General features: G+C 52.7%; 9 protein-coding genes across 23 annotated transcripts in view; 1 reads left to right on the top strand and 8 right to left on the bottom strand.

Annotated features, from left to right (window-relative positions):
• Positions 1–9,327, top strand: part of ALOX15B (arachidonate 15-lipoxygenase type B) — a gene marked incomplete at its 5' end in the record, with an annotated part of 9,924 nt that extends 597 nt beyond the window's left edge. The window contains 12 exons of one of the 3 annotated variants that reach the window (XM_079724677.1): positions 122–203; positions 3,234–3,356; positions 3,649–3,752; positions 5,278–5,450; positions 5,688–5,834; positions 5,935–6,138; positions 7,164–7,250; positions 7,626–7,795; positions 7,984–8,105; positions 8,203–8,303; positions 8,381–8,551; positions 8,964–9,327. In XM_079724677.1, the coding sequence (XP_079580803.1) occupies positions 122–203; positions 3,234–3,356; positions 3,649–3,752; positions 5,278–5,450; positions 5,688–5,834; positions 5,935–6,138; positions 7,164–7,250; positions 7,626–7,795; positions 7,984–8,105; positions 8,203–8,303; positions 8,381–8,551; positions 8,964–9,143 (1,664 nt within the window). In that variant the 3' untranslated portion in view covers positions 9,144–9,327. The remainder of the gene's footprint in view (positions 1–121; positions 204–3,233; positions 3,357–3,648; positions 3,753–5,277; positions 5,451–5,687; positions 5,835–5,934; positions 6,139–7,163; positions 7,251–7,625; positions 7,796–7,983; positions 8,106–8,202; positions 8,304–8,380; positions 8,552–8,963) is intronic. The other 2 variants (XM_079724678.1, XM_079724679.1) reach the window with 2 other exon arrangements.
• Positions 9,328–20,892: 11,565 nt separating this feature from the next.
• Positions 20,893–32,252, bottom strand: ALOX12B (arachidonate 12-lipoxygenase, 12R type; the record flags this gene model as incomplete). Its single annotated transcript, XM_079725557.1, is given in 16 exon segments — positions 20,893–21,087; positions 21,283–21,309; positions 21,313–21,390; positions 21,392–21,454; positions 21,647–21,747; positions 23,338–23,459; positions 23,863–24,028; positions 24,031–24,109; positions 24,112–24,315; positions 25,448–25,591; positions 25,807–25,979; positions 26,352–26,455; positions 26,736–26,858; positions 26,973–27,059; positions 27,175–27,256; positions 32,213–32,252. Coding segments are annotated over 16 exon segments (1,773 nt in total). The 3' UTR covers positions 20,893–20,907.
• Positions 32,253–32,401: 149 nt separating this feature from the next.
• Positions 32,402–52,019, bottom strand: ALOXE3 (arachidonate epidermal lipoxygenase 3; the record flags this gene model as incomplete). Its single annotated transcript, XM_079726185.1, is given in 23 exon segments — positions 32,402–32,587; positions 37,130–37,264; positions 37,268–37,300; positions 37,892–37,915; positions 37,919–37,979; positions 42,776–42,894; positions 42,896–42,911; positions 43,467–43,501; positions 43,508–43,636; positions 44,087–44,097; positions 44,100–44,172; positions 44,266–44,469; positions 44,603–44,746; positions 45,479–45,631; positions 45,635–45,651; positions 46,190–46,293; positions 48,820–48,945; positions 49,247–49,356; positions 49,360–49,369; positions 49,913–49,994; positions 51,022–51,151; positions 51,155–51,226; positions 51,849–52,019. Coding segments are annotated over 23 exon segments (2,121 nt in total). The 5' UTR covers positions 51,996–52,019.
• Positions 52,020–55,585: 3,566 nt separating this feature from the next.
• HES7 (hes family bHLH transcription factor 7) lies at positions 55,586–59,614 on the bottom strand (the record flags this gene model as incomplete). Of its 4 annotated transcripts, XM_079725846.1 has the most annotated exons (5): positions 55,586–56,037; positions 56,369–56,456; positions 57,029–57,124; positions 59,127–59,192; positions 59,550–59,614. In XM_079725846.1, the coding sequence occupies 3 exons, from the start codon at positions 57,122–57,124 to the stop codon at positions 55,586–55,588; spliced, it is 636 nt and encodes a 211-aa protein (XP_079581972.1). The 4 variants fall into 4 exon arrangements, with proteins under 4 accessions (XP_079581972.1, XP_079581973.1, XP_079581974.1 ...); XM_079725847.1 differs by lacking the exon at positions 59,127–59,192; XM_079725848.1 differs by lacking the exons at positions 59,127–59,192; positions 59,550–59,614 and adding an exon at positions 58,058–58,099 and having other exon boundaries at positions 55,586–56,052.
• Positions 59,615–75,016: 15,402 nt separating this feature from the next.
• Positions 75,017–84,589, bottom strand: PER1 (period circadian regulator 1; the record flags this gene model as incomplete). 2 transcript variants are annotated; one of them, XM_079725657.1, is made up of 22 exons in its annotated part: positions 75,017–75,849; positions 76,262–76,412; positions 76,752–76,937; positions 77,125–77,303; positions 77,727–78,292; positions 79,159–79,401; positions 80,038–80,217; positions 80,417–80,547; positions 80,640–80,811; positions 80,911–81,016; positions 81,472–81,603; positions 81,692–81,800; positions 81,875–82,028; positions 82,214–82,320; positions 82,398–82,476; positions 82,859–83,001; positions 83,142–83,193; positions 83,347–83,548; positions 83,641–83,762; positions 83,856–84,010; positions 84,099–84,197; positions 84,315–84,589. In XM_079725657.1, the coding sequence occupies 22 exons, from the start codon at positions 84,587–84,589 to the stop codon at positions 75,580–75,582; spliced, it is 3,813 nt and encodes a 1,270-aa protein (XP_079581783.1). In that variant the 3' UTR covers positions 75,017–75,579. The 2 variants fall into 2 exon arrangements, with proteins under 2 accessions (XP_079581783.1, XP_079581784.1); XM_079725658.1 differs by having other exon boundaries at positions 79,168–79,401.
• An 8,834-nt stretch (positions 84,590–93,423) lies between these two features.
• VAMP2 (vesicle associated membrane protein 2) lies at positions 93,424–95,606 on the bottom strand. The gene is made up of 5 exons (XM_079725251.1): positions 95,571–95,606; positions 94,959–95,079; positions 94,310–94,468; positions 94,163–94,214; positions 93,424–93,562 (listed from the first exon to the last, which is right to left on the bottom strand). Coding segments are annotated over exons 1-5 (351 nt in total). The 5' UTR covers positions 95,573–95,606; the 3' UTR covers positions 93,424–93,545.
• Positions 95,607–107,506: 11,900 nt separating this feature from the next.
• Positions 107,507–109,176, bottom strand: TMEM107 (transmembrane protein 107; the record flags this gene model as incomplete). Of its 5 annotated transcripts, none has more annotated exons than XM_079724760.1 (5): positions 107,507–107,576; positions 107,803–107,899; positions 108,652–108,770; positions 108,855–108,922; positions 109,090–109,176. In XM_079724760.1, 5 exons carry the CDS (start codon positions 109,174–109,176, stop codon positions 107,507–107,509), a joined length of 441 nt encoding a protein of 146 aa, XP_079580886.1. The 5 variants fall into 5 exon arrangements, with proteins under 5 accessions (XP_079580886.1, XP_079580888.1, XP_079580887.1 ...); XM_079724762.1 differs by having other exon boundaries at positions 107,824–107,899; XM_079724761.1 differs by having other exon boundaries at positions 108,652–108,752.
• A 12,011-nt stretch (positions 109,177–121,187) lies between these two features.
• Positions 121,188–122,957, bottom strand: BORCS6 (BLOC-1 related complex subunit 6; the record flags this gene model as incomplete). Its single annotated transcript, XM_079725753.1, has 1 exon — positions 121,188–122,957. One exon carries the CDS (start codon positions 122,955–122,957, stop codon positions 121,902–121,904), a length of 1,056 nt encoding a protein of 351 aa, XP_079581879.1. The 3' UTR covers positions 121,188–121,901.
• A 4,751-nt stretch (positions 122,958–127,708) lies between these two features.
• AURKB (aurora kinase B) lies at positions 127,709–132,369 on the bottom strand (the record flags this gene model as incomplete). Of its 5 annotated transcripts, none has more annotated exons than XM_079725163.1 (8): positions 127,709–127,968; positions 128,143–128,317; positions 129,032–129,180; positions 129,290–129,428; positions 129,702–129,920; positions 130,167–130,221; positions 131,850–131,921; positions 132,246–132,369. In XM_079725163.1, the coding sequence occupies 8 exons, from the start codon at positions 132,367–132,369 to the stop codon at positions 127,795–127,797; spliced, it is 1,107 nt and encodes a 368-aa protein (XP_079581289.1). In that variant the 3' UTR covers positions 127,709–127,794. The 5 variants fall into 5 exon arrangements, with proteins under 5 accessions (XP_079581289.1, XP_079581290.1, XP_079581291.1 ...); XM_079725164.1 differs by lacking the exon at positions 132,246–132,369 and adding an exon at positions 130,331–130,433 and having other exon boundaries at positions 131,850–131,897; XM_079725165.1 differs by lacking the exon at positions 132,246–132,369 and adding an exon at positions 130,331–130,433 and having other exon boundaries at positions 129,729–129,920; positions 131,850–131,897.
• Positions 132,370–138,334: the final 5,965 nt, after the last annotated feature.

Below are 138,334 nucleotides of genomic sequence, written 5' to 3'. Positions count from 1 at the left end.
GGGAGAAACTACTTATGGAGGCAGGGGATCTGGTAAGGGGTGGCTGGAGTGGAGGGGAGAGCGGCTGGGGCCGGAGGTCAGGGGGCTTTCTCTGCCCTTCCCACCTCCGCTGCTCCCACAGCGAAGATCTCCTGGGAGGACCACCACCCCACCCTCCAGCAGCAGCGACAGGAGGAGCTGCAAGCCAGGCGGGAGACGTACAGGTGAGGAGGGGGCTACCGAGGTGGGGGGCGGGTTGCCGAGTGGATGAGGGTCAGCCTCGTTCTGCTGGTGTTGACGCAGCCTGAAGTCCCTGCCTGGTCCTCTGTCCTTTCCAATCACAGCATCTCCAGGAACTCGTTAGAAATACAGTTTCTCAGACCCACCTCATAGCTACCGAATCAGATATTGAGGGTGAGGGGTGTTGGTGTTTTTAACTGAAGTCTAGTTGATTTACAATGTTGTGTCCATTTCAGGTGTACAGCAGCGTGATTTGGGTTTTTTGTTTATTTGCAAATTATATTCCACTATACGTTATTACAAGATACTGGTGTCAGCTTAATAAAAATGCACAACATGACAGTTGTGGGTTAAGTTTTATTTGGGGCAAAATGAGGGCTACAGCCCAGGAGACGGCATCTCAGAGATCTCTGAGAAACTGCTCCACAGAGGTAGTGGGGAAAGTCAGTACGTATGTGATTTTGATGAAGGCGGAGCACTTGCAATCGAGCACATATTTTCTTTGGCAGAAGGTTTCTGCTAGTCATGAAGAGCAGTCGTCACCATGAAGGATTTTAGTGCTTTTCTGGATATGAGAAGATACAAGATTTGGGCGCATAAAATCATATCTGTCTGAAAACCTGTTCTGCCCGTTTTTTCCCAGAGCACAGAATGCCTCATTTTTGCCCTCCACCCTGAACTCCTTTGGGAGTTGAAAGTCAGCAACTGCAGCAACACATGATTTAGTCCTTGTAGAGGAGGATGGCAAGTGCCAAATTGTAGTTGACACTGGATATATAATTCCCTGTGCGATAACAGTAAATCCTTGTTGCTAGCAATATTGGGGTTTTTTTTGTTTGTTTGTTTGTTTTGGCTGCGCCTGACCGGGGATCAAACCCAAGCCACCAGGGAAGTTCCGCTAGCAATATTGTTTTAACAAGCCTTCCAGATGACTCATGCCCACTAAAGTTTGAAACCCACTGCTTTTATTTTATTTATTTATTTATTTTTTTTGCGGTACGCGGGCCTCTCCCTGTTGTGGCCTCTTCCGTTGCGGAGCACAGGCTCCGGACACACAGGATCAGCTGCCATGGCTCATGCTGCCCAGCCACTCTGCGGAGAGGGCACGAACCCGTGTCCCCTGCATCAGCAGGTGGACTCTCAACCGCTGCGCCACCAGGGAGGCCCCCGAAACCCACTGCTTTTAAATGCCTCACTCTTGCTGGAGTCTTTCTGGGTCGCTGGCGAGGTCTCCTAAGGCAGAAAGCCAGGGACCACACTCGGAAGCAAATGTTCAAAAGGTCATGGTCTGGCCAACTGGGCTGCTGTCTGAAGCGCGGGCTGCAGGCTTGCGCGTTAGGTCTCTGGGGGCGCAGCAGCTGCAGGCTTGTTTGGCTCCTGGTGATTCCACGTGTGTTGTGAATTACATCCCGGAGATAATCTGCCAACAGCAGCCCCAGGTGAGGGAACAGATGGAGGGAGCTGTGTCTGTGGAGTGGCCTTTCTTCCTTTCTTGGCAAAACAAGGACGCAGGAGTCAGGAGACACAAGGCCAGCCTAGGCCCTGCCGAAAGGAGCTGTGAAATCTTAAGCAAATTAGTTAACATTTTTGATCCTTATTTTCTTCTGCAAAAGGAACTAAGAATACCAGGCTGATTTGTGTCATTAGGAAGAACCAATGATCAATACTCAGAGTGAGGTCTCACATCCACAGGGTCGGCATCACCTGGGAGCTTGTTAGAAATGTAGGGTCTTGGGCCACGCACCCCAAACCTACTTGATGAGAATCTGCATTCTACCAAGATCCCTGGGGGAACTAAGTTTTTGTGCATTAAAGTTTGAGAAGCAGGGTTTGGCCACCACCTGGTGGCAGTGTACTTTAACTGCAAATTGTTCTCTGAAGTTGCCTCTCCAGACCCAAAGGCAATGACAGAATGAACCAAAGAATGAATGAGGGAGGGAATGAGAGGACGACTGGCTGGGGGTCCTCAGCTTTGCAGGGACATGATTTTACCATTTCACCTAAAGGTCTTCAGACTGTGTTGCTTGCTGGATAAAGGGATTTAGAGATGCTAAATCTCTTTAGGCCAGGCCAGAGTACATTTCTGGGCTCCCCCAAGCTTTGGAGGCTGAAGTGTCTCTCCATGGGATGCCTGCCAAAGGCAACTGACGCCTTCCTGTGTTCCCACCTTCAGGACAACCTCCCCTCTGTGATGCATCTGTGTTAGTCAGGAATTTTGTGGTTGCAAGAACAGTAACAGACTCCAGCTAGCAGACAGAAAAAATGGGAATGCATCAACAGGTCACAGAAGTGAGGGCTGGAAGCGTAGCCAGATCTTACAGGCCAGAAGCCAGGGTAACTCTCCCCCGTCTCTGGAGCCCCCTAGATGCTTCTCTCTCTGGCTTCACTTTCCTCTCTCCCTGCAGAACAGCTTTCTTTGGTTCCCAGTCCACACAGTGGAAAAGGGCCTTTTTTTAATATAGCAACTCCTTTATTTTTAATTATTTTTTAAAATTTATTTATTTATTTGGTTGCACCCGGTCTTAGTTGCGGCAGGCAGTCTTCTTAGTTGCGGCAGGTAAACTCTTAGCTGCGGCACACACATGGGATCTAGTTCCCTGACCAGGGATGGAACCTGGGCCCCTTGCATTGGAAGCACAGACTCTTCACCACTTCGCCACCAGGGAAGTCTCCCAGTCCTGGTGTTTACATGCTATAACCCAGATATCCAGAGAGAGATGACCTCTGGTCCAGCCCCAATCTCCAATTCCCTGGGAAGGATTCTGATTGGCCTTGCTCTGGCCAGGTGTCCAACCCTGGACCAATCAACTGACCAGGGGAGAACATGGCTGTGGGAACATGGCAGCTCTCCCTGCGGCCTTGAGGGTGGAGGGGAAGGGCAGACCTGAGAAGACCCCTGCTTGTGGAAGGGGGCTGGCCCTGACCAGGGCCTCCAAGGGCTCTGCCACTCCCTCTCCCTAGTCAGTGGTTTCCCTGAGGCTTCTTGCTGACTGCCTTCCTGCTCCTCCCTCCAGCTGGAAGACTTACATCCCAGGCTGGCCTCACTGCTTCAATGAGGAGACCGTAAAAAACCTGGACCTGAACATCAAATACTCTCTGGCAAAGAACATCACCTTCTACCTGCGAGGCAGCTCAATGTGAGGATGCCCACCCTCTCCTGCCCCTGGGCCTCAGATGTACTGGTACCCCTGCCTTCTGCCCTCCCCCACTCAGCTCCCCCACCATAAGGGATGTGGGTCACACGGCCCCGCCCAGGGCACGGCCTCTGCTCACCACCTATTCCAACAAGGTGAGGATGACCTCAGGGGCAGTGACTACCTCGGCCCCGGAGGCTGGCTCAGGACCCCAGGAGGGATAAGCTTAGCCAACGTGGGCGGGTCTCCCAGGGCCTCTTGCCTCCCTCTCCCCACCCTTCACATCTTCTGGCAGGTTGGCAGATCTGAAACTCAAAGGGCTGCTGGACCGAAAGGGGCTCTGGAAGAGTCTGGAGGAGATGAGAAGTGTGTTCAACTTCCGGAAGACCCCAGCCGTGGGTAAGGAGCTCCAGCCGGGGCTCCAGACCTCTTCCCGGGGGTATCAGCTCTCCTGGCTGCCAGGAATCTCAGAAAACCAAGCGCCAGTTCACTGTGTGACCCTGGGCAGGCCCCTGACTCTCACTAGACCTTACTTTCTCCTCAGACACAGAAAAGGATGTGTAGTGGGGGCATCTCTGACCTTCTAATGCCTTGTATCCATCAGACACTTGTTGGGCTACTACACATGAGACACTTGCTTAGGGGCTGTGGACACAGTCCTTGTCCCCACAGGGCTCCCAGTTGAGCAGACAAGTGGACATTGACATTAGGCTCAAAGGCAAATAATGAGTTTCACTTATGAAACCTGTGCATCAGCTCCAGTGAGAGTGTGTAAAAGGGGGACCTGGCCTAGTCCAGCTAGGGAACTCTCTACAGAGGTGACTTTTTTTTTTTTTTTTTTTTTTTTTTTTTTTTTTTTTTGTGGTATGCGGGCCTCTCACTGTTGTGGCCTCTCCCGTTGCGGAGCACAGGCTCCGGATGCGCAGGCTCAGCAGCCATGGCTCACGGGCCCAGCCGCTCCGCGGCATATGGGATCCTCCCAGACCGGGGCACGAACCCGTATCCCCTGCATCGGCAGGCGGACTCTCAACCACTGCGCCACCAGGGAGGCCCCAGAGGTGACTTTTATGCTGAGACCTCAAAGTTGGGCAGGTGTCAACAGCTCCAGGCACGGTGTGTGAGGGCAGAGAGTGCTTCAGATTCGGGGTGGGGGCGGTCCGGTGCATGTAAAGGCCCTGAAGATGGAAGGAGTGGAGACCTTTGAGGGGAAAGATGCTGCTGTGGCCAAAGGGGATTGAGCCAGGGCAGGAAGACAGGAGGCGAAGCAGGAGAGGTGCATGGGCCCTGGGCCGTGCAGGACTGTGGAGGCCGTGGCAGGAGCTCGGGCCTTTCCTAAGTGCAGTGGGAGCTTCAACCAGCTGCCAGCTGGGGAGTACTGTGGCCAGATGTGCCGTGGGGAATGGGCTGTTAGGGGACAGGCGTGGAAGCAGGAGGACCAGTTAGGAGGCTCTGGCTGTGGTCAGTAGAGGATGGAATCCTCAGCGAGGCAGTGACAGCAGAGGTGGAGTGGGCGTGTGGACCAAGAGCTACTGAGGATGGAGAATCAGTGGGACCTGATGGGCGGAGGACAGGGGGAGCTGCTGAGAGGACTCCGGGCTCTGCCACCTGCAATCCAGTGGATGAAGGTGCCATTCCTGGTCTGCCAGGCAATGTGGTGGGGACTGGGCTAGAGCAGGCCTCCGACATTATGTGTTTGAGTCATGGGGTTGGAGATGGCAAGTAGATGGTGGGACTGGTGGGCTGGGGACTGAGATTTGCTGTTTGGTGAACTGAAGCCAAGGGGTCAGAGGAGGTCATCCTGAGAAGTACTGCATGAGAAGAGAGGGGAGCACAGGATGGATGCAGGAGAAACTCCACAATGGCGCTCAGGGGGAGACCCCTGGGCGCTGGGGTGACTGGTCCCATCTCCCCTGCCCCCCTGCAGAGTACGTGTTTGAGCACTGGCAGGAGGATGCCTTCTTCGCCTACCAGTTCCTGAATGGCCTCAACCCAGTCCTGATCCGCCGCTGTCGCCACCTCCCAAAGAACTTCCCTGTCACTGATGCCATGGTGGCCCCAGTGTTGGGCCCCGGGACGAGTCTGCAGGCTGAGCTGGAGGTGAGGGGCACAGGAGTCCTGGCTCTGCGCACCCCCATCTCAGTGCTTTGGGCCCATCCCCTACTGGAGAGGAACAACACTCACATTTGTTAAGGACCTACTGTGTGCTACGTGCCAAGAACACCCTCTCCCGTGCACAGTCTCCTGGCCCTGAATCCTCTCCCCACCCCCATACTCCCCACCTTCTGCCTTTAGAAAGCCAGATGGTAGCCCTGGCTCCCCTTCTCTCTCCCACAGAAAGGGTCCTTGTTCCTGGTGGATCACGGCATCCTCTCTGGCATCCGCACCAATGTCATTAATGGGAGGCCTCAGTTCTCCACGGCCCCGATGACCCTGCTATACCAGCGCCCAGGGTGTGGGCCCCTGCTGCCCCTCGCCATCCAGGTCAGCAGCTGGGCAGGCGACAGGGCAGGGGCAGGGAGAGGTCTGACTAAATGGTTGGCAGACACTCAAAGCTGCCTCTCCCCACTGGCCTCTCCTATAGCTCAGCCAGACCCCTGGGCCCGACAGCCCCATCTTCCTGCCCAGCGACGACAAGTGGGACTGGCTGCTGGCCAAGACGTGGGTGCGCAATGCCGAGTTCTCCATCCACGAGGCCCTCACACACCTGTTACAGGTACACCTGGTGACCGAGGTCTTCACCCTGGCTACGCTGCGCCAGCTGCCTCACTGCCACCCACTCTTCAAGGTCAGTGGCCCAGCAAGATGACCCAGACTGTGCCCCAAGCCTGCAGGTCCCTGCACCTTGGCCTGCCCTTCGGGGTTCTATGCCGCCTGTCCCCACGTGGCCTTGTCCTTCCAGGCTGAGATGCTGAGCCCCCATTCTGCCTCAGCAGCATCTCCCTGCACAATTCCCCTGAGAGGCTGCTTTGCAGCAGGCCCTGAGCTGGGGTGAGGTGATGGGGACAGGCACAAGGGAGAGGACCGCATGTGAGATCAGGCTATGCCCCAGAGAGATTCTCTTCTTAGGGGAGCTCAAGACAACAGCCATCACAGAAGCCCAGCTCCTAGGAAAGGAGAGACCTGGGGCTGACAGATGCCAAAGCGTGAACATGGCTTTGACCAACAGGTTTTTTGCAGATAGCTGCAGGGTGGGGAGCCCTGGGAGGGAGACCCGTGTCTCTAAGGTGGGTTCTGCTAAGCCTTCAGATGGCCCAGATTCATTTCCTCCAGGGACCTGGAGCATCTCCTCTGTGAAGATGAGGGGTCCACAGCTGCTCACATTTTCTGATTCTTCCTTAGACAGTCTCCTGGACCCTGGATGCAGGCCCGACTCTGTCCTCTTCAATCCAGGCTGATTCTTTCCGACAATCTACAGCTCCCAGGGCCTGGCACTCAGACGTGGTCTCTAGGGGACCATTTCACATTGCCAGGCCCGCAGGCCCTGGTTATCATGGTGCTTTGCCTGCCTGGGGTTAGGAAATCACATGAGGCCAGAGCTGGATAGTGCTATCCAGATCAGCCCTCTCATCTGCCCAGTGATCTGGTGCCCAGAGAGAGGAAGGCACATGCTCAAGGTCACAGAACAGGATGCTGGTGGACCTTAGCCCCCATCACTGGGCCTGGAGCCCTGATCCCTATCCCAGGCTGCCCCCCTTGTCCCTGTCATCTCTTTCCATGCGTGATTGACAGGACTGGGTTCCTCTATGGGGGGAGGTCTGGGACCACAGAGACCCAGGCTTCGCCCAGCTCTGCCTTCTCTGGCCCTTACAGCTTCTGATCCCGCACACACGGTACACCCTGCACATCAACACGCTGGCCCGTGAGCTACTTATTGCCCCCGGAAAGGTGGTGGACAAGGTAAAGACTGCTTTAGGGAGGGTGGGGATGGGATATTCCTTCCGTGTAAAGAATCTGGGGACTTGGGCTTCCCTGGTGGCACAGTGGTTGAGAGTCCGCCCGCCGTTGCAGGGGACACGGGTTCATGCCCCGGTCCGGTAGGATCCCACATGCCGCGGAATGGCTGGGCCCGTGAGCCATGGCCGCTGAGCCTGCGCGTCCGGAGCCTGTGCTCTGCAACGGGAGAGGCCACAACAGTGAGAGGCCCGTGTACCGCCAAAAAAAAAAAAAAAAAGAATCTGGGGTCTTGGGGTGGGAGTGGCCCTGTCTCCCCAACCACTGTTACCTCCTGCTTCTGGGGCAAGGGTTGTGGTACCCAGGAGTCCCATTTCCCAGTCCACAGGCCTTGGCATTGAAGGTTTCTCTGAGCTGATACAGAGGTACATGGAACAGCTGAACTATTCCGTCCTGTGTCTGCCTGAGGATATCCGGGCCCGAGGGGTTGAAGACATCCCGGACTACTACTACCGGGATGATGGGATGCAGGTCTGGGGTGCAGTGGAATGGTGAGGGGGCCAGCCCCAGAGAGCTGGGGCCTTGGGGGACAGAAAGGAAGACTGGGAAGGAGAAGGAAGGCCCAGGGAGTCGTCCACCAGGAGGAGGGCCGGACATTAATAGCACTGGGACCAGGTGGGGGCGCTCCTCAGAGAGGGTCGGGGTTCACAGCTGGGATGGAACCCCGTGCACCTTGCAGCTTTGTCTCCGAAATGATCGGCATCTACTACCTGAGTGATGAGTCTGTCCGCGATGACAGTGAACTCCAGGCCTGGGTGTGGGAGATCTTCTCCGAGGGCTTCCTAGGCCGGGAGAGCTCAGGTAGGGGGACCTCCGTTCTTAGGTCCTACCCTCGGGCCTCTGCGGCATTGTCCTCAGGACCCTGGTAGCCCCGTTCCCAGCCCAGCTCTCCCTGCAGGTGTACCCTCCTCCCTGGGGACACGGGAAGCCCTGATACAGTACATCACCATGGTGATATTCACCTGCTCGGCCAAGCATTCCGCTGTCGGTACAGGGCAGGTGAGAAGGGTCAATGCCAGGGTGGCAGGACAGAGGGGGCCGGGCTCCTAGCCTCACTCCGCCCTCTCGGCCTTCAGTTTGACTTCAGTGCCTGGATGCCCAACCTGCCACCTACCATGCAGCTGCCACCGCCCACCTCTAAAGGCCAGGCAAGCCCGGAGGGGTTCATAGCCACCCTCCCACCAGTCAATGCCACATGTGATGTCATCATTGCCCTCTGGGTGCTGAGCAAGGAGCCTGGAGACAGAGTGAGTGTGGGGCTGGGAACCAGACCAGGCCAGCCCTGGGGTAAGGGAGGCGACACTGTTTACCCTCCCAGACCCACACCCCACTGTGCCATCAGACCCCGGTGAGTCTTCCCAGGGGGACACAAGGGCATTGGACATCTCACAAGGAGGGTCAAATGGCCAAATGAGATGATGCAGAGTCACCCTTAGCTGCAAGGGCAACGTGTGATATGTTGCAGTGAGGCCGCCCCCTTTAAAACTCTGACTTGAGCTTTCATCCCCGAGAGCTGCCTGCAGTACTCATCACTGTTCAGGGGGAGGGGGCACGGATGAGGCTCAGTTGTAGGCTGCTTCAGGTCCCCCAGGGTGGATGGCTAAGGCGGGTCCCGGCTGCAAAGCAGCCCCTTCACCCAGCCTTGTGTTTGGTTCCCAGCGGCCCCTGGGCACCTACCCGGACGAGCACTTCACGGAGGCAGCCCCGTGCTGGAGCATCGCGGCCTTCCAGAGCCGCCTGGCTCAGATCTCGCGAGACATCCAGGAGCGAAACCAGGACCTGGAGCTGCCCTACACCTACCTGGACCCTCCCAACATCGAGAACAGCGTCTCCATCTAAATCCCCTGGGGAAAAGGGCCCCACATGACATCCCTTTGACCCCATAGCTCTAGGCTACCTGCCACCCAGAGAAAAGGACTCCCCAGAAAACCAGGCCCCCATATGCCCCTGCTGGGTCTGGTGTAACTCATCCCCGATACACCGCAAAACAGAAACAAAAAAAACCCCAGAGAATAAAAGCTCATTGGACGGCACCACTATGCCTTTTGAAGACTCCAAGCCTCAAAGTGCCTGCACACCCACAGCCCCCTGGAAAGGTACCATAGGGGGAACACAGTCCTGCCCCCGATCCCACTGACCACAACTGATTGGACCTACTGGTCATGCGGCTCAAGGGCAGCCCTCTTCCAGACTGTCCAGCAGCACAAGGTGTGGCCCGCCTGAAAACTGCTCGAGAGGTTGATGGTGACCTATGGTCCCAACTTGAAAATGAACAACCCACTGAGAAAGGGCCATGGGAAGCAGGGCAGAAGGAAGACCTACTGCTGGGGACTTGCAGGCAGTGCCCACATATGCTTTCTAAAAAAAAACATACCCCAGGACTTCCCCTGTGGCTCGGTGGTTAAGAAACCGCCTGCCAATGCAGGGGACACAGGTTCGAGCCCTGGTCCGGGAAGAGCCCATATGCGGTGGAGCAACTAAGCCCGTGTGCTACAATTACGGGAGCCCACATGCTAGAGCCCATGCTTCACAACAAGAGTAGCCACCGCAATGAGAAGCCCACGCACTGCAACGAAGAGTAGCCCCCGCTCGCCGCAACTAGAGAAAGCCCACGCGCACCAACAAAGACCCAATGCAGTAAAAAATAAATAAATAAAATAAAAAATAAAAATATACCCCAAAGTTAGACAGGAGCCTTGCATATTATAAAACAGTTTCCATTTCCCGAGACTTAGGCAATATATCATTAATCATAGATTGCCTTCTAGATTCAATTCTCAGTGGCAGAATTCCAACATTTCATACACATTTTTTAATTCTGTTTTTCTTTTTTCTTGTTCTGACTCAATGAGCATCCAATAAAGCCAAAAATGTGTCCCCTTGAATTCACCTGGTGATTTCCATTTGTCTCATATTGCAGGCAGCAGAGCTTTGGTTTTTCAGTTTCTCTAATTTTTATAAAACACTGCAAACAGATGCAATATATATTTGAATAACCGCACAAACATGGCCACTGAAATAAACAGAACAACACTTCAGAAAGGGCAACGACGCCCAGCACGCAGCACTGGAACTGTTCATTCTTTATTGAGATTCAGTGTAACCTGAAATGATTCAGAGATATATAGCTGTCAAACTTCTTTGATTTAAAACAATTCCTGCAAACTGAAGCAATAAAGGAGTTTATGGAAAAGAAACTGTGTGCCTTGAGGGATTAAAAAAAGGGTTAAGGGACTTCCCTGATGGTCCAGTGGTAAGACTCCACGTTCCCAATGCAGTGGGCCTGGGTTCGATCCCTGGTCAGGGAACTAGATCTTGCATGCCGCAACTGAAGATCCCATGTGCCGCAACTGAGACCCAGTACAGCCAAATAAACAAATTAATTTTTAATTTATTTATTTTTTGGGGGGGCTGCCTTGGGTCTTTGTTGCTGCATGTGGGCTTCCTCTAGTTGCTGCGAGCAGGGGCTACTTTTCATTGCGGTGCACGGGCTTCTCCTTGCGGTGGCTTCTCTTGTTGCGGAGCACAGGCTCTAGGTGCGCGGGCTTCAGTAGCTGTGGCTCGTGGGCTCAGAGCACAAGCTCAGTAGTTGTGGCGTGTGGGATCTTCATGGACCAGGGATCGAACCTGTGTCCCCTGCAGTAGCAGGCAGATTCTTAACCGCTGCGCCACGAGGGAAGCCCCAGGCATAAAAATTGAAGACAAGTAACCCATGGTGAGAATGTGAATGGTCAAGGGTCAAGTGTGTGAAGCCACAGGGCCCTGGCAAAACAGTGTGACAATGTAGGTTTGAGGAGAACTCTTGGAAGTCTCAATCAAACTTTAAAATCTAACGTTTACAATAATGTTTACAATGTTTACGATGTTCTATGCAATATTACTTATAATGGGAAAGAAAGTTTTAGAACTTTAGGAAATAATCCTACTAAGAAAAATAATGTAACTGGTAATAAAGTCATCCTTAAATGCTGACATGGAAAAAAAATCCATGATGTACTGTTATGTAGGTGGAAAATGAGTCACAAAATGATTAGCATGGTATGATCCTTCTTATGGTTAAAAACAAACAAACAAACAAAAACAAAAGCTAAGGGAGTGGGGACTTTAAATTGAGAGCAAGAGAGAGAGAAAGGAATCCAAGGAAAAGACATCTATTTTTTCTTTTTTTTTTTTGCGGTACGCGGGCCTCTCACTGCTGTGGCCTCTCCCATTGCGGAGCACAGGCTTCAGACACGCAGGCTCAGCGGCCATGGCTCACGGGCCCAGCCACTCCACGGCATGTGGGATCTTCCCGGACCGCGGCACGAACCCATGTCCCCTGCATCAGCAGGCGGACTCTCAACCACTGCGCCACCAGGGAAGCCCAAGACAGCTATTTGATTGCCTGATATACTCACAGAACAGCCTTATTAAGAAAAAAATATCCCAAACTGACCAAGAGGACAACTGCCTGTCCTTTCAAGGATATTTAGTTTTCTAGAAGAATATATCATTGCTTGATTTTGCTATTTATTGTTAATAAAGACCTCAGTCTATGTGAAGTTCATGTAACTTGCGTCTAGTAGAGACGCAAATGATTTCTGTTCAGTAAAAAAAAGATAACCCCAAAGGTGGTAGTTTATTGCCGTGTGGAACATTAGCTAGCAATTCTATCCTAACATCCTTTATAAAATTGCCTACAAAGAGCAGCTCCTCAACTGTTCTTGGAACCGGCATTACCACCTTGCTGAGTTGAATGACTGCAGTCATTCGACTTTGACTTATGTTCATTCTAATTTGTATGAATCATGTTTTAAATATTTTTTGTGTGTGTGGTACGCGGGCCTCTCACTGTTGTGGCCTCTCCCGTTGCGGAGCACAGGCTCCGGATGCGCAGGCTCAGCAGCCATGGCTCACGGGCCCAGCCGCTCCGCGGCATATGGGATCCTCCCAGACCGGGGCACGAACCCGTATCCCCTGCATCGGCAGGCGGACTCTCAACCACTGCGCCACCAGGGAGGCCCTTAAATATTTTTTGAAAATTGTACTTCGACCGGCTGGAAGCAGGGGCTCCATGTCCCACCCTTGCAGTGCCTTGAGCCTGTGTCCCTTCTTCCCTCATTGCCGGGTCCTCTTCCAGCCTCCTCTCTACCTTTGTGCGCCCCTGCTTCTCTCCACCATCCATGCTGGACTTCCCAGAGGCCTTGGACCACTACACAGGGAGGATGGGGAACAGATCACGCCCCCACCGAGAAAACGCTGAGGGTAGGGATGGAGGCCACAGGCGCAGAAATGGAGAGAGGACTAGGCTGGCACGGGAGGACACGTAGTGGCTCAGGGTCCGCTCCCGAGAGTGGTTTACGGGACCTCCCCCTCCAGGGCTGGGCGTGGACGGCGGCGGCGCAGAGGAGGTGGGAGGGGTCGGCGTCACCGGGAGGAGCCAAAAGCAGACGCGGGTGCGGAGAAGCGGAGGCCCGCCGAGGCCACAGCGAAAGGAGCTGCGGTTAGACTGCGGGCCGTGGGGTCGCGCAGCGCCGGGGGAGACGCCAGTTAGGCACAGGCCACTGGGGCCCCAGCCTGGCGCACAAGGGTCCCCACGGAAGCGCCCGCCCCGACGGCTGTCAATCCCCGCAACCCCGCCTCGTGCCCTGCGACACCTCGGACCCCTCGACTGCAGGTCAGGCGCAAGTACAGGGTGCGTGTGGCCACCGGCTCCTTCCTGGGCTCGGGAACCTGAGACAACGTGTCGGTGAGCCTGGTGGGACCCGCGGGCGAGAGCCCGGCCCTGCGCCTGGACGACCTGGGGAAGGACTCCAGCCGCGGTGCGGTGAGTGCGGTGCTGGCCGGCCCCCTCGCACTCTAACCCCCACCCCATCCCCAATGAGCCTTCTCCCTCCCCACCACCAAGAGGAGGACTTCGAGGTGACGTCCCCGCCAGGACGTGGGCCCAGTGCTGCTGCTGCATGTGCACAAGGCGCCCCGGCGCTGCCCTGCCCCCTCGGGCCCTTAGCCCCGGAAGCCTGGTTCTGCCGCCGGTTCCAGCGCACGCCGCCCCAGGGCGCCCCCCTCGGCTTCCCCTGCTACCGGTGGCTGGAGGGATCGGGGAGCCTGGTGCTGCGGGAGGGGACAGGTGAGAGGCGGACGGGCTGGGGTCGAGGGAGGCTAGTGTGGTCTTGGGTCAGGGGAGGGCATAGGTGCGCTGGCGTGGCCACTGGGTGGGAGGAGGGGGAGGGGCTGATGGGAAAAGACCGGGATTGTGAAGCGAAGGCGAGAGAAGGCAACTGGGGCCCCATAGAGCAGGGGCATGGAAATGGCTAGCACCCCCTTCTCTTCCCTCCAGCTCTGCTCTTTGACCCCGCACTGGCCTCAGCTGTGGAGCTGGGCTCAACGACTGGGAGGGGGCAGACTGCAGCTAGCTGAGGGAGGATCTGCCTTCGATCGGAGCAGGAGGGGCAGGGGCTTCTCCATCCCTCAAGGAAGAGGTAGAAGAGACGGAGAGGCCAGTGGCAGGCTGATGCGCCAGTCCAGAGATGTCCCACCCCAGGCCTAAGGTGAGAAGGGGGAGAGGCTGAGGTGCTGAGGATTGGGGCCAGGTCCCCCTCTTAACTTCTTCCCTCCCCCAGCCAAAGTCATCTGGCAGGACAGCCACCCTCTGCTCTACGCCAGCACCAGGCAGAGAGTACGGAGAGGCAGCAGAAATACCAGTGAGCAGCCCAGGGGGACTTGAGGCTGGCAGCCCCTAGAATCCCCACTTCTTAGTTTTCTGGCGACAGAGGGGCTCCTGCTTGCTGAGGTCAGCTGAGCCTCAGATCTGACCAAGAACAGCACACATGTGAGGAGCCCCAAGTCCTGGGATGGGCCCCCCTCCTGAGCTTCCAGTCCCAAAGCCCTCCGTGCACAACCAGGCCCAGGAGCCCAGCCCCTGTTACCCCTTCCAGTCCCGAAGGGTGTGGTCCAGCCACCAGAGCCTCACTGCCATCTCCACCTCTGCCCTTTACAAGTGGAGTGAGTCTTTCCCGGGAATACCCCACTGCCTGGATGCTGAAAACCTCAAGGAGCTTGATCCCAACCTGCACTGCTTAGTCACCAAAGAAATCAACCAGAACGTCTGCTTCATCTCCCCGTGAGCCTGCCTGCCTGACCCAACACCTTCCGGACATCACCCCATTTCCCTCCCAGGCCCTCCCATTTTGTCTTTCTGCAGGAACATCACCCTGAAGCTGAAGGGGCTGCTGGACAGCCAGCGGCCCTAGAGGAGCCTGGACGAAATCCAACGCACCTTCATCTTCCCCAAATCACCCGTGTCAGGTCTGGGCTGGGAGGGCGAGGAGGCTGCAGCAGGGCCAGAGGGTCTGGAGGGGTCACTGTGTAGAACTGAGAACCAGGGGGCTAGAATGAGAACATTCTGGAAATCACAGAACTCATCCTGCACTGCTGCCCGTTCTCTCCCTGTTCTTCACGGAACCTCCTTTGTGCCCTGAGAAGGCACAGTTTTTGTCACCTGGGGGGAGGTTGGCCTCTGTGTGGGAAGAACTGGTCATGGGGGCTGAGGGACCCAGGGAGGATGCCCGTCCCAAATGTCCTCCCTTGCGATGGGCTAAGGCCCACTGTTCTCAGAGCCATTCTCACCCATCAGGGCTTCAGCAAGAAAGGCCAGCAAGTAAGTTCCAAGAACTCCACTGCTTTGTCAAGGCAAGTGTGAACACTTCCCAGCCACCTCCTCCATCTTCACCATCTCTGACAGCCTGCAACCTCTGTCCTGTGGGTCTGTTTGCTGGTCATCCCCCTCCTCTGACTTCATAACTACATCTTCAAACTGTCCCTAACCCTGAGTTGTTTTGAACAACTAGAAACACCCGTCCCATGAATATCCTTAGCCATTAGGAAAAAACACCCAAAGCAGAATTCAACTTGCCACCTACTTGGTTGGGGCCTTGTGCATTGCATGCAGGCTTGAAAACCAAACTAAGTCAAAGGATTCAGGAGTTGCCACTCTCCAGTATCCATGTCACCCTGGGCTCACTGTGGGTTCCAAACCATACAAGTTGAAACCACTAGCACCGGTGCCACACCCCAAGGTGATGACAACGCTTTTCTTTTTTTTTTTTTTGCGGTACACGGGCCTCTCGCTGTTGTGGCCCCTCCCGCTGCGGAGCACAGGCTCCGGACGCACAGGCTCAGCGGCCATGGCTCACGGGCCCAGCCGCTCCGCGGCATGTGGGATCCTCCTGGACCGGGGCACGAACCTGTGTCCCCTACCTCGGCAGGCGGACTCCCAACCACTGCGCCACCAGGGAAGCCCCGACAACTCTTTTCTGAATGATCATTCTGGTTTAAAAACTTAGCCAGGCTGTCCTGTAGCAAAGGTGCAGGAGAATAGGACGTGGGCCTGGTGAGTTTTAATTTTAACAGGGAATTCGAAGGACCCCCATAGTTCAGAAGCCAAAACGGATGGGCTAGAAGGATAGGCACTGCTGGTAACCAGCATTCTTTACTCTTCAGATTCTCTCAAATTCTACTCAAATCCCAAGTGCAGTCAGTGCACATCACAGAGCACCCGAGGCTTCCCCAGAAGTGGGTGGGGCTGAAGGAGTGGGTGACTGCTCAGGCAGAACCCCAATTCTGATCCCTTGTTTTCTGAGAAACTGCTCACTAGTAGAGTCATCCATCTAGTTGGGGTGGGGAAAAAGAGCATCCAGAAGTGACACTGCTGGGAAGCTGGAGATCCGGGTCCTCAGAGCCGTGGCAGTGTTGGAGGCAGGGGACTTGGGTCCCTGGGCACCAGGATGACCCTCTCCACACCCACCCCCTGCAGAGTACGTGTTTGAGCACTGGTAGGAGGACACTTTCTTTGCCCACTAGTTCCTGAATGGCCTCAACCTGGTCCTAATCTGACACCGTCACCACCTCCCGAAGAACTTCCCTGTCACTGATGCCATGGTGACTCCTGTGCTGGGCCCTGGGACCAGTCTTCAGGCTGAGCTAGAGGTGAGGAGTGCAGGGGTCCAGCCAACCTTCCCTCCCCTCCCAGTGCCTTCAGGAGCCCCGACGCCCTGGCTCGCAGTCCCCCAGACCCCTGCTCTTCCACGCAGCCTGGCTGCCCCTCACCCGCTCCCACTCCTCTCCCGGCTAGCTCAGCCAGCCCTCTGAGTCAAAGCCTCCTGCTCATCACTGGAGGGAGGGACACTGTTCTGCGAGGGCAAAGACTGAGGGGGCAGGGCCCAGTGTGGAATGCTGTCTCCCGGTGCTTGGCCAGGCTCCCTGCATTTGGCAGGACCCCACAGCTCAGAAATTCGATTGTCATGGTTACTGAGGATGCCCTCCAGCTGGTCAGCTAAGCGCTCCCCAGAGCTGCCATGTCCCCCATCTCTGGGCTACTGGTATGAGAGGTGCCCTAACCCCAGGAGTGCGCCTTCCGCATCCCGAGGTCCTGTCCTCCAGCAGGGCTCCCTCCTCTCCCTGTCTGTCCTTGAAGCTCCGGCCTGGCCACAGCAGAAGCACCTCCAACTCTCAGGCAGGGGTCTCTTTTTTTGGAACCAGAAGACGGCCCTGGGCTGGAATGCCCCACTGGCTCCAGGGAATGAGGTTCCTTTAAGTTACATACTTGCGGATGCAGAGTAACTCCCCCTTCCTCCCTCCGCTTCCCAGGACTGCACAGGGCTGCTCCCTGTCTAGCCCTCCTTCCCATCCTCTCCTCCCCTAGAGGGGCTCTCTGTACCCGGTGGACCACGCCATCCTCTCAGGCCTCTGCCCCGGCATCATTAATGGGCAGCCCCAGCTTGTGGCTGCCCCCCAACCCTGCTGTGCCAGCGCCCTGGTGGCCCCTGCTGCCCTCGCTTTGCAGGTCAACAAGGCAGAGCCCTGGGAGGGATGGGGGGTATATCGTCTGCTCAGGATGACTGAAAAGTTTTCTCCTCCTGATGCTGCTTCACTGGCATTAACTCATTTAATCCTCAGAGCAACCCAATGAGAAAGGGATTATTATCATCAACCTTATTTTACAGATAAAGAACCTGAGTCACAAAGTGGTTAATTAACGTTCCCAGGGACACACAGCTAGTAAGGGAGCTGACCATGTGATTTGGCCGCATGGACATGGTGATGGGTCACACTTTCTGCACCCAGTTTCTGCCTGACACCCCCCTCCCCTGTGCCCCCGACCCCAGCTCTCTCAGACACCTGGCCCAGACAGCCCCATCTTCCTGCCCAGTGACTTGGCTGTGGACTAGCTCCTGGCCAAGACCTGGGTGCAACATTCAGAGTTCCTCGTGCACGAAATGGTCACACATCTGCTTCGAACCCACTTTGTGATGGAGGGCTTTTCTCTCTCTGGGCCGTGGCAGCTGCCCATGTGCCACCCCATCTTCAAGGTAAGGAGGACCCCTCCTCTCAGTGCCTGGAGCCATGGGGGACCTGGGGCTGCCTCATCTAACCTTGGACTCTGGTTCTCCCCAGCTCCTCATTCCTTATTTCCGCTACACTTTCCACATCAACATCCAGGCCTGCACTGGGCTCTTTGCACCAGGAAAGCTCATTGACCAGGTCGGGGCGCTGCCTGGGATCCTGGTAGTTGACAGAGGCGGTCAGGAAGGGGCTGAGGTTTGGTCCTGAGCCCCTTGCTCCTGGCAGCGTGGGGCTCTCTGCTCATTACCGGTGACGTCACTGGGACGGGTGGACAGCCTGGAGCTGATGGCCAAAGGGCTGGAGGCTGTCACCTACCGCTCCCTCTGCCTGCCCCACCAACTGGCTGACTGAGAAGTTCAGGACCTTGTCCACTACTACTACTGAGACGATGCGCTCTGGATCTGGGCAGCCACAGAGAGGTGAAGCTCCCCGGGGCCTGAGGGCTCCACGCCTCACCCTCGGCTACATCTCTCTTGGCTTGGTCTTCAACTTCCTCCCGCCTTCTCCCCAAACACACTGCTGTCTCGCAGCCCTTTCATGTCTCCTCTTCTTCCTTCCCAGCTGTGTGACTTTGGGCAAGTCAGTTAACCTCTCTGTGTCTGTTTCTTCATCTGAAAACGGGGCTGACAAGAGACCTACCTCAAAGGTTATTACCAGGATTAAATGTAAAGCCCTTAGCCCGGATCTCAGGTGAATAGGACACGCTCTTTGAGCATTAGCCATTATTATTATTCCCCCCAAAGACAGTCTCCATGTCTCTAGACTTTCCTTCTAAATCTCCCTCGCCAGAGACTTCCTTGGGACATACCTCTGGCCTCCACCCTGGTGGCCAGGTGTTCTCGATGTCTGGCCCCCTTGTGGGTCCCCATCCCTGCCCTTATCCAGCATAACGACCTTCCTCGGGCACTGGGCTCTATGATAGCTCTGCTCATGAGCCTCATGTGGCTCCATTTTTTGTCATATGGAATGAAAGTTTCACATAGCGTCTCACCCCTGGAGTCTGCCCCCTTCCCACTCTTCTTCCTCAGCTTACATGGAACCTAGGGAGGCCAGGCACCCCAATTCTCCCTCTCTCCCTATCCAAACACTGCCCCTTCCTCAAGCCCAGCTCATGCCTACCTCCCCTTGAAGTCCTCAGGGACTCCCCGCAACGGACACCCATAGCTGGAGCTGCCTGTGTCGGAACTCTGCTTAGCAATGGACCACGAGCCCTGCTGTGGCTGGAGCTGGATGCCGTGGTGAGCAAGGCAGGCCCAGATCTGCCTTTTGGGAACCAGTGGGGGAGATGGACCCCACCATCCCAGTCCCAACACAGAGGGGCCTTGTGTCTAATCCTTCTCTGTGGCTTGATGTGGCCCAGAAGACTGGAATGCCGGTGCCTGCGGGGCCCACAAGCAGGAAAGAGGGTGGACAGAGACTGTGGCCAGTGGACAGCTCATACTTGCTGGATGATGACAATGGCAACCCAGCTACGACTACAGCCAGAGCTTTAGATTGTTTGAGAGAAACCAGTCATTCTAATATTTCAGTGTTGACCATGGATTCAACTTGAAACAAACAAACAAAAAACCTTGGTAGCTAATCAAAACACATCTGCAAACCAACCGTGACTCTCAGGCCCCTGGTGGAGACCAAGGCCTCTAGGTTTGAAGCTTAGCTGGGCGGTTCATACAATGTGTAGTCAGCCATTTTCCTTCTCTGGCCTCCGTTTCCTCCTTTTTGGGCAGCAGGTCTCAGTGGCCTCGTCCAGCCCACACCCCTGGGCAGCACAGGCTCCCAGCTGTTAGTCACCACGTACTCCTGGACCCCCAGCTCGGTGTCCGACGTTGTTGGCATCTACTACCCCGACGGCTGTGCCATGAGCAGGGACTTGGCGCTGCAGGCCTGGGTCAGGGAGATCTTCCAGGAGGGATTTCTAAGCCGAGTGAGCTCAGGTGAGGTGTCCATCCCTGTCTGCCACCCTGGAGACCCCACTTCCCCAGGGCAGTAGGCCTCGGGTTTCAGCTCTGTTCCCTCCTCCCCATCCCCATCCAGGGGTCCCTTCCAGCCTGGACAGCCGCGCTGGCCTCATCGAGTATCTCACCGTGACCATCTTCAGCTGCTCAGCCTAACATGCTGCCGTCAGCTGTGGCCAGGTAAGGCTGTCCCAGACTTCGAGGGCACAAGCCAGGTCATGGGAGAAGCGGGCCTAGCCGGAACACTGGCAGCCCTGTGCCTACCGAGTTTGGGGGGGTCAGTTTGATTTCAGTTCCTGGATGCCTAACACTCCCCCAACCATGCGGCTCCCCGCCCCCCCCACACACCTCCCTCCAAAGGCCAGACAAGCCTGGTGGCCTCACTCTCTGAGGTCAACACCACGTGCCATGCCCTTGTGCTCTTCTGGGGCGTCCGTGATGAAACCAAGGACGCTGTAAGGAAGGCCCAGGGTGGGGGTGGGGTGAGGAAGGGCTCCTGGGGACAATGGGTTACTTGGCGGGGGCACTTAGCAGGCTGGGCTCCTCTGTGGGCAGGGCCTGGAGTGACGTAGCTGCTGGGGTTGTGGTTTAGGGCTCCTAGTCGGTGGAAATTAGCATGGTCTGTGTCTCAAAGGGATCATGGTTTGGGAGGTCTGGGTAGGCTGGGTTTAGGGTGGTCTTTTGCCTGCATGGATGGGTGGTTTATGTTTCAAGTTGGATGGGTCTTGGGTGGTCGAGGTTCCTAGGTGGGTGGGGCTTGGGTGGTGGTCTGTGTCCTTGGGTGAATTTTCTGGTGGTCTGGGTCCCAGGGGACTTAAGGTGGATCAGGATCGCTTTGGGTTGAAAGATGGGGCCGAGGCATTGTGGGGCAGGGGTCCCAGACTTCTCTCCTGCTGCCCCAGCGGCCGGCGCCTGGGCACCTACCCAGGTGAGCACTTCACCGAGGAGACCCCTGGGAAGAGACCTGTCGTCTTCCAGAGCCGCCTGGTCCAGATCTCCCGGGACATCCGGAGCGGAACCGGCGCCTGGCGCTGCCCTATGCGTACTTGGACCCGGCGGCAGTGGTGGAGAACAGCATCGCCGTGTGAGCGCACTGCACGGCCCAGCCCCGGCGTGCACCCCCAGCAGCAGTGCCAGCCCGGCCGGCCGGCGCCCCCAGGAAATGCCAGGCTGTGCGCACAGACAGAGCCAGCGCTCGTGTTTGAAGTGATTTTACTGGAAAACAGGCGGGTGCAGGGCGGAAAGGCGAGTCGAGAGGGGCCGTCCTAGATAGAAATTCTGTTCTCAATCAGCACGGGGTCCGGGTAGTAGTAGGGGATGGGGAGGCACTTGTTGCGCTGGTGGATGTTGTGTGAGATCTGGGCAGGGCGCTGGCGGAAGGTCTCCGTGCTCCTCCGCGGGGCCTCCTCCACGAAGTGGATGTCGGGGAAGTGGCCCAGGGGCCGCTGCAGGCGCAGGACCGGGCAGCTGGGACGGGGCGCCCCCTCCCGCCCCCTCCCCCTTCCTCCCCCTTCAGCAGCCTCTCTCCCTGCCTCCTGCCCTTGACACCCCCTCTCCCACTGTCGGCCCCCCAGCTCCCAGCCTCCTGCCTATGCTCAGAGGTTCCCCAGCCCCACCTGCACCCCAAGGCCCCAGGGCACCTTGTCGTCGGGCTCCCAGCTGAGTATCTAAAGCACCAATAGGATGATGCATGTGGTCTTCACGTCTGGCAACGTGTCCAGGAAGGTCTCCAGCGTGGTCAGCCCCTTTGGCCTGTAGTGGTGGGTTCTGCATGGATGACAGGAAGTTGGGCATCCAGGCGGTGAACTCCAGCTGGAGGAGGGGTTCCAGGTCAGGGAGCACGCCGAGACTCTCGGGTTTCAATTGAGGCTGGGATTCAAGCTGGGACTCTGGTTGAGACAGGTCAGAGCTGGACTGGGGATTATAGCTGAGGTTGAGTTTGAGGTTGGGGCTGGGACTAAGGTTAGGTCTGGGCCTGGGGCGGGGGCTGGTGAGCACAGGTACCTGCCCTGTGTTGACAGCTGCGTGTTTGGCAGAGCAGGTGTAGATGACGACGGTGACACATCGGATTAGCTCAGGCACGGTTCGCAAGCACGTGGGGAAGCCTGGGGCAGGGGTAAGGTGGAGGGAGGGGTAAGACCCAGGCAACATCAGTCCGGCCCGGGCCTGCAGAGGGCATGGCCAAGCCCAGCTCACCCTGTCCTTCCAACACTCCAAGCTGCCCTCATCCTGTCTGTTTGGCCCTCCTTTGGCCACAACCCCACCACCACCACCACCGAGGGGGCCTCAGCTGGCCTTGGCCAGATGTCCTTGGGGGCCGCTCCAAGCTTGCTTCTCTTTCCTGAGCTCCACCTGAGCACCTAGCCCTGGTTGCCATGGTGACCCCAGGTTCCAAAAGCCCAACACGTTCAAACCAGACCCATCATCTTCCTCCCCAAACTGCTCCTCCTTCCACACGCCCAGCTCAGGAATGACACACACCATCCACCTAGCTGTGGAAGCCCGAAACCTAGGAGTCACCCTTGGACCCTCCCTCCCCCGACTCCACCCCCACCGCCAAACCCAAACCAGTCACCAAGTTCTGTCATTTCTGTCTCCCAGCTAGCTCTGGAATTCTCTTCATCCCCCACCCAGTCCCCACCCAGGTCAGGTCCCTGTCATCTCCCTCCTGGACACCACAGCAGCTTCCCAAACTGTCTCCTGACCGCCAGTGCAGTCTGACATCCCACCATGCCCATCTGATCTCCTCAGACACCCTCTGGATTCAGAGTAATTCTAAACTCCTTCACCAGGCTGCACACCCCCAGCCCCTGCTCCTGGCTTCAGCCTTATCCCCCCAGAGGCTGCCCAGCTCCCACTCTAAACCCCAGCTGCAGGGACCTGTAAGCAGTCCCAGAACCCACTGTGCTCACTCTGGCTTTCGGGCCTTTCCACATGCTGCTCCCAGCCAGAGCTCTCCGACACCACCTCTGTCATCACCCGGCTGACCTCCCATCCCGCAGATCTTAGCCAGGTCTTAGCTTGCTGCTACCCTCCCCCACTCTCTACCCACCAGCCCTCCCCAAGTTGGGGTAGGTGCCTCCCCTGGGCTCCTACGGCCCCTCCCCGGCTTCCCCACAAACCACCAATCCTGCTATAGTGTGACTGCCCGTTTATAGTGCGCAGACCACCCCCAGAGACTGTGATCAACTCGAGGGCAGCACCTTAAACGTCTCATTCCCTTTTGCCTCCCCAGTAACCAGTACAGTGTCTGTCACATCGTAGATGCTCAGTAAATATTTGCTGAGTCGGTGCCCAAGTGACATGTCTTCAGGATGCTCTCCCCACGCCCTCTCCTGCCAGCTCCCCGCCGGCTCCCCCGCCTCCGGTACATGCTGCCCTGACCTGTTGGAGCTCATGCCCCATTTCTCAGCCCACAAAGGTTTGTTTCTGAGGTGGGAGACTGGACCCCTCCAGTTCTCTACAGAGATGACCCACGGCCCCTGAGCTCAGACAGGGTCCCACGCCAGCCATGCTTTCTTCCCCAACCTCTCCGAGATGCCACTGCTCCAGGGGCCGGGGAAGAGCCCTGTCGAAATCCGAGGGCTATGATTTGGCCTCCTTCAGCCCACCACGAGACTTGCTCCAGCCCAGCCTGGGAGGCCCAGCCCACAGCCCTGGGTCCTTGCTGGGTGCCCGGGTGCCCAGGCCCATACCTGAGCTCGCACGCCCTAGTAGGCACTCCTTGAATATCCCCTGCCCCCAGGACTGCAATTCCGAGTCACCCTCTACAGCTGCATCGCACGGGTAATAGTAGGTGATGATCTCCGTCACATACCTGACCAGGGGACAGGGCCTCAGTTTGAACCCTCCCTGCCCTCCCCCCTCGTGCTCCTCCCACCTTCCTCAGGATGCCCCAGGCCTGTGGGTGGGCAGAGGTGGTGAGGGTAGCTTAGCAAGGTCACAAAACACTCAGAACACTGCTAATAAGGGTCAGGTGAGGCCCACGGGCAGCTTAGAGCCCAGACAGGGTCTGGCCGGCAGAGCAGGCTGGGGCCGAAGCAACGAAGGTGGCCATGAGGGCTCCCGAGGCCCTACCCAGAGCGTGACCGACACACACAGGCTCCGGACCTTATCCCCAAGCCCCTGGATGGCACCCCAGGTCCTTAGAAGCTCCCCAGTCCCCCTCCAACATACAGGGTGTCCACCTTGAGTGCCACCCACTGCTGCCCTGACCTCACCTCTCCAGTGCAGCCCACACTGCCAAGCTGTCCTCACGGTAATAATATCCCGGCAGGTCCTGAACCCCATGTTTCACGAAGTCATTGGGGAGATAGAGGTCATCATAGGTGATCTCGGCCAGAACCCACACCATCACCTCGGCAGAACCCGCCAGGCCCAGGGACCTGCTCTGTTAGGGACAAGGCAGACCCTGGAACCACAGGGTCCCTGCAAGTCCTTCATAGAGGTCCCTTGGCCCAAGCCCATACCTTGTAGAGGGGGTGGCACATGGGAAGCTGCCTCAGCAGGGCCAGGCAGAAGGCCTCAGCGATGCGGTGGGTCTCCAGCAGGTGGGTGATGGCCTCGTGACAGTGGAACTTGGCATAGTGCACCCACGTCTTGGCCGTCAGCCAGTCCCACTCAGAGTCACTGGGCAGGAAGATAGGGCAGTCAGGCCCTGGGGTCTGGCTGAGCTGGGGGTGGGGAAGGAGGAAGGGTTAGGTGAGAGCAGAGACTCACATACATGAGGGCCCCCACTACAGGAGGGAGGCAGGGGGAGTCCAGGGGGTAAAAACTCCACCCCCTATACTCCAGTCCCTCTGGTCCCCTGAGCACACCAGGGCCTTTCTCCCTCCTTACAACTGCTGCTGTTCCCTCTGCCTGTAGTACCTTCTGCCATCCCTTTCTCTACCTGACAGCTCCCACTCATTCTACAGGAGCCAGCCCAAAAGCTGCCTCCTCGAAGAAGCCTTCCTTATCTCAACCCCATGGCCACCACATTCAGCTGTGCAGGTTGTGCACTGCACAAGGGGTTACGGGGTCGTTGAAATCTAGTCGACACTGTTCCACTAACGAGCCAGGAGCATCAGGGCTTGGCTGATCCCCGCTCCCACCCGAGGGGTACCTTTTTCTAATTTAGACGTGATCCCACTGGAGACCTCTGGGAAGGAAGCACCCCAGTTTCCCTTCCTGCCAGACCAGACTCTCAAGGCAGCAGCTAAGTTTGATTAGCACAGTTTTTCTAGCAGAGGTCTGGTCCACAGCAGGCATTGGTTTTTCAAGTGGATGGATAAATGGAGTCAAAGAGACAAGCTTGAGCCACCAAGCGCATTCCCATCTGGTCACCTCTGTGCATGTAGACACAGCATGCACACTCTACACCCTGGGGCTTACACATGAGTACACCCACACGGACCCGGCTTCATGCAGCATGGGCATACAAGTGGCAGCACACAGATTTACACATGGTGGACCCTGAGGGACTCAGCCCAATGCGTACAGCCACAGCCATACACCAGGCTCCCCACTAGCCACACACACAGATACAGACGCACATGAACATACTCTCAGATGTGCACGCAGGGACATACACTCACATGGGCGCACATGCTTACACACAGATCTGCACACAGCCACAATCCTTCACAAATAGGTGCACACACACACACACGGGCTGACCCACTGACCATACACTCACACAGATAGGGGTATACAAGTACACGCACAGGCCACAGTCACATAAGTACACACACATAGTCATGCCCACACAGAGGCTCACCCACTGGCAACAGTCACACAGCCACCCCAGGCCTGCACTCCAGGCACCTGGATGGGGATGGGCATCAGGTTCCCTTCCGGGCCAAAGTGCAGCAGGCAGAGCGGGGCGCAGTGGTACTGCTTCTGGCCGTTGAGTTCAATGCTGGGAATGCCCTCCACCATGCGGTAGTCTGCCAGGTAAATGTTCCCCTTCTGGAGGGGAGCCCCGATGGGTGGGCACCCAACACACAGCACCCATGCCTTGGGTGCAGGGTGCCCTGGCTCCAGGTGCTGGGGTTGGCCAGGACCCGAGTGGGGGATGCGGGCGGGGGTGGGGCTCTACAGAGGCCTAACTGCGGAGAGACACGGATGCCAGGAGGGGAGGGAGGCAGCGAGGCGGTGGGGGTCAACTAGGGAGCAGGCCTCACCTCCAGCTCCGCTTGCAGGCCCGTTCCCTCGCCCAGGAACGGGGCCACCATGTCGTCTGTGACGGGGAACTTGTCTGGGATCCGCGTGCAGCGGCGGAGCAAGCCTGGGTTGATGCCATTGAGGTACTGGTACCCAAAGAAGCTGCCCTCTGCCCAGTGCTCCGCCACGTACTCTGGGGGGACAGTGCGGGGGCGTCACCACGCGACACGCTCCCCCCCCTCAGGGACAGAGAGGCCCCAGAGGTTAGAATGGCCAGGAAGGCAGAGGCCCGGGAAGGAGGAAGACAATGGACATCCGAGTAGACTCGGGGAGGAAAACCAAGCCCCCAGACTCGGGTTGAGCAGCCGGAGGCGCCCAGGGCGACGTTTTCCGAGGAGCCGCCAGAGGGCGCGCTCGCCTGTGCGAATTCCTGCCTCAGGTTCAATGCGCGGCTCCCATCCCACTGCCCCGCGCGGGGGTCCTGCCTCCTGCACGCGTCTCGAGTACCTCCCGCCCGAGATCAACCCGCTCCCCCGTGCTCGATTCTGGATGCCGCACCCCATACCGAAGACGACAGGCTTGTTGGCAGGGAAAATTTTCTTGATATGCTTCAGTCTCTTCCACGACCGTTTGCAGTCCACTGGGCCGCGGAGTTTGAACCCCAGTGCCCTAGGACAGGGGATTCGAGGGGGAGGCCGTCAGAGAGGCTGTCGACTGCTGCCCCACCCCCCAGGGTCTCTTGGGGGGGAGTCTCAGGGTCTCCCAGTGGCAAAGCTCAAGGCCTTTCTATGTCTAGATCTGAGTGTCACCCCTCAGGTTCCTTAGGCCCGTCTTTTCAGCTCCCTCTGCCCTCCTGGCCGTTGTAACCTCTGGGGCTGTGGTGGAGGCGGGCATGGAGCAGGGGGAGAGGGACAGCCCTCCCCCCCCCCCGCCCCTCACACGCACTTACATGGGGCTCAAGCGGATGAAGAAGGAGGCCGTCTTGATGAAGGAGTAGCGGAGATTTGAGTTCAGGAACATGGTGGCCTTAATGTTGATGAGAATCGGGAATCCCGGGATGGAGCCATTCCACCTGTGGGGAGGAGTGCAGGGCTGGGGCTGGGCATCTGAGGTCCGGGGCGGGGGGAGGGGGCAGAGTGCAGGTGTCAGCCACGGGAGGGACGCCGGTGCAGCCTCCGGTCCTTACTCAGGGAGGTTAGGGTTTCGCGGGACAGGAGGGCGGTAGCTGGGGATGTGCACGTAGCTGGGCGGGCCTGGAACAAAGACCCTCCAGCTGCAAAAGAAGCGGAGACGGTGGGCCTTGATGGCCACACACCATCCCAGGGCACAGGAGGCAAAGCCATCACTGGCCCCCTGACCTCCCACAGTCCCTGCCGCCCTCCCCTCACTGGTAGAAGTCCTGCTTGGCTCTGATCTCCTCCTTTCGGTGCTCCAGAAGGATCAGGATTGTGTCGTCCGCTGTTGTCTTTCCTGTAGGGAGACCAAGGAGGAGGATCAAGGTCTGACCCCGCCCCCACCTGCCCCTGCCCGCTTCAGGGATCAGAATTCAGCTTCTCTCCCCAGGGTCAGCTCCGGGTGCGGGGGGGTCATGGCCAAGGACTGGGGAGGCTTACCCTGGGAGAGAGAGAGTGTATCTCCTCCCAAAAACTCAGACAAAAGGATCATGGACCACCCTCCCCCTGCCCCGCTCTACCCCTGGGCTCTGCTGCAGGGAAGTCCCTCTTCTAGACCCACCGAAACATTAATACCCAACAGTTATTTAGCACTTACTAGGTACCAGGCACTTTCTAAACACTTATATCAATAATTTAACCTGCACAAGAACAACATTATAAGGCAGGGGACTAGTAGTATAGGCCCACAATCCAATCTCCACAATTCTAAAATCCGAAAGGTCTAGAAATCGTTTTTGGTTTTTTTTTTCACAAGGTAGGCACAAATTCCTTAGCTGACGAAACCTCTAAATTTACCTGAGGCTATGGGCAGTCTTTATTTAACTCACTCGGTAAAACTACTCAGAGTTTTTGCTGCAAAAATATTAGTATATTTGATCAGGGAGTGCCCTGGTGGATGTATCATGTAAAATACGGTGTGCGTGAGTGTATATAGAATATATATACGTGTATGAAGATACATATATGTACAGTACTGTACAGCCAATTGTGTTAGTTGGGTACCTAGACTAAATTTACTGGAATTAGGAACAAATTGGACTTATGGACGTGCTCTCGGAACACAACTCATTAGTATGTAGGGGACTTACTGTATAAAGTATAGGGGAGCAAATTTAGATATAGAGTAGCCAGGCAAGAGCTCTTTAGAAGGGGACTTTTGAGTAAAGGTATAAAGTGTGGTCGACTCCTTCCAACCACAGGGCCTTTGCACATACTGTTCCCTCTCCACCTCTTAGACCTAGTTAATGTTTCCTCTTCCTTCAGATCTTAGCTTGATAATTGCTTCATCAAGAAAGACCAAGTTTAACTCTTAATGGCTCCCAGAGCACTGTAGTTAACATCTTTGACAGATATCTTTCTTTCCCACTAGATTAGACTGTCTGTAATTTGGTTTGGTTTTCTCCCCACCTCCAGGCACAGTACCTGGTAACTGGGAGATTCTCGAAACATGGGTTAGTGTTGAGGACAAGATCAGGGTTGGGAACTGAATCAATGATGGGATTGGAATTAGGATGAATATTCGGTAAGGATGAGGTGAGGGGTAGGAAGTGACGTGAGGGCGGAGAATGCCTTAAGGGGATGGAGGCAGGACAGAGAAGAGGCTGGGGATGAAGGTCATGCACATGCTCTGTGACTGGCAGAGCTGTCTCATTTGCCTGGTCACAGTACTCTCACGGGCTGTCAGGCCGGTCAGGCCTGCCCTCCTGGGCTCTGCTCAGCCACCCTGATGACCCTTGGGTGATGCTAGGAACTTGATGATTCAAATTTGCATCTTAAGATGAAAATTTACCCAGCCTCCTGCCTTCTAGCCACTCCCCTTCTCTTGAGACTGTGCCCCCAGGGGGCTGCTAAGGCTCTGTAAGGAGCAGGGCCAGTGGAGGGGGGAATTGAGGCTCAGAGGTTTGGGAAACTGCACCTCCAGGCCCCTCTGGGATGCTGGGTCCTGGAGGAGCAGGGGTGAGAGGCCCAGCCTTAACCTTCTAATCCAGCAGTAACATCACTCTGTGGGGGTGGGAAGGAGGCAGGGGCACACAGGAAGCCTGGAGGGGATTGTGGGAGGGGATTTGGGAGAAACAGGGGAGGGAGCTGATGGTGTAGAAGAGTTTGGGCACCATTTTCCAAATCACAATCCACTCTCAATAGGTGTTCCCCAGCCAACCCCTCTGTCCCCAAAAAAGTAGGAGTGGCGGCTCTGGGTTTGATCAGGGCTCAAGTCTGGAGTGGAAATTAGGTTCCCAAGGGAAACAGATGGAGATGGGGATGTGGACGTGGCCGGGGACATGGATGGGATTAGGCATGAGGATGTAGATGGAGCACTCCCCAGTTACAACCAAAATGTGGATGCGTGACTCTGGGTAGGTGCTCACTGGGCTGAAGAACTGGTTCTCCTTGACCAGGGGTGGACCCGGAGAGCAGGAGAGCCCCCAGGGAAGGATGTGAGCTCGCTGGGCTGAGCCCTCACTGCTGGGGCACCCACCCCACCCCCACCTTGCCCCACCCTGAGTTCTGCAAGGCAGGGGAGCAACCCCTGGACCCCCCCGTCCCCCAAGACAGAGGGAAAACAATCAGATTGGGTCACTTCCCTACTGTAAGCCAGAGCTTAAAACGGTGTTTCCCTTAGAATCAAATCCAAGGACTCAACTGTGGACTATAGGATCATGCATGACCCAGCTTCCGTCCACCCCTGGGTCACCTATTGCAGCCACTCGGGCCTCGAACGCACACCCTTCAGGGCCCTTGCACTTGCCCTGTCCTTGTTTGTAACACATTTCCCCCAAGTCTCAACTCAACTGTCACCTCCTCAGAGTGACCTTCCCTGATCACCACACCTAATGCTCGCCCCCAGGTCATGCTAACACACCACCTGGTTTCATCTCCTGACTGCACTTGCAACCATCTGAAAGGATTTATCTGTTTATGTGTTTGTTTATGTGGTTTTTGTCTGCCCCCATAAGCCAGTTGAAGTAGGGATCATGCCAGGGGAATTCACAGCCGTGTCTTCCACATACTGTCTAGGGAGACAGGAGCCATGAAGCAAGCAGATCCCAGAACGTCAGTGCTGGACGTGACTTTCCCGGGCTTCACGTTCCTCCCATTTATCTGACAAATCTGGGCCACTGAGGCTGAGGGACTCAGAAAGAGGGCTGGTATCTTCTCTTTACACCATACCAGCTGCCCTCCAGACTGACGGAAAAGCACAGAGGGGTCCAGAGTGCAAGCTGAGGGACGCCACCTGTCTGACAAGGCTGGAGCTTTACATGGGCCCCCTCCCCACATCCTGTCCCCAGAGGTGTCCAGAGCCCACATAGAATCCTACGTGTGGCCAGGTGTGTCTCCCCAGTAAATCTCCCTCCAAGCTGGCTTTCTGGGGAAACAGATTCCAATGATCCCCCCTGGTTCCACCCTCTCTGGCTCTGGGACATTTGCAGATGAGGCATGTCTTCTAATGCTAACTTTGGTGCAGGCCAAGGAGTGTCCGTCCTCTTGGAAAGACAAGCTGGCTGACTGTTCCCTGACATCCTTCCAGCGTATCCTGGTCCTGCTGTTCTAAGTGAAAGCCCAGGTTTAAGGGGATGGCACATCCAGCCTCTGCTATAGTTCTTATAGCCACAAGGGGGCGCCGTTGGGTATGTCTTATTCCTTGATTATGTTCAGAGGCGAGCAGAAACTGGTGATTTTGGCTAAATTCTTAGGTTGGAATCTGCAGGTGAGACATCCCCAAACACGCCTCTTCATGCACAATGCCATGGGGATCCTATTCTCTCAGTATCACATGTTCAGGAAGTGAAAATCCGATCTTTGGCAGAGCCAGAGTCTGCCCCACGTCCACTCCCCAAAGACACTGTGACCAGGTTGGTTGGGTACAAAATTTGACTCAGGAGGCAGAAGAGGTAAGGGGGGCTAGATCTGAAGTCTAGGGAGGCAGGAAAATGGGAAGGTTGGGTGGCTGTGGAGAAAGATGTGGATGACTGACTTGAGGGCTGCACAAATCTCAATTTTTAAGGGCTACAGGGCTGGAAGAGAGAACATTAGACCCCCCAGATTACTATCTGTTTCAGTCAGAGTGGGTTAGATTATGCTGCAACAACAAATAATCTCAAAATCTCAATGGCTTAACCGAGCAAAAGTTTATTTCTCACTCAGCTCCATGCCCAGCTCAGGTCATCAGGGGGCTCTGTTCTAGTCCCTCAGAGACAGAAGCTGATGGAAGCAACATCTCATCACATGCTTCTAGAACAGAGAGGCAGAGAGCAGAGAACTCTGGTGGGCTCATGCCAGCAATTAAATGCTCCAGCCTGGAGATGACCACATCACTTCTGCTCATAGCTTGTTGGCCAAAACTCATCCATGCACAAGATAGCCAGAGGTTGAATCCTCCATGTGTCCAGAAGAGGAACCAGATCTCAGTGGCAATGCTAACAACTCCCACACCCAGAAGCTGGATTCTCAGGCTTTGCAAAATACCCACTTTTTTGTATCGGCCCCTTGAGTCTGGATGTTCCTTCACCTCCTGATGGATAACACGCTCTGGGAGATGAAGGAATGTAAGATCTGGCTAGGTGGTGGGTTGAGCTGGGAGGCTTCCTGTCTCCAGAACAGGTGATCCAGGGACTCATTGCTGCTCCTTCTTTCTCTAATCCCCTGGTTCCCCACCCACCTACATGCACACAGGAACAAAAACAAAAATGAAATGGGAGCCAAGTATACTGATTTTTATTGAACTTACTGGGCTCAAGGACAAAAAAGGTGGGGGATGATAGTGGGGATACGAAAGAGCTGGGGAGAGACTACACACACACACACATGCACGACGCACGCACACACACACAAGCCAGGGAGCCTGGCCCTGAGAACTACAGCTAGAGGTACAGGTAAGCTGGGCTCTAATTCTAACCCTCTCCCTAAAGATGCTGGAGTCAAAGTGGACCACATGACAGATCCAGGGCACACATCTTTCCTTGTCCAGTTTCCAGGCTCTTCCAAAGAAGGAAGTTGGATTGGGTTGGTCCTAGGATGGGAGGAAAGTGGAAACAAAGAGGCAAAGTAGGAGAAGGAGTTTTGGAATGGGGAGGACTGGGAAGGCGCCCTCAGAGTCCCAACCTGGGCCCAATGGGAGGAGGAAGAGTCTTCACAGAAGGCGGGAGTAGGCTAGGCTTTCACAGGAGCCTGCCCAAAGTAGGGCAAGCGGTGTTGGGGTTCCTTCCTTTTGAAGGGCCTGTTGTGCGTTTGACTTTAGCCAGCGCTTTCTCACCCTGGACACCGTTGTACTGGCAGCTCAGGGCCCAGTTCATGTGATGCTAGAGCCACCGTGGGTGGAAAAGGTCCCCACGTGCAGAGAAAGTTCACGCTGACCGAGAACAGGGAAGACGGAAGAGCCTTGAGGACCCTGAGAAGCTGGGCCTCCTCACGCTTGGGCTTTCCGGGTGGTAGGAGGAAGGGGTCAAATGGAGACGCTGTTCTCGATGAGGGGAGGGTCCAGGTAGGTATAGGGCAGCTTCAGGCCCCGGTTCCGCTCCTGCTCCCGGATGTCTCGCGAGATCTGAGCCAGGCGGCTCTGGAAGATGGCGATGCTCCGGAGCGGCCTTTCCTCGGTGAAGTGCTCGTCCGGGTAGGTGCCCAGGGGCCGCTGGGAGAAAGATCAGGTGCGGGGTCAGGATGATGTTCAGAATGGGATGGAGAATAATGAAGGACCACATTTGCCAGCAAATACAGTCAAAGTGGCTTCTAAAGGCGGGCGTGGCCCAGCCACGGCTCCTGTAAACGCAAACCCTTCAAACCTCCAAACCACCACTCCAGCGATCTGCGCAGAGCAGCCTGGACACCCGCAGCCCACGGGTCCCTAAAAAGGTCCCTTCCTGTGCCTGGGCCACTGCTCTATGAAGTAAATACAACCACATTCAGAACACACCTGAAATCAAACGTAAACACGCCCGAGCAAGTATGCCCAAGGATACACCTCTTACCTCACAGTTTCACAGATGTAAACCCCTGAAGACAACCAGGTCTGAGGCATCTCCCAGTCAACCAATGTTGCCAGCATAATCAGCATCACCATACACTCGTGCTTTACAGCGTAGCCAGCCACAGTCAAGAAACAGTGCAGTGAACTTCAGTCAGTGCCATCCTGTGGCAGAACAGAACTGCCCCTCTGGGCTTGACCGCAGTGCACAACCAGTTCACCATCACGGTTCATGGGGCCAGTCTCCGAACCAGCACACACTGCTCATACAATACAACTGTTGCTAACAATCCTGATGTTTAAAATATTCTTTGTCTTGTTTTATTGCGCCAGTAAAGCCTCCCAAAACACTGTTAAATCACAGCCTTGTTTTCTTTTTTTTTTTCACAGCCTTGTTTTCTTGTCCCTGACTTTAACGACCTCTATTGTTTCACCATGAGGACAATGTTTTATGAAGTATACTTTATCAAAACTCCATAAGGGAGTTTCATCTTTTTTAAGATTTTTTTTTTTTTTTTGATGTGGACGACTTTCAAAGTCTCCATTGAATTTGGTACAATATTGCTTCTACTTTACGCTTGTGGGTTTTTTTGGCGGCGAGGCATGTGGGATCCCAGCTCCCCTACCAGGGATCGAACCTGCACCCCCTGCAGTGGAAGGCAAAGTCCTAACCACTGGACCACCAGGGAAGTCCCGGGAGTATCATCTTATACTGAGTTTTTATTACTAATGGCTGTTCTCATTTATCAAACGCTTTTTCAGCATATATTGAGATGATTATATGGTGTGTTTCTTTATTGATGTAAGGAAGTGTATTGTTAAGTTGCATAAGGTTGAACCAACCTTTCATTCCTAAATTAAACTATATTTCATCATGATGTATTATTGTTTTACTATTTACTGTTGGCTTTCACGGACTACTGATATATTTTTAAGATTGTTGTAGCTAAGTGGAATGAGTTTGTAATTTTATTTTCTTAATTACAGCTGATGTTGCAAGGACTTTACATGGACCATCACAACGGCACCACAATTCTATAAGACAGGTACTCTCATCACTCCCACTTTACAGATAAAGAAACTGAGGCTTAGAGAGCCCGATTACATATCCAAGGTCACATAGGTGGGAAATGTGGATCTGGGACTAGAACCCTCTACCTGAGGCTCACATCTCTTCTTAAGAGCCTTTGCCAGGTGCTGGTATCAGGGTTCCCAGTAAAATGATTTGGGAAGCTTCTACTTTTTTCTACGATTTCAAGCAGTTTGAACGAATTTAGGAATTATTTGTTCTTTGAAGGTTTAATAGAATGTCCCTTTACAAGGAGAAGGATCAGATCTTTTACAGCCTTTTTCATTTATGTATGTTTTTCACCTCTTCTGGTTTTTTTGTTTTGTTTTTTAGGTTTTCTTTTAAAAATCACTTATTTCATTTAGGTTTCCAAATTTATTTGCATAAAACTAAGTATTTTCTTCTCCTTTTTATTTATTTATTTATTTCAATCTTCTTGAATATGTGGCTATATGCCTTTTACATTCCTGATGTTGTACATTTATGGGGTTTTTTTTTCTTGATTTGAATTGTTTCTGGTTTCTTTATTTTATCGGTCTTTTCAAAGAATCAGCTTTATGTCTTACTTACCAGACTGACATCTAATTTCCAAAACTATAGTGTCACTACTGATAAAACAGAACACAGAAATATGATAGACTGGGTTCAAAGCCTACTTACTAGCTGTGACCCTGGGCAAATTGCTTGGTGCCTTTGAATCTCAGTTTTCTCCCCTGTAAAATGGTGCTGCCATTTATGGAATGCTTATATGCCAGTCACTGTCTTAAGCATTTTAAATATAGCTACTTATTTATTTTGTGTTTTGAAATAGTGTACACAGGATACCTGATTTAATGACGGAGGCATGATAGATCCTCAGAAAGTGACAGGTGCTATTATTATTGTTGTTGTTGTTGTTGTTAGAACTTTCTGGGTTGAACTTCCCACTGGCTTATGAGAAAGGGAACTCTCCACTCTCATCGTCTTGTGTACTCTTCCCTCTGTACCGTGACATTGTGATTTATAATAAGAAATGTATATTTGGTCTTCTTCCCGTTCCTAGCACAGAGCTCTTAAAACCCTTATAATTTCGTTAAGTGATAGAATGTTAAAGGTGTCTTTTATTATTCATAATAAGCCCTTTTCAACGCTTATGTTAATGAGGTGACTCCTGGAAAGCCCCTGGGGTGGCCGGTTGCCGGGAGAATCAACCTTGTGATTAGAGGGTGAGAACTTTGTTTCACCCCTGCAACCTCAGGGGAGAGGAGAGGAACTGAGGGTTGAATTAATCCCCAATGGCCAATAATTTAATCAATCATGCCTAGGTAAGGCTGCCTCCATAAAAATCCCTCACGTACAAGTTTGGAGAGCTTCCAGGCTGCTGCACACGTGGAGGTGCTGGGAGGGTGATGGACCCAGAGAGGGCAGGGGAGCTCCACGCCCCTTCCCCAGCACCTCGCTCTATGGAGCTCCTCCATCGGGCTGTTCCTGAGTTGTATCCGTTTAGCATAAGCCAGTCATCTAGTAAGTAAACTGTTTGCCTGAGTTCTGTGAGCTGTTCTGGCAGATGATCAAAACTGAGGAGGGGGTCATAGAAACCTCTTATAGCTGGTTGGTCAGAAGCTCAGATGACAAGCTGGACTTGAGATCGGCACCTGAAGGGAGTGACGGGGGTGGAGTGGAGGTGCAGTCTTGTGGGACTGAGCCCTTGACCTGTGGGATCTGACGCCATCTCCAGGTGGACAGTGTCAGAACCGAGTTAAGTCATGGGACACCCAGCTGATTTCGGAGAACTGCTTGGGGTGGGAACCACCCACACACATTTTCTGGCTGGAAGAATCGAGTTGAGAGTATCGCGAGTACCCACAGAGTGTTCTGTGAGTAGACAAAAAGCAGACAGAGCTTTTCCTTTATAACGACAGAAATGGGTGTTTCCACATCCTTGGGAGGTGGGACCAGAGAGAAGCAGCCTCCAGGGACGAGTTCCTGCATTCCCGGGCATGAGATGATAAGTTAAAACTTGTGAGAGAGATAAACCCTCTGTGCCAAATGGAGTCAAGTGGGAGAAATGAGGATATCGCATAATGTCAGAAAGCTTGGGGACACGACCTGGAGGGCAGAGACATGACTGATAACCTGGTGTGTAAATGGAGGTGATAGTAAGTGGTGATTAAAGGGCTGCTCCCCTGGCCCAGCCTAACTCACAGCCTCCTCGCCGTCCTTCCTGCCTCCAGAATTGCCGCTCCCATCCATCCGCACAGCCACAGAAGCACTCTCGCTAAAACACAAATTTAGCCACGTCACCCCCAGGCTTAAACTCTTCAATGGTTCCCCTCTGTCCTGTGAACAAATACTGCACCCACACTGAGCCGTTTATGCTCCTGCAAACCCACCGTCAGACTCTCACCTTCACTTGGCTTCACTTGGTAGAGTCCTTCCCTCTGCCGAGAAACTAACCCTGCCCCTCTTTTGTCTGCCAAGCCCCTCCCTGTCCCAAAGGTTTCATCTGAGATGTCACTTCCTCCAAGAAGCTGTCCCAGGTTCACCCAGACTTGGTCAGGTTCCATGGGGCCCCATCCTCACCTCTGTCACTAGACTGTAAGCTTATGACATCAAGGTTCATAACTGCCCACCAGTGTCTGGCACATTGCAGGTTCTCCGGAAGTCCCGATTGAATGGAGGAGTTCATGAATAATTCCTACAAGACGGTGGTGCCCTTTTCCATTTTCCTGTGTGTCTCTTCAACTTGGCCACAGGATTCTTGAAGGCAGGACGTTCTCACCCAGCTTTATGGGGCCTGGCGCCCAGCACTGTTGACACATGGGAGGGATCCAGCAAATGTGCGCTGGATATCTGGGTGAATGGATGAGTGGTTGATGGACGAGTAAGTGGTTGGATAGACAGATGGACGGATAGGTGGATAGATTGGTAAACTGGTGAATTAGATGGAAGTTGTGCCCCAGCCACTAAACTGGTATTTGCTTCAGTGTATGTCTTTGGGGACCAACTGTCATTTCCTGAAGAAACTTAAGAACCCAAGGCAGCTCAGCAGTGGGCATAAATGCCAGCTGTTGGCTCCCAAACTCCCTGGGAGAGCTGCCACCACCTCTACTGCCCAGGCCAGGCAAACTCCCCACACCCCCAGACACCCCCACACACACCTGATCCTTGGGCTCTTGGCTGACCAACCAGAAGAGGAGAATGTTGTTACAGGTGGTGTTCACTTCTGGGAGGGTGTCTAGGTAACTCTTCAGGGTGGTGGTCCCCTTGGTCTGCGGTGGGGGCTGCCTCATGGATTACGGGGCATTGGGCATCCAGGCCCCAAAGTCATGCTGTGGAGACCCCACCCCAGTGGAGTCGGTTGGCCAGAGGAAAAGGACCCTTTCCCTCCTCAACACCCCTGTTCCTTCACCTGCCACCCCAGATTTTGCAGTTGGGAAATAAGGGGGTCATGGAGAGGGAAGAGAGGGAGGGGTATAAGGTTGAAAGTTCCAGAAGGGTGGCAGGAGCCTGGGTCACCCCTTGTCACTCCCCACCCAATGTTCCAGGACTGGGTGGAGTGCGTCACCTAGGAGGGAGGAGGACCCAGAGTAGAGGTCACCCGAGAAATGGGTCTTGCGTTGGCCCCCCACACAGAGCAGGCTGCTACTCCCCTTGGCCGTGGCCCATCCGAGGCAGGAGCCCCTAAGTTCCACTCCCTCCACAACCCAACTCGAGTCACCATTACAAGCTTGGACCCAGCTCCACTCCAGTCATCATCCAGCCCCAGCGCTTCACTCCACCCAGTTGCCACTCCAACCCCAGCCCTATTCATAAACCCATCACAGCTCTGACCCTCCCATGCTCTCAACCCACTCACGTCCATTGCTGGGCCTAATCTCGTGTGACCCAGTGCCCCCCAGGCCCGCCCTCCGCAGACTCACCTGCCCACTGTTGACAGCGGCGTGCTAGGCGGAGCAGTTGAAGATGACTGCAGTGAGGAGCTTCCCCAGCTCTCCCGGGGTGCACGGCCTGCGTGTGGGAGGAAGGGAGGAGGGTGCAGATGGAGGGGACCAGATTCCCCAGGGCTGGGGCTCACTGCAGGCAGAGAGTGAGCCGTGCGGACTGAACATGTGGCCACCACTGTCTTTAGACAAGGATTAGGGTTGGGCTGAGGTTAGGGATGGTCATCACCAAGGTGTGGTCTCTGAAGGAGGTACTGGGTTGGGACCAGAAAATGCCCAGCCGGCAGAGCTCACAACCAAAGAGCCAGGTAGGTTCAACGTGACAGCCAAGCTGGCCCTCCCTGAACACCCATATTAGTACTTAATGACTTAATTCTCCCCAGTTCACCAAGATTTGTCTGAGCACTCAGGAGCAGATCCTCCACTGCTGGGTTTAGTGGCAGAGACAGATGGCCAGAGAGGGTGCTACTTAGAAGCTCGCAGTGATAGAAGCAGAGGGAAGCTTTAAGGCCAGGGCTTGGCTCTTTGAGGAGAGGGCAGGCAGGGCAGGCTCGGCACTGGGGCTGGCGTGGTTAGGGGTGACTTTCCTGGAGGAAGAGAAGGGGCCTCCCTGGGTAGAAGAATGGGTGAGCTTTGAATGGAGAAAAGAAGACAGAGGAAGGCATTTTCAAGCTCAGCCCTTGGTCCTCTTTTCTCTGTACCTCAGTGGTCTCATTCAAGACTGTGGCTTTAACCACCTCCCACTGGCTGAGGATTCCCAAATTCACATCTCTCCTCCTCCTGGCCCCTGAACTCTGGACTCAGCAGCGGGTGTCAGCTACTACCGGACACCTCTGCCTGAGTGTCTGTGAGGCATCTCAGACTTGACACCTGCCAAGCCTAATGCTTGACTCCCTACCCCGCACGCTCCCCAAACCCATCTCCCCCTCCCCCACCAGTGGTCCCACTTCGGTGCTCTCTGTCCAGTTGCTCCCGCCAAAATCCGTGCACTGGCTCCTCTCTTTATCTCATACCACACATGTCAGCAAATTCTTGCAGAAACCAATCTCATCCCATCACCTCCAGTCTCCATACCACCCTGTCTCCAGCATCTCGCTCCTGGATGAATCTGACTGCTTCCGCCTTTGCCCCTGACAGCCTGTTCTTCACATGACAGCTGGAGTGAGTGATCCTTTAGAATCATTAATCCAATTATGTCACCCCTAGCTAAAACCCGCTAAGGGCTTCCCATCTCACTTGCCTCGCCATGGCCCTACTTGATCTGGCTCTCATTCCTTCTCCAACTTCATTTCCTTCCCTACATTTCTCCCTCTGGCTCTACTCAGCCACATGGGTCTTCTGATTCCTCAAACCCACCAGCACACTCCCACCTCAGGGCCTTTGCACTGACTCCATCTCTGCCAGTACACTCTTGCCCCGGTTATCCACAGAGCTAGCTCTCTCCCTTCCTTCACATCTCTGTCAAACATCACCTCCTCAGAGACTTCCCTGGTGGCACAGTGGGTAAGAATCCGCCTGCCAATGCCGGGGACATGGGTTCGAGCCCTGGTTTGGGAAGATCCCACATGCTGCGGAACAACTAAGCCCATGCGCCCCAACTACTGAGCCTGTGCTCTAGAGCCCGCGAGCCACAACTACTGAGCCCGTGCCCCACAACTACTGAAACCCGCACACCTAGAGCCCCGTGCTCGCTGCAACTAGAGAAAGCCTGTGAGCAGCAACAAAGAACCAACACAGCCAAAAATAAATAAATCAATAAATTTTTTTTTAAAATCACCTCCTCAGGCCTTCCCTGACCACCTACCTGAAATAATTCCCCTACCTCGACCCAGTATATCCCCTGATGCTCTTTTGTTCTCCTTAGTATTCATAACCACCTGACATATTTGCTAGTTTATTATCTGTATCTCCCCACAAGAATGTTAAGCTTCATGAAGGCCAGGATTTTTGTCTGTCATGTTCACTGCTGAACCCCAGCACCTGGAACAATACTTAATAAATATTAACAGTACTTAATAAATATTACTGGTTGAATGAAGTGAAAGCGTGAGAGGGTAGGAAGCCAGAGTGGGAAGGCATGGAGGCATAAACAATGTGAGGGAAAAGGAGGAGACCTAATTGGAGGTGAGGCTGCAGCAGTGTGCCAGGCGGGGTAGTTTCTGGGCACTGTTTCAGAAGATTACTGGGGCCCCAGTAATCGAATTGGAAGGCGAGCAGCGAGAGGCTGGGAGGGGTGGGACAGGTTGAGAGGCGGCTGCCACAACGCACGAGTAGTGAGAGGACTGGGACTAGGATGGTGATAGTAGAAAATGATGGGGACAATAGGATTAGCCACACTACTGGCTTTAGGGAGAGAGGAAGACATCGGGGAACATGAGTCAAGATGGCTCCTGGTTTGGAGTCAGGATGACAGGAAAGAGGCTGATGCAACAGAGCAGACAGAGAGGCTTGGAGGAAGGACCAGGTGTCTGTCTGCCTGGGAGTGTGTGAGAATTTTCTGAATGTTCTGTTCGTGGTGGATAGAATAAAAAAGCAAAGATAGACCGTCTATGGGAATTTTTCTGTAGCGCATACTGTTTGTTTTTTTCCCTTTGAAATATGGAAGCAAAAGGCATGCTGACTGAGGTTAATGAATGAATGTGTTTTACCTTAAAACATGAGTCTAGAATTACTTTGGGCTGTTTGGAAGAGATGTTTGTCTATCTGAAGGATGTCCTGGTGTATTAAATCAGAGACAAGTTGAATAAAGAAAGATCAGAGAGTTGATCCCGCTCTGGGTCTTGAATAGGAAACAGATAACCCCAAAGAGAAAAATAGCTATCCCTGGAGGAGAAGCAGTCAGGATCAGGACACCCCTGATTAAGAGTATGGGTGCAAAGCACAGGGAGGGGCTGCCCTTTAAAAGATCCAGAAGAGACCTGGCTGTCACCACCTTAACCGAGAAATCACACTTGGCATCACTAATAGTGAGACAGCCTGACCTCACATGCCTCCCAATATGATGCAATGAGGAGAACACAGCATCACTGGAGAAATACTCCTGCCCAAAACATTTAACCTTTAGGTATTGCTTCCGGTTGACAAAAAACACAGGGGGTAGAGGAATGACATCATGAGGAAGCAATTAGATAAATTTGGAAGGTGAGACATTCTGTAGAACAACTAGTCCTAGCTTTTCAGTAGCCCTTGTGAGATGTCATGTGATTTCAAAAAGGGTGGAGGGGCCTGTGCTAAAGTGAGAGAGGCTTTAGAGTCAAAACAAAGGTGTCACGTGGTCCTTGACTGGCTCCAGAATCAACAGGATCAGCTGAGGGAGAATGGGACAAGTGAGGAAATTTGAATATGGACTAGTAAGAGGGTGATGTTGGAGATTATTGTCAATTTTGTTAAACATGATGACAGCATTGCGGTTGTGTAGAAAAGCGGCATCGTCGGTTTGTTTGGGGTTTTTTTTGAGATGCATATCAATTAGGGGTAAAATATGAAATGTGTGTAATTTACCTTAAAAGACTTCAGAGGGCTTCCCTGGTGGCGCAGTGGTTGAGAGTCCGCCTGCCGATGCAGGGGACACGGGTTCGTGCCCCGGTCCGGGAGGGTCCCACATGCCGCAGAGCGGCTGGACCCTTGAGCCATGGCCGCTGGGCCTGCACGTCCGGAGCCTGTGCTCCACAGCGGGAGAGGCCACAACAGGGAGAGGCCCGCGTACCGCAAAAAAAAAAAAAAAAAAAAAGACTTCAGCAATAAGCAACAGCTTAATCAAATATGGCAAGATGTTAGGAACTGTGTCTAGGTGGTGGGTAAATGGGTGTTCATTACGTCATATCCTATACTTTTCTATATGTTCAAAATTTTGTTTTAAAAAAAAAAACAGCTGGGACTTCCCTGATGGCCCAGTGGTTAAGACTCCGTTCTTCCAATGCAGGGAGTGCAGGTTTAATCCCTGGTCGGGGAGCTAAGATCCCCACAGGCTGCACAGAGTGGCCAAAAAAAAAAAAAAAAAAAATTTGGAGCCCATTACAGGTAGGGCTACACCAGCTGTTTATTCTATTTCCTGGTGACCTGAGACCACGCCTCCTTCCCGGGTCTCCCCCCGCCCACAGGAATTCCTCTGGGTGGCCACCAAAAGTGCTAAGTCAGCTAAAAGTCACATCCCTGCCCAGAGAAGACATCCCAGGCAGTGAGAGCCTTCCACCCTCCGGCCAGGGCTGGGATGGGGAGGCAGCAGAAGCCCTGAAAGAAGTGGGAGGTTCTGAAGGACACGTCCTCCCTGGAGCAAAGGGAAGACTTTAAGGAAGGGAGGACTAAGCAAAGGAGGCCTGAGAGGGGGCCACTGGTGTTGGTGGGTCTCAGAGGCCACTCTGGCAGTGTCAGAAGAGAGGGGAGAGTTAGGGGCCAGTGACAGGTGTAAATAAGGAGGAATCAGGCAGCAGCAGTACCAAGCTACTCCATGAAGCCAAAAGTGAGAGAGGTTGGTGGCTGGAGGGGCCACCTGGCAGGACGGGCATAAGAGGGTATGAGAGAGGATTCCAGAGTCCTTAGTATTTGCAGCTGGAGGTGGCCCCTACCACATGATGTGACTCATCCACAGACCTCAGCAAGCGGAGGTGAATGGGTGGTAAAGGTCGAGCAGGGACCAGACAGGCACCATGTAGTGGCTGAAAGCAAGGGCTTTGGAGATGTTGGGCGCTGGCTCTGGATCCTGCCTCTGCCACTTACTACCTGTGCAGCCTTCTGTGCCTGTTCCTTATCTGTTTGGTGGGGCTAACAACCGCATGTACTTCCAAGGCTGGTCAATGAATAAGAACTGGGTCATGGTAGGGCCAAGGGGGACAGTGGGTTATTGGGAGTCTGTGGTTGGAGGATGGGGAGGGGATACCTGAGCTTTCCCAGCCCAGGAACGCCTGAGCAAAGATCTCTCCAACCCAGGCCTGCAGCTCCGAATCCTGTTGCACAGACGCATCACTGGGGTAATAGAAGCCCATGGATTTCTGAGACAAAACTGTAGGAAAGAGATGTCCCTGCTACGGCTGTGACCTTGGGCTCAGGCCTCGCCCGAAAACCAAGGCCCAGTGCTGCTCAGGCCAGGGAGAGCCAGCCGCCCAGAGTCCACTGAGAGTCCATGGGGGTTCAGTGGGGACCCCCAGATTCAGTTGGAACCCCAGTGCCCAGGCTTGCCTCAAGTCTCACCCCCACTCCAGAGAGGCCACCGAGGAGAGCCTGACATGCTGCGTCCCCTCGCTACTCAGCACCCAGGAGAAGGGAAGACCTGCCCACCTAAAGGCCCCAGCCCACACCTAGCTGTTGCTGCTGCCCTGACTCCTCTGGACGCCCCGTCCTTCCCGTCCTCTGCTCATTCACACACAGCCCAGCCCCTCCTCAGCCCATGGCTACCTGCCATTTCATAAGGAACCCCAACCGCAACTCTCACCCTTGAGGTGCCCCACACGGGGCCTGAGGACACCTGAAACCCCCAGCATCAAGCGCCCCAGCCTGCATGAGCACACGGGTCCACCCTGCCCCTGGGCCAGATTGGCTGCAGGTCCCAGGCCCACACCTCTCAATGGCCGCCCGGATCTTCAGGCCGTCGTCTCATTAATGGTAGTTGGGGATATCCTGGACGCCGCGGGCCCGCAGGCTGTCCGGAAGGCAGAAATTGGTGTAGGTAAAGTGGGCCAGACCAGTGCTCATGAGGTAGAGGAGGACTTGCCTCCCGATGGACGTGACCTGAGGACAGAACACAACTGGGCTCCCAGACCGGCCCATCCCCCACCCCAGTGCCTGGGGATGAGATGGGTCTAGTGACTCAGCAGAGGGCATTTTTTAGTTAATCGAGCAGTCCAAGACCAAGGATCAAACACCCATGAGAGCACGACATGGGCTGCGCAGGTTGCGGCCTTACTACGTGCGTAGGCGGTAATCCTTAGGTACGTGGGAACTAGAAGAATAAACTGAAGGCCGGGCAGGCCGGGAGGAGAGCGCCGACTCAGGGTCAGCGGGCGGCTGTGCTCAGGCCGGGGTGCCTTGCCCAACTCTAGGAGCCTTTGGAACCCGAGCCCGAGGAGGTGGGGCCGGTGGGTGGGATCGAAGGGAGGGAGACAGGGTTTGTGGACGGGGCAAGGTGCCCTCGGGAAGGAGCCCCCTGGAAGGGGCGGGCGGGGAGCCGGGAGGCCGCACCTTGTCCACAGGCCCTCTGGGTTGAGCAGCGTGGCGCGTGCGAGGGTGTTCATCTGCGGCGTGTAGCGAGTGTGCGGAAGCAGGAGCTGCGAGCCGGTTGAGATCACAGGAGCCGAAGGTCAAGGGAGAAGGCCGCCCCGGCCCCGCTCCCTCTGGCCCCGCCCGGGGGTCACCCAGACCTTGTAGATGGGGTGGCAGAGGGGCAGCTGACGCAGCGTGGCCACGGCGAAGGCCTCGCACAGCAAATGCGTGCACAAAAAGTGCGTGTTGTTCTCGTGCACCAGGAACTCCGAGTTGCGCACCCACGTCTTGGCCAGCAGCCAGTCCCAGTCGGAGTCAGTGGGCAGAAAAATGGGGCTGTCTGGCCCGGGGGTCTGGCTGACCTGCGTCCAGGAATAATAAGGGGCTGAGGCTCTAGACTGCTAGTGTGCCCCTTGAGGCCCCGCCCCCGAAGCCTCGCCCCCCCCCCGCCCCCCCCCCCCCCGGCAACCCCACAAAGCCCGGCCCCAGGCTCATCTGGATGGCCAAGGGCACCAGCGCCCCCTGGGGGTTGAGCCACAACAGGCAGAGCGGGGAGGCTGCGTACTGCGGGCGGCCGTTTATGCAGTGGACGGGGACCTCTACCAGGATCCAGTAGTCCGCTAGGAAGATGAGCCCCCTCTGGGGAAGTTGCACGGAGCCTTAGAGTGCTCTCCCACCCGCACTCTGCTTCCCTCCGTTCTCTGGCCACTCCCACTCCAGCCTGGGTCTCAGTAATTATTGGTGCCTGCACTAAAGGCCAGTGTTGGGTACCCCACCCTTCCCAAAATGTCCGGAATGAGGTCCAGCTGAGTCCTTCGTTGTGCAGCCTCTCACCTGGCTTCCCAGCAGCTTGGACAAGCCAGCATCCTCTCCCCCTTTGCCCATACCTGGTCCTTCCTATTCTCTCAAGTCAGACGACTTCATTGTATCCAGTATCAGCACAATCGACACACGAGGGGAATCCACCAACCCCATCTCCAGCCTTCTGGAGGATGCCTGAGGGCTTGACTGCCCCCAGAGAGACTGGGCCGTCATCTCCTCCCACACCCTCGGTGTTTCTAGTTCTCAAGGATCATTCTTGCTCCATCTAGTGGTGCTGCCTTTGGCCTGTCCTAAAACAGCCTTCTTCGGGCCTCAGCACCTGGGATCTTGGAGGCCTCAGAACAGGCCTCCTCCTCCAGGCTGTCATGCTCATTCATACCACTTCAGCAGGCCCCATCTCATGCCTCAAGCCTGAGCCCCATCTGTCTCTCATCCATATCTGCTCTACTTAAAGGCGCAGGGCTGGGGAATAAGGCCTGCAGGCTGGATGCAGCCATCCCACCCTTACCCTCCATACCCATCCCTTCTCCCTACTGACAACTCACCCACCTCTAGCTCTGTCTGCAGGCAGGTGCCTGGTCCCAGCGAGGGGGCCACCATGTCATTGGTGACAGGAAGCTTGCTGGGCAAGCTGGAGAGGCAGTGGAGCATGACAGGATTGACACCGTTCAGGTCCTGGTATCCGAAAAAGTGGTCTTCACATCAGTGCTCAGTGACGTACTCTAGGGAACAAGAGAGGGGGGCCACTTGGGCTGGAAACCGCTTCACTAGATCATGCTCAACCCAGCCCTTCGCTCATCACCATGGTTTAGCCTTTCCTTCCAACAATCTTATGAGAGTAGGTATAATTATTCCTTCATTTTAACACTGGACACCGAAATTCGAAGAGGTAGAGTGACTTGCTAAGTTGGGTGGCAGAGCAGGGATTGGAACCAGAGTCTGGCCCCAGAGCCCAGAACTCTTGGTGGCAGGGGTAGGGGAAGAGAGGCAAGTGCATCTGATCAGGATCAGGACTCCCTAAGTGACCCTTAACCCTCTCTCTGTCCCCACTCACCTATTCTTGTCCCCTCCCAGAGGGAGGAGAGATTGGTTCCTGAGGGGAATCTGGGAGATTGCCACCAGTGAAGCCAGGAGCCCCTCCCTCTGGGATCCAGCAGGCCCCCTGAGAGGGCCAAAAGAGGGCCCTTTCCCAGGATGGGGCGGAAGGGTCTAAGTATGGGGTAGGGTGGAGGACGGACATCTCTGCCTGGCTGTGCACACCTGAGGTGAAGGTCTTGTGGCAACACATGATATTCTGGATGTCATCCAGCTTCTTCCAGGAGCCCTTGCGGTCCAGCAGCCCCCGAAGCTTCATGCCCAAGGACCTGTGGGCGGGGAAATGGGGGTGGGCAGGGGGGCTAGGGGCTGCCAGTGGCACTGTGCCCCCAGCCTAGAGGCCTGGAGGGATCTGACGAGGTCAGCGCCCAGAGAAGAGGTACCTAACAGTCCACATGGGAGAAAAGTCTAGAGGCTACTTGAGGCTTTGTAGCGGTGACTCCACATGTGTGTGCAAAGGTGGCGCGCAGGGTGCAGACAAGTCTCCTCGTCGGTGTTTCGTCCTGCTTTCTCCAAGCTCTCAGCTTGTCACAGACCTTCCCTGGTCCCCCTCCGCCCACACGACAAAGCCCCAACTGCTAAGGCTGCCTAGGAAGCTCCCCACCAGCTGATTTCTACAATCTTTCTAGCTTTTTCTCCCACCCTGTGCACTTACCAAGCCAGTCACAGCCTTCTTGCTAAACATAGCCAGAGATGTACTTTGTACACTGAACCGGTAAAAGTGGGCTTGCCAACCTGCGGGCCGTGCACTTTTCACTTTGTGGATGTCGGTACTGTTTGAATTTTTTTATAATGAGCATGTACTATTTTATAATCAGAAAAAAATGCTTGAAATGAAGTCAGCTGTCTCCCCTGTCCAGGGCTTTGTTCAAGCTGTGCCTCTCCTAGAAAACCTTCTGCTGCATCTCCACCTAGTATCAAACCTATCTGTTCTTCTGTGTGCATCTTAGATGCAAAGTCCTTCATGAAGCATGGCCTGATGGCCCCCAAACACACACCTTGTGTGTATCTTCCACAAAATACGCATGACTTCCTTCGTTACATCATAAACCCTTAAGTACATCACTCCCTTTATTATCCTACAGTGTACTCAGATCAACTCCTAGTATACTGTGGGCTCCTTAGGGCCAGGACTGGGCTGTGTATGCCTGACATACCCAGTTCGTAATAATTGCTCACTAGCTAGGCCAAGTCAAATGGAAGGGAATGGAACATAGGATAGGAGGGTTATGGCAGTTGGTCAGTAAAGTAGGCTGTGGAAGGATGCTGATGTGCCATGAAGAGTGTGGGCACCTGGAGAGGGCGCAGGGGCCTTAGCAACCTGACAAGCCCAGGGGCAGCTTCCTACGTGCTCACTAAGCCGCTCACTCCTCCTTCCATGGGTCTTTGCTGAGCACCTGCCCACTCAGGACCCGGGGATGGGAAAAACTGGGTGGGAGCTTGGTCATTAAAGCAGAGGCTGAGAAGGCAAGAGAGAAGAAAGAACAGGCCTTCCTCTTCCAAGGCCTGCCACACATGTCCTTCAGGACACCCTGCAGTCACCTCACACTAAAGCCCAGTGACTCCCTCCCCTCTGTAAATGACCAGATGGCTGCCAAATGCCAGCTCCTCTTCCCATTGGCCTTTCTCTGAGCCTCACACAGGCTGACCACGTGGTCTCCTGGGCCCTCCCTTGCCTAGACCCGCATATCCATCCGGGGACCAACTCAGGTGACTCTACCTTCCAGGATGCTCCCCTGGTCCCTTAGCCCTGCCAGGGCCTCTCAGCGGGTCCTTGTCCTGAAGCCTGAGCCCCCTGTGTCTGCCTGTGCACCCCAACCCCCTGTGGACACACTCAAGCTCCATACTCCGCCTCACCTCTGCATCCCCTCCCACTAGTGGTTCTCCAGAAGAACCATTCTGGCACCAAAGCCTAGAACACGAGGATCCGGCTCCTTGCCCTGGCCTCCTCTGGGCCTCCTAACGCGGCCCCTGCGCAGATGGCCGAGCCCGGCACTCCTCCTGCCATACTGACCTGGGTCTGCCCAGGACCCACCCACTCTCCCCTCACTGATCCTCCCCCCACCCGCCCAAAGCTTCAATCCCACCTGTCTTCCCAGCAGCCACCTCCTGAGCCCCGCTGACCCGCCTCCTCTAGGCACTAGATGTCAACTGTACCCCCTCCAGCCACATCACACTCACAACCTCAGACTTGAGCTGCTTGTGACCCCTTCGATTGCTGATCAGCTGTGCTGCACATCTCCCGAGGGAGACTGTGAGTTCCTCCTGGCCAAAACTATGTCCTAATACTACTCAGTAACCTCTATTGAGAGATTATTTTGTGCTGGATATTAGCTCATTAAAGTCTTCCCCACACTTATGAGGTAGATATGAATATTATTTTCATTTTACAAATGAGAAAACGGTTTAGAGGCTAAGTGAAAATCAAGGTCATAAAGCTAGAAAGTTTTGGTCTGGAAATTGAACCTGAGGTGGCCTGACCTCCTCCTTAAATCTTAAGGGCTGGGCCTCTCTGGTCCTACTCAACATGGTCCCACCAACAGTGCCTGGGACCGTGCTCTGCTCTGAGTAGGTGCTCAATTCATTCTATTGATTTGAGGAATGGAAAGAGAAGGGATAATTAAGAGCAAAGAGGTGGTGATGGGGAGCTAGAGAATGGAGTTGCTTAAAGAGAGAGCGGAGACGGGGTGGTGGGACAGGGAGAGGGGAGACTGGGGCAGAGACACTGATGTGCATCAAAGGGACAGAGGCTGAAGGAAGAGTGAGCAGGAGTGCAGAGAGGGCAGTGGCCTCACGCAGGGATGGCGTTGAAGAGCAGCAAGGTTGTCTTAGTGGCCGAGTAGCGAATATTGGGTTCCATGGACAGCAAGGATGGGATGTCAGTTTTCATGGGAAAGCCAGGCAGGTACCTATTCCCACTGCTGGGGAGTGGAGGGAGCAGAAGGACTGAAACCAGTCAGAGGGACCTGCAGCCCACTCCCCTTAATTCCTCTCCTCTCTCCTCCCCCAGAATCCCCAGGCCTCCCCTCACTCCAGGCTCCTCCCCTGCCCTCTCCCCTCCTCTCTGCCGGACCCTAGGGGCCATCCCCACCCATTCTTCTCCAGACAATTGAATTAAACTGCATTTGTCACAGATCCTGCTTTCCAAGCTGCCCACCCAGTCCTCACAACAGACCCTTCACGCCCCTCCAGCTTCTTCCCCAAATCTCAGTTCACCCTCACCTGTCGCCCTTGTCTGCACAGGGCACCGTCTTGATCAAAGCAAATTTCTTATCTGACTCCACCTCCGCAAAGCTGCTGACGTCTACAATGCTGGGGAAGCCAGGGGTGGGCTAGACTTTCCAGCTTCCAGGGGAAAGAGGTCAGAGGTGGCAAGTGAAGCTTAGGGTAAACAGGAACCTTAGCTGTCAAAGACATGACTTTAAGACTCCCAGAAACCACCCATTTTCTGGGTAGGTGACAAAGAATTAAAGTTTTGGTTTTTTTTTCCTGAAGGCACTAAGCTTCAGATCAGGGTAGCATTTGAGGATGACATGAATGTCCACACTGGTTTAGAGTTGGGTTTGTGTTGAGATCAAGATCATGGCTGGTTTGGGGGTGAGGCTGAGGATGGGCTGAAGTTGGTCAATCCTAGGGTCATGTCTGGTATCTGGGTCACATCAATGACAGCTGGGGTTGAGTGTGGGTTCATTGATGTTGTTGGGACAGTTGTCGGTACTGGCATCTTGGGTCTGGACTCAGGGTCAATATTAGATTAAGGTTAGGTTTAAATGAGGGTCGTGATCAGAGCTGCCCCCAAAGTTGGAATTGAGTTTAGAGTTAGTACCAGTCTGATGAAGGATGAGGTCAGATTAAGATAGCAAAGAAGTCAAATTAGGCCACCCTCACCGGTAGCATTCCTGTCGGGCCTGGAGTTCCCATTTCCTGTGATCCAGAAGGAGGGGAAGGGAGTCCTGACAAATAGTTCTTGCTGTGAGGAGTGAAAATTACTCCTTGCTAAGTCTCTTGTCAAATGACAGCTCCTCCAGCGTGCCTTTTCTGAACCCCCCGACCCTTGAACCCAATCCCTCAGTGACACGGATGTCCCACATTCTTTGTGCATTCATCAGTAGAAGGGATTCAGGACAACCTCACCCCCAAATTATAACAATCTTCCTAATTGTTTGCATGTTTGACTCCTTGGGGGCAGAAGTCACGTCGTATTCATTTTTTATATTCCCAGCATCCAGCATGGTGCCAGGCACCATGCATATAATATGCACTTGACAAAGAACTGATGAACGAATATATTTTGTGAAGTGATGGGTGGATGTGCTGTGATGACAGATGGGGGTTCAGAGTGAAGTCCATGAGTAACTCACATTATTAGCAAGGGTGATGTTCACTCGCTTCACCTTGACCTAGAACATCATCTCTCATGCCTAAGACTCATCTCCACGCTTGGACTCGCCTTAGTCTTGCCTCTGCAGATGAGAGAGCTGCTCAGGAGATATGGGGGTCCAGGGGCTGAAGGACCTTCAGCCCAGCAACCTTGAAACGTCCCCCAAATTCAAGAAAGAATCTGAACAGCCCCTCACAGGGACTTCATCCATACCAGAAAAGCCAGTGGTAGTGGCCTCCCCCTGTTGAAATTCAGTAACTCAGCTTGCAGATTAATTCCTCTCAGAGGAATTGGCTCTGGGGAAGGGCAGAGGGTGTCAGTGGTGAGCACACATATCTGTGTGTTTGTGTGTGTGTCTCTGAGTGGTGTGAGTGTATGTAAGTGTGTGTGCCTAGTCTCTGTGTGTCTGGGGGTGGGGTGGGTGAATACTGCCCAGAAATCCCCTGCATTTCAGGGCGTTAGAGGCTTATATTTTCAGAAAGCACCTACTTGGGAGCCCTGAGTTCCAGCTACCCTAATTCCAGCCCTATTCCCTACACCCTGGGCTCTTGTGAGAGCTCCCCCGATCCCAGCAGATGTCTTCTGCAGCCCAGGCCAGCCCCTGCCTCTGGCCCACCTGTTCCTGGTCGAAGCTCTATGGTGCAGTAGCCCTCAATCCACTGATAGCAGGGAAAGTGGCAAAGAGTACCACCGGGGGTAGTGACGCAGATACAGCTGCAGTACCAGGAGTCCTTGGGGAAGAAAGCCTAGTGCTCCTTGTGGAGCCGCAGCAGCAAGAGCTCACCCAGCTCCTCTGAGCAGCGTACCTTGTACTTCTGCACCTGGGGGGCAAGAGAGCAAGCAGTTGAGAGGCAAGGAGCTGCCAACGTCATCCTTGCACCTTGAAAAGTGCGTCTACACCGACACCTAGCCTGACATATAAACCCGAGCTGACCGTAACCCATGTGGTGCCTTTGCATGAATTAGAAAAAGGCATCCTTCATCCAGGCAGTAGCAGCCACGGCGCTGCAGGAGCCCTGTGTGAGCAGAGTAGATTCTGGATCTCCCTAGCCTCCTTGGAGCCCTCACCTTATGTAGGCCACCAGCAAACAATCCTGGGGCCTGGCAGAGGCAGGTGGACCCCCTCCAGAGAAGAGGAAACCCAGGCTCAAAGAGGGCAAGCGCCTTCCCCAAACCCCACCTTCAGTTATTGGAGGAGGAGCTAGGAAGCCAGTGGAATTCTCCGGAGCCCCTGCCCAGGGCTCCTTCTCCACAGCCGTGCCTGGATAGGGTTTATTATCCCCAGAAAAGACAGGGACCAGAATAGGGGTAGTGACGAGGTCAGGACCAGCATCCTGAGTTCTGCAGGATTTGATGAGCTCTGGAGGAAAGACCCTCCCCTCCTTCAGGGTCCCCTGTCCGCCCTGCCCCTCGGGGTGGCTCCTCCCTCTCTCCTCCACTCACCGATCCAGGGGCTAAGTCCCTTCCCACGCGATCCAGCCGCCGCTTGGGGCTCTCACCACATGTGCCCACCAGTGTGACAAAAATGTTGTCCAGTGTGCCGGCCATCAGGTAGGGACCAGTGCCCACACACACGCGGTACACCGTCATGATGGGAGGGAAGGAAGGATGCCCCCGGCAGCCGGCCTGGAGGAGGTGAGCCGCAGGCCAGGCAGGGCTGGGCTGCTGGGCTGCTGAGCCGCTGTGTCAGAGCCTGGGGGTCAGGATAGGCCTTTGAGGAAAAGTCCAGCTGTCTCTGGGATGCTCTAGGGCTCACTCGCTGGCTCGCTCTCTCCAGAAGCTCTCTGTTGTTGCTAGCTGAGGGCTCCCTCTTCCCGCCCACAGCCCTTCACCCTAATAGTTGTTTGTTTGCATCTGGCACAGCCGGTCCCTCTCACTGGCAGGACCGGGTTCACCCAGATGATTATCAGGAGCCCGGGTCCCACTGGGAAGGGAAGGACCAGATGCCAAGAGGGAGACAGGGATTAGGTGACGCCTGTATGACTGGGTCACTGATCTGCTTCTGGTCAGGGGCCGACTGATGCCCTGGGGCCCTTGTCCGCCTACTCCCCAACTTCCCCCAAGACTCTTTCATCCTCTCTCTCAGCCAGAACTGGCCACAGGGCACCCGCATTCCTACTTGTGAATCATCCATGTGAATCACTGTACACAAGTGAGCCGTAAATCACACGTGACTACAGCCACACGCGAGTCGGACACGCATCTCTGCACACTGCATAGGGGTCAGAAACAGCCCTCCTGTCACCTCCTAAACTCGTCACCACCACCCCCAAGCCCGGCCCTCTTGTGTCCCCGGTCCTTGGCACGCCCGATCTCAGTCTCTCGCTTGGAATAGGGCCGGTCTGGGGACCGAAGTGATCTCCGGGCGCACAGCATCTGAAGGCCCCATGTGGCCTTCTTTCCGCTCCGGGCCGCCCTTGGCCTTGGGGCAGTAGGCGGGAGAGCCCAGGTGCGTGGGGTGCCTGGGATCTCGGTCATCCGGACTGGGAAGAAACCTCTCCTCGAGGGAAGCCCGCGGCCGGCAGCGCCCTCGTGCTGCCGATACCGATACCGCACCCACCTAGCCTCCGCGGCGCTCCAGCCCCCAGCGTCCTAACAAGTGCGGCCGCTGTACAGAGGGAGTCCGATAAAGCGCAATCATCCGCCATTAGCTTCACCGGCTTCCTCGAGGTGCGTTCTGTAGTCTCCTGCGCGCATGCATACAGTACCTCTTTGCTTCAGCATTTTCGTAAATGCAAAACTCTTATAGGAAGTAGAAGGAGTTGGGTAGGAGAGCCCGGATAGCTCAGTCGGTAGAGCATCAGACTTTTAATCTGAGGGTCCAGGGTTCAAGTCCCTGTTCGGGCGTCTGCCCTTTTTCTCCGCCGGTACCTGACAATCTTTAGAATACTTTTGAGTACAGTAAATAATTGTATTCCTTCGAACATAACAGAGGAAAAGAGTAACGCAAATATTGCTGCCTGGTGTTAAGAGGAAATGGTATTAAGTGTGTCAGGGGTTTTTTCTGAAGGCAGAACGAATGACAGTGGAGGGAGAGCAGAGATATTTTAGAGCAGTGCATGTGCGAGCCATTCATGCGAATTTAAATTTTCTAGGAGCCACACATTAAAAAGAGTACAAAGAAATAGGTGAAATTTTTTGAAATTAATTTTAATAACATTTTACTTAACCCATTATATCCTAAATCTTATTTTATCATGTAATCAATATTTTTAAATTATTAATGAAATTTTAAGCATTTTTTTGTACTGTCGACTAATTATAGTGTGTATTTTATACTTACAGCACATTTAAATTCATATTTCAGGTGCTCGATAGCGGTATCCACCCTAATCCGACAAGTCTTTTTTGTCTTCTATGAATAGCAAAGTATGGAAAAGCACAGAATAGGAAGTACAATAATATATATACTGTCAGAAGGCTGCTTTTTAGGGAATGGGTTCCATGGTGTAATGGTTAGCACTCTGGACTCTGAATCCAGCGATCCGAGTTCAAATCTCGGTGGAACCTTTCCTTTTTTGTTTTCACTCAATACCAGTGTGTTCTATTATATTATTCATTAGCTTCATGTATGATATTCTCTTATGTTCTGAAAGGATCTGGAAAGAAAATTAAACTAGGATCTTACCTTCTGAGCTTTTCAGGCTAGGTAATTCGAGCCTGTGGCACACCGTCAGGAGAACATACAGTAAGTCACTTAAATATATAGCAAGTTGCACTAATTTTGATAGGAATGTTATTTGACGACATGTTAAAGTGGAGATCGATTATGAAGGTCCGAGGTTTCTTTGGCAGTTTCCATTATGTATTGGTTTGGGGCTGGGAGGCAGACCTCAGTTCTGTCTAGAATACACGTTGGTGAGACCGCTACCAGGAGTTCTCATAAAAGAAAGTAATTTACTTTATGAATTAAAGAGTGCTTAAGCCTCGGGAAAAACTTTGGTCTGGCAGCGGTGGGATTCGAACCCACGCCTCCGAAGAGACTGGAGCCTAAATCCAGCGCCTTAGACCGCTCGGCCACGCTACCTGCGTGGGGGAAACTCTACCCCGCAGTCTTCCTAAGAGACTAGAAAGGAGGAGTGGCGCTACAAATAGTTCTGCTAAATTGGCTGGTCTTCTTTGGGAACTATCGAGATTCCTTCGGACAGCGGAGCAACAGATGGGAAAGCAGAGAGACCAGAAAAAAACAGAGACACAGAAAATTTCCAACAAAACAAGTTTATTCTTATGGGTGGGGCCACATCTGGGAGTGGGATGCGCCTGGACTGGAAGCATCCCCCAAGCGGGCAGCTGTAGCTCTGTACTCGCTCGCTCGCTTGCTCATATTCAGTTGCGCTGTCTCCCAGTTTCTTCCACCCCTATGCTCCCGCACTCCCACCTGGCTCACGTGCTTTGCGCACGCTACCTCTTCCAGGCAAGCCTCTGAGGTCCAAACCACGCGCTTCTGTCACACGCCCCGCCCAATCCCCTCACAGCCCTCGCCCTCCCCCCGCCCCTTTCCCATTCTAGTACCCGTAAGCCGTCAGACGCCGCCGCCCGCCAGGTGGCTCTGTGGCGCAATGGATAGCGCATTGGACTTCTAGTGACGAAAGAGCGATTCAAAGGTTGTGGGTTCGAATCCCACCAGAGTCGATTTTATTTTATTTTTTTCCCTTTCCTCTTTATCCGGCTTTTTCTTAAAGGCTCCCATCCCTTCTCCCCCATCCTATCTCACTGTTTTCCATCTGGTTTCCGTTCCAACCTCAGCCTCCGCTCTGCTCTCTTCTTTACTTACCTGTCTGCCCCGGGTCTTGGGCCAAGGAGAGCAGGACTGGGGGGGCGGGAGACAGAAGGGGAGGGAAGGTGGGCGTGGACGCCGAGATAAAGGCAGGCCCCTGGCTCGGGGACACACGGGGATTTAATAACCACTTTATTCCATGCACTAGGGACTGGGGAAGGGACTGGGGCTGGGCCGGGGGCAGAGAGGGTACAATCCTAGACGCAAAGGGGGCAGGGAGAAGGGACAGGAACCAGGGAAATATATATTTATATAGATACTCTAATATAGACCACATCTCACCCGCGCGCTGCGCCCGCGCGCCCCGCCGCCGCCGCCGCCCTCCCCAACACCTCCTCACCCCAACGCCCGGGTCCCTCTGCTGCACTCGGGCTGGAGTCCCCACCCCCACCTCCCCCAAAGCTCAGGGCCAAGGTCTCCAGAAAGCGGGCGGCGGGGGCGGCGGGGCCTTGGGCGCCCCGTCTTGTCTGTGAGGCGGCGGCGGCGGCGGCAGCAGTCCGGTGAGGGGGCGCGGCGCGCCGGAATCCCCGGCTCTCGGGGAGCAGGGGGACGGGGACCATGCGCAGCGCGGGCTAGGGAGGCCCTTGTGCACTGGGGGGCGCTGGTGCAGCGCGGGGCCAGGCGCTGGGGCGGCGGGGTCCAGCGGTGGGCGCGGCGCTTGGGGCCTCGGATCTACCGGTTCCGGCCGGGGCGGCTTGGGGCGCAGGTAACCTTGCAGCGCGGAGAAGAGCTGGGCTCGGGCGGCCGGGCTGGCGTCGTGCGCGAAGGCCGCCAGGCGAAGCAGGCACTCGCGGAAGCCGGACAAGTAGCAGCTGGCGAGCGCCTCGGCGTCCTGGGCTGGGGACCGGGAAACACCTGAAGCCGCGGCAGCGGGTACGGCCAGCGGGAGGACGGGCGGGCAGGGCAGGGGTCCCAGAAGTGGGGGGAGGGAAGGGGCGGGGCGCAGAGATACCGAGGCCGGACAGGCGCAGAGACAGAGACAGGAAGCCAGGTGGACCGACAGAGGGAGAAAATGAGGGAGACACAGAGACAGACACGCGCGGGTGTTATTATTAACCTCGCCTCGGAGCGGAGCATGCCACACCCCAGGCCCACCGTCCACCACAGGGTCCGCCCCATCTACCCCGGCCCGGGCCCCAGTGAATTCCCCCCTCCCTCCCTCCGCTGCCCCACCCCCGCGCTGTACCCGGGGGCTCCACCCGGCTTCGCTCCCTCAAGTAGCCCACGGCGAACTCCAGTATCTCTGCTTTCTCCAGCTTCGGGTTCCGGAGGTTCTACAGATGGGAGGGGAGGGCGCAGAGACAGAAAGGGGTGGGGAGAGAGGGGGAAAGTGGCAGGGGGAAGAAGGGAGGGGGGATGCGGGAGCTGGGGGTGCCCCTGGATCGCGTTTGTGCGCGGACCACAGAGCGCGCTACCGAATGCGGAGTGGAGATGACCAAGAATGGTCCTGGCCCACCCTGAGACGAAACTGTCCAACCCGAGGGGATGAAACCAACCCACAGTGTGAGGAGCGGATTTGAACAGCAAACCCGGGGGTTGAAATTAACCACCCCGCTGGCTATCTTGGGGAGTGTGGGGGAGGAGGAGGGAGAATTTACAGACCCAAAGGTTGAAACTGACTGACCCCGGGAGTGAAGTTTACAAAACCGGGTGTGAAACTTACAGACCCGAGGGGTGGCGACGAAGATCGCGTTCTGAGAGCGAGAGGGGGTCTGGGATGGGATTCGAAGGGTCAGGATGCCTTGGGGCCAGGGTCGCCAAAGCAGCATATGTCCCCACCCAAGTGGGAAGCCCTGAGACAGGAGGACGGAATGCTTGGGAGTCCGATGATGGCTGAAGAACTGACCTGGTCTCGGGTCCGCTCCAGCAGCAGCAGCCTCAGTTCTTCCAGGCTGCGGTTGATGCGGTCCCGGCGCCGCTTCTCCACAAGCGGCTTCAGCATCTGCGACCAGCAGGAAAGGGAGAGCGGGCCGACCCGACCGAGACTCAGCGCGGCCGCGTGGGCGTCGGAATCCCGCCGCTGGGATAGTCCGGCCTCCACCCCTTCCCCAAGACGCCGGAGAACCTAAGGCCGGGCCCATTCGGTCCCTCTCCGCTCCCCCTCCCAACGCCCCTAGGGTCAATTTCTGTAGCTCGCCTCCTCTCTCTCCCGGGTCTTCTGCATTCTCCTCTCTCATTCTTGTCCTCCCTCCTCCCCTCTCTGTTTCTCTCCTCCTCTTTTCTCTCTACGTCTCCGTCTCGTGCAGTCTTTCTCTGTCTCAGTGGAGAACTTTGGGGGCCCTCTTTGCGCCCAGACACGTGGGCCGCAAGGCGCCGGGCTGAGTTGGTGGCCCTGAGTGTAGAAAGGGAGATACCCAGCGCGACCGCGCCCCCTCTTCTCCCACTAACCCGTCTGTGCGGTCACCCTTCTCCGTTGGTTCTAAAATCTTCCACCTGGGCTCGAGCCTCTGGAACCAATGCTCTCCAGGCCTTCTCTTACAAGGCTGCATTGGCCCAGCTCCGGCTCACAGCCCGCGTGGAGCAAGTGCCTATCCTCTCCGCTTTTTGTTTCCACTCTCCTCCCTTAGCTCTGTGCTCCTCCTGCTTATTTTACTCGGACTCTGACCCCCGCCCAAGCCCGCCAGGCCACAAGGTGTCAACTGCCATTACCCACCCCCCAAACCTGTGCTTCTGCCGCCCACCCAGTGCCAGCTCTGACGTTGACCCCCTCTCCATACTTCGCAGCTTCCTCCCCAGCTCCTGGCTCCTCGGGTCCCCCGCGCAGCTCTCCCCCTTCCAGCCCTGCATTTCCAGCCTCTTCTCTGGCTTTCGGTCTCAGGGACCCTGTCGCCTGACCAGCCCAGGGACCTCTGCTTCCTCCCCTCCCGCTTCTCACCTTGGGGCCGTCCCTATTCTCGGCTCGATCCCGGGTGACCATCGCTCCTCCGGACCCTTGTGTGGACCGAGTCCCCGCTCTCCCTGAGCCTTATATCCCGCAAGCTCCCGAGTAGGGGGTGGTAAAGACCCGGACCCGCCCCTTCGGCACCTGGCTCCTGCCCGACTCTACCCTGGGCACGAGGCTCCCGGAAAGGGGAGGAGCACTAGGGGGAGGGCTACGAGTGGAACTGGCCTGGGAGTGTGGGAAATGAGAGGCCAGTGCTGCACCGGCTGTTTAAGGACCATAAGGCTGTATAATGAGGCGGGACCCAGCTGATGGGAGGAGGTAATTAGAAGAGAGAGTTTGAGTAGTTTGGGGATAGAACTCAGGAGTGGAGTTCAGAGTTCTCCCGTTCACTATTTCAGCTTTCTTGGGAGCTCACTGTATCCCCCACTAACCCTGAAATCGAAAAGTTAGCACCCCTCAGCCCCTAGGCTGGATCCTATACATCTTTCCCCAAAATTCACCTCCTACTTGAGATAATGAGCCACCTGAGTGTGCTGGCTGGATCCATTTATTCGACTGGGACTTTGCCTGCAGGTGGAAGAGAAGCTCTGCTCAATCTAAGTCAGTCATATTCAGTTCCCCAATATCTGCGTGTTCATTGTGCCCACTGGGCACTGGTCTAGGCTGGGACCATTCATACTGAGATATGGACTGGAGGCCCAGTTTATTCCTGCAAGATTCAGTAGAAAACGCTGATGTGTTGTCAAGTAGCTATTTTAGAAGCACAGTGAATTAGGTGCTCTGGGAAAGGGTCATCGTGAGGGACGGCTGGACTGGGGTGGGGGAAGCCTCATGGGAGAGAAAGCAAGGCTTTGAAGCACGGGTGGAGAGATCTTTCCACTTAGAAGTATTTGATTCAAAACTAATTATAGGAGATTCAGGGGTGCGGCTGCCAGGACACCTGATACAAGTGTGCTCATGTTGCTTGCTCCTGGGGACCCCTCGTGATTACGGGGGGACAAGGAGAAGGCAGTTTTCTTAAAAAGATAAGAAAAGGAACAAAAAAGGGATCAACACCCACCTCAAACCAAGAGTATGCCACTCTGCAGAATGATGCGTGAGACTTGAAGACTTCAAGACAAAGTGCCTGAGAAGATAAAATCAGAGATTTAACGGGACAGCAAGAATGCCAGGGACAAGGACACAGAAAGACACGGTGGCGTTGCAGACCGAGTCAGAAGATAGCTGCGGAGTCAGAGACGGATGGGGCTCCTCCGAGCCCTCCCAGTGCCCATCCACAGCCTGGTTTTTTCACGGAGCCTGCCTTGCCAAAGTCCGAGCCAGGGGAACACAGACCTTGGGGAGGGCGCTCCCATTTGGAATCAGGGAACCCAGCACATCCCACCTCCCACTACCTGAGCCAAATGGGAGCGCAGATGTGTGGCCCCAGAACCCCCCGCTGCCCCCCTCCTTGGGAACCTGGGCTGGGCTGAGTTTTTCTCACCTGCACGCGAGGCTCGGGGCCCCCGGCGGCAGTTCGCACCCGGGTGTGGGGCCGCCCCTGGCCATATGGGGCGACTTTATGGCCGGGTGACCGGATCTAGGCGGGAGGAAGGATGGCCTGGCGCTCCACCCATGTCAACTATTGGGACCGTTTCTCTGCAAAGCCCCTGGCTATAAAGCCTTCCTGGCCATAAAGCCTCCCTGGCCGTGGTCGCCTCGACTCCTTACAAACTGAGTTGGATCTACCAGAGCTTAGCATGCAATTGCATTGGTGGTTCAGTGGTAGAATTCTCGCCTGCCACGCGGGAGGCCCGGGTTCGATTCCCGGCCAATGCATTGTCTGACTTTTCGTCCTTTCTCCAAAGATGTCTTTTCTAATGTATCTGAAAGGCATTTTTAAGATTTCTACCAAATATTAATATTAATACTTAGCTTTTTTACTCTGTCGCAGAGGCGCCGGATCCAGACCCTGATTTCGAACGTCCTCACACTCCCATCCTCCCAGCCTGGGGGTCCGGCTGTCCACACCCCTCCCTCCGCCCCCTGCCCGCACCTCCGCAGGCGTGACCCTGAGAAAGGACCCGGCGCTGGGGTCCCTGCCCCGGGGGTCCTCTCAGCCCTCCGCGGGGGAGGGGCGAGGTCCTCCGCCCCTTGAGCTCTAAGGCCCAGTTGCTCTTCTTTCCTTTTCTCTTCCTCGATCTCAGTTTCTGTTCTCTGGAGCTCGCCTTCTTTTTCTAAGTCCACGGTCACGGCCTTTTTGTCCCGCCTTCTATCGGCGTCTCTGTCTCTTTCACATTCTTTCCAGGTATCTTCACAACGGCTACGCTGGGTCTCTCTGGGTCTTCTGTCGTCTCTGTATCTCTGGCTCCGGGTCTCTCCGGCCTCTGCATCTCTTTCCGCGCCTGCGTCTCGATCTCTGGGATCGTCTCTCCAGGACTCTGTCGCCTCCCGGCCCTCTGTGCTCCCACGCTCCGGCCATCCCCCTGGGAAGCTCGCTCACACCTCCAGGTTCCTGCCACTCCCCGCCCGCCCCTTCCCGGTCGCTTTGATCCCGCACGCGTCGGGCCGGCGGGCGGCCGGGCTCCCGCCAGCTGCCGCGGCCACTTGTGAGCGGGGGCGGGGTGGCCCGGGCTCCCGGGCTCCCGGGCTCGGGCGCTGGTTTTCCGCCGTCTTCCCCCGCGCTCTCGCCCCTCCTCCGGGCACAGTCTCCGGCTGCTGCCCGGGCTGCCGCGGGCCCGCCTCTCTAGTTCGCTGAGTCTCGTCCCTCTCAGTCCCTCTCTCTGGAGCTCGCCCCGGGTCTGGGTCTCTGCCTCTGGATCCTGTGTCCTGTCTCTTCCAGCTCCATCTGGGCTTCATCTTCTTGCTTCATCTGGGATAGGTTTGGGGTCTTTCTTTTTCGTCTCTGGATTGTGTCAGCGACTGGGAATGCTCTCTTCTCAACTCTAAGGCGTGACAGTGGCCCCCAGAAGGAAACTCTACAACTGTCTGGGCATCTGTATGTCGGTGTGCACAGCCGCTGTACTCAGTCACGAAGCCGCTACTTATGGAGGGCCTCTTGTGCACCAAGTGTTGTTAGGCATTGAGGGTGCCTTGGATCTGGGCTCTCCTTACATTTACATTATGGTGGGGGCGGGGAGGAGACAGAAAATAACTAAGAAAGCAGAAAATAATCTAAGATGGTTTTGAGGGTGGGGCCGGGGACAACCGGTCGTCGTGGCAATGACTTGAGAGTGAAGGGCTACTTTACTCTGGGTGATCACGTAATAGGGAAGAACCTTTGTGTTCTGTTACAACTTAATCACTAAAGGGATGTTGCCTATAATCTTAAATTACACGCCTCCCAGGTAATGAGCATTAAGATAAAATACCTTTGTTAGCTCACAGGAAACATCCTGACCAGGCCCACCTGTGCAGGAAGGCAGACATTAACACATCACTTCTGAAGGCTGACCAGAAGCAAGAAATGTTTGACTTTACTCCCTCCCCTTTTGGTATAAAAGAAGCTGAATTCTAACTCAGGCAAGATGGTTCTTTGGGACAGAAGTCCACCATCTTCTTGGTCAGCTGGCTTTCCAAGTAAAGTAGCTATTCCTTGCCCCCAGCAACTCATCTCTTGATTTATCGGCTTGTGGCAGTGAGCAGTAGGGGCTTCGACTTGGTGAGCAAGCTTCGCTGCTTGTGGCCAGCCGGCCCTGGTTGGGGAATTCTCAGGTAAGGCCCTAGCAGCTGCCAGGAGCACTCGTCCTAAGGATCTGCCCTTTAAAATTCCCCGAAGCAGCACCAACTGCCCCAGCACTTGGCAGATGGAGCAAGGAATCCACGTTTGGGAGCTCATGGGCTCCATACTGTAGGGTAAGTCACTCCGGTTTGTACGGTGGGAAACTTTATTTCTTCTATGTTTGGGGTTTTTTGTCTGGAATAAGCCAATTTGTTTTGTATTTGAGTGGGGGTACCTTGTTGGAGACAGGAAAGAGTTGTTGAACTTTTACCTAATTTGTGAACCGGTTTGTTTGTTTCTTTGGATGCTAGCGTTTGTCTGTGCCATTTGTGTTTTGTTTTTCTTGCATTTCTGTATTTAAAAATGGGGAAATGTTTCAACTCTCCCTAAAGAAAGTCCTCTGAGGCACGTTTTGATAAATGATCGGATTACAGCCAAGAACCCATGAGTGGGACAAATATATTTTATTGAAACAATGTGTGACCACAGAACCTGTTAGGATCTCCAGAAGGGGTTTAGGCACGGTTATCTTGGGACCCTGTGCACCAGGTACTGCTACCCTTGCTGTGTTAATTATGTCATTTGTGGTCTCCTATGTCGTTGGTATATGTAAAACCCCAAAACCAAACTTGAGGATTTATTTAGGTTTTTCTGTTGTCCCTTGGGTTTTTCATTTCATTTTGTTTGGTACTGTTTCTCCATTTACAACCAAATCAATTTTGCGATATTTAGAGCTTTTACTGATGTCAAATGGAGGAAAGGAACAACAGGAAAAAAAAAAAAAAGTCTGTGGGACATTCCCAGCGAGAAGAGAAGGGTTCCACTTGGCTCCTAAAATCACCAAAAGCCCCAGCCCAGAATTCAGCCCGGCTGGTTGATGCCAAAGCAAAAAGGCATCCTTTTGATGGTTAGAAATGATCAATTGCCATTTATGGTTTTGTGGTGGCTATTCTGTGAAAAAGCAGGGAAGAATAATGAAATCCTTTATGTGTAAGCATTTGTGCTATTACATCAGGGAAAATAAAAAAAGGAAGGGAATGAGAGCGAGAATATGTTGCTTCAAACCTTAACTCCTCCAGCCAAGCAAGCTGTCTTAGCTGCTCTGACCATTATGCCAATATATCCACTCCTTCCACCACCTTGCAGTATCCAGCCCCACTTCCTGACACTGGGGCTCAGGACTTCCCCTCCTCATAGGGATCAATTAGAAAATCCTGTGTTTGTTAGTTTCTGGGGTACAGGGACTTGGTCTGGTATTGTCACATAAGACCCAACTGGGCACCCAGTTTGGGCCAGAAGGCACTCCCGGGGCGAGGCGATTTCCCTTATGCCGTTATCTCACAGGGGGCCTGAATGCAAATGGCCGGCTAGCGGGGCTTCTCAGACTTGTTTAATTAGAAAGATTGCGACCCTACTTTACAGGGAGGATCCTTTACACCTGAAGCCCACTTGGCAGCCCCCACAGCTGAACCCAATTGGGACCCCAGAGAGGGAAGAAGGCCCTTATTAGAGCACTGCTTATTAGTGCACCTTGGCAGGGCTGCTTTGAAAATGGGAACCAAAGCAAAAGGGTTTGAACAAAATTCAAGAAATTCAGCAAAACAAATGAAGAACTCTCGGAAGTTTTAGAAAGTATGATGTTTATAGACCTGATAAATCCTAATGGAGACCCCGAGGCCCCTGAAAATATTAGAATGGTAAATTTGACATTTTGGGGGGCGAAGTGCCTCAGATATCAGGAGAGAGCTGCAAAGATGAGATGGTGCTTGATTGAACCCTTGATTGATGGTGCTTGATTGAACCCTTCTCAACTGGTAGATGTTGTTCCCTGTTGAACACTTTAAAAGCAACAACAGAAGAAAGAAGATGCAAAACGAAATGCTGCTTTCTTTTGGCACAGTGGCATTGGATTCCCAGAAGGCGAGTAACCTGAAAAAAAGTAAGCCCCCACTGGGGGAGGACCAACGTGCTTACCGTCAGGAGGAAGAACATTGGAAAACAGATTGCCCTAGGTTAAAACAGAAGAAGAAACAATAAAAGAAGACAGCCTCTCACATGGTAGAAAGAGAGGAACACTCTGATGAATGAAGAGGCCCAGGGACTCCCCTGGACTTGAGGTGCCCAATTCCAATTTCCCCATAGGAGTCCCGGGTAAAATCGACAGTGGGAAATGAGCTGATTAACTTTCTGATAGACCTCACCCTGAAGTTTTTTCACCACAACAGCTTGACGTCAGTCCCATCAGAACAGGCTTTAAGCCTACAGATGGCGCTCATAGTTAGGTTACTTTGTGGCTTCAATTTCTATTGGAAAAAGTGTCCAGTTTGTTGCTGGTGCTCCTCGGACAAATAGTACTGACCGGATAGTACTGTACGGTGTTAATGAGAATGGCAGTGTCACAGTTATTCAGTCTCACGGGGGTAACCAGATTGGCTCCTAAGTTGGTAGTGTGCTGAGTTCAGTCAATGTGGATAAAGACACATTACAGATGTGCTCTTGGTCACTGCACCAATGTACACAAATGACCTAAAGAAAGAGGAGGGAAGAGTCTAGCTGTTCACTACCACAAAGGGCGTTTTGAATTGGCACCAATTTCTGGAAGGCCCCAAGGGTGTTGAAAATGCTTGGTTTGGTTCAGCAATTGCAGCTCTTTCAGATGCCAGCGTGGATGGCTTTCATGACGTGATCATTGGTTCACTTTTGGAAAATCAGAACTCAGGAGCTGTGTACATCTACCATGATCGTGAGGGCAGTATTTGCATGAGGTAGTCCCAGAAAATCTTGGGATCTGTTGGAGCCTTTAGGAGCCATCTTCAGTACTTTGGGAGATCCCTGGATGGCCATGGAGATTTAAATGGGGATTCCGTCACCGATGTGTCCATTGGTGTCTTTGGACAGGTCCTTCCCCTGTGGTCACAGCGTATTGCTGATGCTTCCTTCACACCAGAAAAAAATCACTTTGCTGAACAAGAATGCTGAGCTAAACCTCAAACTCTGCTTCTGTGTGAAGTTTAGACCTACTAAGCAAAACAATCCAGTGGCCATTTTATATAACATCACAATTGATGCAGACCAATAAATAAACCTCTGTGGGTTTATTTAAAGAAAATAACGAACGGTGCTTGCAGAAAACCATGATAGTAAATCAAGCACAGAGTTGCTCTGAGTACATCATCCACCTAGAGCCCTATGATGTTGTCAGCTCTTTGGATCTGTGCGTGAACATCAATCTGGAAAAACCCTGGCACTAGCCCTGAAGCCTACTCGGAGACGGCCAAGGACTTCAGTACCCCTTTCTATCAACAGAAGAAAAAAAAAAAGAAAAGAAATCATACACTAAAAAGGAGCATCATTAATATATGTCGAGAGACTAATTTAACTTGGGATAAGGCCTTGCCAGTTGCCCTGCTCACAGAAGCAGGCTTAAATTAAGCCCCTTTGAAATATTGTGTGATAGGCCCTTCCAGGTGTCTGCCCAGCAGGAGAATCTATAAATGCTCTAAAAGACCCAGCATTTGCCGATTATGTAAAAACGCTGGGCACTATACTCATCTCTGTTCATGAGTTTGGGGGTCAGAGCTGGAGGGTAAACATGGAGGAGCCATTGGAAGACAGATGGCTTTTAATGCCATGAGACTGGAGTGCCTAGGGAGAGAGTGTGGAGAGAGAAGAGAAGGAGCGTGGAGCATCCCAACACTTAGAGGTCAGGTTGAGGAGGAAGGCTTGTCAAAGGGATGTAGAGTTAGAGAAGTAGCAGAAAAGCCAAGTGACCTGGAGACCAAGAAAAGAGGGTGTGTGAAGGAGGGAGCCGTCAGCTCTAGCTAAGCTTCTGGGAGGCCAAGTAAGAAGGGAGCGAAGCCACCACCCGGTTTAGCTCTTAGAGATCACAGATGACCTGGGGGGAGAGTGACTGTGCGGTCCCACTCGAGTGGGTCGAGGTGAGAATGGGATGTGAAGGCATGCAGACGGTGGCTGTAGACACAACTCTATCAAGCTTTGCTGTGAATGGGGAGGAACATTGTTGGCAGCCGGAGCACAAGAAAGAGATGAGGGTTGCTAGAGTGTGTTTGATGCTCGTGGGAGTAACCAAGGGTGGGTGGGTGGGTAGACTTCGCTACCAGGTGGAGAAATGGGTCTCAGGTAGTAGGGAAGACTCCTCACCCACAGGGAGATGGGGAAGACAGGGGGTGTGGGTCACTTAGAGTGTGGGAAGGATGAGGCAGTTTCCCTCTAGTGGTTCCTGTTTTCCCAAAGAATGAATTAATCCTGTGATAAACCATAATGAAAAAGAATATGAAAAAGAATGTATATATGTGTGTGTGTGTGTGACTGAATCACTTAGAAAGAGACATAGAAATTAGCACAACACTGTAAGTCAACTATACTTCAATAAAAGAGAATTTTTAAAGAAAGAATGAATCAAGCTTATTGCTGGAGGAGAGAGAGCTACAGGTCCTCTGAGGAGAAAGAAGGTGTGAAACGTTCATTTTGGGGAGTAGGAAAACAAACCTTCTAGGATAGAATAGGATTTCTAGGCAGGTTGAGAGTCCATTTGAGATGTGGAATCAAAAATTACAATTTCAGAGGTGAATGCACCATGAAGCTAATGAAATGTACAATTCAGGACCCCTCACTTACTCAGGCCCCTGGGAGGGCCCCAGCAACGTGCTCACACGGCCATATGCTTCTGTAAAACTTGCCAAAATAAGATACTTTAACTGCAAATGGTAAAGCCCACTCTCTGTTTTCACTCCAGCTTCCCCTCTGTCACCCTTTCCCCCCGCCCCCGGTGCAGTGGGCATTCGAGGGTATGTTAATGCTAATGCAGTTAATGTGGTTCCCAGTCACTTCCACACATAGTTAAGCTAGCCCAGCCATCCTGGTGTGGGAATGGCTTCCAGGGAAACTCCTGTCACCTGTGCCCACTCACTAGGCATCGTGCAGTGAAGGTGCAAAGCCCAAGGGCACATGTGATATGAATGCATCCAGTGCTCTTGTCACTATAAGTACATGGGTGGTAGAGGAAAAATGGATTTGAAATATACAAAGTCAGTAGCCAGTCTGTGGAGAGTATTACAGGGGTATGCAGGCAATTAATTGATACCAATAAGGTATTTGTCTGGACTTTGTAACCTTTGTGGCATTTGCCAGCCTTTTCAGTTTGTAAGTTGTGATCTCTTGTTTCACTGTAAATATTTTTTTTCATCTTTATTGGAGCATAATTGCTTTACACTGTAAATATTACTTTTTGTACCTAGTTTTATATTATTTTCTTAAAAAGCTCTTACTCCCTATAACAATTATATACACTTCAGGCTCCCCAAACCTGAGACCAGTTGGCCTGGTTGGGGGATTTTCTCCAGCCATCGCTCCTGTGTAGATGTGGCTGTGAGGGCATCCTCCACACCCCTTCCCAGGGTTTCTATGGCTATGTGTTGGGGGCCTCTGTGGATGGCATGCCTCCGTGTCAGCGCAGGCCTGTGTACGTGTCCCTTGTGGTTGTCTGTGTACATGGTGTGTGTATGGGTGTCTGGGCCTCTGGCCTGTTCCTGGCCGCCCTCTCAACACGGGGCAGCGTCAGGGCTTGGGGGAGGGGAGCTCGTGTCCCACACGCGCTGGGGCCCTAGGGAGGCAGGAGGCGGGGAAGGAACTGAGACAGCACAGCTGGCCTAGTGTCGCTGCTTCCCCTCCCCCGCTGTGACGTCTCCCCAGACCTGGGTTCCCAGGCTCAGCTCCTCCCTCTTTGTTCTTCAAAGAGAAGGCTGGCTTCCTGGGACCCCCTGGGTCCTGGGAGGGGGCAGTTCCTGGAGAGTTGGGACCTGGGGGTTGGGGGTGGGGAAGTAGGAGGCCCAGGCCCCTGGACCAAGGGAAGAATCAGGATAGAAGACCTCTATAGAGCCCCAAACAAAACAGACAATAATCTCTGCCTTAGGGCACATACGTCCTTGTGGGGGAAACAGTCAAATGCACATCGTACAGAATTTATCATTTGTCAGTTGGTGATAAGTGCTATGGAGAAAAGTGAAGCAAGGAAGAGTGGAGAATGGGAATTGTGACTTCAGACAGTAAGATTAGGGAAGGACTCACTGAGAAGGTGAAATTTACAGAGGTGAGGGCACAAGCTACAGGGCCACCTGGGGTAAAAGCACTCCACACAGAGGGACAGGCTGGCTAGAAGGACAACCTGCCAGGCTTGTCAAGGGAACAGAGAGCAGCAGGGGGCGGAGTGAGGTTGTCTGGAGTGGAGGTAGCAGGTGAGATCAGAGGGACAAAGCAGGAGGCTGATTATGTAGAACCTTCTAGACCATTGCAAGGACTCTGTCACCTCTGAGTGTAATGTGAAGCCATTGGAGGACTTTTTTCCCCCTAGCTTTTTTGTTTTGTTTGTTTTTGGAACTTTTAATTTTTATATAATTTCAAACTTTCAGAAAAGTTACAAAAAAGTACAAGGATTATACATCAACTATTCTTCAATTTAAAAAAAAAAGGAAGAAAGTACAAGCAACTCCTGTGTACTCTTTTCTCTATTAATTGTTTGCGTTTGCTCCGTTTGCTTTATCATTTCTCTCCAAATATAATATAGATATAAAATATTTGTTTTCTGAATCATTTGGGGGTAAATTGAAAACATCAGGCCCTTTTGCCCAAGTTACTCAGTGCGTTTTCTGAGAATGAGGACATTTGTAGTAGTACAACTGTCAACATCAGAATATTAAAATTAATATAATACTATTATTTAATGCCAGTCCATACTTAAATTTCCTCAAGTGTTTCAGTTATGTCCTTTATAGCCCTTTTTTCCCAATCCAGGATTCCATCCAGGATCCCATACTGCATTTAGTTGTTCTGTCTGTTCAGTTTCATTTAATCTGGAAGATTCTTGATCTTCAGTTTTTTTTATATATATCCTGGAATTAAAAAAAATTTATGGAAGTATAGTTGATTTACAATGTTGTGTTAACTTCTGCTGTACAGCACAGTGACTCACTTATACGTATTCTTTTTCATATTCTTTTCCATTATGGTTTATCACAGGATACTGAATATAGTTCCCTGTGCTATACAGTAGGACCTTGTTGTTTAGCATCCTATGTACAATAGTTTGCATCTACTAATCCCAAACTCCCAATCCTTCCCTCCCCATCTCTCCTCCCCCTTGGCAACCACCAGTCTGTTCTCTATGTCTGTGAGTCTGTTTCTGTTTCACAGATATGTTCATTTGTGTTGTATTTTAGAGTCCACATATAAGTAATATCATATGGTATTTGTCTTTCTCTTTCTGACTTACTTCACTTAGTATGATAATCTCTAGGTCCATCTATGTTGCTGCAAATGGCATTATTTCATTGTTTTTGATGGCTGAGTAATATTCCATTGTGTATACACACATCTTCTTTATCCATTCATCTGTCGATGGACATTTAGATTGTTTCCATGTCTTGGCTATTGTAAATAGTGCTGCTGTGAACATAGGGGTGCATGCCTATGGAGTGGGATACACTCCTGGTATATGCCCAGGAGTGGGATGGCTAGATCATATGGCAACTCTATTTTTAGTTTCTTGAGGAACTTCCATACTGTTTTCCATAGTGGCTGCACCAATTTACACTCCCACCAACAGTGTAAGAGGGTTCCCTTTTCTCCACACCCTCTCCAGCATTTATTATTTGTAGACTTTTTAATGATGGGCATTCTGACCGGTGTGAGGTGGTACCTCATTGTAGTTTTGACTTGCATTTCTCTAGTACTTAGCAATGATGAGCATTTTTTCATGTGCCTGTTGGCCATCTGTATGTCTATTTAGGTCTTCTGCCCTTTTTTCAATTGGTTTTGTTGTTGTTGTTGTTGAATTGTATAAGTTGTTTGTGTATTTTGGAACTTAAGCCCTTGTCAGTCACATCATTTGCAAATATTTTCTCCCAGTCCGCAGGTTGTCTTTTTGTTTATGGCTTCCTTTGCTGTGCAAAAGCTTATAAGTTTGACTGGGTCCCATTTATTTATTTTTGCTTTTATTTCTATTGCCTGGGAGACTGACCTAAGAAAACATTGGTATGATTTATGTCAGAGAATGTTTTGCCTGTGTTCTCTTCTAGTTTTATGGTGTCTTGTCTTTAAGCCATTTTGAGTTTATTTTTGTGTATGGTGTGAGGGTGGGTCTTCACAGTTTTGAAGAGTACAGGACGGTTTCCTTGTAGAATGTCCTTCACTTTGGTTCATCAGATGTTTCTCCACGGTTAGATTCAAGTTATTCAGGTTTTGCATTTTGGGCAGGAACATCACCCCAGAAGTGGTGTGGTGTCCTTCTCAGTGCATCACATCAGAAGACACATGTCAGTTTGTCCCAATTTTGAGGTATTGACTTTGATCTTGAGGTTGAAATGGTGTTCGCCAGTTTTCTCCAGGTTATCATTTCCCCTTGATAGTAATTAATATGCAATTTGTGGGGAGATACTTTGAGATTCTTTACTACTTGTACCTCCCTAAAAGTTCACCCACTAGTTTAGTATCCATTGATGATTTCTAACTCCAGCCCTCCTTCTATATTTATTAGTTGGCAGTTTACTGTAACAAGAGTGTTCTCTTTTCCTCCCATTTATTTATTTATACTGCTATGAAGTTTGGATTCTTACTTGACTCAGTGCATTATTTATTTTAATGCTCAGATTGTCCAAGATTTAGCCAGTGGAAGCCCCTTTAGCCACAGCCCCTAGCTGCTGTGTCTTTTTGATATACACCCAATATTTTTGAGCACTTCTTTACTTTCTGGTGAAACAGAATGTTCTAAGATCATTTTGTAATTCCCCAGCTGCATCCCTAGAGACACCCTTTTCTCCAAGGAGTGCTGGTTCGTTTTAGTAGAAAATGGTATTTAGTAACCAAGATCTGAGCACTTGGTGTGTTTATCACTACTTGTGTGTCATTCCTTTTAGGCTCCCTCAGCAGACAGAGCTAGGAAATATAGGTGTATGTATACATTGTGTATGTGCATACGTTTCCTTATGTTACATTTCCTTCCTTAACTATACACATTAAAACCATGAATTCATATTGATACCCTACTGAGAGATTTTAAAGAGAGGAACGACAGAATCTGATTTATGTTTTAAAAGGATCACTTTGCCCAGTGTGTTCAGAGTAGACTGTAAGGGAACAAGGAACAAGAGTGGAAGCAAGGAAATAATTTAGGGGCTATTGCAATAATATGGGTGAGAGATGAGGGTGGCATGGACCAGGGTGTAGTATTGAAGTGTAGTAACAAAGAGTCAAATTTTTTACCTATTTTAAATAAGAAATTGTTGACTGATTTGATGTGAACTGTGTGTGTGTGTGAGAGAGAGAGATGAATCAGAGATGATTCTAAGGTTTCTGGTCTGGCTAACTGAAGAAATGGAATTTCCATTTACTGAGATGGAAAGTCTGCAGGTGAAGCAGTTTTGGGGGACATGACCAGAAATTTGGTTGGGACATTTTAAGTTTGTGATTCCTTATTAGATATCCAAGTAGAAACAATAAGTGGGCAATAGGATATATGCATCTGTAATGCAGGGAAGAGTTTTGGAGCTAGAAATGAAAATTGGGGATGCGTTAATGTAGTATAGGTTGATATTTTAAACCATGAGCCTGGAGATCATCAAGGGAATGAATATAGATAGAGAAGAGAAGAGGCTAGAAGATTGAGCCTTGGAAACACCTCAACATTTAGAGATCCAGGAGATGACGAACTAGCAAAGGAGTCTGTGAATGAATTGTTAACAAAGTGGAAGGAATATAAGAAGAGTGTGGTGTCCTAGAAGGCAAGTGAAGAAAGTGTTTCTAAGCAGGGAGAGTAAGCATCTGTGTCAACTGCTGCTCAGTAGTGGTCAATGGATTTAGCAACGTGATGGTCATTTTGTAACGTTAACAAAAGCAGTTTTGATGAATGGGCGTTGGGGGTACCTGATTAGAGAGGGTTCAAAGGAAAATGGAAAGGTGGTATTGGAAACAGTGGGCATAAGGGAAGTTGTTTTGCTGTAGAGGGGAACAGAGGAACATAGTGGTAGCTGGAGGGGAGTTGTGGGGTCAAGATGGCGTTTGTTGTCTTGCATGTTCTAAATTGAGATAAACTTCATTATGTTTGTAGTCTGGTGGGAATAATCCAGTTAGAAAAGGGGGAAATTGATGGTACAGGAAGAAAACAGCAATGTCCTTGAGTGGGCCAGAGGGAGCGGGAGATCTAGTTGGTGTGGGGGTTGGCCTTAGTTAGGTGGAAGGGTTCATCTACAGTTAGGAGGGAGGGGAATAGCATGTGGTCACAGACTCAGGTAGGTAGGCAGGTGCGATTGCCCATGTCAGTAGGAAAATTTCATCGGAATGCCTTTTTTTAAATTGAAGTATAGTTGATTTATAGTGTTATGTTATCTTCAGGTGTACAGCACACTGATTCAGTGAATACATATACGTTTTTTTCAGATTCTCTTCCCTTATAGGTTATTACAAAATATTGAGTATAGTTCCCTGTGCTATACAGTAGGTCCTTGTTGGGTATCTATTTTATATATAGTAGTGTGTATATGTTAATCCCAAACTCCTAATTTATTCCCCTACTTCTGCTTTGGTAGCCATAAGCTTGTTTTCTATGACTATGGGTCTATTTCTGTTTTGCAAATAAGTTCATTTGTTTTGTTTTGTTTTGTTTTTAGGTTCCACATATAAGCCATATCGTATAATATTTGTCTTTGTCTGGCTTGCTTCACTTAATATGGTAATCTCTAGGCCCATCCATGTTGCTGCAAATGGCATGATTTCATTCTTTTTTATGGCTAATATTCTACTGTGTGTGTGTGTATATATATATATATATATATATATATATATATATATACACACACACACACATACCACATCTTCTTTATCCATTCGTCTGTTGATGGACATTTAGGTTGCTTCCATGTCTTGGCTATTGTAAATAGTGCTGCTATGAACATAGGGGTGCATGTATCTTTGCGAATTATAGTTTTCTCCGGATAAATGCCCAGGAGTGGGATTGCTGGATCATATGGTAGCTCTACTTTTCGTTTTTGGAGGAACTTCCATACTGATCTCCACAGTGGCTGCACCAATTTACATTCCCACCAACAGTGCAGGAGGGTTCCTTTTTCTTCACACCCTCTCCAGCATTTATTATTTGTCGACTTTTTGATGATGGCCATTCTGACCAGGGTGAGGTGATACTTCATTGTAGTTTTCATTTGCATTTCCCTAAATTAGCGATATGGAGCATTTTTTTCATGTGCCTGTTAGCACATGTATGTCTTCTCTGGAGAAATGTCCATTTAGATCTTCTGCCCATTTTTTGCTTGGGTTGTTTGAACTGAACTGTATGAGCTGTTTGTATATTTTGGGAATTAATCCCTGGTTGGTCGCATCATTTGCAGATATTTCTCCCGTTCTGTAGGTTGTCTTTTTATTTTGTTTATGGTTTCCTTTGTTGTGCAAAAGCTTTTAAGTTTAATTAGGTCCCATTTGTTTATTTTTGTTTTTATTTCCGTTACTCTAGGGGACGGATCCAAAAAGATATTGCTGCAATTTATGTCCAAGAGTGTTCTCCCTGTTTTCCTCTAGGAATCTTATAGTCTCCGGCCTTACGTTTAGGTCTTTAATCCATTTTGAGTTTATTTTTGTATATAGTGTTAGAGAATGTTCTAATTTCATTCTTTTACATGTAGCTGTCCAGTTTTCCCAGCAGCACTTATTGAAGAGACTTTTCCATTGTATATTCTTGCCTCCTTTGTTGTAGATTAATTGACCATAGGTGAGTGGGTGTACTTCTGGGCTTTTATCCTGTTCCATTGATCTATATGTCTGTTTTTGTGCCAGTACCATAGTGTTTTGATTACCGAATGCCTTTTGAACACAGTGAAACAGGAAGTAAAGCTGAAGGAGGATGAAGGGATTCGTGGTTTGATGTGAAAAGGAATGGAAGAGTCGTATAGGAGAGTTGGAGGGGAAATGGATGGGGAAATGTGATATGATTGCTAATAGCACTGAGAAAACACCTGAGTTTGGAGTTATGAATTCAAATTGGCAGTTAAAACGGCTTTTTGCTTGATATAACCTTTGGAGGAGTAGAAGCAGGAATCTGAGGCCCGCAAGAGGGCGCTCGTGGACAGGTCCTGGGTGGCTGAGTCCCTGAGAGTCTTGGAATAAAATTGGGATCTGTTCCAAGGGAAGACAGCACTGGAAAAACAAGTTGCTTTCTTCACCGGAGGTGGCAGTAGTATCCTTTCCCAAAACTATGACGCTGTGAGCAGGATTCGAACCTGCGCGGGGAGACCCCATTGGATTTCGAGTCCAACGCCTTAACCACTCGGCCATCACAGCCGCCTGCGGCCTGGGGCCTGCGCAACTATAGCTGTCTATCAACACGCCCGCCTCTTGCGAGCGCTGTCTTGATGTCAGTGCGCGTGCGCTTGTGAGGCAACGGCCCTACGGAAGTGGCGAATTTCCAGTTCTCTCTCTCTGCCCCGAGCCACAGTATAAAATGGGCCCAACCAAACCTGAGTCCACGGCAGACACAGGGATGCCGCTACACCCTGGTTCTTGACAGCTGGCGTCAGCCTCCAAATTCACACTAAAAGTGCACAGGGAGGGAGGGAGGGAGACTCAAGTAGCTAACAGGATGGCTGGTAAGAAGAATAATCCTTCGATATGTACAGCAGAGAGGCCCCCTCTCAAAGTCTGGAAATGTGTGTCCCCTTCGCAGCAATAATATACTAGGGTCAACTGTCCCAGGCACCGCTGGGATTCGAACCCAGGATCTCCTGTTTACTAGACAGGCGCTTTAACCAGCTAAGCCACGGCGCCGCTGGGTGGGTTTTTGAGTCTAGATATAGATCAGCTGTTCCTGAGGGTCACTAATCGAGACGACTGAAATAATAGCTGCCACGGGTCTTCAGTGACTCATCCTTTCCAAGGTTCCTCTTTTCCTTCCCAAGTTCTGAGCCTGAGGGTTAATACTCTGCACCACCTCCCTCTCTCCCACACCGTTGGGGACCAACTCGACTATGAATGGGTGCGTGGCTCCCCGTCCCTTAGCCACCTAGACTGACCTGCTTTCTCAGCGAGAAAGGGTGTGCGGACAAGAGGGACGCGGGTCCTCAGGGGAGGGAATGGCTCACTCTCACTACAGCCTTCCGGAAAGGGGGGTGCCACACCTCCCCAAAAAGAGCTCCCCTAACCCAACCCCCAAAGTTCATTCCACAAAGTCCTGGTATTTTTTTTTCTTTTTATATTAAAAAATAACAGACACGATATCAAAAACACAAATGTCATCGGTAGAGGGTACAGCTGAGAACACCTGGGTCCCACCTGAGGGGCAGCACCAGGGACTCCATGGTCCACCAACCTCCCCCACCCCGGAGCAGCTAGGGGTCTGGACCACTGGGTCCTGCTTGGGCCTCAGAGGGCTGGCTACCCCAATAAATAAACGCAGCCCCAACCCTCAGGGACAGGGACTCCGGCTCAGCTGGGGCTTGGAGAACCACTTAAGCAGCTTGTCAGCAACCTTGTCCAGGGGAAGGAACGGACTCCTCAGCAGGGATGGGAGGTGCGGCTTCTCTGGGCTGGGCTAAAGAGCGCCACCCTCTGTTCTCTAAGAGGCCAGAGGCAGCCCCTGGATCCTGGGCTGCTGATGGGGGGAGGTCCCACACCCCCTACAGCGGGAGAAGCCAGGACAGTTTTCTATTGGTTGGTCCAGCCACATCTGAGTTCTGCGAGTTGGGACATGGGAGAAGGAAGCTTCTCATGCATTCCCGGAGGTGGCCCCAAATGTAGTCTAGCTGGTGCCATTTTCTGCGGCAGGTAAGGCTGGACTGGATGAGTTCCCACCTTGTTCCTCCTCCTCCATGGCCAGGTCCTGAGAGCTTGAGACCGTGGCCCCAGCTTGGGCCTGGGCCTCATCACCGCCCTCAGCCTCACCACCACCGCCACCCGCCTCGCCTCCACCCTCCTCCATGGGCTCCAGCCCCAGTCCATCCATTTCCGAGAAGAGTGGGTCACCAGGGTGGCCAGGGTCTTGGGTGCTGCTACCGCAATCCACACAGGCCTTGGAGAAAGGAAGGATATGAGTGAGTCCGGCAGAGTTCTCACTGCTGACCTGCCACCCCAGCTCCCCTTGTTCCCAACTCAAGAGTACTTCCCAAAGTGTATGCCCAAGAAACATTAATCCATACGGATGCGCATGGGGTCAGCAAGATTGGAAAATGCATTGTACCCTGTATCCAGCCAGACCCCACAAGGGGACAATCACAATATACATTAGCATAAGATTGGCCAAGAAAAGGTCTACAAAAGCACACGTGGTTTAACACTAAATAACCCAGCAGCAAACTTAGTAGAATGAACATCCTTCAGAATTAATGATCCAGGAACAATGAGGGGATCAGCCCTTAGCCTCCACCCTTTCAACTTGAGCTCAATTCCTTCTTCTCCCTCCTGGCCCAGACTTCTCTTCTCACCATCACATCAAGGGCCCGAGGCAGCTGACCCTTCCGGACCCAGGAGTGCACAGCACCCAGTTCCCTCCGCTGGTCCTCCGAGAACCGAGGCTGCTGCTTCTGCATAGCCCGGAGCCGCTCCCGGTCCTGCTTCAGCACAGAGGCCATGTCCCTGCTCCGGGAAGGGGTTCAGGAGGCAGAGAATGGGAGCTGGGGCCAGGGCCCACGAGGCTGGCATTTTTCCTTTACCTCAACTCCCCAGCTCCCCACTCACTGCCTCATGCTCCTCCCCTGAACTGGTGCTCCGGGAATTCAGGCCTTCCAAGACCAGGAAAGCTGCCCTCAGCCTGACTCATGATGGGGCTCCAAGGGGCGGAGGGCAGAACAGGAAAGCCCCAGGGCAGAGACAGGCCCAGAAAAAAAACCCCAAGTTAGCTGCAGAGTGAGGGTGGGCCGCCAGCCTCCCCACTCCTCTGAAAAAGAGGCAGAGGAGGTCCCTGAAAGTCCTCACCTGGAGGGCACCTGATAGGTCATCATGACATGCTGGTCAGCATTGGCCATGAGCAGCCAGATGGGATCCTGGAGCACGTACTTAATGACCTGGTCCCCGGGCTCAGCCCCGGCCTGGGCAGCCCCAGCCTCAGCCTCGGAAGAATCGATGCTGCCGAAGTACTTGCTCGTGTGGCTGCTCTGACTGCTGCCTGTAGAGTAAGGGGCGGGCAACCAACAGAGTCAGGCCGACCGGCGCTCCACCAGGCCTCGCTCAAGCCCACTGGCCTTAGGAAGCAGGGCAGGGGCCCCAGCTGCTCAGGCAAAGTAGGGCCTGGCCTCCCAACCCCCCAGACACTGTCCTACCCCGGGAGGTGTTGTGGGAGGCGGGGCACTCACGCGTGATGCTGGCTGAGGTGCTGCTCCCCTCATGGGAGCCTGAACCAGACCCAGAGCCCAAGGAGCCTGAGGCAGCAGAGCCCGTGCCAGAGCGCGAGTCCTCCTGCAGCAGCAACTCCAGCAGGTCGCTGGAGCCCGAGAGCGCATCCTGGTTGGAGGACTCAGTTATCGCCACCTGGGGGAGGGGAGGGGCGGGATTAAGGGATCAGCACCTAGGCCTCCCTTCAACTGCTGCCTCTGGCTGGGGGCGCACCCAACCCAAGCGGCCTCTTCCCACTCCGTAACAGTGGGCCCAGGCTGAGTGACAAGAGAGCTGGCGAAGAGTAGCGCCGTGACGCTGGACCCTTTCCAAGCGGCAGAGGCACTCTCAGAAGTTTTGGGGATGTCCTCACCACCTGTCAGACAGGCCTGTCCCCACTTCACAGACGGGGCAGCTGATTTCTGCCTCATTCAGAAACGCAGCTGGGGCCTCCCACCCCACGACACCACCCTCTGGGGACGCCAGGTGGGCAGGGGGCAGGAGGAAGCACGATGGGAGGAGCGGGGGAGAGGGCCGCGTGGGGGCCGTAAGAGGATGGGGGCGGGCCTCGGTGCTCACAGGTCTGGCCGCTGGGTCCGCAGTCTCCTCACTGGGAGGGGGGCGCCCAGCACTACTCCCCTCGACACGGGGGGGCTCCTCAAGCTGCAGCAGATTTAGCTGGAGCGGGGAGCTGCATCTCGAGTTGAAGAGCGGAGAGTCGGGGAGGCGGGGAGGGCTGGGGGGCGGCAGGGGCAGGGACGGAGAAGGGGAGTGGGAGGCGGGGGTCTGGGGTGCCCCACAGGGGTAGGTGGGTGGGGCAGGGAAGAGATAGTTAGGGAGCACCAAGGCCACCACTGGGGTCACCAGCGGGGCAGGGAAAGCTGCAGGAGACACAGATGTGGGTGCAGGAGGGAGAGGCTGGGGGCCTCCTCTGGGGGAGAACGCGGGGACGGGGCAGGGCTGGACCACAGCCGGGAAGGGCGGTGTGGCTGGTGGTGGGGGCCAGGGGGCAGAGGATGGCACAGGTGACGGGTGGGAGACGTGGCAGGGGGCTTCGGCCTGAGGGGTCGGGTGCTGGCGGGAGCGCTTGGCTTTGGATCGGCAGTGGTGGCGGCGGCCGGGGGCCGCGGGGCCATGGCGGCAGCCTGAGGGGAGAGACGAGGGTGAGCAAGGCCCTCGACCTGGGGGTTAGCGACCCTGCCACCCGGGCCGGCTGCCCTGCCACTCAGACCAAGGAGAGGGTAGGCGAAGGCCCCAGAGAGTCTGCCTCCCTGGCCCACACGTAACAGAGGAGACTCTGGGGAGGTGGGGGAACCTTCAGGGAAGAGTCACAGGGACGCGGGATTCACTGACAAAGCGGCCGGGGAAGGAGAGGTTACACGAGGCGGGGTGCTGGGGGTGTGCAGAAGACCGAGGCCTGCTGGTGGACAGGAAGCAGGCGAGGTCGTGGACGAGTGGGCAGGTGGCTCCAGTCCGGTCCAGCCACCAAACTCCAGCAGGCACTGCCAGCGGGGCCGTGCTCCGCGTGGCTCATGATGGAGCCAAGGTGGGCGGGAAAGCCCAGTCCCGAGCCCTGTGCCCACCTGCAGGGGGCCTCCCTCAGGCACCTGGAGGGCTGCCATCTGCCCTTGAAGCCCTGCCCCCACCCGAAGTCGTCCCAGTCCTCCCTGCCGGCCTACACAGATCTCCCAGTCAGTGGCAACTGAGTCCTGAGTGGGCTCTCTTCCTGCCCCTGCCCCCGCCCCCAGACTGGGCCTGGAGTGGCTTACCTGGAGCAGAGCGCCTCTGCCTGCCGGTCTCAGTGCTGCCCTCCTCTGGCGGCAGTCTGGACCCACCCCCCCCACCCCCCCCACCCCCCGCCCACTGGGGAGAAGCTGGCGAGGGGCCGTCCCTAGGCAGGGCCCCGGTGGCGAAGGTGGCAACAGCCTGGGTCCCTGGAGCACAAGGACCTCCCTCAAGAACCCCTCCCCTGACAGTCTGGTCCTAGACCAGGCCGCAAGCAGGTGGCTACCCGACTCACCGGGGGCCGAGGGGGCCGTGGAGGAGCCGTCAAGTCCACGCAGCCTGCCAAGGTCGCGAAAACGGCTGAGGAAGGCCTGCTCCTCCTTCTGGGTGTGCAGGGACAGCACAGCCTTGGTCAGGCCCACCGGCCGGTAGGCACCTGTGGCTGGGTCAGGGGCCACCGTGGGGCTGGGGGCTGGGCTGGGAGCTGGGCCGGGAGGCAGACCAGGCAGGTCCTCCAGCATGATGATGTCTGAGGAAGATGAGACAGGGGAAAGGTCAGAATCACCTTAACTGTTAGCGCACCACACCACACGGCACCCTCCATGTCCAGCAGCTTAGCCAAAGCCCTGGCCTCCGCCCTGCGGCCGAGCCTGGGCCTCCCCTGCATCTCTTGGCCACCTCCCCACCGAGAACTGGCTCTGGGCCTTCTTCCTCGTGTAAAGCCGTCCCAGGGTAAGAAAGGATACTCGGTCCCCGCCAGTGGCACTACCCTAGGATGACCCCCCGTGACTTTCCTCAGAAGGGAAGCCCACACCTCGCACTTCCCTCGCTCGTTTTCCAGGTCAATGCCCAGGAAGACCTTCAGGGCGTTTCAACAGTCCCTGCCTCAGACCCTCTGTGGGCAGCACCTCAGGTTGAACTACACCCCAGACTTTGTGTGTAAACTGACGGTAAGAACACACGAAGCAGGATGAGGGACAGACAAGGTGGCAGAGGCTGGCGGGCGGGTGGAGAACAAGAAGCGGCAGCCCTGAGCTAACTAAGATGGGGGCCTCCTTCTCTCCATCAGGAACCAGAGGGCGGGAGAAGGCAGTCGGAAAGCGGGGGACGCTGGCTGGGGGACCAGATGGAGCCCGGGCACCGCCCCCCTCAGCCACGCCCATACCCGATTCCGGGGGCTTCTTGTCTCCCACATGGACGATGGTGGAGCTGAAGCTACACTGACTGGTGACGGACACCACGCTCTCCGCCTTATTGGCCAGGGCGAGTGGGCTCAGGGCGCCTCCTCCCACCACCGGCTCCTTCAGAAGGGCGGCCCCCTCCCCAGACAGCACTGCCGCTGGATCTGTACGGAGAGATGGTGCCAGTTACTGCCCCGCTGGGAGGCTGGGAGAGGAAACCCCAGTGCGGGTGGGGAGAGAGAGGAGCGTGGATATCTGGAGGCTGGGGGGGACAGGACAGAGTGAGGTAGGGCCCCAAAGACAGAAATGCAGACGCAGGAACAGAGGACAGGGTGGTGGAGGCAGGACGGCCTGGCTCTTCACCTTTCTCGGCCCCCGCAGAGACTGCGCCCGCCCGCTGCCTGTCCTCGTCGGAGGCCGAAGAGGCGGTGCAGGAGGAGGAGGAGGTGCATTTGCGCTTGGTCGTGCTGGGGAGGTTGCAGCTCTCCAGGTACCTGAGGAAGCACCAGAGGACATGAGGGCAGCGCCTGGGCTGGGCGGGGCGGGGCCGGGGCCCAAGCGGGAGAAGGGGCCACGATGGCCTTACCTGAGGATGCTGTCCAGGCAGTTGATCTGCTGGTAGGAGCAACTGGAGGCTTCTTTCCGCTCAGCCTCCTCAGGAGCCAAGGCTAGTGGGGCCTGGATCGGAGCAGGTGCCACCTCCAACTCTGGGTCTGCGGATTGGCAGGGAAGGGCCTTGGCCTTGAATGTGCCTGTAGCTGGGCCGAGGAGAGAAGAGCTCCTCTGGGTTGGGCTGAGGGTCATGGGACCCGCCCCGCCCCAGGCCTCACTCCTCACCCACACCCTCACCAACTCACCAGGGACGCGGGGCCGGGGCAGAGGGCGGGCCCGGGACTCAATAAAAAGCTGCTGCCCCTGATGCTTCACCAGGTGCACATCCTTACAGATCTGCTGGAACGTCACCTGTGGGGCAGGGCAGTGGGCAGCATTGGGGGGGGGTCGTGGCCAGCCTGGGGAGCCCAGGGCGTAGCGCAAGAAAAAGGCCCCAAGGCTTCCCTGGTGGCGCAGTGGTTGAGAGTCCGCCTGCCGATGCAGGGGACAGGGGTTCGTGCCCTGGTCCGGGAAGATCCCACATGCCGCGGAGCGGCTGGGCCCGTGAGCCATGGCCGCTGAGCCTGCGTGTCCGGAGCCTGTGCTCCGCAACGGGAGAGGCCACCAACAGCGAGAGGCCCGCGTACCACAAAAAAAAAAAAAAGAAAAGAAAAAGGCCCCAGTGGGGATGCGCGGAGAGGAGATCACGATGAGAGCAGGAGGAGAAAGAAAAGGAGGTGGACAAGGCTCCTCTGGGCTTGGCAGTGCTGACTCTGAGAACAAGGGGACGGGGGACTAAAGGGGTGAAGTGGCAGAGAGGCACTCACCGGTGCAGGAGGCCCAGGTCCCTCGGCGTCACCCCCATTGCTGGCACTGGAGGAGCCAGGGCTGAGGAGAGGGCCTGGGGAAGTCACCGGGCCAACTCCACAGAACCCTGTAGGGCTGGGGCTGTGCACAGGCTGAGGCAGGGAGAGCGACAGGTCAGATGTCCACGGCCCTGTTCTGCACCCCTTCCTCATTCCCAAGCCCCCTCCCCTCAACTCTCACCTGTAACAGCAGCCGGTGGATCTGCTCAGAGAGCTCCTGGATATCAGGGTCCAGGGAGAGAGCGGGGCTGGGGACTGGGGGAGTGAACACGTCTTCATTCAGGGGCGCCCTGCAGGGTGGGAAGGATGAGCTGAGCCCTGCCCCCTCCACACTGGCCCGCCCTCCAGGGCACCACCCACTTACGTGCGTACTTTGTGGCGGCCCAACACAAAGGCCACCTTTCGGCTCCAGGGGTGCACGAAGCCAGCCCAGCTGGTGTCCATGGTGACATACTCCCCATTCCGGGCGCAGAAGCGGATAGGGGAGTGGTCAAAGGGCTGGCCAGCCAGCTGCAGGACTGAAGGGAGTGGGAAATGAGGTGCGGGTCAGTGGGAGGGAGAGCTAAGTAAGGTGGTGGAGCCCCGTGGAGCCGCCCCCCCACCAAATCCAAGAGACCAAGGCGCTGAAAGACACAACCACAAGGACAGCTGTTAGGAAGCCCTGGAGACAGCCGGAAGGGAGTGCAGGATGAAAGGAACTCACTCTTCTTGTGGATGGCCAACATGAGGGGTCGGTCCTCGGGATGCAGGAAAAGGAGCACTGGGGCCCCCAGGAGGTCCTGGGGGAGGTAGCCCAGCAACGGGGCGGCCCTGAAATGACAGGAGGCATCAGAATGGCCAAAGCCTCGGCCCTGGACACCTCCTTTTCCTCCAGGTCCTGACCTCACCTTTCATCCACATCCTGGAAGAGGCAGCTGGGTGTGTGCCTCGTAGTGAAGATCCTCTTGTCCGGGGGAATCCGGGGAGCTGAGGCACAGAAAGCGTGTCCATTGGATTTCATCCAGAATGGTCCAGCTCCTCAGCCCTCCATGCTGCCTCAGACCCAGGCTGGCTGGCAGACAGTTCTCTCCACAGCTCTGCCCTGGGCCCTCTAGCCTACAAAGATGGTCTGGACAATCTTTGTGCCCCATGCCAATAATGAAACTGAAAACCAAGGTACTCTCCTTTGCCTTCTCCTAGGTTAGGGCTCTCATCCAACTCTACCTCTAAAGGGGCGTTCAAACCCTCATTCTAACAATACCTTCTGTGTTCCAAAACTGTCTTCCACACTCCTGTCCTGCCTCACCCCCAGCCTAGAGAAGGCCCCCTTCCTCATACCCCAACCAGGCCAGGCCCCTGGCCCGCCCACCTTCATAACCAGAGTGGATGCGCTCTGCGATTAGCAGGCAGCACAGCTGTGCAGGGGCCCCATCAGAGACCCGGATCTTGGTCACATATGGGGTTAGACGGAATGGCTGGTACCGAGGCCCTGGATCTCGGTCAGGACCCCCTCTAGCAAGGAAGAGAAAGAGGCATTAGGGACTGTCAGTGAAGAGCCACCCACCCCCCACCTCAAGGTCATGGGCCACACAGCAAAGAAAGACAGGGGGTGTGGGAGGTGCAAGGGGTCTGCTCCCACGTCCCCTGCCTACCTGATACGGCAGAAGACAGACTTCTCCTGGGTGAAGTCCTTGAGGCCTGAACCTGAGACAGACCAGGAGGGCAGTGAGCACAGCTCCCCATCCCCTCCCTGGGCTGAGAAGAACCCAGCAAGGAAAAGCCTGGGGCCCCTGGCCCCTCATGGCAGGTGCTTCCTGGAACTGCTCATCCCTCCCCCCAAGCACTTGGAGACCTCACCTGCCGAGGCCCCCGTGCCCCAGGTGGGCAGGCGAGATGGGGCAGTGGAACCATAGAAGACGCCCACATCCTGGGGAGCCAGGAGCTCTGAGAAGCGGGCACCGCGGAACACATCCTGCTTGCAGCGCAGCAGGATACCTGCCTGCTCAGAAATGTAGACGATGCGGCCTGTCAGGAAGGAGACAGCCACGGAGAAGGTATCCTAGGCGAGAAAGCAAACACAAGAGCAGGTTCAGGAGCTGTGGGAGTGGGGCTGGGGGGTGCATCGGGACACAGAGGCTGGGCTGCGCTGACCTGGTTGCGAAGCGTGTACTCAGATGTGATGTGCTCCAGTTCCTCCAGAGTGTAGGTGGACATGTCCATGGCACAAGGCTCGCCCTCCTCCAGGCTCCACTGCTGGTAGTATTCCTGGTTGGCTGCAGGGTGTGGGCAGCGGCACACTTAGGGAGACTGTCCCCATGGTAGTAGCCCAGGACCTGACCATTACCCTCCCAGGAAGCACCACTCACCTTGCACCTGCTTGACACAGGCCAGTGCGTACTGCAGCGTGGCCAGGGTCCCAGAGCGGCCCTTGCCCCTGCGCTCTGGTGGCAGCCGAAGCTTGAGCTCCCGCAGCGTTGTCATGAGTTCTTTCTGGGTCCTTGCCCGAGCTGACTGTTCACTGCTGCAGGGCCCACAGGGAGGGAGCGGGTATAGGGATTAGCCCCAGAGCGTAGCCCCCAGCCCTTTCCCCCAGCCCTCACCCCACGAACCTGCAGCCACTGGTAGACGGGTTGTCCTGCTCTGAGCTGGCACTCAGGAGGCTGTAGGCAATGGAACTGCTAGGTGGGGATGGGCTCTGAGAGTTTGTGCTAGGGGAGAAGCAATAGACCCAAGATGAGGAGAAAGTGGCCAGCAGCACGGGCCTGTCTCCCAGCTCAGTCTGCTCAAAAGACCACTCCTAGCACCTGCAACCCATCCAAACACACCTCTTGCTGCTTTCAGTGGTGTCCAGCAGGGCCGAGTCCTTGCCATTGCCAGAGGAAGAGCTATGTGAGCTCCGCTGAGATGCACCCCTGGACTCCGGTCCATTGGACTCATTGCCGCTGGAGCCATTGCTGTTGGCATCCGTGTCGTCAGCCAGGCTGGGGCCAGGACAAGGTCGATGCTGTGGAGGCCCAGGGGATGGAGCCCCTCCAGGACAAAAGGATTCCCCCGGCCTGGGGTCCCCTCCCCCATCAGCCCCTTCAAGGGGGCCGCTCATGTCTGGGCCATGGGGAGGGCAGAACAGGGAAGGCGGAGAGGCCACCACGAGGGGGCCGGGAGGAGTGAGGTGGGAGACTCAAGCCTCAGAGAGCTAAGTTTGATGACAGCCAGCGCCTGAAAAGAGAGACCAAGAAGGAGAAAAACCTGGGCTGTAAATTCACAACACCTGCCGGTTTCATTCAGACCCTCCCTTTCAGGCCCCCACGCTCCTGGGACCCAGGCTTCCAATATGGAGCCTAAGCAATTTCTGTTTCCTGTCCGCGTACGGGGCGAGGGGTGGGGGTGGGTCGGGGGGCTGCAGGTGGAAAGGGGCCTCTCTTGGTCCTTCTCCCACATCCCCTGCCAGCGTGGCCTGGGGAGGTAATACCTAAGCGGTCGACTAGAAAGAACTTCAGCTGTGAGCCACAGCCTGGATACTTCCCATCGCCAAATTCCCAGCAGGCCCCCACTCCGCCTGGAACTCCAAGGCCTCGGAGCAGGGGGCGAGCCTGCCGCCTTCTATATTTAGGCCTCCGGGCTAATTTTATCCGGGGGCGGTGCCACCTCCGCCGCACATGCGCGCGGACTTGCGCGGCCCCAACACGCGCTTCCGCCGCCACTGCGGTCGCCAGGGAAACCGACGTCAGCGGCTGAGCTCAGCGGTTGCTGGAGGGCCCGCAAGAGGGCGGGGGGGCGACCCCTCCCCCATTTCTCGGCGGAAACGGGGGAACGACACACTCCTGCACTCGCAAGCGCGACCAGGGGTCGCCCACCTCTAATAGATCCCCAGTCCCCGGAGGGCCGAGTGGCCCTAGGAAGAGGGGCAGCCATCGGGGTTTCAGAGGCTGGCCTTGCTCCCCAGGGCAAAACACAACCACCACCGCCCTCCGCGCAAAAGCCCTTAGACTGGCGCTCGCCAGGATCCCAATCATTTTGGTCAAGACAACACAGCCTTTCCTCCTCTGGCCCCTGCACTTCTCCCGACCCCCCAGGACCGAGGCCTGCCATTGTCAGGAACCCAGGAATCCTCTCTCTTCGGTCCCTTACTTTTCTATACACTCGCCACCACCGCCACCCCCCCCACACACACCCATCCGAAGCAGACACACTCTGCTCTGACCAAAGGACGGACAAAGGCCAGCAGACGGCTGTTCCCTTACTCTCCCTCCAACCACACCCCCAACCTCAGAGTATTTTCTGAGCTTCAGGAGAAAAGGGAAGGCTGTGGCCAACAGCAGGAACTAGCACCGGGAACGAGATGTTCCAGTTTGAACCGGGCTGACATCACAGCCGGCGCGAGGCCAGGGACTGGAAGAGGGAGCGCGGGAAGCGCGGAAAGCCCGGAGGGGTCCTGGTGCTGGGGCAAAACCGGGGACCCCTGAGTGACAAAGGCAGCAGGGGCCATGCCTGATGAGGGTCAGGTGTGGGGCCGGGGCAGCTGGGAGCTGGGGGCAAAGCTGGAGGTAAGGTAGGCAGGTCAGGAGTGCGGACGCCCAGTGCAGGATTGTGAGGAATACCTAGGTCCCCGGGGACAGGGAGAGGGTGGACAACGGCAAGGAAGGCGGATTATTAGTGTGCCGTCTGAGCGCCCGGGCCGAAAGCGGCCCATCAGGCTGGAAGTGGCGGCAGTCCGGCTCCGGGCCGAAGACCGGCCCCTGGGGTGGCCGCGGAGATGCTTACCTGGCCGCGCGAGCGCCCTCCGGCCGCCTGCCCGCCGCCGTTGCAGCCCGCAGCCGAGTGCAAGCTCCGCGGGGCCAGGAGGCGGGTTGCATAACGCCAGGCGCTGCCCCTCATTGGCCTCCTGCCGGCGGAGCCGCAGGCCCCGCCCCCAATTGGCTGGGGATCTCGTCCCGGCGCCTGATTGGCTACTGGCCCCCACTGAGGTCAGGGCTGTGTCACACACACGGGCGCACGTGGATCTGGGTGCTGGCGCTGGGCTGAAGGGCCCCAGACACCACAGCCCAGCCAATGGGCGCGGGACGCCTTGTACAGTAAATAATGGAAGGGAGGGGAGGGGAAGGGAGGGGAGGTAAGCTGTCCCTCTTCAGCGAAAACACCAGGGCCACAGTAGGTATTTAAGAGAACTATACTTCCTGAACTGACCAGCCTTGCACGACGGGACACCCTGGCCTTGCCAGGGGTGGGCAGAAAGAATGCAGACCTTAGGAGGTGGGCCAAGCTGGATGAGACAGCTGGTCCCTGGAAGGAGATGGACAGAAAACTCAGCTTGGCCTTTCCTAGGTTCCCCTCCCCAGCCTTGTCATCACAATGAAGCCATTTTACTCAATCCCTTCCTCTGACACTTCAAATCCTGTGGACAGCTAGGAGGAAGGCAATCGAGGGTCCACATCTGAGGAGGGGGTGGAGTGGGGGGAAGGATGCGAACAATAGAAGGGGCAGCCAGAGCCAAAAGGAGCTGTGAAGGGAAACAATGGCAGGTGTTTCCATGGCCAATCAGAGAAAAGGTCACCGGGCAACCTACGTGGTGACTAGTGCTTCTCTCCTGAGGATGCAGCCACCCACAGTTACGGCTGCACCAAAAGTAGGGGCCAGGCAGCCAGGGCTCCAGGGGAACAAAGCAGTGGCTGAGAGAAGAAACCTTAGAGAAAGGTGGGGTGGCGAGGGCTTCAGGTCCCCACTGCAAGGAGAAGAGAAAGCCAAGGACCTCATCATCTGTCTCCTTAACTGTATTCCGCAGCCCCCAGGAGAGAACCTGACACACAGTAGGTGATCATAAACATGGTGACTTTGTAACTAGAGCTAGGGGAGGGGGAGGGGCCTCAGTAATAGAGAAGGAGCTGGAAATAATAATTTTTTTTCTTTTAAGAGCAAGAAGCAGAACACTGAGTCCTAATTTGGGGGAATAAAGTGCCAGCTTGGGCCGCAAAGAGCTGCAGTTACACAGACCCCCTCCATCCAAGACTGATGTGTAGTTCCTCTCAGGGCTCCCTGGAAACGTGGGTGGCAAGTGAAGAGGCTGATGCTGAGGTAATCAGCGTGGGTGCACACGCCTCACTGTCACGTGGCCTAAGCTTTCCTTAACAATTGTGTTCCCCATGGTGGGTGGCGGGGTGGGCAGGGTCAGGGCTCTGTGGAAAAGCTTACAGAATAACCCAGAAAAACCAAAGCAGGAAAACACAGGAAATAAAGGATTGAGGAGCCTGGATTCTCAGTCTTCTCTCCTTGAAAATGTCCCCCCAACTCATATAGTGTGGCCCAGTCCCTTGTCTCCTTTTCAGACACCTCTTCTCTGGAAACATCCTTTTTCTTCTTCCTCAGCACTCCTTAGGGCTCTAGATGTGATCTCCCCCGACACAGGCGATCCTTGCTCTCCACCTCCACCTCCATATTTTTCTTTTGCGTAGACAAAAGGGTCCAGCGCTCCTGCAGCTCTCAAGGCCCTAATCAGGATCCTGCCTCACGGTCCCCACAGTAACCAGACCCTGCTGCCGTCAATGGAGGAGAGGGGGCGGGAGGCGGCGGTGACGTCAAAGCGGAGGAAGGGGGCGGGGCGAGGCAGCCGGGGGAATGTGGGGCAGGGAGGCTGGAGAGGCAGCGGTTTGGGAGGCGGCCAGCCCGAGAGGGCGGCGGCCAGCGAACTTGGGAACATCATGTTCTTTTGGCTGGTAGCCCAGGACATGCACCCAGCCTGGGCGCCTCCCCCCAACCCAACGACAGCCGTCCTGTCCCAAAGCCAGGGATTCCTGGAGAGAGGATTAGGAGGAAGGGGTGCCCCCCCTCCCCCGCCTGGCTCTCTTCTCCAGACTCGCATCCGCCCTCCCCTTGGCTTGCTCCTACAGCTCCTGGCATTGGCTTTCCCCCTCTCCCAGACTGTACACATCTGCTGGCCCGATCCCAAAGCCAGGGCGGGGAAGTTGGAGGCCGGTTCTGCAAGAGACCTTTGCTCCTTCCCTGAGGCCCCCTTCAGAGCCTGAATCTCTTGTTACTATGGTAGCAGAGACAGGGAGGAGGGATAGGGAGGAGAATGGGTCTAGGATGAGGAACTCGAACTGGGAAAGAGCAAGTGGCCCAGCCTGGGGCCTGGATCTTGGGACAGGGATAAAAGGGAGGAATGAAGGTTTGGGGTTGGTGCCTCAAGACAAGAACCAGGAAGAGGGAAATGGGGCAGGGGTCACCAAAATTTGCAAAAAAAACTTAAGAATGTGAGAATAGTTCCCAACCACAGCATTCACATAAATCTTACACCCTGTCACTGTTCTTTTGTCACCCTATAGCAATTCTTACCTAAAAAAAAAAAAAAAAAAAATTAAAAACATGACCCAGGTATTGCGCTGAGCACTTTACATACATTATCTTATTTAATCTTCAGAACAATCCTGTGAGATAGGTATCATTATCCCCATTCCACAAGGACCAACTAAGGCTCAGAAGTTACCAAACTTGCCTAAAATGCCTCATAATCAGTTCTCAGGCTCTTAACAAATGGGACCCACGGCTCAAATCTGAGCTCTGATAATGGCTTGTCATTCTGGTTTCTTACCCTTCAGGAACCTGTGAGGTGTTACCAGCTCTGGGAACCTGGGCCTCTCAAACACTCAGCCAATTCTAACTTTGGTGCCTAAAACACAGACTCCATCCAACCTCTCCTCTACGCTGGGACATTCAGTTTGCACTCTCCACACACTTCAAATCATCACAGTCCCAGTTTTCACATGCTCACAAAGTCCTTGAGATCACCCTAGCAGCCACCAGCCCCAGTGATTTCCTAGGAACCCCACTTCCTCACTCTTCCACCTTACTGCAGGTCACTTTACCACAGGCCTGGTTGCTTGTACAGACAGATACCAGAGCACCCTGTTGGTGCCTCCTCACCTCCAGGGGCTCAGGAAGACACGTGTACAGCCAATCTGCACAAGCCCATCCTCCCTCTCAGGATCCGACAGTTGCTACCCCACGTTTACTCCCAAAGATGGCTCCGAGTCCCAACCCCTCCCCTTTACACATGAGAAAGACATCCAGAGCCCTGATGTGGCTAGCTCAGGGTCACACAAATCATAACCTCACCCCTTTTCAAATCACCGTATCTCCTTTGGTACCCTCTCAACTGCCCTACCAGGACCTCTCTCCAGCCTCAGAACCCCTGCCTATCTCAAGTGATTAAGGCACCTACCCAAACAGCAGTCACGCACTGGAACGTCTCCCACCGGCTCTCAGGGGTCCTGTCCGGTACCTCCCTGGGAGCAGGGCTCTCAGCTCCTTCAGTTCGCTGGCTTCTGAGCCCCTTCCCGCGGCAGTCAGGGGTACAGGGACCCTAGGGCGTTGAGGGATTTGATGTCAGGGATTCCCGCTCCCCTCTCTCTAGAGCTGAGTTCGCAGCCCCTACTCCCCCGCAACCATCAGAGCTCCCACCGCGGTGATAACGCATTTGCAAGATCCCCCTCACGGCAATGCATTAACACCCCTCCTTACAGAACTACCGCGGAAAAACCCATACCGACCGCCGCTCCTCACCCTCCACGCCTGAGCACTTACCGCTCAGCGCGCACGCCGTCCAATTTCTTCCCAACTAGGATCAAGGAGACTTGTTTTCGCTTCTCCAGGCCCTCCCGCCGACCAGGATGCCACGCCCCTCAAGCTTATTGGCCGAAGGACGCCGACCCATGCCCCGCGCCGCGTGCGGCCGCCCAGCCCCCGCACAGCCGCCATTGGCGCCGCCCGCCTCCCTCTTCTTCTCATTGGTCAGTTTGCCAACCAGCAGTAACAGATTCACGTGCGGAAGGGGCCACCCTAGCACGTTGATTGGAAGCTGACCGAAAGCCACGCCCGCACCCACCTCCGAAGTTCTTATTGGCTGTGGCAGCGTCCCCCGACCTGCCTAGGTCGGTGACGCAGGCGCCAGTCCAGTCCTCCAAATTTTCTCATAGGCTGAGAGGTCCCGGAGCTGTAGAGGACACGTGCGGGCGATCTCACGCGGCAACTTGTTTACCTAGAAGCTGGGGATTTTCCTTGACGACACGCTAACCCAGGACGGCCGAGTCTGCCGCAGATATGAGCGGTGGTGGCTTTGGTGGGGGCGCTTTGTGAGCCGTCACGCGCGTGACAAGAGCGCCCCCGCGCTGGGACTGCGGACCTGGGTTCCTGAAGCTCCCTGAAGCTGGAAGCTGCTGGCCTTACGGTGAAGCGGTCTTCAGGTCTTAGTGCCGCGTGGTAACGATGAAGATGATAGCCACCTCCCAGATTATATTTTTTGTGGGCCAGGCCATGCGCTTCTTACAAACCCGGAGGAGGCGACTGATCTACTTCCCACTGTCTCATAAATGAGACTGAGATCCAGAGAGGTTACATAATGTATCCGGATTAACACGCTAGTCTCTAGTGGGGTCAAGATTTGAACTCAGGTCCCTGATACGATAAAGGTGGGTCCTAAGGCCTGCGGGAATCCTAAACATGTGAAGGACTCAGTAGATGAAGCACAAGAAGGCCCTGAGCACTGTCTTGAAAATAGTAAGCCCGTAACAAGTGATGACCATTATAATGACTGTATACATAATAAGAATCACCTGGGTCCCTTACAACTGCTGAATCAATCACCGGGGATGGGGCCTGAAAATCTATTTTTAAAAGCATTCCCGGTAGTTCTTAGGAGCCTAAAAGTTTGGGAAACACTAGTTACGTTTCCTAGGCTGCTGAATCCTCACGCTGCAGCCCAGAAAAGTGGGCCCTCCAGAACTCACCTAGCACTCGCCACCCACTGTTAAAAGTGCCTGTGGGCAGGGATGCTAGGGTGCCACATCAAGGGCGTTATGGAGCTGGAGGTTAAAGGAGTTCAGTAGGGGGTCTAGAGCCACCAGTCGGACAACAGAGTGCAGGGCCAGCAGGCCATCTACAGCCAGCTCCACACCGCACTCAGCTGGATCTCCCTGAGCTGTTTTGTTCAATAAGTATTTACTAACGCCTTCCGGATGTTAGCACTGTGCTAGGCACAATGAGGGAGAGATGTTTCACAGTTGTCCATCTACTTCAGGCCTAGGAGTAAATGACCACGGGAGAGACTGCAGAGCATTTGAGACTTAAATCAAGGAGTAGAAAGGGATCCAATAAACAGCAGGAGCATGCCCGCAGGGAAGGGGGGGCGGAGCTGGGAAGCCCAGACCTCAGGGTTCACGGACGGAGAGACACTGGGATTATGAACACTTCCCATTATCAACTCCTGGTGCCCCCTCGTGGCCACTTGGTGAATCACACTTTGCCTTTGCCCTGCCCAAGGTCAGGCCCCCTGGCAAAGCTGTCCCTTCCAGATGTATCTTCTCAACCTTCCTGTTACACCTGCAGATCCAATACGCTTCCCACTGGTTAAGAAAAGATCTTAAAAACACCACCTGGTTACTCATTACACATTTATTGTACATTTTCACAATCTGGATGCGCCACAGAATTGGGGGCATGGGGTGAGGGAAGGGGGGCAGGGGATACTGGGATAATATGGGGGGTCTAGAACACAGCACCCTCACCCCCAGCATCTCTCCCTACCCTTTCACACCACAGCTTCGATCTCCCTGCTCCCCCTCCACAAAGGAACCTCGACTGTGGGGGAAAGAAAGTTTAGGGGGTGCCCTCCAGTGGCAGGTTAAGGGACTGCACCCTCAGACCCCTAAAATTGTGCCATTTAAAAAGACATTAGACCCTTCCTTCATCATTTCACCCAAGGAGGAGACCCGGAGAGGGGCAAGAATCCCCGTCTTGCAGCGCGTCCCATGCACACATTGGCAGTGACCAGTACCCCCAGTCTGAGTTCAAGGGGGCAGTCAGAGGAGCTGGGCAGTGACGGGGCAACACCCCCCAATGAGGGAGGAGGGATTTCAGTCCAGCCCCCAGCAGGGGTGGGGCCAGAGATTTCAGGAAGGAACTGGGGGGATTCTTTGCCCTGCCCCATCCTCCCCAAGGCAGTGATGACCCCCCCGACACACTGGCAGCCACCTCTCCCAAGAGAGATCAGATTGTGGCCAACCCCCAACTCTCCTGGTGGGAGGAGGAGGAGGCAGATCAGGCAGATGGGAGGGAGACCCCATGGGAATGTCAACTGAGCACCCCACATGGAAACTGGGGAGCAGGAATGTGGGGAGAGACTCCAAGTGGCAGAATTATTGGTCCATCATAACACACTGAACTCCAAGACACTTACACACCAGCTGGGGGGAGGGAAAGGAGGGACAAGAGGTTTGGAAAATCGGGGTAGGGGAGGCAAACTGGACTAGGGGTGCTAGGAGGGGGCGATCCTGGGGCCAGAACAGCCTGGCTCCCCAAAAGCCCAGGCTCCCCACCACCTGCAAGTAACGTCATGCAAATGAAAAGTGTGATACAAGGACCAACAGGGACTAACTCCTCAGTAAAAAAGAAACACAGGTTGAGAGACTGAACAGAAGAGAAAATGGGGGGTAGAAGGAAACCAAAAGGGATGTCAGTAGGCAAATGGATGCTAATTAACATGCTGGAAGCTCCCAGAAGACCTTGGGATTCTTAGGACCATAAGGGACCAGTCTCGGAGCCTCCCAATGATGCAAAGCAGATGCACCTAGGGAGGCCTGGACAGTTGCTTTTTATATTTTTTGCAGGGGGGTGGAGGTATGCAGAAGTCCAGGGCGGGAGGAAGGATCAGCTAAATCCAAGGGAAGGAGAGGAAGAGGGGACTGCATAACAGATGCAAATGAAGGGGACTTGGGGCTGGTCAGGAAGAAAGGGAAGGAGGGAAAGAGAAAAAGGAGGTGATGAGAACCTCAGGAAGGGGTGTTAAGGACAACCGGAAAAAATCTTCTAGTAATAAAACTACAAACAGACCAAATATATATAATATTATATATGTATAAATAACAGCTGGCTATTTACAAGGGGGCACACACACAACACACACACACGGATCCGGGGAGGTGGGGCTGGAAGATATGGCTGAGAGGTGGAGGAGCAGCTGGGGGTGGGGGGAGAGGCCCTTCTCTGGGCAGGGCAGGCTCCTCAGGGGTTTAAGAGCTGAAGTAAACTGTGGAGAGGGAAAGAGAAGGAAGAAGAGGGAGAAGGGAGAAAGAGAGAGAGAAAGCGGTGTGTCAGCCCGGCCCTGCTCCCACCTTCCCCACCTCCCAGCTGGTTGACATCCCTTCCCCTCCTGGCCTCAAGTTCTCCATCTGTAACACAAAGAGGCTGTACAGGTCGGTTCCAAGGTCTCTTCAACTCCTTGAGGCCACAGACCCCTAATCCTCTGGGCCTCTGAGACCACAGCTCTCAGACAGTGGGGTGGCTGGCTTCCTAGCTGTTTCTCAAGCCCCTGGGTCTTGGCTGCTCTCCCACTCCCCAATTCCAGGGTTCCCAGACTGGGCTCCTAGGCCCAAAGGGTCCTCAAGGGAGCAGTGGGGATCCACCAGCTTTCCTGTTTCCAAAAATCTTAACAGAAATTGCCCAGAATCAGGCAAAGAGCAAGCTAAACAGCTTCAAGGTTTGGGGCTGTAGATGAATCAGAACTTCTACTGGCAGCTACATGTGCTTTCTGCTGAACAGTAAAAACTAGGTTAATGACCTTCAAAACCCAGAAATCACAGGGGAAACCTCTTCAAGAAAGGGCCCTAGCCACTCCCACCCTACTCACCGATGATGATAATGAGGATGATGGCGCAAATCACTCCCAAGATGATCATCATCTGGGGGCGAGAAGGGAGGGTTAGTGAGACAGACCATGATACTCCAGTCACCCACCACTCCTCCTACCTGCCCTCCCGCCTGCCTCCACCCTTACCTTGAGGTTTTTCCACCAGTATTTGCGCTTGAGCTTGGCTGCACTTGTTTCAAACTGGGAGGCCCCTGCTTGGAGTGCGTCTGCACGGTCGTCCAGCTCCGACAGCTTCTGGTCCCGCTCCAGGACCTTGTCCACGTTCACCCTCATGATGTCCACCACCTGGGGGAAGGCCCGCAAGGCAGGGGGAGTGTGCCAAGGCCCATCGCAAAGGGCACTCCTCCACCGTGAGCCCACATATGGAACACGCACCCCGATGCTGCCTGGCTAACATGACAAGGACATACACAGAACATGCCTAGCACAGCCGCAGATGCGCCAAGGAGCACGCATCACGGGCTTGCTGGTAGCCAGACATCACAGATATCACAGCAGCACCCTCTATTTACCGAGCCTCAAGCAGCCTGCCAGTCACCAGAACACACCCGCCCAGGGTGAAACACCCCAGGCTAGCAAGGCTGACTGACACCTCGCGGCCCTCCCAACTGCAGGCTGACAAGGACCGGGCATGATGGCATATTTTTGCCCCCTAACTCATTAACATGAACTGCCATCACCCCCAACCCAAGATAGGCCCGCACACCTGTTTCCCAACCCTCAGGGTCCTTCCCACTGGCCTCTGACACCCGCCCCCCACACACACACAACTCACCTCATCCACCTGGGCCTGGGTCTGCTGCAGTCTCCTGTTACTGGTGAGGTTTGGAGGGGGCGCAGGGGGGCCTCCCTCCCCAGCCGGGGCGGCAGGGGGGGCGGTGGCAGCCGTGGCCGACCTGAAGGGCAGGGACGGATCAAGACCCAAGGGCTGGAGCCCTTGGCCCCGCAGCCAGGGCCCCGCCCATCCGCCTGTCCATCCATCCGTCCCTCCCTTCCTCCTTCCCGGGAAGAAAGCCACCCGATAGGAACCCTGGACTCCGTCCGGCCCCGCGGGCGAGTTGTTGCGTGACCTTGAGTGAGGCCCCCTCCCCCCCGGGCCTCAGTTTCCCCGCCTGTCAAATGAGGGTGGACCGAAACGACAGGCGGCAGCGATGACAGGGGCGGGGCGGGCGCACGCCGGGTCCGCTCCCTCCCGCGGCCAGGGCCCGCGCGGCCAGCCGGGGACGCGAGGCCCTCCGGCTGCCTGCGCGCAGTCACTGGCGCCGGCCTGGTCTCGGGGTGCGGGGCGCGCTGGGGGCTCGAGTCGAACCCCAGGCCCTCCCTGGGCCTGGACCCAAGGGCGGCGGCCGGCGCGGGCCACCCGGTGCGGGCGCGGGCACCAACTCACATGGCGGGGGCAGCGGGCGGAGAACTTGGCAGCGGCAGTGATGGCGGCAGCAGCTCGCGCTGGCTCCGACTGGCGCTGGCTGCCCGGGACAGGAAGATGGCGGCCGCACGTCACTCACATCCGGGCACTGCGGGAGGGGGCGGGGCGCGGCGGGCCTGTAGTCGGCAGCCGGGCCGCGGGGGCGGGGCGCGGAGAGCGGAGATCGCGGCTGGCTGGGCAGCTGGTCTGGCGCCGCGGAGCCCCAGCCACTCCCTCATCGCCCGGGAGCCCGGAGCCTGGCGGCCGCGGCTTCCCCACACCAACAGCTGGCCCACCCGGTCTGACCACAGCCCTCCCCGTCGTCCCCGTGCCCCCGCCGCCTGGCCCTTACGGCACCCTTCAGCCCCAAACACGTCCTCCTCCTCCCCCGTGAAACCCATCAACCGGTCCGCACCCCACTCAGCCCCAGGTCTCGGCCTGCCCCCAGGTCCCAACGCCTGCTGACCCGCCTTCAGCATGTGGAATGGGCGGGCGGGGGTAAATCAGAAGGGGCAAGTGCAGGTTCCCGGGCCATGCGGATAGCTGGGACCCCGCTGCTGAGGTGAAGTGGTGGCAGTTGGTCCCCAACCCCTTGCCCCGCAGGTGGATATCTCAAGGGAGGTCTGGGGCCCCTGACAGCTGAGTAGGGGGGATAGCAACACGATCCTCACAGCTGAGGTTCAGACCAGGGGTCCTTGGCAAGAGAGGCCTGGCTGAGGTGGGGCAAGCTTAGGGCGCCGGGAGGAGGGCACGGGACTGCCCCGTGGGGCTGCTTCAGGTGGTGGCTGCAGACTGGCCTAAACCTAGCTCCGTCCCAGAGTGGGGCAGCTACCCTGGCAGCAGCAGGAGGGCTCAACCTCTGATCCCAGGCACAGGGCCTGGGTGAAAGGACAGGACTTTTGCTTTTTTGTGGTTTTGGTTTTCCTTTAGGCGGAAGGACAGTAAGTAGGCAGGGACGGCACCTGCGGTACCCAGGCACTTGGTACTACTGTACGTGCGGATTAACCTCATGGGTGTCAGCCTAACAGCTCCTGTCCTGGCTCTGGACCCAAAATATACTACATATGTAGAGGCTACATGTATATGTGTTAAATGGCTTGATCTGGGACCCGGTAGGAGATAATCCACTACCCCTGCCGTCCCTGACTGGTCTCTGTTCAGGTCCTCTAAACTGGCGCAGCAGCTGACACACCCACCCCGCTCCTTCCCAGAAGGACTGGCCCCCTGAGGCAGGGGAAGATGGGAACAGGTGAGCTGCCTGTCCGGTGGGATGGGTTAGGGCCAACCTCAAGAGTGAAGAAGAAGACCTAGTGGCCCGGGGGGCAGGGGTGCTCACTGTGTCCCTGGAAGGTGGGCAGGGGAGGCTGGTGGCCTTGGTCTCTGAGACAAACAGGAGCTAGCTTCTTCCCTCCCCCACCCAGGCTTCCCAGGGCCTCCGGGTGTGACAGCCTCCCCCATGCAGCACCCCACCCCCTCCCAGCAGAAGCCTGGGACTGGCTCTGTCACCAGAGGTGTCATTTCCCAGCTGTCCGGGGGAGGTGAGTGAACTGGGAGTGTGTGTTGGGTGTGGGGACCCAGCAGATCTAAGATAAGATGCGCTCAGCTCCCTTCCCCTCCCGGGAGCCGCCACTTCCCTGGTCCTTGGGCACTGACACACAACGTCTGGGTGGCTCAACCTATGTGAAAAGGAAGAAAAGAACAGCTTCCCTGATTGTCTCAGATGATGCTGTGGGAGCCTAGCTCTTGCTTTTTTTTTTTTTTTTTTTTTTTTGCGGTAAGCGGGCCTCTCACTGTTGTGGCCTCTCCCGTTGCGGAGCACAAGCTCCGGACGCGCAGGCTCAGCGGCCATGGCTCATGGGCCCAGCCGCTCCGCGGCATGTGGGATCCTCCGGATCCTCCCGGACCGGGGCACGAACCCGTGTTCCTTGCATCGGCAGGCGGACTCTCAACCACTGCGCCACCAGGGAAGCCCTAGCTCTTGCTTTTTGGCCCTGAGATTACTTTCTAGCCAGAGAACAAAGACGCCAAATTCCAGGCTTTTGAGTTCAAAAGCCTCAGGGTCTGGGTCTCAGACAGGTAAGGTTGGAAGGGGGTACAAACAGGCAGTGCTCCCCACCCACACCCTGCCCCGACACCCTACGCTAGCAGGGGAGAAGCTAGTGGAGGACCAGACACAATGATAGACACGGGTGTAAGAGTGATCCTCATTCCCCAACGACCAAGTCCAGGGGACATGGAAGGGACGGAACCCAGAATACACTGGGGGAGCCAAGGCCATGTGGTGTGGCTTGGAAAGCTGGCACATTGCTATTGTTCTTGGATCCTGGGGGCAGCAGCAGCAGAACAGAAATGAGAGCACATGGACCCATGGAGGCGGGGACCCGGGAGGGTTTATCCCCAAGAGAGGACACTCAGCTCACTGAGCAGCCCTCCCCACCCACGCACCTATACTGTGGTGCTAGGGAACTCCCCACATTTACATCAGTGGTGGAGGTGGGAGAAGAGGTGGGGTGGGGAGACCAGGTGAGTTCACCTTGAAATGACTAAGAGAATGTTTTCTGCAAGCAGCTAGAATGGAGACCCAAAATAGAGGTAAATTGAACTAAAGAAAAATAAAGTAATATATTTGCATAACTGAGATCGTAACTTCTACATTTACCTGCTTCTGGGGGCTGGTAGCCAAATTTCCAGGCTCCACTCCCAACGCTCATTCAAAAGATGTGCAAGGGGGCCAAGCACCTCCAATGATTCTGACGTAGGCGGCATGGCAGAGACCTTTAATAAAGGTTTAATAAAGGTTTTCTTTTATTGCTTTTTCCTCTTCTAACAACTGACTTCAAAGTTGGGGTGGAAGGGAGCTGGGTCAATGCCCCACTGACTCATGAACTTGCTCCATCCACATGAGTCAAACTTGACCAAACTAGTAATTAATTTCAGAGACCTTGTGTGTCCCTCAACACAGCATGTACAGAAAAGGCCTTCTAATTAGGAGGAGAATCATGCCCCTGAGAGGGCTGCATGGAATGGGGACCAAGGGCTCTACCCTCCAAACTGGAAGGCTCAGGGCTGCCTGCCAATCCCTGGGCTCCTGGAGGGAAGGGAAACTACCAGGTACCTACTGCATGTGAGGAGCTTTACATGGATTGCCACCCACGTTCAGTGTCCTAATTACGCAAATAATATGACTGCATTCTCCTCAAAAAATATTAAAACACTAGACATAAAACTGAGGTTCCCTTGGACACCCCCCACTTCATCTTCTTGTTTTACTTTCTGGGAGTTTTCCTGTGTCCTCCTTTTGGGGAAAAAAAGTTTTTTGTTATATTTGTTTTTTTCTATTACTCTTTATCCTTAAATAAAGATGGATGTTGATTACCTTTTTAATTTCCAAAGTGCAATATCTTCTCGCATCTCTCTGCATCTATGTTTTTTAAATGCAGTATTATATTGTAACCCAAGAAATAGATAACAATCAAAATTCAAAAGGTACGAAAGAACGTACAGCGAGCCTTTGTCCTGAGCCACCCAAGACCCCTCTTCCACACAGCTGCTGTTTCAGTCTTGTAAATCCTCCAGAATGGTTGGTGCAGAGACACAGACATAGATACTTCTTTTCTCTTCAAAAATACAAATGCTAACAGACTATATGCATTGAGTTTCCCCTTCCATTTTTTTTAACTTTCCAATTATAGAGTTATTTTCTTTTTTTCTTGTGCTTCCTAGTTTCTCTATTTCTTCCAGATTTCTTTGATAGGCTTTTTAATATCTGGGAGGAATATATGGGAGGAGTCTCTCTCTTTTCATTTTGGAGGCTTTCCTTAAATGTCTGCTGGTCATTGGCTCTCTGTTAATATCTAATAGGGAGCCAGCAAGAAGCGGAAGCTCTGTGTGTGTGTGTGTGCGCGCGCGCGCATGTGTAGGGGGAGGGCACTCATTGACTGTCCGCTTTGCTGTAGGACAGTGGAAGCCTTTTCACGCAGACTCCCAAATGTTGACAGGTGGCAGGCTTTCTCTGGGGCCGTTCAGTTTTTTGAGAGAAGAATATCCTCCATTCTCCATCCCTGTCCTGCATGGGTGTGGGTTGGGAGGGCAGGGTGGGAGTTCCTGTTTCTGGCTTCAAGCCTCACCTCTGCTGCGCCTGGGGTCCCCAAGTCCAAAGCCTCCCCAAAAATGAGTGTGCGGAGGGTCGGTGTGTGTGACTCAGATGTGAGAGGTGGGGCTTCCCTGGTGGCGCAGTGGTTGAGAATCTGCCTGCTAATGCAGGGGACACGGGTTTGAGCCCTGGTCTGGGAGCGTCCCGCATGCCGCGGAGCGGCTAGGCCCGTGAGCCACAACTACTGAGCCTGCGCGTCTGGAGCCTGTGCTCCGCAACGAGAGAGGCCGCGATAGTGAGAGGCCCGCGCACCGCGATGAAGAGTGGCCCCTGCTTGCCACAACTAGAGAAAGCCCTCACACAGAAACGAAGACCTAACACAGCAATAAATAAATAAATAAATAAATAAATAAATAAATAACTTACTAACCTCCTACCCCCAACAACAACAACAAAAAAAAGATGTGAGAGGTGAGGGAGACCTAGGGGTCTCGACATCCTGAACACAGGCTCTCGGCCACCCTCTGTGTTCAGCCAGGCCCTGACCTGGAGTCTAGGGACCTCCAGGATCTTCGAGCATCATTTCTTGTTCATTCTGTCACCACCCTTAGGCCACTGTCCAGCCTCTAAAGCCTGTTGGAATCATTTTATCCACTGCTGTCTTCTCTCCGGGTCTTTGTCCTTGTACATACATGCCTCTCTGACGCCTCTCCTGTTATCCAGTTTAGTTATGGAAGGGAGAGAAGACAAATGCTCATGTTTACATGTCTTCCATGTTTAGCCAGAAGTCTCACCACAGTTTATTTAACTAGTCCCTCAAGGACCAACTTTGGATTTTTTTTCTGTTTTCTTTTTGACCGCTCCTTGCAGAATCTGAGTTCCCTGACCAGGGATGGAACCCGTGCCCCCTGCCTTGGGGCGTGGAGTCTTAACCACTGGACCACCAGGGAAGTCCAAGGACCAGCTTTTAGGTTGTTTCCAATTTTTCCGCTGTTACAACAGTGCTCTTAGTGACATTGTTGTAAATACCTCCCACCATCAGTCAGCCCTCAGGACAATCCTATGAAGTAGGTATCGGCTTGATTTTACATTTGGGGAAACCTAGGCTCAGAGAAATGCCTTGGTGGGATCTTTTATTAAATTGGTTAGTCAATGTTTTCTTTCATATTTAGAATATCTCTTAAATTTTTTTTGTATGCAACATAATATAGTACATAAACTGGTACCTTTTTAATCTGTGTAGTTCTCCCTTCTCAGGTACCAAGCACGGTGCAGAAGCCAGGCAGGCAAATGAATAATGAATGGTGGTGAACCGCAGTCTCAGTGAGGAGTGTTTTAAAGGAGAGCCCAGCCCAGCAGGCCTGGGAGGCCTCCTGATCCCATACCCTCACTCTGCAACCTTCCATTCATTATTCAATAGAAATTCACTGGGGTTAACAAGCTCCTCTCTCAAACACTTGCTGAATTGAGTCAACTGATCTGGCCTGACAGCCAGGAGTCTCAGGTTCTGGTCCCAGATCTCCTTGTCTGCCTGATGACCTCAAGCGAATAGCTTTCTTCTTGGGCCTCATCTTCCTCATTTGTTAAATGAGGGCTCTTTCACTCTACAATGCCGGGCACCGTGCTGGCACCAGGAGCTACAATAATATACAAGAAAAGAGATCATTAAACAGAGCATGGGGAAATTCCCTGGTGGTCCAGTGGTTAGGACTCTGCTCATTCACTGCTGAGGGTGCAGGTTCAATCCCTGGTCGGGGAACTAAGATCCCGCAAGCCGTGCCATGCGGCCAAAAGGAAAGAAAAAAAAAAACCCACAACACATCATGTTTGTCAATTATACCTCAACAAAGCTGGAGGGAAAAAAAAGCACCCACCATGATCTTTGATGGACGTAATGATCAAGACACTTGACAACACAGCTCAGACAGACTTAAACCAGAAAGGAGGCTTTGAGGGCTCACAAGACTGGAGTGTAGCTGGAAACAGCAGGGTCCAGGTACTCAGGTGATGTCATCAGGGATCTGGTTCTCTGTTTCCAGCCCTGCTGCCCTTTGCCTTAGCTTCATTTCCAGACAGGGAACAGAAGCAGCTGCAGGCTCACATTCTTTTAAAATGTTAGTTTAAAAAAAAAAAAGAATGTGGTTCAAAATTCCAAAAATTCAAAAGAGCATATGGAGAAAGTCTCTCTCACCCTTTTCTCCCAGCCCTCCAGCTTCCACCTCTCAGCCCCAGTCCTCCCAGTAGTTTCCCTCCTTCCAGAGATGCTCTGTGCACATAGCTTTCCACCTTTCTTTACACAAATGGAAGAACACAAACTGTTCTGTAACTTGCTTTTGTCACTTAAGTATCTTGGAGACTGTTCCATAACTGTGTATAAGGTTTGCTTTTGTCCTGGCTGCAGTGTTACGTGGTAATGTAGTGTAACCAATCCCCTGTTGACAGACATTTGGTTCCAATCTTTTGCCAATACAAGCAAAGCTGCAAGGAATAATCTACACATCCCCATTCTACCTGTGTGCAAATCTGAAGGGCTAATTCCTAGATGTGAAAGTCCTAGGTCAAAGGGTATGGGTCTTTGTGATTGATTTTGATTTTGATGGAATATTGCCAAATTGCTCTCAGGTGGATGTGTTACCAATTTTTATTCCACCAACAAACAGGTGAGGCTTGTTTACTTAAACCCAATACCCTCTTCAACTCTCTATGAAACTTCTTGGTCATTGAGAATGTAAGTTAGGCATGATTTGCATCTGTCTTATGCTGAATGAAGTCAGGCATCTCTTCCTATATTTGAGAGTTCTTTATATTTCCTTTTCTGCGAAATGTCTGTACAGTTTTTTGTACATTTTTATTGGGTTGTCGGTATTTTTCTTACAGATTTGTAGGACATTTTTATGTATCAAAATTAGCTCTCTCTAATACGAGTTATGAATATTTTTCTTTAGATTTTCAATTATCTTTTAACTTTCGCTTTTTTTTTTACCATGCATACTTTTAACATTTTAAATACATATTTAAATATATTAGTCTTGGGCTTCCCTCGTGGTGCAGTGGTTGAGAGTCTGCCTGCCGATGCAGGGGACACGGGTTTGTGCCCCGGTCCGGGAAGATCCCACATGCTGCGGAACGGCTGGGCCCGTGAGCCATGGCCGCTGAGCCTGTGCGTCCAGAGCCTGTGCTCCACAACGGGAGAGGCCACAACAGTGAGAAGCCCGCACACCGCAAAAAATAAAGAAAGAAAGAAAGAAAGAAAGAAGTCTTTTATGACTTCTGCATCTTGTTTTCATACTTATGTCTTCCCTACTCCAAACTATTTACTTCTGTGGTATTCTGACCAGAAATGCATAACCTCAATCTAATCACGAGGAAACATTGGACAAATCCAAATTGAGGGACATTCTGCAAAATAACTCACCAGTACTCTACAATGTGTCAAGATCATGAAAGGAAAAAAAAAAAGACAGGGACTGTCTCAGATTAGAAAAGCCTAAGGAGACGTGACAACTAAATGCAATGTGAAATCCTGGATTAGATCCTGAGTCAGAAAAAATGCATTAATGGGAAAACTGGAAAAATTCAAATATGACTTGTAGATTAGTTAATAGTATTGTATCAACACTAATTTCCTGGTTTCCATAATTATACCATAGCTATGCAAGATGTGAACATCTGGAGAAGCTGGGTGAAGGGTATACAGGACATTTGTACTGTTTTTGAAACTTCTCTGTGATCTAAAATTATAAGGTATTGATCCATATTTTCCCCCCAATGGCTACTCAGTTGTTCTAATAAACTTTATTGACTAATCCCTTTCCCCACTGATTTTTTTTTTTTTTTTTTTACTTTTAAATTATAAAAAACACATAAAACTTACCATCTTAACCTCTTTTTTTTTTTTTTTTTTTTTTGCGGTACGCGGGCCTCTCACTGTTGTGGCCTCTCCCGTTGTGGAGCACAGGCTCTGGATGCGCAGGCTCAGCGGCCATGGCTCATGGGCCCAGCCGTCCCACAGCATGTGGGATCTTCCTGGACCGGGGCACAAACCCATGTCCCCTGCATCGGCAGGCGGACTCTCAACCACTGCGCCACCTGGGAAGCCCCATCTTAACCATTTTTAAGTGTACAATGCAGTAGTGCTAAGTACATTCATATTGTTGTACAACCAATCTCCAGAACTCTTTTCATCTTGCAGAACTGAAACACTCTACCCATTAAACAACTCCCCCTTTTCCTCTCCCCCGGCTCTTGGCAACCACCGTTCTACATTCCGTCTCTATGACTTTGAGCCTACTCTTGGTACCTCATATAAGTAGAATCGAGCAGTATTTGTTTTTTCATGACTGGCTGATACTGATTAACAAGCCACTAATTTCACAATAAAATGAAAACCTATTTTTGATGCTAATTGGCAAAGCCTCTGGTGTTGGCTAAGAGATAGATAGTTGAGGTGCTTGTAGTAAGTACTTCTGAAGTGTGGATGAAGCAATTGAGGCACAGAGAGGTTTAGTGACCTGTTGGTGATCACACAACCAAGGAGAGAGGGTGCATGTTAACCCCAGGATTGGCTCCACAGCTCGCTTCCGGTCTCTGCCCCAGGCTGGGGAGCACAGAAGAGAGCCAAGGCATGGAAACCAGCAGCATCTGGGTGGTGTCTGAAGACAAGAGGTGGATGAAGTCACCCAAGGAGTAGTGACCACCGGCACTTAAGAGGCAAGCAGAGGTGACAACCCGGTAATATGTCCCCAGTGACTGGCCAGCTGTGGGTTCTCAGTCAATATTCATTAGCTGAGCCTAAGAAGGAGCAGCCAGAACTGGGGGAGGTAAGCCAGGGGAACTCATTTCAGAAACGAAGGGAGAACAAATTTCAAATGAGGGGAGTGGTCAACATATTGGAAAGAGATCAAACTCTAGTCTGAGAGGGAACCTCTGGATTTAGGAACAAAGAATCACTGGTGATGAGAGGCTTCTTGGGATTGCAGGAGCAAGAAAGTGCTGGTAAATGTTTAACAACTCACTTTCCAAAAAAAAGTACGCATTTGTGAATGTACATAAGTTTATTATAAATTTTACTGATATAAAGGATATGTAACAGAATCCACAAATAATAAAATGTACAATATTCTTTATTGTAAATGCTACTCTGTATCCATGATTTCATAAATGGAGTTATATCCTAAGTACAAGTGCAGTTCCAACGTGAATGTTGGTTGATGTTTTTCATTTATATTTTTGAGTAAGACAAAAATGAGACACACGATATGCTGAAACCTCACAGATTCCTCAATGACTTGAGTGATTTCTTTGCTGAAACTGACAACAGTTTTCAAACCCTGGAATGTATCCTCAACTTTCTGTGCTATTCACAGTGTAACAGCCTACAGACCTGACACTTCAAGATTCTTTTTAAATTAATTTATTTTTGGCTGCGTTGGGTCTTCGTGGTGGTGCATGGGCTTCTCATTGTCGTGGCTGCATGGCTTCCCTTGTTGCGGAGCATAGGCTCTAATGCGTGTAGGCTTCAAGAGTTGTGGCTTGCAGGCTCCAGCGCTCAGGCTCAGTAGTTATAGCGCACGGGCGTAGTTGCTCCGCGGCATGTGGGCTTCTCCTGAGCCAGGGCTCGAACCCGTGACGTTGCAAAGGTCCACCTTTTTTTCCTCGCGGACAACCTGCCCCCTTTCTTCTCTGCTCCAGCCACACTCGAGGACCTCACTCAAACAGCTCCTGAGAAGCAGCACTCCTGCCACCTTGGGCAATTTCATTACTCCTTCGTAGCACCTGTAAATCGCCTCTGCAGCTTTTATCACAATTTAGAACTAAACTACTCTGGGAGTACCAGATACTTCTCTCTCTTTCCATGAGCCGCAATATCCGTGATGGCCGAGGATCAAACATCTACTCCGTCAGTGCCTACTACAGCATACAATGAGTATCCATAAAGAAGCTCTGCCAGAAAACAGCTAGGAAAGGTTTATGTACGTATAGGAATCACCTGCAGGGCATCACCAGGAAACACCTCCTTGCATGCCTTTTTGCTTGTTTAAAACGGTCTGGGGGCTCTCCGGTGGCGCAGTGGTTGAGAGTCCGCTTGTCGATGCTGGGAACGCGGGTTCGTGCCCCGGTCCGGGAAGATCCCGCATGCCGCGGAGCGGCTGGGCCCGTATGCCATGGCCGGTGAACCTGCGCGGCCGGAGCCTGTACTCCGCAACGGGAGAGGCCACAACAGTGAGAAGCCCGCGTACCGCCCAAAAAGGAAAAAAAAAAAAAAAGGCTGGACTCCACCTTTTAGAACTGAAACATACAAACAAAACCTTCCCAACAAACAACAAACCTTCTCTTGGAAACGTGACCTTGCAAATACCCCGTGACAAATCAAAAACCTTCGACTCCTGTAGTTTTCGCAATGCGAAAGAGTGCGTTTCAATAACTTCTTTTTGAACGTATTCTTGCTATAAACTACCAAGCAGAAATGAGGTACTCTTAAATAGACTATCGACCGAAAACAAGGTTCTTCAGGTTCTTGAAAGGAAGAACCCACTACAAGGAAACTGAAGGAAAACATCCAACCCTCTCCTGCAGAATAATATGGAAACTTCGATACTAATACTTCCGGAATAAAACTAAAACACAGAAAACCCACTTCCCAAAAACCAAGGATACATATAATACGTAATTAAAAAATTTAGAAGCTTGATAACATATGCCTAGGAATTACCACCACACAACCTCTCCAATAAAAAAAAAAACTAAGCTCTCTTTCTTGAAAAAAAAACAAAAAACCTCAACACCAACAGATTTTAAAAAAGGCCTGTACTCCACACATGATCAACACCGTGAGACCTATAAAACACCTTTTTTTTTTTTTTTGGTAAGTACACCATACCGCTAAAAACGGCTGTCTTCTACCCACGAAAAAAACTACACCAAAAATAAGGATCGTCAGAAAGAATCAGAAAGGAGCAATCAGGATGTTGCGAAGCCTGATTACGCACAGCCGCTAATCACGAAATCATGCGAGCTCCAATCATCATTTTCTATTCTGTTCTCCAAAAGGAGAAACAGGTAAGGATTATCCTACCTGACGATACAGACTACCCTGGGGCATTCCGTACTCTGGGAAAAAGATTCCACTTAGAGCGAGGGTGAGAATCCAACACGTTAGCCCGAGCAACCTAAAGCTATCTAGGTTCTTCCATTTCTGTTGCTACATTTGTTTGCAGATGTTATAAAATATATTTTTGCATTTGCCGTCAAAAAAAGCATAGGCTAATTCTTCCCAGAACGCTCCACTCACTTAAGAGCTTGCTGTCCTACCCGGCCGCCTCACTTTATTTACATATCCCCGCCCACTCCCTTCCGCCAGAAATCTACCGTAATAACCAAAATAAAAGCGACACCTAGTATCTTAGAGTGCAAGACTGTTCCGTTTCTATAGTAGATTGGCCACCCCAAGTTTCTCCTGAAATTTTTATGTCTTGATCTTTCTTTCTTTCTTTTTTTTTTTGGCCACGCTGCGCAGCATGCGGGATCATAGTTCCCCGACCAGGGATCGAACACGCGCCCCCTGCAGTGGAAGCGCGGAGTCCTAACCGCTGTACCGCCAGGGAATTCCTGTAAGTCTTGATCTTACCCTAAAATATATTTTTTTACGAAGAACTGTAAACAAAACTCATAACTCCAGACTCGAGAGACAATTACCCTAACACTGACATCCTCCACCAAATGCAGTTTTAGGGGGAGGGCTGAAGCCTATGGTTTCCTTCTTCCAGGAACGGCGAGTGGTCCCTCGCTTCTCCAGCCTTCATCCCTACTTCCAGTCACGAAGGTATCAGAAAGGTTTCTTTTTCAGCCCAAAGACGCTGATGAATAATGCTATTTCGGTGACGGCTGGGATGGCACTACGGAAGGTAAGTGATGGGTTCAGGGTCCCTTCCAATAAAAATATCCAAATCCCCAAGCCAGCAATCCCACCCCCAAAGTGTAGGAGTGGGGGACCTCAAAAAGACCACGGGATGTTGAGTGGATCTGATATCTTATACATGGAGTAAAGGGCTGGGTAGGGGAAACCTTCAGATTTAAAGTAAACCATCCTTCCCCGTCCTCAAACATTGGGTGCTACCATACCTGCAGAAGACAAAAATGTACCAGTACGTGGTGCACTCCCAACGCTCAAATATGAAGAAGGATAGGGCCACAGATGCACTACAGTGAGCCCCAATGGCTTGGGAACGCACCAGAGTCAAGGAAAGCCTTTGGATCAATAGATAGTGATGGGCCAGAAAAGGCCAGTGGTGGGACTGGCATCTGCATTCTGGTTCACCTCCTGGGGAGCAGGGCACCTCTTGCTCCCTTTGCCACACTGCAAAGGCCAGAGCCAGCAGCCCTGACTTCTGAGTTTTAGAACTGCCATGTGAGTGGAGGCTGGAACTGAGCTTGCACAGCTGGGGCCCCAAGCTACCGCCACCCCATATCTATCAGGTGAAGTAGTAGGCTGCCCATCTACTCCAAGCACACGGGAATGCTCACAGTGACATTATACACCCTGCTAGAATCACTCTCCAGCACACTGGTCCTCCCCGTCCACTATCCCAGTGTCAAGAGCCTTCCCTGATCCATCTTCCTCAGTCTCTTCTGCGTTCCCATACTGCTTCACATCTTTACACATCCTATGGCACAGTGCTTATCACACTGAATTACACATGTCTGTCTGTGTGTCTGCCTCTTCCTCAAGAGAGAAAACTGTGTTTTACTCCCATTTTGAGATCTTCAGTGCCTGACTCATAGCAGGAGCTTAACAAGTGATCAAAGATTGTATTAAATCTTCTACATTACCTAAGAAGATCTCTCAACTGGAGTGATTCTGTTTGCCTGCCAGGGCAAACACCACTGTGCCAGAAAGGCCTAGTTAGGTGGCTGAAGGGCATTAAGATGGAAATGGGCCGCACAGGAAAGGTGCACAAGTAGAAAGGATACAGATGAGGCTCTGGGTGCTGTTGAACATGGACACTCCTGAGAAGAAACCGGCCAGCTCCACTGCAAAGAGGGCCAGGGTGACAGAGAGCGCTGCCACCAGCCTGCAGAAAGGAAGGGAGTTGGCTTAGGCCTTCTGGCCTTTTTCTAACACCCCTTCACTCCCACTACTGCTTAATTCTGACCACCCTGCCCCAAGTGCTCACTGCATGTCCTGCTTTTCATACTCCTCGGGGGTGAACCTGAGAGGCAGGCAGGCCTGGATGTTGCTGTCCTGGGGAGCAGGGCAGAAAGAAAGAGAAGTTGAAAGAGGGTCGAGCGGCGGATAGCGGTGGAATGGGAGGACCCCACCGGGTAAGGCCCCGGAGGAAAAGGTGCGGTGGGGCTGGGACCACCCCAAGGTGGGAAGGGGGGCGAGAGGAGGGGAGCCATGGGTCTTACCCGCGACCAAAATAAGGTGATGACGACCACCAAATGCGCCAGGAGCGTCAGAAAGCGAGAGGGCACGAGTCCCGAGATCCGACCCATGGCCCCCAGGGTTAAGGGTTACCGCCTGGAGCAGAGGCCGTGGTCTCTGGGACTGGAAGCTCAGGGAGGGCCACTCCTCAAGTCTCCCAGGCTAGCCTACAAAAATTCGACGTACTCTGCCTTCCCGCTCGCGCTGGTGCCGCCCAGTTGCCTTGGTAACCGCATAAGCGGGGGCTACGACGGGAATCTCTGAAAATATCGCGAGAGCGGTAAATCATCGCGCCGCCGAGAACTCCTAGAGGATCGCGGGTACGGGTCCTCTGTACCTCATCCCGGCCGGGTGCGGACAGCCAGCCCTCTCCCCGCGCGCAGCCGAGCTATCGGCACCTGAGAGTGTGCGGCGGTGGCGCGGTTCGCACTGCCGACTCTGCCGGCGCAGCCCCGGCGAACGGAAACCCGCCCTGCCTAGCCCGGGACACTCCTTCCTCCCCGATGCCCACGCCGGGAGCCGCCCGGCCCCCAGCCCCCGCTGCGCTGCCCAGGACGACCCTCCGGATACCACTGTCACCGCCACGCCGGCCTTAGGGCATCGCCATGCCTGAGGCCTGGACACTCTCTTTTCTTCCATTCTCCGCATCCATTTAGCTTCCACCTGCCCTGGGCCGAACTTGGAGAGGTGGATGCCCCTACATTGTCCGGCTGTCGTTTATTCTCCCGGAGCCCCTGGTTGTCGGCGGACCCCATACCTGAACCTTCCTTGATTCTGGTTCCCCCCAACCAACTCCCCAGACACCTTGATCAGATTGGTGAGGGATTTGCAGAGTGCAGAAAATGGCCCGCTCTCCTGAATTAGGGTGTGGATGAGAGGCGTGTTTAGGGAAGGGAGTGGACGAGAAAAGGGGGTGGAGCGGGGAGTGGAGGAAGAGAATGAAACCCTGCGTCCCTGGGAGGGAAGGATCGAGGGCGGAGATGCAGACTCTGCAACGATTTCCTTATCTCTTTGAGCTGTGGGCACGACTTAGCCCAACTACAGTCCGAGCATCTCTCACTATCGCGACCTCACTGACCTTTGGGCCTCAAAGGGGATCCCTGCAGAACGGAAAGTTCTTGCCCGCATTCATTGCTCACAGTCTAGTCACAACCTCGCAGGGGCCTTCCTACCCACTTACCAGATCATCTCTCTTCCTACTGTCAAGAATAATAATGGATAAACATCTATAGTAAGAATAGAAGGGCTTCCCTGGTGGCGCAGTGGTTGAGAGTCCGCCTGCTGATGCAGGAGACACGGGTTCGTGCCCCGGTCTGGGAAGATCCCACATGCCGCGGAGCGGCTGGGCCCGTGAGCCATGGCCGCTGAGCCTGCGCGTCCGGAGCCTGTGCTCCGCAACGGGAGAGGCCACAACAGTGAGAGGCCCACGTACCGCAAAAAAAAAAAAAAAAAAAAAAAAAAAGAATAGAAAAGAGTTTTATTTGAACCAAACTAAGGACTAGCCCGGATGCCCACTTCCCAGATCACTCTGAGAAACTGCCCCAGGGAAGCATGGTTTCCAGTACAGTTTTATATCTGGTCAGAACAAAGTACCTTAAACAAGTAAGGGTTACATTTCTTCATGGTTTAAAAAAAAAAAAAAAAAGAACAGACCATGAGTACACAGCGAGTCAGTATGGCGTTGGCACCTGGGAAGGGAGTCTTATCATCAAAAGAGGACCAGCATTGGCATCCCAAGAGGGGCACTTAATCTTTATTTTTAACATGGACATTCTTCTGGTCAGTGTGCCCTTTTCTTTAATAATTAAAGCAGATGTACAATGTATGTTTGATAGGTCACAAACAGGCTGTTTTAGTTAGCATAAAATTCAAGTTAACTCATGTTTAAGCCAGAATGACTTCCCCATACCTCAACATGTGAACATTTCTTTTATCACTACTCTTCATCTCAGTGCTTCTAGGAGGGTCTAAACTACAAACCTTAGAGGCATTTTTTATTTCTTCATGCATTCATTCAACAAATATTCATTGACTAGCTATAAGTCCCAGGCACTGTGCTGGCCTCATGTTCTTGAGGAACAAGTCAGAAGTGTCTACCTTCCTGGGGTCAGAGAGATCGACGACAAACAGGCAAACAAATAATATACCTGCATGATAATAAATGCTGTAAATAAAAAATTTTAAGGGAAATATTAGAATAATGTGATCAAGGAAAGTTTCTTTGAAAATGGGTCATTTGTTCTTAAACTTTGTTTTAGGAAATGTGGTCAAAAATGAGAGGAAATGCTTTTCTCTCTTCCAGATCCCCAATGTAATAAATGGATTTCCTTTTTTCTAAACCAGTGGGTGAAAAAATCCATAAGTCAAAGAGATAGTCAAAAGATGTTTCCTCAAGGTCATGAAAGACAAAGAGATGTGACAAAAATGGGCAAACGACAAGGTCCTGCTGTATAGCACAGGGAACTATATTCAATATCCTTGATAAACCATAATGGAGAAGAATATATGTATATATCCATATATATATATATATCTGAATCACTTTGCTTTACAGCAGAAATTAACATTGTGAAACAACTATACTTCAATAAAAAAAAAAAAGACGTGACAAATTTGACATGAGAAATTTAATGTGTGATCCTAATGGGTCCTGGATCAGGAAAATAAATTTTTTTTATCATAAAGGACATTAGTGGAACAACTGGAAAATTTTGAATAAGGTCTCTAGCCTAGATAATAGTACTGTATCGGTGTTAATTTCCTGATTTTTTGATAATTCTACTGCCTTTATGGAAGAGAATGTCCTCGTTAGAACTTTTCACTGAGAATAGAAAGCCCAGGACTTCAGAGCCACGCTCCCCCAGTTTATCGGGTCTGACTATTCACAGGTAAAGGAAGCACTGTTCTAGAGTGAAAGTGAGGAAAGCCCATGACCCGCTTTTGCAAGATTCTCCAAGGTCCCTGGAGCAAATAGAATGAACAGAAGGAGTCAGCTGTATGAAGATCTGGGGAAAGAGCATTCCAGGTGAGGCACAGCAAGTGCAAAGTTCCTTAGGTGGGAACAAGCCCAGTGTATTTGTTGAACAGAAAGGGAGCTAGTGTGTCTGAAGCCCATAATGGAAGGGGAAGAAGAGATCAGGGCGAGGTGGGATGGGTAGACAAGGGACATGGCCTTGCAGCCATGCGGAGGGACAGACTCAGATTTGTATAACATACATAGATGACTTTGGTTGCAACATGGAGAATGGATTTTAAGATTTTAAGCAGAAGGTCTGTGAAGAAGCCATGGTGTTAACCAGGAAGGATAGGATGAGATTGGACCAGAGTGGAGTCAAGGAGGTGGAGTGAAGTGGAAGGAATCAAGAGATCCTTAGAAGATAAAGTCTGAACACGGGGCTGTGGGTGGATGAGAAAAAGGGAGCGGTCAAAGATGACTGTTAGATTTTGGGCTCCAGCAGCTGGAAGTTTGGGGTATTCTGCTCATAATAGCCTTCCTGCCTAGGGGACCTATAGATAGTAAGAACTGGGCAGTGACAGTTCACATTGTGAATTAGTAAACAGCAAGCATTTAGGTCTGTCCCGTCACTTTCCATGACCTTGGTTCAGGGAAGCCTGCTCTACAAAGTCTCACAAAAGCGAGTTTTGGAGCCACCCTGTGGCCATAGGAGGTATTGCTGGTGGCCAGGTGTCCTTCCCCAGGGGGCCACTCGTCCCAGGGCTGGAACTCACATGTCCCAACATTTGAACTGGTCATAAAAGAATTCAGAAAAACATTTTTTAAATCACAGAAATATTCAAATATATGTAAAGATAAAGAAAAATAAAGAAAACCCCATTTGAAGCCTACCGTTCTGCTTCAGCAATTACCAACACGTGACCAACCTTTTTTCAGCTATACTCTCCCTCCCAGTCCCACTGGGTTATTTTGAAGCAAATCCCAGACATCACGAAATAATTCTGTCCAGGAGGAAGAAATTTCCCCCCATCTCTCTTGAGTTCTTTTAGCTGATCTAATAATTACGTTGACACAAGACATTAACAGGAGGAAAAAAACAATTCCGTTCATACACAGGGAAGTCTCATAGAAATGGGACCACCAAAGTGACCAAAGCAGGCTGTTTATATATCTTTTTTTTTTTTTTTTTTTGCGGTACTCAGGCCTCTCACTGTTGTGGCCTCTCCCATTGCGGAGCACAGGCTCTGAACGCGCAGGCTCAGCAGCCATGGCTCACGGGCCCAGCCGCTCCATGGCATGTGGGATCTTCCTGGAGCGGAGCACGAACCCGTGTCCCCTGCATCGGCAGGCGGACTCTCAACCACTGCGCCACCAGGGAAGCCCCTATCATTTTTTTTTTTTTTTTTTTTTTTTTTTTTTTTTTTTTTTGCGGTAGGCGGGCCTCTCACTGTTGTGGCCTCTCCCCTTGCGGAGCACAGGCTCCGGAGCACAGGCTCAGTGGCCATGGCTCACGGGCCTAGCCGCTCTGCGGCATGTGGGATCTTCCCAGACCGGGGCACGAACCCGTGTCCCCTGCATCGGCAGGCGGACTCTCAACCACTGCGCCACCAGGGAAGCCCGCCCCTATCATTTTTTGACAAAGAAATATTATTTGTGAAGATTTAACAAAGGGGCTTGTGCAAGGGGTAGCTGACTAATGAAGACATTTGTTATACAGCTTTCTTAGCCTTGAATTCCCTCATTTTGGTGATGAAATAAAATTTATATTTTAAGGCAGGCCAAGAGAAACTAAACATAAAATTCTGTGTGTTTGTTTGGCCCTCCTCGCTCTCTCTCTCATGTGCAGTGTGTATCTGCATTACACATTAGCCAGAGCTCCTCAAAGACAGAAGTGGCTGCTCAACGGTAAAGATCAATTTTCCCCCCTTTCTTCTGATGCTAGTAGTGTAACTTTTTTTTTTTAAACTTCTTAAAAGAATAGCATTCTTTCCCAACTCTGTAGGGCGTCATGGTGACTTGCCGGTCACTTTGTAAGTGCTTACCTGGACTATGTACCTCGGTGAACTTTATGTAATACATCAGTATGCCATTTTGATGTATGATCTCTTGTCTTGAAAATGTATATGACTGTGCCTTGGACTTTTAACAGGCAGCACATCATGCTTGCTTGTCTCTCTTTTTCTGGTTTTTAATCTGAGCAGTGGGTTCAGGTGTAGTCAGACTGAGGTAATCACTGTAAAGTTCCCCATCAGTTTTTCACCTACTGGTTTAATTAATCGTCACTGCCTAGCTCCATTATTTCAAGGGGGGGGTTGCAAACTGGGGATGTCCTAATTCTATCATTCCTTCTGCATTTGTCACCTGGGATTCTCCTGTAAATAAGAATGTGCCCTTGTCGACTCATTGTTTACCATGAGATACAGGTCATACAGGAAAGGTTGGATAAATGTGTGATTTTCACTCCATTATTTACCAGTTTTCAGAATAATGGTTCCCCAGTATCTTCCCAAAGTGACTAATTAGTTGTTTTTAGTTGTTAGATTTTAACATCTTTTGTGTGTTTCAGTGCATTGCAGTTGTTATTCTTTTTGAGTCTCAGATTGTCTCAGTTTGGGATCAGCACTGTCCAACAGAACTTGCCATGATGATGGAAATACTTCATATTGTCTCTGTCCAGTATGGTAGCCAGCTAGCTCCCTGTGGCTACTGAACACTTGAAATGTGGCTATTTGGACTAAGGGACTGAATTTTTTAAATTTAACTTGATTTGAATAGCCCCATATTGAATAGCCACCCTAGTGGCTACCATATGTAGCAATGCAACTCTGGACAGAATAATTTATTCGTTTCTAAAATTTGGAAACTGAAGGTTTCCCCGGTGGCACAGTGGTTAAGAATCTGCCTGCCAATGCAGGGGACACGGGTTCAAGCCCTGATCCAGGAAGATCCCACATGCCGTGGAGCAACTAAGCCCGTGTGTCACAATTACTGAGCCCACGAGCCACAACTACTGAAGCCTGAGTGCCCAGAGCCTGTGTTCCACAACAAAGAGAAGCCACCGCAAGAAGAAGCCCGTGCACCGCAACGAAGAGTAGCCCTGGCTCGCTGCAACTAGAGGAAGCCTGTGCACAGCAACGAAGACCCAACGCAGCCAAAAATAAATAAATACATTTTTTTAATGATAAAAAAATACAATTAGAAAAAATATTTGGAAACTGATAGGATGAATGGAGGAGATTTCAACATCAGAGAGTACTCTGGATAGTGACACTGGACTAATCATACTTCTCACTTGCTACAGCAACTCTCTGAGCCTAGAGATCAAGTCCATGTTCCCATTCCCTGGTACCATATTCACTGACTCAACCTCCCCTCCTAGCAACAATTTCCACTTCACTTCATGCTCTTCAACTACCCAGACTCCTTCCTCTACAAGCCAGTCTCTTGCCCACTCTAGTACTTCTGCTAAAGCTATCCCTCACTGAGTTCACAAATGCTTATTAAATACACACCATATTCCTGGGTGCTAGGAATGCATATTCCCTACTCTTGAGTAACTTAGTGTAGTAAGGGAAACAAGTGGGCAAAATATTAAAAGGTGGCATTTTAAGTGTTACCTTGGAGGAGACACAGGAAGGACCTCCTTTCCCAGGTGGGGGAAGAATTGGGGAAGAGAGAGCTTCTCAGTTGAGTCTGGAGGTGTACGTAAGGGTCAGCCAGGTAAAGAAGGACTGAGAATATTGCCGAACTCAGGTTTGGCTAAAGCCAATACTTGAGAGACAAGTGTTGGCTGGAAAGGAAAGCTTGCTTTATTCAGGAGATCGGCAACCTGGGGAGAAGGTGGACTCATGTCCCAGAACCAACTCTGAAGATTCTGCTGGACCATGAAAGTTTTTAAAGGGAGATAGGGAAAGCTAATTGCAGGTAATCATTAGGGGAGGGGGTCGTAGTCTTTGTTATCTTCCACTGTGTTCAGACTTTCTTCTGATTCGTTGGTGGTGAGGTAACAGGGCGGTGTTGTGCTCAGCCGGAAGTTACCATCCTCCATCTGGGTGGGGGTCTTTGTTCCTTCAGATGAGCTCAAAGATATATTGTTATATACTTTCCTTGAGGAGGAACCAGGACTCTGCCCCATGCTGCTGCACTATTGTTTCTTGACTGTTCCTCCTTTGTTTCTACATTCCCTCCCTTCCTTGATTAGCAACTATTAGAATCTGCCCTTTTGGTACCCAGGGAAGGTCAGGGAGGTTGAATGAAGCCTATTTCCTGCTAATGGGGAAACAGGGCACAAGGAAAATTTGTGCCCAGGAGGGCCCCGCAGGGTCCTGCTCCATTTCAGGAAGACCATCAAGCAATACCGGGGACAGTGGCACAGAGACAGCTCTGACCAAGGTGAGTTTAGGCGACTGTAAATAAGGCAGCAGCGTTGTCACAAGGGAGGGGAGGAGGCAGTGGCTGAAGAATCATGCAAGGACCAGAGAGTTATTATAACAACAACCATAATAATTGAGTGGTGATTACCAGCCACGTTCTAATAATTATCTACTATAATCTTTACTATTTTTATCTTTAGGATTATAATCTTTACTATTTTACAGGTAGGGACATTGAAATACAGAGAGGTTCAATAACAAGCTCAAGTTACACAACTAGTTTTAGCAAAGCCTGCTTATGGACACTGGCTACCTGGTTCCTGGACCCACATGCTTAAGAAGCACTTGGCCTTGGGGGCCCAACCAATAAATTAGTATTTGAACCCGAAGGTGATGGTGAAACAGGAGGGAAGGGGGCAGGGCACAACCGTTAAAAGAATGACATAGGGCTTCCCTGGTGGCGCAGTGGTTAAGAATCCGCCTGCCAATGCAGGGGACACGGGTTCGAGCCCTGGTCCGGGAAGATTCCCACATGCCGCGGAGAAACTAAGCCCGTGCGTCACAACTACTGAGCCTGCGCTCTAGAGCCCGCGAGCCACAACTACTGAGTCCACGTGCTACAACTACTGAAGCCCGCGCGCCTAGAGCCCGTGCTCCGCAACCAGAGAAGCCACTGCAATGAGAAGCCCACGCACCACAACGAAGAGTAGCCCCCGCTCACTGCAACTAGAGAAAGCGCGCGCGCAGCAACGAAGACCCAATGCAGCCATAAATAAATTAAAATTAGGGCTTCCGTGGTGGCGCAGTGGTTGAGGGTCCGCCTGCAGGGGACGCGGGTTTGTGCCCCGGTCCGCGAAGATCCACATGCCGCGGAGCGGCTGGGCCCGTGAGCCATGGCCGCTGAGCCTGCGCGTCCGGAGCCTGTGCTCCGCAACGGGAGAAGCCACAGCTGTGGGGCCCGCGTAGCGCAAAAAAAAAGTCGTTAAGGATATGACATAAAATGGTTAGAACCAACTTGGTCCAGGATGGCAGAAGATTCCAGAAGACCTTGAGCCTCATTATAGGCTCATTGTAATACATTAGCATACTCTAAATAACACACCCACAGGCGCCATGGCAGTTCCGAGGCCAACCATAAAAGTACAAAAAGTGGGCGGTGGCCCAATTCCTGGAAATCCCCGCCCTTCCCTAAATAGTTGGAATAATCCTCCCACTTGTTTGTTAGCCTATGAAATTACCCAGCCCATAAAAACTAACCACCCAGCTCTCACTTTCTGAGATGGCCCACGTTCCATTTATGGAGTGTGTCTCTCTCTCAATAAATCTACTTTTTACCTATCACTTTGCTTCTTGCTGAATTCCTTCTGTGCTGAGACAAAAAGAACCTGAGCTTCGTAAGTCCTGAGAGGAAGTGTGCGGTTTCAGCTGGGAGACTGTGGGTTTGAGTCCCCTCCTAAGCCAGAGATTGTGGATTCGAGTCCCATCTGAGGTGCGACTGGATTCCAGTCTCACCCAAGGTGCGGGGTTTCAGAAGGATGACAGGGTCAAGTGAAGGTGTCCAGCAGGCCCTAGACATCTGAATCCAGAGGCTTCATTGGGATTGGGAGTGGGATTCAGGAGTCCTCAGCACACAGGTGATGGCTGACTCCAGGGAAGGTGTGTAGCATGAGGACACAAGACAAAACTCCTAGCAAAAAGGACAGAAAAAGAGACTAGGGGGGAGGGCGAGAGGCTAGGAGAAAGTCAGCAGACAGCAGTGTCCTGACAACCAAGGGAGAAGGCTCTTAAAGATGTTGCCAAGTCAATTAAGGCCAGGCTCCTCAGCGGGCTTTGACTTGTCCCTGGTCCCTGATAACTTTCGGGATGGCCCTTACGCAGAAAGTGCAGGCATTTAGCTTGGAAGGAGTGAGACACAGCCTGACTTCTTTCACCATATTGGCCCCTTGAACTCCTCTTACCCTTCAAGAAGCAAATGGGGGCTCTCTGCAAGCTTCCGGTATCACTCTTCAGAAGTTCCCAGCTCTGGCTCACCTGGGGAGCTTCAAAAGATACCTACATTTATGGCGATGGAAATCAGAACAGTGGCTGCCTCTGAGAAGGGAGCGGCGGGGATCGATTGGGAAGGGACACGAAAGAACCTTCTAGGTTGAAGGAAAGGTCTTCTTTCTTTGTTCTTTGTCAAAGCTCACCAAAATAAACACTTCAGATCTGTGCATTTCATTGTAGGTAAATGATTCCTCGGAATTGTCAAAATTGACAAAGTTATCGATGCCGGGGTTCTACCCTGGACCTTTAAATCAGAATCTCTAAATCTGGGGCCTGTGCTTAGCTATCTGGAAGGTTCCGCAGGCGACTGTAGTGTGCAGCCCGGGAGGAGACCGCCGCTGGGGGAGCTAATCTCTTGACCCTACGCGCCGGAGCTCTGGCACTGCTCCACCAGATTCCGCCCGGTATCCGTCCTTCCACATGTTTCTGTGCCAGTCCGTCCCCGCTGGGCTGTGAGCTCTGGGTCCCCCAGGGAACCAGCTCTGGGCCGCCTGCTGGCGGCAGGAGGCCGGGTTCGGGGTCGGAGGGACCGCTGAGCCGGGAGGCCGCAAAGCCGTGCCCTGCGGGTCCCACGATGCCGGAGGGAGAGCGCAGGCACCACGCCGCGGGATTTTAGAAGTTCCGGAAGGCCCTCGGCTCTTGCGCCTCGATCGTCGGGACCCGTCAGCCTGACCGTTCGTCATGAGGGGACCTGTCCAGCTGTCTGGATGGCGGACCTCGTGGCGCAACGGTAGCGCGTCTGACTCCAGATCAGAAGGTTGCGTGTTCAAATCACGTCGGGGTCAGCTTACCTCTTTCTAAAGTGCGGCTCACTTTTCTTTATTCTCATTTTCAACTCGGTTGGAGCCCCACTGCGCAAGTCAGAAAAGAAGCACTTTGTAGGGGCCGGAAGGGGAGGGTCCCGGCTCGAAGTCTCTAGTCGCCCCGTCGGGGGAGAGCAATGATCTCGCGGTATTTTTTGTGGTAGATCCGGGTACTGTAAATCTGGGCCGATAGCGGGTCTCCTGAGGACTGACGCACGCTCCGTACCGCTCAACTCAGAGGGTCTGGCGCTGGCGCAAGCTAGAAGGTCGCTCGGCAACCAGAGCTCTGCGAGTCGCTGGGCGGGATCTCTCGGGACGCACCTCCCTTCGCGACGTAGTTGGGCTCACGCTTACTCTGAGAAGAGTCCAGACCCCAGAGAGGAGATCCGAAGTTCTCTTGTCGTGGACGAGGTGGCCGAGTGGTTAAGGCGATGGACTGCTAATCCATTGTGCTCTGCACGCGTGGGTTCGAATCCCATCCTCGTCGGTTTGCGGTTGCTGCGGGCTACCTTCGATTTTTATAATTCAGGAATTTCTCTTCTTACCTTCGGTCTGCCAGGATTCAATTTCTGTGTCGCCCCTTCACCCTCTCTCGGTTACAGCCGCGGATTTCGTCCCTTCTACCCTGTTTTCCAGTACGGCCAAATGTCGGTGAGGAAGGCACCCTGGCATTCAGTCACCTGCCATAGAACTGACCTGGCCAGGGAAACGAGGTGGAAAAATATTTAAGTCAGGCGCCGTGGCTTAGTTGGTTAAAGCGCCTGTCTAGTAAACAGGAGATCCTGGGTTCGAATCCCAGCGGTGCCTCCGAAGGTGTTGGTTCCCTTTTGCAAACACCGCAAGGAAAGCGCTGTGGTCATCTGGCGCTTATATACATACTTTTCCACATCTCTTCGGGAATCTGCCAGTTGCTATCAGGCGGCCTTTTCTATTTCCGGTTGTGTGCGTCAACGCTACGTGCATGTTGTCAGTCTTAAGCTGTATGTTTGCACCTCGATCTGCCGCCAAGCCCCATAGTAGCATTATCTGTGCTTGTCAGTGTTTTGGCTTGGATGTTGCTTCCCGAAACGATAAGTGATTCCGTTTTCGTATTCAGTTTTCCTGTCTCCCAAAACAATCTTACCCATTTTAAAATTTTCCTGAAGACAGGACTGATCGGTAATTTGTACTTTACATAGATTCATTTTTGGGAGGGTACTGTCAGCTGGCCGGTTAGCTCAGTTGGTTAGAGCGTGGTGCTAATAACGCCAAGGTCGCGGGTTCGATCCCCGTACGGGCCAGTACTCTAGTGTTTTAAAAATGTGTATAATCCCGGAACTTTTCACACCCCAAAGAGAAACGTGTTTAAATTCTTTCCAAGTTGTAGTGTCTTGAGAGGAGAAAAGGTTAAGGAAACTGGATCTCTTTCTGTGATCTCGGTTTCTAAATCTCCTGACCATAACGGGGGTCTCCTGGAATTTACTATGTGACTGTAAACGGAAGGCTGCCCGGGATTGTACCAGATTGTTTCAGGCCATACATATGGCACTGATCAGCAGAGTGTGAGAAATGGGGTCAAGAAAGGAGCCAGCAAGTGTTTCCAGTCTTTCTCCAGAGCCAAAATGTCCAGTTTGCCCAGGCCCTGCCTGTCCTCTTCAGGAACTGAGAAGACGACCCTTTCCCTTTCTCTCTGGATCACCTTGCTTCTGATTCTGCTTTTACTGGGTCTCTGAGCCCAGATCTGTGTCTTACATTTCCCCTCCGTTCTGCTGTTCAGGAGCAGGAACCATATCCTTCCCCATGTGGCCTGGGACCCCCACCCCACTCGCAGCACCGGCCCAAGAAAACTCCACGGAAAGACTGACCCTCATGCCCATACCTTTGGCTCATCAATCCCTTAACCCCACACAGACACAGTCTCACCCTTAGCAGCAGCAGCACTTTAATTCCACAAAAACTCAGAAAGCCAAAACTGATTAGAACACTCCACAACAGGTGGGCTTCAAACCCAGCAACAATTCTGTCTGAACCCTGAGAGCAGTGAGACCCCTCCCAACTCACCCCCTCTACCATGCAATACATTCCTTCTAGCTCCACCCAGGTTATGGCTGGGGAAGTGGGAGGGCAGGGGGCCAGAGGGCAGAAGCAGGGGGTTATCCATCTGCAAGTGTGCATCCTTGTCTGCATGGTGTGTGGCCAAGGACCCCTCAAGCTCCCACAGCCCCTGGCACCTGAGATGTGACCACTGGAGGTCAGGGTGGCCACAGTGGGGCTGGAGCCTCCCCTGTTATCCTTTCTTGAGAACATATGGCAGTCATGTCTCCCAAGCCCAGACCTAAAGCCCTGGCTTCCCAGAGATGGTGCTCTAACTAGGGAAGAGAGTTGGGAGAACAAGGTAGCTGCAGGTGGCCAACTGAATAGAAGCAGAGCATCATCCCCACCCACCAGGAGAGGCTTTAGAACTTCCCCGTGTACACCTGCATAAGGCCCAGCTAGTGGTCGCGGGCCTGCTAAATGTATCTGGAAGAGCCTCCAATATACAGGCCTCCCATCGGCGGGCAGGTGCCACCAGGGCTCCCTGAAGAGTCCTTAGGATCCTGCTGGACCCTGGCGTTGCCAGGCCTCTCCTACCCTCCCGGTCACTTGCACAGGGCCTCCAACACCTCCAGGGTGCGTCGGATATCCCGGACTTGGCGCGCCAGTCCCTGAACTGGCTGCAGGGCCCTCTCCAGCTCCTCACAGCGCGCCAGCAGGGTGTACATGCCCTTGATGCTCATGTCCACAGCTTCGCCTAGGGAGTCCACGGCATCACGGTAGGTCTGGATGCAGCCCACGCTCAGCGCTGTCAGCTCCTGCACCGCACCACCCAGCCCGCGAAGCAGACGGTCCACCCTGCCGCCCAGCTCCCGACTCAGCCTCTCCAGGTCCCGCAGCACGTCGGGGTCGATGGGAGGAATGGCCGGAGTGGGTGGGGGCGCCGAACAGGGCCGCGCAGGGGCAGGGGGCGGGGGTTGAGGGGCGGCGCTCAGGCGGATCTTGAGTTGCAGGTTGTTGGCGACAAAGTGGGTGAGGTCGCCATGGCGGCTCACCGTGCCCTCGAGCTCCAGGGGGCTGGATATAGTGGCGCGCCGCCCGCCGCCCGCGCCAGACTCTGCACCCCCTGAGGACCCGGCCCCGCCGCACGCCCCGCTCAACCCGTCCAGGCTGCGGCTGTCCTGAAGGCGGCTGGAGAAGGAACGGCCAGCCCTGCTGGCTGCCGCCGCCTCGTCGTCGTCTTCCTTCTCCTGCTCAACATCCAACCCGCCGCCTCCAGGGCTCCCTCGACGGCAGACGCCCTCGGATTCAGGCCTGTCCTCAGGGTCCTTGCGCCGGGAGGACGCATACGAGTCGTTTTCGGGACCCGGCGCCCCCCGGTTGCTCCCTGCCCCAGAAGGCGTCCCTCCGCGGCCCGGCTCTTCCTCCGGAGCCTCCCATTCCGGCGGGTGGACGAAGCTGCAGCTCGAAGTCTTCGGGGACGCCCTGGGGAGGCGGCTCGCGCCCCCAACGTTCTCGACCTCTTCCTCCTCGGACAACCGGAGGCCTGAGGGCGGATCAGAGGCCGTTCGGCCCGGGCCGCCACCGAAGATCGCGGCTTGCTGTTCCCCCAGAGCTAGAAGGCCTGCTTCGGGCCCAGGCCGCCCCCGGGGCGACTCCATACTGCAGTTGGGGGCAGGAGCCGAGGAATTGGTTCGCCCCGGCTCGGGAGGCGTTGGCGGCGCCTTTAAGGGGCGTTGTAGAGGCGCGCCGATTGGCCTCGGGCTCACAATGGTCAGGACGGGAAGAACACTCTGATTGGTCCCGGCAACCAGGAAGTCCCAGGAGAGGAGCTGTTATTGAACGACTGAACGCACGTGAGAGCCAGCGGGGTGGAAAGAAGAAGGTGACAGCTGCGCTCGTCGCCCCACCCTTTCAAAAAGTTGAGGGGGCGGATCTTAAAGGTGAAGATCCTGAAATAACTGAGTCCTCCGGGGGCGGGGCTCGGACTCTTTCCGCCCACAATTGTCACGCCCACAATTGCTGCTTAACAAACACTTCTAGTGCGGACCAGAATTGGGGTTCCTAGGAGGTTTTTGGGATGGAAGTAGTATATCCTGCTTGGACCGTCGGGATTCAACCGCAACCATTTGATCAGGAAGGATGAAACCAGAATTCTCAGCAGAGCTTGAATGGTTCGTTCCATCGTCCTCGGCTAACAGACCGAGCAGATGGATTGCCCAGAGCGACTCATAGTGGACAGCGAAGCGGGCCTCAGGGCTTTCCTGTGTGTTTGGCAGTCTGTTCTCTGTCTCCTGTCCCCTCCAGGTCTGAGTCTCTCTCCGCTTGGAGGATGGTGTGTGATTTTGCCACTACGTAAAATATTCAATAAATTAATGGCCCTGAAGGTCAGAGCCCTGGTACCATTCTGATCTCATCTCTTCCTTCTCTTCCCCTCACTGGTCCTGCTGTAGCCGCCCTGGCCTCCTCACAGTTCCTGTGACAAGACAGACATGCTGCCCCCTCAGGGATTTACACTTGCTCTTGCAACTCCCCTCCCGCCCTCCCCTTTTTGTGAGGCTGGGTCTACCAAGAAAAATTTTCACCTTGGATATTCCTCCTTCCCTTCTCTCCTTCAGGTCCTTATTCAAATGTTATCTTTTCAGTGAGGCCTCCCCTTACTGTCTGTTTAAAATTTCAACCACTTTCTCCAGCAATTCCCCATCTTCCTTCCCTACCTCTTCTCCGGAGCACTTATCACTATCTGACATACTATATATTTTGCTTACTTGCTCATGTAAGTGCCATGAAGGTAAGACTTTCTATCGGTTTTGTTCTCATTTGTAGCCCCAATGCTTAGAACAGTACCTAGCGTATAGTAGGTGCTCAATAAATATTTATTAATTAAATGACCCTAAGCCATTAATTTCCCCCTTTTGGCTTGAACTCATTCAAGATGTGTTTCTGTCACTTGCACCCAGAGCCCTGACTAATACAGGATAAGACCAGTGGTCTACTGTAAGCTTCTCCCCCTCTCTTTGGGAATGACACACACACCCTTGTCTTCCTTTTACTCCTCAGCAAGCAGGTGCTCTGTATTCAGCAGGTGACAGAAAACACAAGTTGAATCAACAAAAGCAAACAAACAAAAACAAGAGGAATTTATTGTCATACAATAATGGTCTTAAGGTGTCAGAGAAGCCTGCATTCAGTGCCCTAAGGCTGTCATGAAGTGCCTGGTTTCTTTCCGAGGGAGTAGCTTTATCCCAAGTAGGCTTCCTCATGGTGGCACTATGTCATTTGTCATTCTTTGGGGATTATAGTTGTCTGCTTGAACTGCTATAACAAAATATCATAAACTGGGTGTCTTAACAGAATCTTTTTTTTTTTTCTCCCAGTTCTGGAGGCTGTAAGTCCAAGGTGACAGCTGATTCTGCTCCTGGTGAGGTCTCTCTTCCTGGCTAGCAGACGGCCACCTTCTTGTCTCCTTATATGATGGAGAGAGAGAGCTAGCTTTCTGGGCTTTTCTTATAAAGACACCAATCCTATCATGAGGACCCCACCCTCATGACCTCATCTAAACTTAATTACCTCCAAAGCCCCATCTCCAAATACCATCACATTGGGAGTTAGGGCTTCAACTTCAAATATGAATTTTTGGAGAGACAAAAATATTCAGTCCATAACTGCGATCATTTGTCATTCTCTTGGGCCTCCCAGGATCTGAATCCCGGTGTTTGAGGACTCTCCCACCTCATTAGGCAGAGCCCATCTCCCACTACAAAAGCTGGAATACCAAGCAGTCACTTTCCCAGTTTCCCTAGCACATGGCTCAGGCTCCACCATGGTCTACTGGACCACTTCTGCAGTGGAATTTTTCCTGACTGTGTAGACTCCAAGCCTAGTCCTTTTAGAGATTCCATGAATTACCCAGGATGCTCATAATAAGGTCTGTTTCTGCTTAAATGAACCTGAATTGTTTTCTGTTGCATGCAACCAGAAGCCCTGGCTGATATACTCATACCTTCCAGAAGGGGAGAAAGGACTGGCTTCAGTTAGACCTCACAGAAGAACAAGGATGCATCTTTCCCAAGAGCCCCAGTTAATCTCTCGTCACATCTCATTGGCCTAAACTGGATCACATGCCCAATTTAGTCACTTTGGTCAGGGTGATACTATGTTTTATTGACTTAGGATTTGGTATTTGGAAGCAATCACTCTGGCAAGGTGATCGAAGAATTAACTGATTAGTTTAGAACAATTATGCTCCTCCTGGAGCTAGAGGTGGGTCAGTTCCCTCCAAACTGAAGTAGCAGCAACACAATGGAGGACGGAGGAGGGGCTATGGGGGAGCAAAACAGTGTCCACTACATTAGGGGTCAGCAAAATATGGCCTGTGGGCTAAATCCAGCTCTCCACCCGTTTTTATGTGGCCTATGAGCTAAGAATGGGCTTTTTTTTACCTTTCATACTCCATCTCAGGCCCATATGATGCAATGAAGTGACACTTTGATGAATGTCGATAACTTTAAGTGCTCAGGCTGGGGGAGAATTTGGAGGTGTGATCTGTTCAGAGGGGGTGAGAAAATGACACAGGCTATTGACTTCAGGGACATCTATTCCAAAAGAAAGGTATAGAATGTCATGAGTCAGCTTGGCTGGCATCTCATGGTCATAACATACACACTGGATACTGACATTGATCCTCTAGATTTGCAACCTTCCTGAGCTCAGGATTTTTTTTTTTCTTATTTATTCACTCCCCTGCCTCTAGAACAGTGCCTGGACTGTGGAAAGCATTCAATAACTATTGTCAAACTAACAAATCTAACCAAAATTTTGATATAACTACATCAGAAGGATGTAGGGACAGAAAATGCACATGTGTATGGTGGCAGTGGAGTGAAAGAATGAAATCCGTACATTATGTAGCAGGAAAACAATAACTAGAGCCTAAAACTGAAAACTTAAGAAGTAGCAACAGAAGCCTGTGATTTGGAAATACACGGTAAATACCAAAAACAAAACAAAACCATAAAAGGATTTGGAATAGGCTGTCTGTGGGGAAAGAGAAATGGGCAGACTGTTGGTTTTTTTTTTTTTTTTTTTAAGCCTTATAACATCGTTCATTTGTTTTAATCTATGGGCATATGTAGTGGGTTGCATGGTAGCCCCCCCAAAAATATGTCTGTGTCTTAACCTCTGGAACCTATGAATGCGATGTTTTTTGGAAAAAAGAGTCTTTGCAGATGTAATTAAGGATCGTGAGACAATATTATCCTGGATTATCTGGGTGAGCCATAAATCAAATGACTAGTGTTCTTATAAGACACAGAGGAGAAAAGAGAGAAGACAGGAAGGCTGTGTGAAGACAGAAGCAACAGATTGGAGTGATGCAACCACAAGCCACGAAGTGCCCAGAGTCACCTGAAGCTGGAAGAGGCAAGGGAGGACTTTCCCCTAGAGCCTTTGAGGGGAGCATGGCATTGCAGACAACTTGATTGTGGACTCCTGGCCTCCAGAACTGTCAGAGAATACATTTCTGTTGTTTTAAGCCACCGAGTTTGTGGTAATTTGTTACAGCAACCCTAGGAATTGAATATAGCATGAGTAACTGAGATGAAAATAAAAACCTTTATTGATGTTCTTCACCACATGGCTTAAAAGAGCAAATAATCAACAGATGCAGAAGAAGCATTAGGTGAAAGTCAACACCTATTTTTGATTCAAAAAAACCCCAACAGACTCCACGCTTCCACTGCAGGGGGCGTGGGTTCGATCCCTGGTCGTGGAACTAAGATCCCTCACACTGTTGCGGCTGACCCCAAAACAAACACCCAAACCCTTAGCAAACTAGGAAGCGACCAGGCCTTCCTCAACCTGATAAAGGACATGTATTAAAAATCTACAGCAAGCATCATATATCTAGCAGTGAAACCTCAAACCTTAGGTTAGGAACAAGATTACTGCTTCTATTCACTCCTGTGCTAGATCCTCATCAAAGCTGAAAAACAAACAACTTCTGGGTACAACAATGTTCAATTGCTCCTGGATCGGCAGGAGTGAACCAGAAGAGGGAAAGAATAGAGGTCAAGTAAGAGCAAGTAGTAAGAGAAGGTGGGCAGAGATGGTTGGTGTGCAGGCGTAGCAGAATGGAGCTGAAGTCCCTAGCATCCCCAGGTCTGGGAGTCAGAGCAGGGGAAAAAAAAGACTTGGGGGTGGGGTGGAGCTGACCAGGTGGGGGTTAGAGCTGAGAGGGCAGGGTGCTCCCAGGGGCAGTGATGCAATGCCAATACTGGCACCCGGCATGGGCAACTCCCCAGCCTCCTCCCCACAGGTGACGGTTTCCTTCACAGCAATTTCCACCTGTAAACATCTACACTCATCAGTACAAAAATCTTCAGCCTTTATTAGATAAAGAGGAGGTAGAAGACAGATGCAGGAACAGGCCAGGGACCCCTTCTCCTAACTACACATATACAGACACACAGACACAACTGAGAAAATGACAGGGACAGTTCAGGGGACAGACTGAAGGGCAGAGGGGGGCAGCACCCTCCGGGAGTGGGCCCGGACCCAAGGGTGGGCTGAGACCTGAGCCAGCGGCAGGCGTTCTGAGGGGTTATGCTTGAGCAGCTTGGAGATAAGGTCCTGGGCTCCTGCAGGCATGGAAGGGGGGAACTTCAGGTCCACCTGCAGAGGTAAAGGAGAAGGAGGACCCCAGCTTTCATCCTGGCTGCTTTCCCTTCACTGCCCATTTTATTTGGCGAGCGACATAAGCCCCACAACTACGATATGCCCACTCCCTGCCCCTGGCCCCTGGGCCAGCACCGACCCCAGCCAGGCACCCGGGGTTTAGCCTCCCACCTTGACGATGCGCCGATACGTCTCGTTGTGGGAAGCACTCTCGAAGGGGGGGTTTCCCACCAGCAGCTCGTAGCAAAGCACTCCGATGCACCACAGATCCACCTTCTCGTTGTGCATGCGCCCCTCAATCATCTCTGGGGGCAGGTAGTCCAGGGTGCCACACATCGTCTTCCTCCTGGAGTGGGGGGTGAGTGGGCAGGGATCCCAGATCCAGACCTTCTCTCCTTTCCCTGAAGTTGACAGGGAGCCCAGAGACCCCAGGATGTGCCAGGGGAGTGTTCCAACCAGGCTCTGATGGAGCCTTTGGGGTAGGAGTGGGGCGAAGACATACACCAAAGCCCCAGAGGTGGGCTTACACACTGCCTCTGCGTTTCCACACTGAGGGCTGTATGTTAAAATAATCAGATATGAGGGCAACGTTCACCTTAGAATTAAAGGAAAAATCTCAAATGTCCATCAAGCACATCTTGCTTACATTAATCAGGTTACCTCTCTACGATGCAATATTATGAAGGCATTAAAAATGACGTGGGAGTATTCTCAGTGATATGGCAAGAAGGTCCCAATATATTTCAAGTGAGAAACCTGGGTGGCAAAACTGAGTCTCCTCTTTTTGGTTTTGTTTTTTCTTTTTGGCCGCACCACGTAGCTGGCAGGACCTTAGTTCCCCAACCAGGGATTGAACCCCGGGCCAAAACAGTGAAAGCGCGGAGTCCTAACCATCGGACCAGGGAATTCCCAGAGAGTCTCCTATTTTTGTAAAGATATTGCTGTGTCTGTATATTTACATGAGAACAACCCAAAATGTCTCTGGGTAACAAGATCTGGAGTGGTTTTAGTTTGAATGTCCCAGCCTCACACCCAGGGCCGGCCTCCTGGCCCACCATACCTCAGGGAGGGGGCGTGTACAGACCAGCCGAAGTCAGCAATCTTCAGCTCTCCCTGGAGCCCCAAGAGCAGATTCTCTGGCTTTATGTCTCTGTGAATCACCTTCTTCCCATGGCAGTATATCAGAGCATCTGCCAGCTCCTCCATAATCTGGGGGGCCAATGACAGGCCGTCAGACAAGGATGGACTTCAGGCTGCAAGCAGCATCCCCCCAGCCTCCAGCCCCCGGCCGGTGCCCCAGGTGCCCACCCGCCCCGACCGTGGCTGTTCGCTGCTCATCAAAAGTGCGGCTCTTCTGCAGCTCCTTGTAGAGCTCCCCCCGGGGGGCATACTCCAGAATCAAGTAGATCCTTCGCCGGTCATAGAAATAGTTGTAGAGACGCAAGATGTTGGGATGCCTGGGAGAGGAGACAGAGGAAGCATCAGGCTGCATCCTGGCATGAGGAAATGGGAAAGATGACAGGTCCCACTGCAGCAAACTGGGTCAGGCTTGGGCCAGGCAGGGGACACCAGGCTGGCGGTGCTAAGGGGGGACTGGACACAGCTCTCTGGGTTCAAGGCTCTGGCCAGGATTGAGAGCTCCTTGGGGCTGCCTGACCACAGCTGCAGAGAACACAGTCCGGATATGGTGGGATTGGAAGAGGAGCCAGGGGTTGAGGCGCCAGGGGCACTCTGGCTCGCAGGCCGTTGACCCGTACTGCAGATGGGCCTGGATTTCGATCTCCCTGCGCAGCTGGTGCTCCACGCCCTCCTTCTCTATCTGAGACTTGAAGAGGACTTTGAGTGCCACGATGAAACGGCTTTTCTTCTCCCGAGCCAAGTACACATTTCCAAACTTGCCTTTGCCCAGAGGACGCCCAATCTCAAAGTCGTCGATTGTGAAGGAACGCCTGTTGGGGGGTGTGGGGGGGTGGTAGGCAGCTGAGTACCGGTTAGTCGGTCCTCTGAGGTGTTTGCCTTCTCCCTGCACCTCAGCCCATCCTGCCCGCAGCCCTGTTTCTCTTCCAGGGGAGCTGAGGATGGATCAGGCTTTCTTGCCTCCCTACTCCTCCTGCCCTTACCTTCTACCTCCCCCATTTCCTACCTGTTCACTGTCCCTCCCCCTCTCTTGCCACCCCAAGGCTTGGGGCGCTTACATTGAGAAGTTGGGGGTCCCACTGTTGTTCTCCACCACCTTCTGGAGAGGAGCAGCTAAGGAAAGAACAGGGAAACTGAGGCCATCCTTTGACATTTTCATCCCCGTCCACCTTTCCCAGACCCTAGTCCCCTCAGGTCGATGCCCTCCCCTTGTCCTAGTTACCTGTGGGCTGGGCATTGGAGCGGCTCATGAGGACAAGCGCAGATGGGGTGACAGGCTCCTTCCGGAGGACTCTCTGGGGCAGGATGTTCAGGCCAGACTGAGCCTGAGAAGGACCAGGGGGGAGCTCTGAGAGTGCCTTTATCCCAGTGACCGGGTTGGAATGTGCTACAAGCAGCATTTCAGGACTTGCTATAAAGCCACCCACCCACCTACCCCATCCCCAGCTCAAAGAGGAACACTGAGACCACAGTTTTGCTACTCAGCCCCAAGACTCTGCTCAGAGCCCCATATAAAATGAGTTGTTAATAAACAACCTAAGTCAGCCTAAGATAGGGACTTACCCTCACACCTAACCTCTCACCTCTTTGGCCCTGGCCCACTCCACATTCTCAGGCCCAAGGCTGTCCAACCTTCAAAGTCTTGTCCATAACACCACTCATTTACCCAGCCCCCCACCCCAGGGGGCAGTTCAGGCTGGGGTAATGAACACAATTCAAGGAGTTTTAGCACAGCAGTATTCTCATGGTCTCCTAAGCTCAGTCTGTTAAGTCTCAGATAAGGTCCTTGGGTCCTTGAGTGTTCAGCAAATCTCAGTATTTACCCCTTTGCAACAACAGGCTTTAGGGACACTGAGGGCTACTCTAACGGCCCTGGACCACTTTTCACGTTCAACTTCTGAGTAATATACACCCCTTTCTTTTAGGAGTGACCAGTGTAGGCATGACAATGTTTTCTCATTCAGCCTCCATTATTGACAGCCTCATTCAGAGCTTCACCAGGGAGGCAGCTGGTGGACAAGGGGACATACGGACCCCCCCAGGATACTCAAGCCCCACAAACAGAGAGCAAAGCCCATGCAGGGCCCCTTCTTTCTTCTTTAGCCAAGAGAGGAAGAAAGCCTCAGTGCCCCTACAGACTGGTTTGCAAACAGTGATATTAGCATGGAATTTACAAATAAGCAAGTTGAACAAAATGGAGTGCAGAAATAGATCCACATATATGTGGGAATTTAATATATATAATAAAGGTAGCATTTCAAATCAGAGGGTAGACTCTTCAGTGAAAGGTGTTGGGACAACTGGAAAATAAAGCCATTGAATGCTTACTTCACACCAGTCATTAAAATAAATTCTAAATTCTTAATTTAGACTTGTCCTGGACCTTTTAAACTTATAAACTTATCTAAATCCTTCCAGAGTCTATTTCTATTTCCTGCCTAGCCTATTTTTTCAGGACAAGGGTTGGGAATCATGGCCAAAAGGCCAGACCCTGCCTGCTCAGTCCCAGATGTCATCTGGATGTGACAAACAGGCTCAGCTCTGCAGAGGTCCTCACAGTCTGGTCAAACTCAAGTTGGCAGCACCTGATAGGATGTGGCTACAAATGACCAGACTGGGACCCATAAACTGGTGCAAAGCCGGGAAGAAAGTGGTAAGAGGATCGCCCTCTGCAGGACCTCAAATCTGCAAGCGGGACCTCGCCACGCGGGTGGAGGGAGGGGAAGTGGGAAAGCCCTTACCGTCTGCCTGCCGTAGGGCCAGGGGTAGGCGTTCTCCTTCTGGGCCATCCTTAGAAGGGAAGGGGGAGGGAACGGGGCAGAGAAGAGAAGCAGAGCCGTGAGAAGCAGAAAAAAGGGAGAGAGAGAGTGAGGGGTCGGACAGATGTAGCCGGAAGCGCTTGTCTGGGGCTGGTGAAAGGGAGCAGGTTTACAAGCTGGTCTCATCAGGGCGCATCCCGGAGCTCGCCTCGCTGCCCCAGCCCTGCTACCGGCCTCACCTCTTTCCAGGATCCTCTCTCCACTTTAGAGCAACCAGCAGCCCGGCAGAGTGCGCGCGGGCCCGCCCAACGGACCCCCCGACCTGCCGGATCACCTGGCCTCTCCCGGCGCAAGGCCCCCGAAAGGAGGACAGCTCACCTGGAGCCGGCAGCACAGCCACCTCCCTGGCCGCTGGGAAACAACTGAACCTGCCCGGCCGCGCCCACGCAGAGGTCCTTTCAAATCTCCCGCCCTGGCCCCATTGGCTGAGCACGCCTCCCATGCCTAGTCCTCATTGGCTGGGTTTCCATTACGTAGCCCTAGGGACCCAATGGAAAAAGTGGAATGAGAGCGCCGGAGCAGCTCGGGTTCCGGCTTAGGAAAGCTTCCCTCGACCCCTGAAATAGTCTCATGGGTTTTTTTTTGTTTTGTCTTGTTTTTAAAATTTAAGTCATCGATATTTGTGGAATTTATCCTTGTGTATATGTATGAACTAGGGTTTAACTTTGTTTTCTGCCAGAGAGCCAGTTATGCCAGCATCATTTGTTAAACAAACTGCACAATTCCCAAGGGAATTTAAATGCTACCCTTGATATACTAAGTCAGATTCTCTATTCAAGTTTTATTGCTTGTTCGTTTGCATGTGTGTGTGGTTTTTTTTTTAAGTTTATTGAAATACAGTTGATTTACAATGTTGGGGGGGTTGTTTTTTTGGCTCTATCGGGTCTTTCTGGTGCGCAGCCTTCTCATTGTGGTGGCTTCTCTTGTTGAGAAGCACGGTTCTAGGCACCAGCTTCAGTAGTTATGGCTCGTGGGCTCTAGAGCGCAGGCTCAGTAGTTGTGGCATACGGACTTAGTTACTCCGGGGCACGTGGGATCTTCCCCGGCCAGGGCTCGAACCTGTGTCCTCTTCACTGGCAGCAGACGGTTGCTTAACCACTGCACCACCAGGGTGTGTTTATTCTTATGTCATTATTATTTTGTTCTTTGAGTCTTTCACTCATATTCCTAATAAGAATTTTCTACCAGAGGACCTTTCTCTGCAGGTCCCCTGACCAAGGCCAAATTGCTTGGACCCACCCTCATTTTTCGCCTTCTTGCCGCACTCCCTTCTCTGCTCTTTCCGACGCCAAATTTCATTATTGGGTTAAATAAATAGATTTTGGGACCTTCTATGAAATAACTAGTGGATATTTGTAAATACTGCCTGTCCAGCACCCTTCATCTTTCTTCTAATAATAACACTCTAACTTCGCTTTAGGGAACCACCTGTCTCCCCATTCTGTGTTGTTGGTTTCTGTTGCTGCCAACCCCAAATCGCTAACTTGATGGAGACACATTGTAGAGGACTTTGTGGTTATCTAGCCAGCATCCATTCTCCCAGCGATTCCCACTTCCTGAAAGCAACTAGAGTTTTGTGGGTCTGAGAGGGAAGCTGACCCCATCCCAGGTCCAGGAGTGGACCCTGTCTGATTTACACCAGTCAACACCCTTTATTCTGGGATCATGGTCACTGGTTCAGGGATAAGCATGTGACCTTAATGAGTCAGTTAGTGGGAATTTTAGGATTCTTGTCCAGAATGCTGGACAGAAGCTCCTTTTCTCCTGCTGGAACTGGACAAGAAAGCACATAGCCTGCATTGCTGGTGGTGGTGCTCCTGCAGGGAGCAGGCTGAGTATGAAGCTGACATTGTAGAAGGCAGCAGAGAGGCCTGGGAAGAACCCGAGAACTTGATGACAATGTTGAACGTCTGGATGCCTATTTCAGTCATTTCCTTCCATGACCCAATAGGTTTCCTTCTCTAATGCATTGAGTTAAGAGTTCTGTTATTTGCTGTTAAAAGCATACTAACTGACACACATCTACAGACCTAGAGTGTTTGTAGTCATTTGGGTTGAATGATGCAAAACTACTGACAGTCAATCATTCTGACCTACAGAAAATACCAATTTCATTTGATTCAACCCGATGTAAGTGAAATAAGTCCTAATGGGTTTCTATATCAGTTCACAATGCTTTTGGCTGCAAGTAACAGGAAACTCAGTTAACAATGGCATAAACAGTAGACATCTATTTTCTCTTACATAACAAGAAATCAGAAAGTAGATAGTTGGCTCAGGAACTGAACAATGTTAGAGGTCTGGATTGGCCTCTCTGTGATTCTCTTATTTTCCCTTACGATTGCAAAATGGATTCCAACAGTCTCTGTCTCTTTTATCAGAAAAAGCAGAAGCCTTTCTAAAAGTTCCCAGTATGGGAATTCCCTGGCGGCCCAGTGGTTAGGACTCGGTGCTTTCACTGTCATGGGACCCTGTCTGATCCCTGGTCAGGGAAGTAAGATCCCCACAAGCCCCAAGGAGCAGCCAAAAAAAAAAAAAGTTCCCAGTAGATATCTCCTTGCCTAGAACTGTGTCACATGAGTACTGCAAAGGAGGCTGGTAACCGTGAGTATCTCTTCCAGTCCTTACAGTTAAAGAAGATCGGGGGTGTGGTGGTAGAAATAGGCATGTGCCACTGGAGGTACAGTGCTGTTTTCACTCAGGGTCAGCCCAACCCTGCTTCCCAAGATCAAGGAGCCCATTTCAATTTCAGTGCCTTTATCAACATATTTGGCATAGAGTGAGTAACTAATGAAGAGCTTTATAAAAATCCTGTCACTTGCAGTATACTTTATGCCTCATAATCTAGTGAAGGGAGACTTTTCTGGAACCTGTCAGGGACACAGTGCATGGGTGGGATATGCCTGTTAGATCCCATACAGTATCTCTGTCCCCTGGAGTCTTTAAATTCCCACTTGCACATTATGTCGGAAGACATTTGGCCTTTCAGGAATAGTTGATGGGCCAGCATAAAATTGAGATTTGCATTATTCACAAAAAACAAAGCAAAACAAAACCTATCTGTTCTAGCAGCTAGGCAACTATCAGCTGCCTGTTCAAGTTAGTGAACAAAATCTCTGTTATTTACCCCAGTGCTCCTCAAACGATCTATAGGGAAGAACCAGCCTTAATTATTGTCAATCTATCACAGATTGATACTTTTATAAAATACAATAAAAATTAGTTCCTTGAAAAATTAAATCTAAAAAATATAAAAATAACAAGCTCATTTTTTTTTTGGTTATAACCAACGTTTATAAAAGTACTCTGACAAATGCTGTAAGAGTTTTTAAATACGTAGTTCTCAAATTCTACACTCGTCTAGGACATAAAAGTAACAGTTCATGAAGTGGCACCAGTCTGTGGTCCACACTGAGTATCAGCAATCTACCTCCAGTGCAGCCCCATCCAAAACTATGGTCTGTTCTCTTTGGTGAGGCAAGCTCAGCATCCACTCTCCCACAGGGATTCCCCAGGTTTATAAACATGTAAATGAGCAAATTCCTCCAAGTCTAACTCTTTTCTTCTTTCCTCTTGCTTTGCTTTTTGCCTCCCAGTTCCTGTTAGATTGGGGATTCTGGCTACTGGCCAAGGAACATTGAGAGGTGTCCTTGAGGGGCAATTGTCAGTATTCTACTCCCAGAGCTGAATTTTCCAGTGACTGGGAAGGGTCAGAATGTAGCGTGTTCCGAAGTTCAGGCTGGATGGTTGGGATACTGTAATGTTTGTGAGGCACACATGTCAGTCCTTTTATTTCTGATAATGGAATATCCCCCAAAGAAATTTATTTACTTGTCTATGCCGGGTCTTAGTTGTAGCGTGCATGAGGGGATCTATTTCCCTGACCTGGGATCGAACCCGGGACTCCTGAATTGGGATTGCAGAGCCTTAACCACTGGACCACCAGGGAAGTCCCCCCTCCCCCCTCCCCTCTCTCCTCTCCCCCACAAAGAAATTTCAAGACATGAATTCTCATCGTCAGCCAATAAGTCCCTTCCAGGGACAAGGAGTAGTAGACTCAGAAGGTTCTGGAAGGGCCTTGTTGGAGGAGCCTAGCCAATACTCCCCATGTCTCCCCACTAAGTTGTCCTCCTCTAGGTAAACCTGAGGCAACGCTGATGAGCTGAGTAGGTACATCAAGACCTGGCTGCTCTCCTCCATCCAGACTCCTCCTGAGCATTCCCAGGTCAAACAGCATCGCTGGGGATTGCTCTTGGCCATTAGAGCCCAAGTGTTCGTCTTTGGTACAAACTGCAGGCTTGGACCAAACATCCCTGCCACTGAGACTGAGGCCTGAGGCCCCCTCCAGGTCCATGTGTGCATCCTCAGGGACTGGATCAGCAGGCACGGTGCCCCTGCCCATGTGGCGGGACAAGAAGCCTGTACACTACACTTCTGATGATCGTAAAATGTTTTATTGAAGTTACATACTGGAAAATGTACAGCTGGACAAATTTTCACAAACTGAACACCTCTGGGTAACCAGCACCCAGATCAAGAACCAGAATATTACCAGCACCCCAGAAGGACCCCCAGCCTTCTTTTCAAGTCACTCCCCCCCCGTCCCAGGAGTAACCACTGTCCTGACTTCTAACTCACATACTGGTTTTGCCTGTTTTGACCTTTAGGCAAATGGGATCACACAGTATATATTCTCTGGCGCCTGACTTTTCTCATTCAACATTATGTTTGTGAGATTTATCCATTCTGTTGATGTACTGGTTTTTAAATATACATGAACATGATAAAATTTACACAGACTAGTTAAAAGTAAGTCTCTCAATTCCCTGGTGGTCCAGTGGTTAGGATTCGGCACTTTCACTGCCTGGACTGGGTTCAATCCCTGGTCAGGGAAATGAGATCCTGAAAGCTGGGCAGCGTGGCCAATTAAAAAAAAAAAAAAAAGTGCAGCAATAGATAAATATCATATGATGTTGCTTATATGTGGAATCTAAAAAAAATGATACAAATGAACTTACTTACAAAACAGAAATAGAGTCACAGATGTAGAAAACAAACATGGTTAGGGGGGAAGGGGGATTGACATATACACAATACTATATACAAAACAGATAACTAATAAGGACCTACTGTATAGGGCAGGGAACTCTACTCAATACTCTGTAATGACCTATATGGAAAAAGAATCTAAAAAAGAGTGAATATATGTATATGTATAACTGATTCACTTTGCTGTACAGCAGAAACTAACACGACATTGTAAATCAACTATACTCGAATAAAAATTTTTTTAATGTAGAAGGAAAGATAGAATGAGAAAATTACTATTTTGTATCTCCTTAAAGGGGCCCTGTTCTGGGTGGACACCGAGGAGGGGATGCAGGATTACTGACTGCCAGCTTCACACTCCTTCAGCGTTAAGTTACCAGCGCTCCTGAGCTGTCCCCTTGCTAAGTCATCAGCGGTTCTCAAATCGAGCACACTTGGCTTCTGCAACAAAGGCTGGCGGACCGTCAGCCTCAGTCTTGACAGACGTAACACAGTGACCACTCTGGCGGAAGGCGGTCCTGGGACTAGGGAGAGGAGGGGAAAAGGCGAGGCACAGATTCTAGCCTGGGTGGGTGATTGCTTTGTGTGCTGTGGTGAGATGGCTCAAATTCCTCTCCAGCCCAAGCCTGTGACACTAACAAAGGCTCTATTAGTTAAGGAAAGAGATGTCAAGGAAGAAATTCCCCACTGGAAAAGACAAGGCCTGTGGAGTGGATGGCTTAAATTTCTTTGTTGTTTTTTTTTTCAATGTATCAGAAGCAGCAAAAATACACATAGCTCTGGGCTTTTAGTGACGGCAGTGAAGTCTGGAGAATATTTGTATGTAACGCAAATTAAATACAAAATATTTGTATTTAATACCCGATGTTCTACCGCATGGAGGGAACATCAGAGATGATTAAAGCCATTAAAAAAAAAAAAGAAATTGAACTGAATACAAGAACACGGTAATGGAAACATAATTGTTTTTTAAAAAGAGAGGAAACGAAAGAAAAAAAGAAAGATTGCTTTTAGTTGAAAAAGTAACAAAAGCAGTATAGTTAGCTGTTTAGCTAAGGGGAACTTTTAACCCTGGAACTGGAGTTTCAGGGATTCATGTCATAGACCAAATTCAGCAGAGGCCAAAAAAAAAAAAAAAAAAAAAAAAAGGATGTACATGGTAACACTTTAAATAATGAGAAAAAAATGCAGATAACCACCAGACAACCAGAATGTCTAACTTTAGAAGAATTGCTTAATAACTTACAGCATTGTCCTTGAAGTCAGATGTTCATTAAAATTATAATTATAAAGATAATAGAATCCTATTCCTATTACAGTGATAAGTGAAAATACTGGAGTACAAGATTATGGACACC

The sequence above is a fragment of the Hyperoodon ampullatus genome (assembly GCF_949752795.1).
Source record: "Hyperoodon ampullatus genome assembly, chromosome: 19".
NCBI classification, from domain to species: Eukaryota; Metazoa; Chordata; class Mammalia; order Artiodactyla; family Ziphiidae; genus Hyperoodon; species Hyperoodon ampullatus.
The sequence above is the reverse complement of the archived record's forward strand: the minus strand, read 5'-3'. Positions and strand labels throughout refer to the sequence as shown.

What these genes read in the sequence shown, in the direction of transcription:
- VAMP2 (XM_079725251.1), bottom strand. An exon ending in CCCAGGCCCAGGTGGATGAG is followed by an intron (nt 94,469 to 94,958) that starts GTGAGTTGTGTG and finishes GCCTTCCCCCAG; the next exon opens with GTGGTGGACATCATGAGGGT. An exon ending in ACTGGTGGAAAAACCTCAAG is followed by an intron (nt 94,215 to 94,309) that starts GTAAGGGTGGAG and finishes TCTCGCCCCCAG; the next exon opens with ATGATGATCATCTTGGGAGT.